At 38.2% G+C, this 133,546-nt stretch overlaps 4 protein-coding genes and 1 pseudogene across 4 annotated transcripts; 1 reads left to right on the forward strand and 4 right to left on the reverse strand.

The window, feature by feature from the left end:
• Nucleotides 1–2,566: 2,566 nt before the first annotated feature.
• On the reverse strand, nt 2,567–4,178 carry LOC110806051 (anthocyanidin 3-O-glucoside 2'''-O-xylosyltransferase-like; annotated as a pseudogene).
• Nucleotides 4,179–10,470: 6,292 nt separating this feature from the next.
• On the forward strand, nt 10,471–15,710 carry LOC130470065 (uncharacterized). The gene is made up of 5 exons (XM_056839630.1): nt 10,471–10,638; nt 10,788–11,117; nt 11,208–11,296; nt 11,348–14,328; nt 15,535–15,710. Exons 1-5 carry the CDS (start codon nt 10,471–10,473, stop codon nt 15,708–15,710), a joined length of 3,744 nt encoding a protein of 1,247 aa, XP_056695608.1.
• Nucleotides 15,711–22,153: 6,443 nt separating this feature from the next.
• On the reverse strand, nt 22,154–35,112 carry LOC110806054 (3-hydroxy-3-methylglutaryl-coenzyme A reductase 3-like). The gene is made up of 10 exons (XM_056839631.1): nt 34,990–35,112; nt 34,644–34,927; nt 33,850–34,031; nt 33,309–33,655; nt 25,525–25,600; nt 24,807–24,904; nt 24,098–24,130; nt 23,733–23,817; nt 23,497–23,573; nt 22,154–23,115 (listed from the first exon to the last, which is right to left on the reverse strand). The coding sequence occupies exons 1-8, from the start codon at nt 35,110–35,112 to the stop codon at nt 23,797–23,799; spliced, it is 1,164 nt and encodes a 387-aa protein (XP_056695609.1). The 3' UTR covers nt 22,154–23,115; nt 23,497–23,573; nt 23,733–23,796.
• Nucleotides 35,113–38,083: 2,971 nt separating this feature from the next.
• LOC110806053 (ATP-dependent DNA helicase 2 subunit KU70) lies at nt 38,084–64,580 on the reverse strand. Its single transcript, XM_022011689.2, has 19 exons — nt 64,280–64,580; nt 64,115–64,192; nt 51,045–51,161; nt 50,226–50,337; nt 49,373–49,478; nt 49,106–49,223; nt 48,938–49,021; nt 48,798–48,856; nt 47,983–48,116; nt 47,843–47,886; nt 46,280–46,356; nt 43,439–43,586; nt 42,018–42,079; nt 40,599–40,659; nt 39,799–39,891; nt 39,570–39,690; nt 38,984–39,086; nt 38,637–38,811; nt 38,084–38,478 (listed from the first exon to the last, which is right to left on the reverse strand). Exons 1-19 carry the CDS (start codon nt 64,340–64,342, stop codon nt 38,365–38,367), a joined length of 1,869 nt encoding a protein of 622 aa, XP_021867381.1. The 5' UTR covers nt 64,343–64,580; the 3' UTR covers nt 38,084–38,364.
• A 45,579-nt stretch (nt 64,581–110,159) lies between these two features.
• On the reverse strand, nt 110,160–115,615 carry LOC110794160 (sugar transporter ERD6-like 7). Its single transcript, XM_056839632.1, has 13 exons — nt 115,511–115,615; nt 115,012–115,074; nt 114,009–114,098; nt 113,856–113,915; nt 113,697–113,762; nt 113,517–113,582; nt 113,326–113,401; nt 113,163–113,227; nt 112,978–113,086; nt 112,812–112,891; nt 112,636–112,720; nt 112,486–112,529; nt 110,160–110,374 (listed from the first exon to the last, which is right to left on the reverse strand). The coding sequence occupies exons 1-13, from the start codon at nt 115,613–115,615 to the stop codon at nt 110,276–110,278; spliced, it is 1,008 nt and encodes a 335-aa protein (XP_056695610.1). The 3' UTR covers nt 110,160–110,275.
• Nucleotides 115,616–133,546: the final 17,931 nt, after the last annotated feature.

The raw sequence follows: 133,546 nt of genomic DNA on the forward strand, positions 1-133,546 counted from the left end.
CAAATAGTAACTGTAAAGATCTTTCTGAAACGAAGGTAGTACAAATTATGCTTATTGATAATGTTTTCAATTTTATCCAAAATATGACATTGTCAAAGTGCGAGAGATGTAATTCTCGATGGGAATATATGTACGAAAGGTTTAGTATCTCTTACAACGTGGCATAATAATATTCCGCGGAGTACGGAATTTATTTCATACTTTTTTAGTTATCAATGCCTAGTATTTAAAAAAGAAAACCAACTTCCTTTGTACGACACGTAAGCAACACCATTTCAAAAATACGTGGCGGACACATAATCATGACCACTTAGAAGACATGTGGCCAAGAATACTTAATCAATTCTTCATTTAAAACATAATAAGTCACCTCAACATTTCATCCCTACCTTTCCAATTTTAGTTTACCACCGTTTAGAACAATTTAATTAGAGACATTGATTAATACATTGGCGCTTATGGTGAATCAAGAATGAGAAACGTTTTAGATGGTTATAATTCTCTGGTTAATGAATTTGACTATTTATTAAACCTACATGTTCACAATATTTTATAGACCGATATTTCTCCCTGACTTATTTTACTAAATTTTTTCATTTTGAAGAATTTTATTATTTTTCTATAGGTGGGTGGAAGATAAAATTATGTTATGAACTTCTAATTCATGTCCACCCCATTGTTTTTTGGAAAAATATTTCTTCTAATGAGGTTGGTATTAGTTAAAGCTATCATTATATTCATTTTTTTAGCCCATTTAAATCAACGATGCATCTTCTTTGCATCCCGTTGCATGACTTGCCTCAAGCGTCATCATATTTCAAGTTCTTTTACAAACGACTTAAAAATCGACAAACATGGATGCATTTTTGTTTTGAAATCTGTATGACATCTACTACTACCACACCCCCCAACTCTATAAGCATAATTTCGAGTTTTAAAAAATGGTTTAGTCTTTGATATTTTTCAGAATTTTGACATATCACGTGTCGTTTTTTATCACAACTCTTAATTCTTAGGTCATTTTCCTTTTGGGTATTTTTCTTGATTAATTGTGATGCAAAGTATCGGGTGAGAAACTTCATGTATACTTGGCAACTGAAACATAGTTTTTAATCCAACAAACAACAATGGTGAATTTCTTAGCATATTGAAGTTTTGTTGATTTCTTTGGTTTAATTCAAAGAATACATATGCTTAACTTAGTTACTCCGTACTAGCATATTTCTCTTATTCTCATTTTTTTAAACCCCTTGGATAAAAAGATATTCTGTATACTCCTAAACTAAGATGTGTTTGTGGTCTTGGGGAGCTCATAATATATTCCATAAAAGTAATGCTTCACTTGGGAATTTTAGTATGTCTACGTACTATCAAAATTATTAGTGAAAATTTTTAGTGAAGTATTATACATTATACCTTTATCATTTTGGTATGTCAATTTACCATCTTTTTTAATTGAGTTTCCTAAAATATAGCCCGTGCATAGAACGGGCCAAAAACTAGTCATAATTTATAAGGCAACCAAATGATTTATAAGATTGAGTTTAAAAATTTAAATTTTTTACCAGTAAAAAATTGAGGATATAATAGGGTCATTTTTTTTAAGGGAAATATAATAGGGTCATATGGGTCAGTGTGTAATAGAGTATAAAACTAATCTTGAGGTTTCAACCATCAGTTTAAGCTTTTTGTTGAGTTGATCCTTTGACATGGTATCAGAGCCAACGTGACGCAAAGGTCACTGGTTCAAATCTCATCACCCCTCCTTTCAAGGTGGAATATTTCACGCTAGGTATGAGGAGACCTATGCTGCATCCACAGTTCAAGCCCAACGGGATTTCATGTGAGAGGACGTGATAGAGTATAAAATTAATCTTAGGGTTTCAACCATCATCTTAAGCTTTTGGTTGAGTTGGTCTGTGGTTTTTGACTCTTTGGTAATAGTACATTAGTACTCCCTATTCCCTAATAGGTCCCTATCAATATCCGTTGACTTTGGTGATAATACTTCCCCGTCCTTAATTTTCTGATGTTTGATGAGGAAATAAATTCCAATATAGAGATATATTACAAAATACATATAAGTCAAGAAAACGACAAAGTATGGAAAAGACAAGCACTAAACGGCAAGGGTTCGCCCAAGGATTGGCTTGACCCACATTGTGATGAGTCATGATCGAGTCTCTGTTTGAGGGACGAAGTCGGGGTTAGTAATGATATGATTTGCTTGCTTGAGATTACTTTTCGCACATTTACTGGTTTTGTTTTGTAGAATCTTTGAATCTATATATTTAAGATGCAAAGGGTATTGCTGTATAGACATGGTGCTGGTGCAACTTGATTATAATAAATCTGGTTAATTATAACGTTTGTTTTGCTTCTTTTAGGTTATATGTATCAGCTGCTAATAGTAATATCCAATGGGTTTGGACTTTGGACAAATAGCTGTCAAATTATCTGCTATATATAGCCTTTAGTAGTCCCTAGTTCCTGCAGTTTATGTCATGCAATATTTTCCTGATATATGGCGTCTAGATTATCATTATCTGGATTGCATCCGTATTAATTAGGGTTTACTCGGGTTTTATCTTCTGTGCGTTTCATCCACCTTAATTATAAATGTCTCATCTTTTATTTGAGTAGGCGAGATGGTAGTAGGTTACATTATAATTGTTGACAGACATTTGACAGATTAATTAAACTGACGTTCTTGGCGAATTGCAAAACAAAAACTAAGGAATAAGGGCTTGTAAATCCTTGATGAAGTTGTCAATGTAGCCAGTGATAAAGCCAGGGCTAATCAACATACTTGTGTATTTAGCATGATTCTTTCTCACTACATGACTTATATCACTATCTTCATCCATCACTTTCTTGATAGCTTCACATAGACTTTGCTTTGTCATCCACCCATTCTGTTGTCGCTCAACCTTCACACCCACCTTAAGCTCATCTGCCATTAACTTGGCGTATATAGTTTGGTCTGCCAGCTGTGGGAATAATACCAGTTGAGTTTCACTCACTAACCCCTCCCATATGGACGAAGACCCACAATGTGTAACAAAGCACCCTAACGATGGGTGCGCCAGTATCTGTTGTTGCTGCACCCACCCACCATGAACCACCCCTCTCCCGCTAACCCGATCATTATACCCTTCTGGCAGCAGCTCCTCCAATGAGGTACAGCCTACAGGAGGCTTTACAGCCATCAAGAAGGGTAGTCCTGTCATTTCCAACCCCAAGGCTAACTCCTGCAGTTGGGCTGCGTCTAAGACATGCTGACTACCAAGGCAGCAAAAGATCACTGATCTTGGCCCGAACCTAGCTAGCCAGTCAGCTCATCTAGTCTCCAACGGGGGAGAGAGTTCAAGATCAGGCAAGGCATGGCTAGTGACAAGGACAGGCTTGTTGAATGTGGCAGCAACACGGTCACAATATACCCCTTCAATCTCCCTGCATGTGCGGATGGCTATTGCATCCGCCGATGAGAGGGAGATGGCAGAGCGTTCAATTATGGTAATCTCATCCCCAAAATAGACTGATGAGTTGTGCTCATTGCGACTCCACTGAGGGACACTACCCACATACGACGTCGACGATGACAAAGGTACTACTTGTGATGCTGCTGCTGCTGCTGCTGCTTTTGGAAGGACGCTAGGTCTGACATGGGACATATATAGCAATAGCACATACAATGTTGTATGACACTGACTTGATTCCGAGCTTGGTAGCAATCTCGGGTATCCAATGGGCCATGTCGTAGAAGACAAGGTCGGGCTTCTGGGTTGTTAGGATAGACTCCACCTCAGGCCGAGTGCGGTCCATGGAAATGGAGATCGAGTTCACCATGTTGGCTTAGGGAGATATCTGCAGTTGTTTCAGTGCCATGAGGGAGAGTTTCCAGGATTGGGACACTGATTGAATGGAAAGTAATGAGACAAGGGTGAAGGTTAAGTGGTTCCAACTGAAGTCTAGCTTTGTTGGGAAGCAACAAGGTGATTTTGTGGCCTTTCTCAGCAAGTTTGTTGGAAAGGTGAAGGTAAGGGATAAAGTGTCCAAAGGCAAGCCATGGGTACATTACTATCCGCAACTCTTTTTCTCCACCCATCTTTTTTTATTTATTTTTCTATTAATTAATTATTGGGCGTTAATATTTATTTATAGGAGTACTATATGGAACTCGTGAGCCTCGGGGGTACACCTTAGTACCTTACACTTACTACTTACCCCCTGTAGCGGCCATTAAGTTATCCCATCTACCATTTCTTTTCATTGTCATACCCCTTTAGTACTTGTCTCATTTAGCTCATTATTCAATTACTTAACGCCTACCCACTCCTCCTAATCTTTATTTCAAGAACTCGGATACAAAATAAAATTCATCACCCACGTACCTATGTAGTAAAAAATGGTTGATATATTCATAATCAATTAGGTGAAAGATAAACGATGCGGGCGGGCGAGTCCAATCTAAAACCCATTCTCGTCCCGTTGCCCGCAGCATATAGTATTTATCCCCATCAACCACCAAACTTTCCTTCATTCACGCCCACTTGGAGAGGATGCAAGAACGATCTCTCAAAAATCCAGCTCCAGTGACAATATGTAGACCTGTCAAAAATCGACCCGACCCGAACCGAAAATATTAGGTCTTGAACAAGATTTTGTGACCTGTAACCCGATTTTATCCGAACCCGAGCAACCCTAAATGTAATGGGTCAACACCCGACCAAATCCGTTTTGGACCCGACCGATTGAAAATCATTGTATTTATAATAATAAATGAGATTATGAGAAAATTTAAACATAATAAACACGTTATTTTTACTATTGTTGTGTGTAATATGATTTTAATTTGAATTATACGTCATTTTATGGTTGAATTTGACTAAATATAAACTCGTGTAGGAAAATTTGTTAATTTGTGCCCATATTTTGTATATTTATCACCTAAGTTAATGAAAATATAATGCATGTTTAAAAATCTCTCAACCCGTTGGGTCGACCCGAACCCAAAAGTTGTGGGTCTTGAACAAGCATTTGTAATCCCGAACCCGAAGTGACCGGCCCGGTTCAACCTGAATCCGAGAATAATGTTTTACAATCTGATCAGACCGACCCGTTTGACAGGTCTAACAACATGACATCCCTATATTCAATAAATAACCCACTTTCCCTTTACCTAACATTGGAATATATTGACATAACTTCATTATTTAAATTAATTGTATTAGCTATAATATTGATAAAATATTGACATGCATAATTATGATTGGGTGAGTGCTCTATATCCAGAAAATGTAAATTCGCCCCATCACCAAGGTGAGTACATGTTATCCTTATACCAGCTCACCAACACCGAATCTATATTTATGGCTCACTATTAGTCAATCATCCACGTTTATCTTTGTCGTCAGCCTTATCTAAAATCAAACTCGCGCATCCTCGAGTGTGATGCATAGTCTACATATTAAAATGTTAATTTTGCACAAAATTTTATATTTACGTTACAGAGTAACTGATAATGTAATCTTTTACATAACCTATAAAAAATAATTTTGTTGTTGCAAACATAATAAAGAAATTTAATCATCTACATCTTATGATATTAGAAATAGTTGATTACGACGTATTAGTCAAAAGTGATCAACATACCTTTAAGACTTCAATAATACTCTATGTGAGAGAATAAATGATTATTTCTGATTCGTGTAAAAATATCACGATAATGAGAACGCGAAAGAATTATTATAGAATTTTAAAATAAAAGTATAGGCCATCATAAAAAATAAAAAATAAAAAGTATAGGGCCAGGGCCTCATTTTGTTATTTAACATGGAGCCTAAAATATGTTTGAGACAACCTTGTGAAATATTTTAGATCAAGAGTTAACTTTTTTTATACATATCCGTATTATATGACACTTTTAAACAATTGTAGAATTATAATAATTGATTTGATTAGTACTAGTTCAACTATTATAAGATTGTCTATACGAAATATTGGTTATCAGAAATTGCATTCAATGGATTATAATGTAAAAATATATTACCCACCAAATGATCAAAAATAAAGAAACAAACAATATAAAATTAAATGAAAAATCTATTGAAATTGTTTATCAAATTTCATATTAGATGATTCAATCAGTATCTACGTTCAAGATTTATTAATTATACATCAGCTTTAGGGGGAGAAATATTTTATACGGAGTAAATAATATGGCCAATTAAATATAATTTTAAAATATTTGTGCGTGCACGGGATATAATCTAGTTTTATATTATAATCGGTTATTACCATATATAATTAATTAGAAGGTTTTACGTAAAAACATTATGAAATATGTTAATTATTTTATTGTAGGACGCTTGTCAGATTTGCAGCTAGTGTCTTGACAAATTTATAATATTATTGAGAATCATAATTTTATCTTTAACGTTTACCACTTTTAAATAAAATTTAATTATTATAGTTAAGATGTTTAAATTATACTTCGTATGCATTTAGATTCTATATACATTACACCTACTAAAACTTAATATATTCGGGAAGTGTGTCAAATATAAGGTTACAAACAATAATATATCTTAATGTTAAATGGTGTGTATAAATATCTCAAATCTATTGTTAACTGGTGATGAATCAATTATATATGTTAACTGGCAATTTATTTTATATACTACGTATGTTAAACCTAGAATAATAGTCAAATGTCGGTTAACTATTTAGGCCAAACGTATAAATGGTAAACTATGGGTTAGTGCATACGCTAAATATATTATATGGTATTATTGTTATAAGTGACTAATTTCTATGGTGTATATTGGTTGTTATAAACCATATAAATTTCAATATTGAACCTAACATATGTGATGTATGTTTGAATTAGATTGTGTACAATTTGATTATGTATACATGTATAGGAAATACTCTATGTAAGTTAGTAAAAACATTGCTAGTAAAAATAGATGAATTCTATTATTTATCTATTTTTCCATATTAGTTATTGTTACCATAAAATAGAATAAGTTAAATATGACAAAAAAAATAATTTATATACGAAGTACTCCCTCCGTCATATATTAGTTGTTACACTTACCTTTGCACAAAGTTTTAGGTGATAATTGGTTGTTTGGTTATCAATTGTTATTTTATTGAAAAAGTAGATGTGATAGGAGTTACTGGGGTATTAATTGAATGAGAGAGGGTGTGGGGACAAAAAGGAATATAGTTGGAAGAGAAAGACAATATAATAATTGTGGGGTCATTCCTAATTTAGAAATGTAACAACTAGACCTGTCAAACGGGTCGGTCAAGTCGGGTTGTAAAAAAATTGTTTTCGGGTTCGGGTTGAATCGGGTCAGTCATTTTCGAGTTCGGGTTTACAAATTCTTGTTCAAGACCCAGAACTTTCGGGTTCGGGTCGACCCAACGGGTTGAGAGATTTTTAAAACGCGCATTATATTTTCATTAATTTAGGTGATAAATATACAAAATATGGGCACAAATTAACAAATGTTCCTACAGAAGTTTACAATTAGTCAAATTCAACCATAAAATAGCGTATAATTCAAATTAAAATCATATTACACACAACAATAGTAAAAATAACGTGTTTATTATGCTTAAATTTTCTCACAATCTCATTTATTACTATAAATACAATTATTTTCAATCGGTCGGGTCCAAAACGGGTTCGGTCGGGTTTTGACTCATTACTTTTCGGGTTGGTCGGCTTCGGATAAAATCGGGTTACGGGTCACAAAATCTTGTTCATGACCCAGTATTTTTGGGTCGGGTTGGGTCGGTTTTCGGGTCGGGTCGGGTCGATTTTTGACAGGTCGAGTAACAACAATCTGGGACGGACGAAAAAGGAAAGTGTAACAACTAATCTGGGGCGGAGGGAGTATTAATTAATTAATTAATTAATATTAAAAGACTGCAGGTCAATCAATGAGTGACCATCTGTCAACACCTCATTGATTTCCTCTCTTTTAGTTTAGATAGCTTAGAGAACACAACCTTCCAAGTTTTGACCTTGATTGTGATATCAATTCGTAAAGATAAGCAACTACCAGTCTAATCTACACCTTCTTTTCCGAGGAACTTATTAAGTTTTATAGACTTAGGTACCTGTAAAATCACACATGGACGTAGCTAGGATAAGTATAATACTTATTTCGTTTCTAAATATTTGCAACACTGGTCTGTTTGGTAGCTACTTTCAGTCATCTTAAAAGACTAGGTGTTGATCATATAAGTTAGATTAAATGAATAAAAGTGTTTGGTAAGAAGCTGAAATAAAATTTAAGGTGGATAAGTAGACTGAAATTGAAACGTTACTAAAACTAGCGTCTGAAAATCAGTCATTGAAATCAGTCATGGAAATTTCATAATCGTGTTTTTCTGTATAAAAATAAAATAAAAATAAAACCAGAACCCAGAAAACTAAAACCCAAGAAATCAAAGAACAAGAAAAATTCACCGGAATCATTAGTCCATACTAGAAACATGCAACTTATGTTATCATCAAATCTCATATCAATTTATTCAATCAGAATCTCTTTCCTTGTCTTCAAAGCCCATAAATGTAATTATGGTAATTTCTGAATTTTCAGAACAAAGGTGTTTTATGATGATTTGGAGGTGAAATTTAAGGTTTATGACAGAATTCTATAATTAAAACAAACGAATTTAAAGATCGATCTAAAGAAAGGAATTGAAGGTGAATTTGTTTGTTCTTGACCGCAATAAGCAATAGGGAAAGAAGGGAGGCGGAAGACAGGAGAATGACCAAATAAAAAAGAAGAAGAAGAAAATATGGGAGAGAAATAAAAATTGTCAAAAAATTTCAAAGCAAGTCTGCCAAAATGACACGTCTTGGAAAATTGACTTTGTATCCCTCTAGGGTTTTCTCTTGGGAGGGTCTCTTCTAGTTTTGCCAGGGATTCTCCTTTTCGAAGGCGCTTCTCGATTTTTTCGAGTGTTTTCTACTGCAATGGAACCTACTCAACCTACGCTACACGGTGATGATAACCAATTCGCGGAGGAGGAGGAAACAGAGGAGGTGGACTGGGTGGTTGATGAGGAGGAGGAGGAGGACGCTAGGGTATCCCTGGGGGTTGTAGGACGGGTGTGGACTGATAGGAATGTAAATTCGAACGCTTTAATTTCAACTATGCGAAGAATCTAGAATCCTAGACATGGAACGGAAGCAAACAGTATTGAGAAGAATGTGTTCTTTTTCCAATTCTATCATTGGAGGGACAAGGAACAAATTCTTGAAGCACAACCATGGCACTTTGACCGACATGTTCTTATTCTCAGTGAAGTCCAAGGTAATGTGCAGCCATCTGAAATTCCTTTACACTTGATTCCTTTTTGGGTTAGGGCGTACAATTTGCCGATTCGAGGTCGCATGAACATTGAGAATGCTAGAAAAATAGGGAATAAGGTGGGGACTTTTGTTGATGTTGATACATCTGATGTCATTGGTATCAACAAGTCTATGCGAGTTCGTGCTCTAATTGATGCTAGGAAACCCCTATTGGATACCATTAAACTGAAGATGAAAGGAGAGGTAGAAGTGGAGGTGAGCATGAAATATGAAAAACTCCCGTTATTTTGCTACATTTGCGGAATGCTAGGCCATGGAGAAAAAGATTGTGAGGAGAATAAGGGGAATGCAGTGGCAAAGGTGAAATTTACAGACGATCTTCGTACCTCACCGTGGAAGGCCAATCGGGGTGGTAGGGAGGAAGCAACTCAAAAAGACAGGCCTGGTTGTATGAAGAAATTGTTTGTGACAAGGAAAAAACCAGAACGGAGCATAGAGGAACTCGAGAGTGTGGACAAAATGGTGAAGCAACTTGAAGTGGTCTTCCTCTCACTTGGAGCTACTGGTGTCGGAGGTTCGGGCTCTCATCATACAGTAGTGCCTGTCCTGGATGGGGTGAGCGAGACTCGTAATGTTGGTGTCACAGAGGTGGAGAAAAGTTGTGAAGGACTACGCATAGAAGGCTTGACTGCCAAGGTGGGGGTGGGGGTCGTACAAAGAGAGTACCGAGAAGCAGTGGATGAGGGGGCGAGTAAGGTAATGGCTGAGGTTTCAAATGCTGCTCCATCGACATTTAATCTTGGAATTTCTAATTCATCTTCAAGTAATTCCAGAAAGTATAGAAAGTTTCGAAGAGAGGGAGTGGGGGTGAATGTGATTGGGACAACGGGGGAGGATCTCAGATGTGGTAAGCGAGATTGTATGGAGATTGATGGGGAGGATGATGGTTTGAAAAGAAAGAAATCGACAGGTATTGATGGTCTTGTCAAAGTAGCGGTGGTTGGTGCTTCCCAACCCCGCAAACAACAATGAAAATACTCAGTTAGAACTTCCAGGGGCTTGGCAATCCCTGGACTGTTAATGCCCTCCGGGATAGGTGTTGGAGGGATAGGCCGGATATTGTCTTCTTGATGGAGACAGTGATTGATGATAGGAAACTTGAGAGAATTAAAGCTAGGTGTGGCTACGTAAGTGGGTTGTGTGTGAGTAGTAATGGGAGGTCTGGGGGGATGGCTTTCTGGTGGAAGGATGTGAATGTGCATATTAAGTCTTATTTAAGTCACCATTTTGACTCGGAGGTAATGGGTCAAAATGGGCTGTAGTATGGAAGGCTGGGGGGTGTATGGTTGGCCGGAGAGGGAAAACAAACACCTAACTTGGGAGTTGGCGGGGAACTATTGGGGGGGAATGCAATGTCCCGTTAGTATTGTTTGGTGATTTTAATGAGATAGCGGGTCCGTCGGAGAAGGAAGGAGGCGCTTCTAGGGGGGGAGACAGATGGATGCATTTAGGGAGGCTATGGCAGAGAGGCACCTCTACTACTACGGTGGTACGAGAACGGCTAGATCGGTTTCTTGCTAACGAAGGATGGTATAACCTATTTCCTAATGCAGCTATTATTCATCTAGCTCGATACCGGTCGGATCATGCGCCATTGTTACTAAAGTCTGATTATGTGCGGGGTAGACAAAATGATGACCGACTCTTCAAATTTGAGTCGTACTGGCTTTCCAAAGACGAGTGTAGAGATGTGGTGGCTGCTTCTTGGCATGAACATGTTAGTGGATCGATGTCAGCAAGAATATAAAATGTTTCAAGTGCACTATCTACTTGGGCCTCTCAAACCTTTGCCAATGTTGGTAAAAAGATAAGGGAGGCAGAAAAAGAATTAAAGGAGCTACAAAATAAGTTTTCAGATGCTAGTGTAATGGATAAATGCAATGTGATTAGCGAGAGGTTGGACGAACTGTACTGACTTGAAGAGTCATATTGGCATGCCCGTGCAAGAGCTAACGAGCTTCGTGATGGAGATAAAAATACAAAGTATTTTCATTACAAAGCTAGTCAATGGAAAAGAAGGAATTACATTAATGGCTTACATGATAATAATGGCATATGGAAAACTGAGAAGGAGGAGGTGCAAAATATTGTTACGGAGTACTTTGATGGCCTATTTGCATCTGATTCTCCTAACGGTTTCGAGGATGCTTTGGCTGGGATTGTGGGTCTTGTCACAGAAGAGATGAATGATGTTCTCGATACGGAGCCGACGGTGGACGAAATTCGAGAGGCACTATTTCAGATGCACCCAAATAAAGCTCCGGGACCGGATGGTATGCATGCCCTTTTTTTTCAAAAGTTCTGGAATATTATTGGTAGTGATATTGTGGATTTTGTGAAAGGTTGGTGGAGAGGTAATGTTGATATGGAGGCAATAAATAGAACCTATATTGTACTTATTCCAAAGTACAATGACCCAAAAATGATGAGCGAGTTTCGTCCAATTAGTCTGTGTAATGTGCTCTATAAAATCATCTTAAAAACTCTGGCTAATAAGTTGAAACCTTTTTTGGATTCAATTATTTCTACTAACCAAAGTGCATTTGTTCCGAAGAGATTTATTACAGACAATGCTCTAGTGGCCTTTGAAATATTCCATGCTATGAAGAGACGAGGTGAAGGAAAAGATGGTACAATAGCACTTAAACTCGATATGAGTAAAGCATATGACAGAGTGGAATGGTCTTTCTTTGAGAGAGTTATGTTCAGAATGGGGTTTAGTGGAGGATGGGTAAGGAGAATTATGGGTTGCTTATCGAGTGTTTCTTTCTCATTCAAAATTAATGGACAAATCACTGGCTCGGTTGTTCTGACTAGGGGCTTGCGTCAAGGTGATCCTATCTCTCCATATTTATTTCTTCTTTGTGCTGACGCTTTCTCTACCTTGATTTCGAAAGAAGCTAGAGAAAATGTGATTCATGGTGCAAAAATCTGTAGAGGTGCACCGAGAGTGTCCCATTTGTTTTTCGCCGACGACAGTATACTATTTGCAAGAGCCCATTTGCAAGAATGCTCTAAGGTTGCTGATATTATCAGTATTTATGAGAGAGCTTCTGGACAAAAAGTTAATTTAAGCAAGACTGGAGTGGCTTTTAGTAAATGTGTTGATGTTGCTCGAAGAAAGGCGATCGTGGATACATTAGGCGTACGCGAAGTTGTAAAGCACAAAAAGTACCTAGGCCTACCTACTATAATCGGAAGATCAAAAAAGGCGGTGTTTGCGAGGCTAAAGGAGAGAATGTGGAAGAAGTTGAATGGATGGAAGGAGAAGTTGTTGTCCCGTCCCGGTAAGGAGATCTTAATCAAAGCAGTCGCGCAAGCCATCCCTACTTACATGATGAGTGTCTTCAAGATCCCAGATGGGTTGTTAGAGGAGCTACATGCTCTCATTGCAAAATTTTGGTGGGGGTCGACGGATACAACCAGAAAGATACATTGGCACAACTGGGAGTCGATGTGTTTATCTAAGTCTATGGGAGGTTTGGGGTTCTGGGATCTTAAATGTTTTAACCAAGCTCTCCTAGCTAAACAAGCATGGCGACTTCTTAATGATACGAGCTCCCTACTACATTCCGTACTTAAAGCTATATACTATAAGAATGATGATTTTATTGACGCTCGACGTGGGTACGACCCAAGTTACACTTGGAGGAGCATATGGGGGTCAAAGTCTCTCCTTCTGGATGGTCTGAAATGGCGGGTGGGTAATGGCTCTAGTATTGGTGTTTGGGATGATGCCTGGCTGCCAGGAAATAACGCTGCCCTTGTTCCTACACCTAACCTTAACTTTGATAATAATATGAAGGTGGAAGACCTTATAGATGTGAATGTGGGGAGTTGGGATGAGAGTTTTGTCACGGAGGTATTTAATGAAGAGGAGAGTGCCTTAATTCTTGATATACCAATTTCGGAGCATCTACCTACAGACCAACGCTTTTGGTGGCCTTGTAAGTACGGTATCTATTCGGTAAAATCAGGATATTGGTTGGCTACACTTGGGCATAATCGAGCATGGACTACATTGTACGGCCCAAGGGAGGAGAATTTATGGTGCCAGGTTTGGGACTTAACAGGACCTCCAAAGCTCCGACACTTTATTTGGAGAGCATGCAAGGGTAGTCTTGCGGTACAAGAGCGCCTACACTATCGTCATGTGGTAGATTTAAGTGTATGTCAGGTATGTGGTGAGGCTAGTGAGACAATTATCCACTCTTTGTTTGATTGTAAAGCTGCACATGACATTTGGGCTCAAAGTCCTTTCTTGGGTCTTCTCCTTGAGGCACCTGTGGTGTCTTTTGCATCTAGATTTGAATGGGTAGCTGGTCGTATCAATAAGAGCGAGCTTCGCTTGTTTTGTACGCTGGCATGGGCTGCTTGGTACTGTAGGAATGCAAAGGTACAAATAAATGAGAACATTAACCCCGTGCAACTGGCTAATAGCTTTACAAGAGTAGTAGATAATTTCATTGAATATGCCCATTTGGTTTTTAAACCAACCATTACCATGTCACATGTTGGGGCTGCTGGATGGATGCCTCCCATTACTGGATGCATCAAAGTTAATACAGATGCTCATATTATGGAGGGTGGTGGAGTGGGTCTGGGGGTGGTCTTGCGGGACGAGTTTGGGAAGCTTATGGCAGCAGGTGTGAGGAGGTTAAAAGCAAGATGGGAGGTGGAACAAGGAGAGGTAGCAGCGGTAAAATTTAGAATGCAGTTGGCTAGAAGACTGGGCTTTTCCAAGGTCGTGTGCGATGCGGTAAATGTAGTTCGCTCGATAAATATGGGTATAATTGGTTTCTCTCCCTTGCTACTGTTTTATGAAGATATAGCTAGGATGAAAGTTAATTTCGATTCGTTTACTTGTAACCATGTTCGTAGAGCGGGAAATACGTTGGCTCATCTTGTCGCGAGATGGAGTACTAACGGTACGGAACTTGTATGTGTTGACAATTTTCCCCAAAGCCTCATAACTTTGGTGGAACTTGATTTGATTTAAAAATAATACCCGCCTAACGTTTCCTTCAAAAAAAAATGACACGTCTTGGCATTATCATCCTTTATAAATTAATTTGATTTCATAGACCCAAATTTTAAGTACCCAAAGAGATTGAAATACCATGTATTTATTAATTACTCCCTCGTCCCTTAATACTTGCATTGGTTTGGCTGACATAAAATTTTAGATAATTTAGTCGACTTATTAATTTATTAAGCGGTAGTTGATAATGGGGTACATTTTTTTAATATAGATAGTTAAAAATGTGTCAAATAAAGGAGTGTGTGTGGGTGAGTTGAATTTTTTAATGTTATTTTAAAGAAGTAGGAATATATGTGGGTCCAAGGCAAGTGGGAGAAATGATATAATATTAGTAACGGGGCGAATATTAAGGGACACCTTTATAAGGAAAGCGGCGCGAGTATTAAGGGATGGAGGGAGTATTCCCTCCGTATTTATTTAAGGGATACACTTGGTTGGGTACGGCTATTAAGAAATAGAATTGAATGAAATAAAATAATAAAGCAAGTGGAGTTGGGTAAATATTTTAATAAGTAAACAAGTGGGGACCATGTTATTTTGGGGATGCGGTGGGTTTATGAAATTATTTGTTTAATATGATGGTGGGTCATATAGTAAATTAGATGTATTATTTAATTAGATGGTGGGATTGATAAGTTACTAAAAATGGCAAGTGTATCTCTTAAATAAATACGGCCGGAAAAGGCAAGTGTATCTCTTAAATAAATACATAGGGAGTAATTCATTAGTAGAATAAAAAAATGTTGATATATGAGTGTATGAAAATTAGCTAAAAAACCAATAACTTAACCAATCAGGTTTACCAAACGCTTTATATAATCAACTATCTTATCAGTTTCAGCACCTTATCAGTTTCAGTTGCTACCTTATCAATTTCCTTATCAGTTTCAGCTTCATTTCAGTCAGTTTGCCAAACAGAGCAGAATTTTACACTATTCATACACTAACTTTGACTATAATTTTAACCTAAGATACAAAAAACAACAATCCCAATTAATTAGGGAGTTAGCAGTAATTCATTAAATACCAGTCAATTGTGAAATATGTTTAGTTGATCTGTTGTATTTTAAGTGGCTCTTAACAAGCTGACCAGCTGCAATAGCAGACAGAAGAGAGAGCTCCCCAGCAAGAACAGAAGCAGCTACAATTTTTGCCAAAACCCTTGAATTCTCTCCTTCTTTATGCTTGTTTGCCCCTTTCACTCCTAGTAGGTTTAAACATGCTGCTTGTGATGCTAGTTCGGTCCCTCCTTCCAATGTGCCCACCTGACAATTTGACTCGTTTTTATGATAACGGAGTAGGTAATTTACCTTTCTCCGGTAACACTCTGGTATATAATACTCTGGTAAGAAAAAATGACTCTACAGAACCAACATTTATCACATGTTAGCCATATTATATTGGACCACTTACCACGACCACGACCACATATAAGGCCCCCTCATGTAAACAATTAAAAATTACTACTCCATCCGTTTCATTTATAATGTTTTCACTCTTATCAAAATGTTGATGTTGGGAAAATGAGAAAATTCGAAGGTCCCAATAAAAAAATGTGAAAGATTAAATGATTAAATGAATTTAATTGGTTAAAATAATCATTGACACAAACTTTGATAGAATATTAAAATATTTATATGATAATATAAAAGGAAATGTAAAAAAACATTTTGAAACACCCAAAAAAGAAAACGTAAAAAACAAAAAGAAACGGGGGAGTACAATATTTCTACCAAGCACGGTCCATGCTGAGCCAAAAAGGCGGCCACCGGTGCGCTTTGCGCCATGGTGGCAGCCCCCCCAGAGACGCGGATGATGCTCCACAACTCTCGTCCTACTCGGACAACCGTGGCCATGGTGGAGGCAAAAAGGGCAACCACCGACACTATGGGGGTAAGAACAACCGAGGCGGCCGCGACGGTGGTAAGGGTGGCCGACATGGTGGAGGTGGGAACACCCACGGATGCCGTGGTGGCAACCAGACCGGGCATCAACAACAACCTGTGTCTCAGCAATATGGTGGAACTCAAAATATGACATGGCCTTGGAAGTGGCCTTGGCCCATTCCTCCTTGTCCTTATCCAGTAGCTAATTGGGCCAAGACCAATACAAATCAGAAGCAGGCAGGCATACTTGGGCCGTATCCGCAGGCTTTTGCAGCACAAGGTCCACAAACACCTACGGATATCGAAGTTGCGATGCACACCCTTGGTCTTACCCCACCGGATGCAAATTGGTACATGGATACCGGCACCACTTCTCATATGACATCCGGGCAAGGTAATCTCTCGTCTTATTTCAATTTGAGCAATAATCGTGGCATAATTGTTGGTAATGGTCATTCAATTCCAATTCATGGTTACGGTTTTAATTGAGTGTAATCGAACTCGTGGTTCTAGTTTTTGTTCTTCCTGTCCTCTTGGGAAACTTATTAAACTGCCTTTTGTTGCTTCAAATTCTCGTACTATGTTGCCTTTTGATATTTTGCATTGTGATCTTTGGACGTCTCCTGTTTTGAGCTCTTCGGGCCACTGTTACTACATGTTATTGTTGGATGATTACTCTAATTTCTTGTGGACATTTCCTCTATCTAGAAATCTCAAGTTTATTCCACGTTCTTAGCTTATAGAGCCTTCATTCGTACACAATTTGAACTGGAGGTGAAAAACATTCAATGTGATAATGGGAGGGAATTTGATAATGGGCCGTTTTGGGAATTTTGTAAGGTTAATGGCATGTCATTCCGTTTTTCATGTCCCCATACATCACCCCAAAATGGAAAAGCCGAGAGAAAAATTCAAAAAATTAATAATATTGTTCGAACTTTACTTGCTCATGTTTCTTTACCTCCCATTTTTTGGCATCATGCGTTACAAATGGCAACCTACCTCCTTAATATCCTCCCAAGCAAGGTTTTGAACTATAACTCTCCCCTCAAAATACATATCAAAAAGACCCTTCTTATTCTCATCTTAGAGTTTTTGGGTGTTTATGCTATCCTCTATTCTCATCCACTACCATACATAAACTCCAAGCTCGTTCCACCCCTTGTGTCTTCTTGGGTTATCCCTCTCATTATCGGGGCTACAAATGTTATGATCTATCCTCCAATAAGATCATTATAAGCCGCCACGTCATCTTCGATGAGACCCAATTCCCATTATCTAAGGTGCATACTCCTACTCCTTCTACGTATCAATTTTTGGATGATGTTGATGAATCTTATTTGTATAGGGTATTTTAGGCGCATTTAGGTTGCATTTCTAGGCATTCGTCTCATTTTAGTTGCATTTAGAGTCACATTTGCATAAGTTGTCGTTATTGTACTCTATTACGCCCCGTTCGTGTTTTCTTTAATATTTCAGGTGATTTTACGGTCAATTGGATGATTTCTAAGTGTTCAAAGTTGATTTGGATGATGAACGGATAAGATTTTGACTCAAGGATCATTACATGTCTCTCGGAATAGCATTTGAGTCAACAACGAAGCTAAACGTTATTTTTTCTAAGCATCAAAATGAACAAGCGTTCACTCTTTTGATCATATCTCAAGTTCTACATATCGGAATAAGACGATTTTGATTAGGCTAGAAAGTAGGCTTAAAGAGCTTTCCAACGATAGGTCACACGTCCATACGGGCATTGTAAAACGAGAGTTATGACATAAACAAAACGCTCAAACATCCAGCGAGGGATGGCTCGACAGCCAGCGAGAGATCTCTCGCAATCCCTTGCACACAAAGCTTCTGCCTCGCTCCCTGGCAATCCAGCCTAGGCGCTGGAGTTGCCGCCCACCATGCTTCGTCTCTCACAAGATCCCTCGTTGGCTCGCAAGATCCCTCGTTGGCTCGCTACACCTCTCGTTGTGCCTCATCGCTTCATGGTTGCTTGCTATGCACCTCACTAGGCCAGCGAGGGATGGTGCGCGAGATCCCTCGCTGCCTCGTTGCTCCGTTGCTTGTCTTGCTGCACTTCACTAGGCCAGCGAGGGATGGCTCGCTAGCTCCCTCGCTGCCTATAGCTTCGTCGCTTAGCTTGCTACACACACGCGCATGGCAGCGAGGGATGGCTCGCTAGCTCCCTCGCTGCCTCGCTGCTCTACTTTCTTGCTAGTCGCCCATCATGATGCCAGCGAGGGATGGTGCGCGAGATCCCTCGCTGCCCATGCCTCGCCATCTCTCTTGCCGTGTGCGCGGCTCGTGCTCGGGTTTGGCTGCCACGTCATCGCTCCATCGACCAATCATCGACGACTTTTATTTTTTATTTTCTTTTTTATTTATTTATTTTATTTTAGAAAATAGGAGCATATAAATACTCAAGGGAACTAATTTATTTCCCTCATGTTATTTTTTCCTTAGAATCCTTTTAAACGCTTAGTTTTATTTTTCTCTCTTCACATTATTGAGCCCTAGTTCATTCCCTTCAATTAATCAATATAGAGGTATTTTCATAATTCTTCTTGCTTTTCTTGCTTTGAATTATCGTTTCTTATTATTATTCATTATGAAATTCATTGTTAATTCATATTTCATGCTTGTTAATTCAATTATGAGCGAGTAGTTTTATTCTAGGGCTAAGTAAGGGAAGCCATGTTTATACCATGATTGTTATGCATTAAAGTTTGTTAATTTATAGATTATGCTTGAGTAATTCCAATTGATTTGTTATTAATTGTTGATTCATGTAATTGGCCAATCTCGTGGATTGATTATCTAGCTAATAGGAATTAGAATTGAAAGATCATATTCTTAGAGGCTTTGTGCAATTGGCAATTTTGATTATGTTAGCGACCGTACTGCATATGTTGGATTGAAAGTGTTAAGACCCGGCCGTAGGATTAACATATACTTTAATTACTCGGCCTAGCCTATTCATTGTCGAATTGATTTGTGTTCTTGGATTGGTATAAGCATGGTGAACCGAACAGACGCCCTAGACCTTTAATTCATCGATAAATTACGCATTTTTATTATTGCTTTAGTTTTACAAGTGAACACCCAAAATCAACTTTCGTTATTGAAATAGTTCCTATAATTGGGAAAAAAAACTAACAGAACTTGTCTCCCTGTGAGATCGACCCGTATTTGCTAAGTATCTGCTAACAACAGACACCGTGCACTTGCGGTATCACTTTTTAATCTATCAAATTTTGGCGCCGTTGCCGGGGAGACGGTTCTATTTTCCTTTTTAGCTTTTATATTTGGTGAGGCTACATTGTATATATTTTTTCGGTTTGTGTATAAAATTCCTTTTTTAAAAAATATACATGGCTTCTATTTGTTTTCCTCAATTCGAGAATGAAGTGTTTTGGAGGTATTATTATAGGCTCGGAGATTTTCTTTGTCCAAATCATCTTTTTGAACAATGGGAACTATGTATGGTGATTTATGAGGGATTGAATGAAGATACAAGATTGGTGTTGGATTCCATGAGTAGTTATATATTTGTGGAGAAGACTCCAGAAGAGTGTTGGGATTTGATTGAGCAATTAGCTAGGGATACATATGAGTGGGAGATGACAATGTTTGTTGAACCTACTCTGCAAAAAATTTCTTTTCCTATTCCTCAAACTCACACCCCTCCCCCGTATTATTGTTCTTATTGTCATTGTCATGACCATGATACTTCTCTTTGTCCCTATAACGAGTCATATGTTAGTACTGTCAACCCTTTCCTTCGATTTGATATGCAAAATTTCCAACTCGAACCATCTTATTGTGACATAAAAATCCTTTATAATGATGATGATGATGATGATGATGATGATGATGGTGAATTTGTTGAGAATGTTAATTCATTAGAGGAAGGTTATCATTTGACTTTTGGTACTGATGAGGAAAAGTTGGATATAACGGAGACTTTGGAGGATGAGGAATCACTCATGGTTGTAGAATCGATGGTTGAGAAACCGTTGGTTGCGAAACTTTTGGTTGATGATTTTAGTGATGAGTTTGTTCACAAGGGTGGAATAATAGGTAAAAGCATCAATGTTGAGCCTATATCTCCTCCCGCCTATGTCCCGTTCTCGCGGAGGCTTGATTTTTTTTCCTACATCCCCCATGTTAAGTCTTTCTCACTTTATCAATAGGTCTACATTCCATGATACATTTGACCTTGCCGACCTTGATGCTCATTCTAAAACGTTTACATTGCCCGATGAGCAATTAGAGGGAAGTTGTAAATATTCTCCTTTTTTTTTCTTTTGATTTTTCCTCTACTTCTGATTCTTTTTCTTTTGGTTTTATTTTTTCTGCTTATTTATCTAATACCCTATTTGGGAGGATGAATTTGGTTTTACTCAAGCCATACGTAGTGCTCAATGACATGTTTGCAGGGGAATTTGATAAATTACTCAAGGCGTTGAATTCTTCTGATTAACAATTTGAGTAGGGTCGAGCGGGACCTTAAAACCAGCGCTTATCGGGAGGCAACCCGATTTTTTTAACTTTCACTCATTTCAATTTTAGTATTTATTTCCATCTTAATTTAGTATTCGATTTTATTTTATTTTAAAATTTTCAAAAAAAATAAATAAATAAATAATAATAAGTAAAGCACAGAAATATTTTCCTTTGAGTTCACTTGAATTCATAATTTTATTTTATTTTTAGATTATTTTTCGTTAATCGTATTTATTTATTTATTTATTTATTTTGCGTTTAATTTTACTAACGATTATTTTCTTTGAGTTCACTTGAATTCATAATTTTATTTTATTTTTAGATTAGTTTTCGTTAATCGTATTTATTTATTTATTTATTTATTTATTTTGTGTTTAATTTGACTAACGATTCTAACTTTTGAGTTTAGTGATGTTTGATTTTTTGTTTTAGGATGTATAGGTATCAAGTTAATTTGGAAATTCCGATGAATTGCAATGTGGCAATGTGTAGCTCTTCAAATGCATCAACAAGCTTAGCAATTCCTGCAAACTTTGAGCCTCAATGTGCTGCTGTGCACACGGGCTTGCACGCAACGGATCAGCGTGCTCGCTGGCTTCATCCTGCAGCGCGCGAAACCCAGCGCTTGCGCAGCGGGCCCGCTGGTCTTTGAGCATCCAATATTGAACACTAGTCTTATATGCACGCGATGCGTGCGTGATAATATAAGAACTTCACCACCATAATACTTTGAACTTTAAATTGTTTGTTTGTTCTAGTGCAATATTGATAAAGCACATAGAGTGAGAGATTACCAAACACCGGCTTACAATATTGTTTGTTCTGGTGCAATATTTAAGTCTATAGTTTCAATCTATTACCAAATAGTCTAGTACTTTAAGTCTATAGTTCAATGTTATCGCGTGCATAAACCAAATTCTTCCGACTATTTGGTTTAAATTTGATGATTTTTTAAATTCGCTATTTACCTAGTCTTATATGCACGCATAAGTATTAAAAAAAGTGTGTTATTACATCAAATGACACATACTGGCTCCATTATAATTTAATCGTCGGAATATGATTTTTGCGAAATTTTCTACGATAAGTTATTATTTGCTAATTTATATTTTATAAGAATGAGACCCTAACTTTTGGTAGTGGAAAAGGGATGTAATAAACTTTAGTGGCTCAATAACATAAAAGGTAACGTGACAATGAAATTGGGACAGAGGAAGTTATAAGCAAGGAAAATTGTTCACAACATTTGTCTAAAGAAAAATTTGACAAAATCTTTATTAAAAAAAACATCTAAATAATGCAAAAATGTAATTAGCGTGCCCTTACATGACAAAAAGAATCTAAATTGTATTATCAAAGTAAAGAAACTACACATATAATACATAATCTATGTGGATTTTAAGTAGTATTGAACATATATATACACCATTTTACATATATATAACACTATTCAAGAGACAACAAATAAGGCCGATGCTCCAAAAAAGCATCAGCTATATCAGTTCAACAATGACAAATGAATCCGATCCTCGTGCCCTATTTCTGCAGAACTCCTCTGCAGGGGTGTTGGCTCCAGATTACCTCCTGAATTCCCGCAAAAATCTTCTATGCAAAAACAGCCTCAGACTACTAAAATATCCCTTGGTTTATGTAGAAAACTGGTAGCATTAGAAACTCCAGTAACAAATACTTCTTTATTTTCTTCAGATAGAAAACTGGAAGTTGAAGCATCAAGAAATCAAAAGCATTTCAGCAAAGATATTTACAGACAGGTAGCATTAGACACCAAATACTGCACCAAAAATGTTACACTGTAACAATTTGCCTTAACAATTCGCAGGATTAGCGAATTACTGTTAGTGATTCAAGACTTTCAGCAAACATATATTGACATACAACCAGCAGACACTAAAAACTACAACAAAAGTGTTCCACACTTCCACTGTACCAATTAATATGTTTAGGAGTAGTTCGCAGGGGATTATCGAATTAGGTAACAGTATTAGTAACCGAAGACTCTCTCAGCAAGTATATATTTACAGGTAACAGACACTAAAAACTGCACCAATTTATAATACATACAGAAGTACTGAATCAATAAAACACCTTCAAAATCTTACCTTCAAATTTCTGAGGGTACAATGATGAATATACCCAGAAGTATAATTATGATACTTAACCTTATCAGAACCTGGTTCCTCCATTGTTACCGATGAAACAATTATTGCTTTTCCTTCATGATCTCCTTAAGTAATATGAACCTTCATACACACCTGCAAATATGTCTTGTTTACATTACCAGATTATAAGAAAATCAAAGCATAAAAAAAAAATTATACTCCAATTGAACTCTAATCAAAAAATTCCATCAATAGTTCCTTCAGCTTCTTTCTTAAGCAGTTTGTCACACATGGTCTTGTTTTGTGAATAGAAGAAATTCATCAATTTTTTTTTCAAGATCAAGATTTATAACTGCTTTGATTCCCAATATTTATTTTGCAGAACTACAAACATGCTTTGAACAACTGAACTAATCTAAAGCCAAGGTATATAGCTAGCATATACCAGCAATTTTGTCAAAACAACTGAACTGATCTGATTTGATCAGAAGCAGTAGTACATAAGAAGCAGTTAATCTGTTCAGGACAACTAACCTCGGCACGAAGACAATTGGCATAGAAAGCGAAATCCATATATGCACCTTAGTTGCAGCATCTGCAACTCCAACTACCTGGACATTAAAAAAAATTATCAATTACTTATGAAATCCTAACATGGATACCACTATTAATTTGTAATTAGGTATAAAAACTAATGGGTATACTCTAAGATGGAGATGATAAAAATAGTTGCTTATATCTAAGAATAACAATGCATTCTAACACGCTACCTTTTCGACAATTTTCCATGCCGCCCTACTTCTTTCCCTGGAGCAGTGTACCTCATGAATGTGTTCATGTTCTTTTTTTAAATCTCTGAACATCAAAGTAGTGAAGTAATGGGAAAAAATATCAACTTTTACATATACAAAAAATCAGTAATAAGAGTGCACACCATTTGTACAAATCCCAATTTATATTGATATGAAAATGAGCAAAAAATGATTCATTTGGAAATCCCAGAGGGGGTCAACATCAAGGTCGACGCCAAGATCATCGTCGTTTGTAATAATTAAGTACTTAGTCATATGGTGAAATTGTAAATCTAAAAACTAAAAATCTAAAAGTATTTGCAAACGGTAAATCAAGAACTTACGAAGCTGAGAGTAGAGGAGAAGGATCGAGAAGCCTGCAAAAAAAAAAAAAACAGGAAAAGCAAATGAAGTACCAACTAATCTAAGTATCCAAATATCGCGAAAACATAGCTGCATAGCAATGATCCGGGGCAGTTGGACCATATATTCCACATTGAACCCATAATAAGGGGTCGAATTCAGCTCAACTAAGAAGAGAAGATAACTTGACGTTTCAGAGAATTTTAGAGTAGGAAGAGTTGTCTATGTTTGCAGCCAATCTTAAGCATTGGTATATTAGAATTTAGTTGTCCCGGGTTCTTTATTATATAAGGAAAAAACTGATAAAACTTGAACGCAGACGATTGCTTTCAGAGACAACAAACCCATTTTCAGCCGGTTATTTTGGTCGGGAAAGTGGAAAATTAATCCCTTAAACTTCTATTATACATGCAATTTACCCTCCCACCTATTGGTTGTAACTAAGTGACTCACAAACTTCAGAGAAGTGTTGCATATAATGTGTACCTACTACTACCTTCCGATTTTGAATCAAACTAAACTCACAAAATAAACCAAAATCAAAATTCATAGCTGATCTATTCGAAATAAATCTATCCAAATCCAACTGTTTTTCATTCAAATCATCACAAACACACAAAATTTCAGTAAAAATTAAACTATTTTTAACATTAATTCGTATTTATAAAGGAGAAAAAGATGAATTCTTACATTTTCTTTGGTTCGAATGTGAATCAGATTGTAACGAATGTGACTTGACATCAGGATCAGGGAACTCTTCCAATAATCATAACTCCAGCGGCAACAACCTATCAATTCAAACAACCAAATTCAAAGAATCAACATACAAATGCAATCAAAATTCAAACACAATGGCATAAAACAACCAAATTCAAAGAATTAACACAAAAATGCAATCAAAATTCAAACACAATGGCATTAAACAACCAAATTCAAAGAATTAACACAAAAATGCAATCAAAATTCAAACACAATGGCATTAAACAACCAAATTCAAAGAATTAACACAAAATACGCCTCCTCCTCAGTCCTCACTGCACAAATATACGGAGTACTTCGGAAGAGAGAAAGTAGGGTAACAATAACAATGGCTTTACGCTTGTTCGCTTCTAGGGCCGCCTCACGACTTGGGATCTCTGTTCTTCCCATATCATATGCTACTGGTATATTATTTTTTCATTTCCCCCCATATATTAACAAAAAATCCCCGATCATATTTATTTCTTAATATGATTATTCATTGACATGCTTTATAATTTTGTATTATTTTCTCGATTTGTAACTTTTTAATATAAGATTGTATCTGGGTTTTTGTTCAAATGCGATATACTCATATACTTCATCGTTTATGCGTTTTTGTACAAATCAATCGAAATATTTAAGAAATAAGAGAAATTGAATTATTTACCTAAGAGAGAGGGATGTAGCGTGATTCTGAACTCGATGTCTTCCCCATTTCTTCCCCGTATAATAGAGATGATTTCCTGATAATTGGAACCCATCATTCACCAATTAGATCTCGATTATTTATTTTTATTTTGGATTTTTTCGAGCATGTTGATGTTACAGAAGATGAATAAGATCGAAGGAGAGGATCTGATGGAGGAGAGAGAAGAACACGAACGGGAGGGAGGAGAGAGAAGAACACGAACGGGAGAGGAGAGGGTTTGTGTTGCAGGGAGGGAGGGGAGAGAAGAAAACGGGAGGGGAGAGCGAAGGCCGAAGGGTTTGGGTTGCAGTTGAAGTGTGAAGGATATATTAGACTTTTTGATTGGGGACACGAAAAGTTAATTTACCTATTTAACCTCAGCTCTTGGCTTATATAATAGAGATTCTGCCTTGCCCGCTGGCGAACCAGCGCTCCCGCTGGTTTTGCCCGCCCTCCAATTATTCAAAAAAACAAAAGAAAATAAAAAAATATCTAATCTCCACCTGCCTTCACCCACGACGAGTGACGACCAACACCACCGCCCAGTCGCACCACCGCAGCACCCCCACCGCCCGCGCGCCCAGCCTTCTCTCCCTCGCACTTCGCCTTCCCTTTCCCTCACCCACGTACAACCTTCCTCGCCCACCTTCCTCCCCTCGTTACTCGTCGTCCACCACTCCCCAACAACCAGCGGTCGGCAAAACGCTACCACCCACCACCTGCAACTCGCCCAGCCAACACCACCCTCTCCCACGCACGAAACAGCACCACCAGCCATCCCTTCGAACTCCTCCTTCGTTTTTCCCTCTGCCACCATCAACCGGCGGTGCGCCGGCACGACGCCCGCAATACGGTGGTCGGCCCACCGCACCACCAGCCCACCATCCGCCAGCTTCCCTCCCCCTATACCCCTCCAATCTCCCACCTTCACCATTATTTTATTCTTGGATTTAAAACCCTAACTTTTGAAATTAATTTGGGGGTTTTTAGTTCTTTGTGGACATTGGCAAATTGTGTAGTATTGGTGCTCGTTTGCGAAATTCACGTGAGTTCGCAACCAAATTCTAGTCTTGGTGATGTATAAATGGTATCAAAATTTCCTACATTTTATTCACTTGAATCAAAATTTGAAAAGAAAATGGGAATTTTGATATAATATTGGATGTTGAATTCGGATTCTTGTTGTTGGTTGTGGATATTATATGAATTATTTATTGAGATTGGTTAACGTTCGTTGGTTGTTGAGTTTGAATTTTTAGCATTGGGTGAATATTGTCTTGCTTGGATTGCTTGTTGGGATTGATCGTGGAATCTTGAATTATGCACCATCTTGGTTGATTGGAGTATTTTAAATGGTGGTTGTTGCATCATGAAATCAACAAAACCAACTAGCTTTCGCCCAAGTCCACCACATCCATGGAGATTGGCTCTTTGCGTCGTCAGTTTGAAGCTTCTGGCCACACCGCTTCTACTGTCGACAGTTCTACCGAGTCATCCTCGGCAGACGAGGCTCATCACGAGTGAGCTCTTTCCATCTCTCCCTCTTGTTTGAGTTATTTTGTTGCTATTTTCACAGTGAGGCCATTGTGTTTTGTTTAGCTTGGGGGAGGGATATCTATCTTTATTGCTTTCTAGTATAGTTTTATTGCTTTTTTAGGTGTTGTACGCTTTGTACCATCCATTAGGGGTGGGAGTTTACGTGCAACGAAAAAAATGTACTGTTTTCCTAGTGTTACTGTTCAATTTAGTTGCATTTTCACTTGCATTCATATGTCTTTATACCCTGCTTTGTGCAATTGACTTTCAAACTATGTTCGGGCTTTACTTGACTCTCTTGAGCTTCTTTTGAACTTATTTATGATTCTGAAATTCAGTCGGTTGTGCTATACATTGATAACTGCTTGGCATTGTGTGAACCAATTGAATGGTATGCGGTAAGATGTTGGTCTCGTGTCAAGAATAGCTAGCCAGTTATCTTGTAGGTCACCTTACTATGTGTTTGTGTGATTGATGTGACTTGTTATCGTATGACTTTGGCTTGAGATTCATTAGTAGCTTAGTTGCAACTCACGCATGCCGCGTATGACAGAGGCCATTCTCTTAGGAAGCCGGCAGACGAATTTAGAAACATCAGTTCCTGCCTTTCATACCCATGTTGTAGCCTTGTCCGTTTATTGTTTTAACTCTACAAAATTGAGCCCTATTAGCCCCGTTTGTTACTTGTCCCAAGTCTAGCTTGGGGGAGCTTCGGTGTTCGTAATGGTTTCATTGATGTTGATTGATTGGCATACTAAGCCAATAGTTCGTGGTTCGAGGCTATGGTTGGATATGTGGTCTGGAGATGGTGCATATTATTTTTGGCACCCAAGCTTGTAACAGTTATGTACTTTCGATTTCATTATTTAGTTTTATTTTTTCATAAAATAAAAAAAGAGAAAAAAAAAAGAAAAAAAAAAGAGAAAAATCAAAGAAAAATCAAAAAAAAAATATGTTTTTCGTTTTTGTATGTAGTTTGAAAGCAGGGAAAGGGGAATGAAGAAAGATCATTGACATTATATTATGTTTTTCCCCTTGGTTATAACTTGGTTGATTGTTCGGGTTTCATGGTTCGATGGAGTTGGATTTTTGGCCACGCCGACGCATATAGTTCACATTTGCTCCCCAAGTTGGACCTTACTCTCACTTTTTCCCAAATTATACCCTACCCTTCCTTTTCACCTAGCCCCATTACAAGCTTATTATAAAGACCTCTTGATCGGCATGTTTGTTTTGTGATTAAATGAAAATCGTTTCTTGCTATTGTCATCGTACCCCATGTTGCATCATATATTTATATTCTACAAGGTATGCGGCGACGACTAGCTTGATTGAGAATAGTTTGTGGCTAAGATTGGTTGTTTCAATTGTGGATCATGATGTTTTGTGGTTCTATTTGTATCCGGGCTAGATTTCTGTCTCAATAACTCTGTTTGATTGTTTGCTCGAGAGTTAGGTTGGTCTTACCATGGTTTTATGAAAATCACGTGCGTCTCATTTCTCTGTCTTCGGTTTAGTGTTGCTTGGGGACAAGCAACAGTCTAGCTTGGGGGAATTTGATGAATCTTATTTGTATAGGGTATTTTAGGCGCATTTAGGTTGCATTTCTAGGCATTCGTCTCATTTTAGTTGCATTTAGAGTCACATTTGCATAAGTTGTCGTTATTGTACTCTATTACGCCCCGTTCGTGTTTTCTTTAATATTTCGGGTGATTTTACGGTCAATTGGATGATTTCTAAGTGTTCAAAGTTGATTTGGATGATGAACGGATGAGATTTTGACTCAAGGATCATTACATGTCTCTCGGAATAGCTTTTGAGTCAACAACGAAGCTAAACGTTATTTTTTCTAAGCATCAAAATGGACAAGCGTTCACTCTTTTGATCATATCTCAAGTACTACATATCGGAACGAGACGATTTTGATTAGGCTAGAAAGTATGCTTAAAGAGCTTTCCAACGATAGGTCACACGTCCATACGGGCATTGTAGAACGAGAGTTATGACATAAACAAAACGCTCAAACATCCAGCGAGGGATGGCTCGACAGCCAGCGAGAGATCTCTCGCAATCCCTTGCACGCAAAGCTTCTGCCTCGCTCGCTGGCAATCCAGCCTAGGCGCTGGAGTTGCCGCCCACCATGCTTCGTCGCTCACAAGATCCCTCGTTGGCTCGCAAGATCCCTCGTTGGCTCGCTACACCTCTCGTCGTGCCTCATCGCTTCATGGTTGCTTGCTATGCACCTCACTAGGCCAGCGAGGGATGGTGCGCGAGATCCCTCGCTGCCTCGTTGCTCCGTTGCTTGTCTTGCTGCACTTCACTAGGCCAGCGAGGGATGGCTCGCTAGCTCCCTCGCTGCCTATAGCTTCGTCGCTTAGCTTGCTACACACACGCGCATGGCAGCGAGGGATGGCTCGCTAGCTCCCTCGCTGCCTCGCTGCTCTACTTTCTTGCTAGTCGCCCATCATGATGCCAGCGAGGGATGGTGCGCGAGATCCCTCGCTTCCCATGCCTCGCCATCTCTCTTGCCGTGTGCGCGGCTCGTGCTCGGGTTTGGCTGCCACGTCATCGCTCCATCGACCAATCATCGACGACTTTTATTTTTTATTTTCTTTTTTATTTATTTATTTTATTTTAGAAAATAGGAGCATATAAATACTCAAGGGGACTAATTTATTTCCCTCATGTTATTTTTTCCTTAGAATCCTTTTAAACACTTAGTTTTATTTTTCTCTCTTCACATTATTGAGCCCTAGTTCATTCCATTCAATTAATCAATATAGAGGTATTTTCATAATTCTTCTTGCTTTTCTTGCTTTGAATTATCGTTTCTTATTATTATTCATTATGAAATTCATTGTTAATTCATATTTCATGCTTGTTAATTCAATTATGAGCGAGTGGTTTTATTCTAGGGCTAAGTAAGGGAAGCCATGTTTATACCATGATTGTTATGCATTAAAGTTTGTTAATTTATAGATTATGCTTGAGTAATTCCAATTGATTTGTTATTAATTGTTGATTCATGTAATTGGCCAATATCGTGGATTGATTATCTAGCTAATAGGAATTAGAATTGAAAGATCATATTCTTAGAGGCTTTGTGCAATTGGCAATTCTGATTATGTTAGCGACCGTACTGCATATGTTGGATTGAAAGTGTTAAGACCCGACCGTAGGATTAACATATACTTTAATTACTCGGCCTAGCCTATTCATTGTCGAATTGATTTGTGTTCTTGGATTGGTATAAGCATGGTGAACCGAACAGACGCCCTAGACCTTTAATTCATCGATAAATTACGCATTTTTATTATTGCTTTAGTTTTACAAGTGAACACTCAAAATCAACTTTCATTATTGAAATAGTTCGTATAATTGGGAAAAAACTAATAGAACTTGTCTCCCTGTGGGATCGACCCGTATTTGCTAAGTATCTGCTAACAACAGACACCGTCACTTGCAGTATCACTTTTTAATCTATCAGATGTCCATCATTTGGCCCAAAATGCAGCAAGCCAGGCCCAATCATCACAAACATTTCTTCCAAACAGAAGTGTTCAAACCCAAACTCCCACACCCCATGTGTGATCCAACCCCACAACGGATCCACTTTCCAGTCCCACTGGACAGTCAGGCCCAGCGACCCAGTCCACCAGCCCGGGCAGTCCACCTACTTCGCCCATCCACTACCCCAACACGCATAGTCCCACAATGGCAGATGGGCCAAGCCGCTCTAATCCCAACTCACCACTGGACCAGTCCATTCCCATTGTTCACATCCAACCTCCCACATCTCAAGTCACTAGACCGGTTAATCGTAGTCAACGGGGGATATTTAAGCCCAAAACCGAATTTAATCTCCATTCAGGGATTAGCAAATCACCTTTACCCCGTAACCCGGTGTCGGCCCTTCGTGACCCGAATTGAAAAATGGCTATGGATGATGAATATAATGCTCTTATTGAAAATAAGACGTGGGAGTTTGTGCCCCGTCCACCTAATGAGAATGTGATTCGTTCTATGTGGATTTTTACTCATAAAGAAAAATCTGATGGTTGTTTTGAGAGGCATAAAGCCCGTCTTGTAGGTGATGGTGCAGGTTAACAGGTTGGCGTGGATTGTGGAGAAACTTTTAGTCCGGTGGTTAAACCAGCCACAATACGCACTGTGCTCAATATTGCTCTCTCTAAAGCATGGTCCATCCATCAACTGGATGTGAAAAATGCTTTCCTACATGGTGATCTCAAGGAGACCGTCTATATGCACCAACCACTAGGGTTCAAGGACTCCCGTTTTCCAAATCACGTGTGTTTGTTGGAAAAGTCTCTGTGTGGGCTTAAACAGGTACCTCGGGCTTGGTACAAGAGGTTTGCGGATTATGTCACTACTCTTGGTTTCACTAATAGCAAATGCGATCATTCACTATTCATATACAGTAAGGGTGCGTCTATTGCTTACATTTTGCTTTATGTGGATGATATTATTTTAACTACATCTACTGACGAACTTCGAAAGTCTATCATTTCTCTTCTCAGCTCAGAATTTGCAATGAAAGACTTGGGTCAGTTAAGTTATTTTTTGGGGATGGTTTATTTTTATCTCAACAAAAATATGCCTCCGAGATTATTGAACGAGCTGGCATGTCAGCTTGTAAGCCATCTCCCACACCGGTGGATACTAAGCCAAAGATGAGTGCTAATTCGAGCATACCATGTGATGACCCTTCTCATTATCGAAGTCTTGCTGGTGCACTTCAATATCTCACCTTCACGAGGCCCGATATTACTTATGCAGTTCAACAAGTCTGCCTATTTATGCATGATCCGAGGGAAGAACACATGCATGCACTCAAGCGCATTGTGCGCTACATTAAGGGCACTATTGATCATGGCTTACATCTATACCCTTCTTCGATATCCGCCCTCATTTCTTACACCGATGCTGATTGGGGTGGCTGCCCGGATACCCGACGCTTGACGTCTGGTTATTGCGTGTTTCTTGGTGATAACTTGGTCTCTCGGTCTGCTAAACGGCAGGCTACTTTGTCTCGTTCCAGTGCCGAGGCCGAGTATCGCGGGGTAGCAAATGTCGTTTCCGAATCATGTTGGTTACGCAATCTATTATTAGAGCTTCTCTGTCCCATCCGGAAAGCTACATTGGTCTATTGCGATAATGTAAGTGCAATATATCTATCAGATAATCAAGTTCAACATCAGCGCACGAAGCATATTGAGATGGATATTCATTTTGTTCGTGAAAAAGTTGCTCGTGGGCATGTACGTGTTTTACATGTTCCATCCCGGTACCAGATTGCAGACATCTTTACTAAGGGTCTCCCCTTGGTCTTATTTGAAGATTTCCGTGACAACCTCCCGCTTCAACTGTGGGGGTGTGTTAGAATATATGCAATAAATTTGGTAATTATTGTAATTGATAGTGTGTATCAATTAGAATATTGTAATTGATAGTGTATCAATTAGAGCTAGAATTACTCCCATAATTCTAGCAATCACTCACGTAACATTAGGCTAGAATATCTTGTATATAAGGATATTTGACATAATGCAATAGACAAGGAAATAACTTCTTTCAGTTTGAACCTGATAATTTGTACAGTACAAGTGGATGGCTCAACATCTCATGCATGAAAAATGCAAAATGCAGGTGTCATCTATGAAATAAACTAATACATTCACAAAATTTCACAGATCAGGTGGTTTTATACTGATTACTAGAGTATTAATTTCCAGTTCATGCATTGGAAACATAATTGCAGAAGAAATAGAGTTTAAAATGTACATACATGTCTCAGAGTATCAGAATGAGGATAGCATTATTGTATATATAATGACACTAACTTTGAACATTTTCGAAAGAAGACAATATAGTTGTTCTTTTTCTAGCAGAACTACATGAGAGCAAGACTGCTGACTAAGTGACTAAAATACATTGTGTAACACTTTCATCCATTCCTATGGCTACTGCATGCTCTAATCTGTTTCATGTTTCATTGCTTTTTGAGCTTTATTCTCTTAACGTTATTCTTATTGCTTATTAGATCAGACCAGAAAAAACAAAAAACACTCAAAGGAAACATTCAGACTAGACCAGACCAAAAACTAGAAAAATCAGACCAAATCAGGTGAACAGAACAAAGCCTAAAGCTTTAAATGCAAAATAATACGGCATATAATCAAAGTAGGTATTATTGAATAAAATATTACCTGAATGGAAGGCATAGTTACAGAAATATGGAGGTCTTTGCCTTGATTAACAGCTTCCAGCATTGTAATACAATTAGAGCTCTCCACATTTTGAGCAGGATCCTGGCCAGTTGCTATAAAGATTGCAGTAACAATATTGCTTGCATGGGCATTATATCCACCAAGAGCGCCTGCTAAAGCAGATCCAACGAGGTTTTTAAGGGTGTTAAGCTCAACCAAGGTTTCAACACTCGTCTTTAATACCTTGTTTACCACCTCTTCTTTTATGGTTGCCTCACATACAACTAACTTTCCCCTGCCTTCCACCCAGTTCATTGCTGCTGCTTTCTTGTCTGTGCAGTAATTCCCTGTCCCCAATTTTTACAACTCTTTTTTCAATCATTATCGTGTAGGATCTTGTTAGATTAGTGTCAATGTCACAATGTGTATTTTCAAATTTTTAACTTTTAAAGATTTGTATCAACCATAATGATATGATGTGATGTGATAGTAAGAGATATGTATCGGAAGGTGTGGAAAGCTAAAGTGTAAGTGTATATACCAGATATGCTGATAACATCCATTTCAGGGAACTGAGCATGAAGGTGAACAAGGACATGTTGGACACCCTCAGAGACAATGTCCATACCCATTGCATCTCCAGTGCTGCAGCTAAACCTCATGTACAAATTCTTCCCCGCAATTGCGCTTTTTATGCTTTGCAACCTTGCATTTCTGCTTGATCTGCAGCATAAATTTTCATTCCCAGAAGAACACAGGGAACATTATCAATTATATTGTCTTTTTCAATTATCTAATTATAATTCATTGAAAAGATAAACAATATTCTAGTACCACATCTCTGCTAAACACCAAACAATTGTCAAATTGATACAAAATCTTTCAGATACTTTAATGGTGTTCCTAATTATATTGAACAATTGATAGTGATTTTAACAAAGACCCGCCTATAAATAAATGGTGACACAAGTCAACCTTGTCGAGCAAGAGTGTAAAAAATCTTTTAACTTGCAGTGTTCTCTTTTCATTAGCAAACTTTTTTTCTTAAAAACCACCAAACCTTTAACAATTTACATATCTCTAATTCTTTCCGGCTAAGCTCACCTTATTTTTTATCTTACTTTTGAGATATCAAAGATTAATTGTAAACAATATCCAAAAGTGGTTACTTCTATTCAAACGTCACAAATATACTAAAGTCTTTATCAGCTTTTCATCCATATTGAACATGCATCTATAGAATCTACTGATTATACGAATGTTTTGTGCTGCATGTCTTGCATTTTGTAAGATAGTATAAGGGAGTAGTAGTATTTACGAAGTAAAAGCAAAAACCTGGTAAAAATGGCGGAAATGGTAGCGAAATTTCGAGGATCCTCCAAGAAAAACTTAACCTCAGCAGCCCTTTTGGCAGAGCAGAACCTGACGACAGGGGCTCGGGTCACCCCATCCCTTAGAACAACACTGTAAGCCCCACCAGAGAGGTACACTGCCTTGCATCCTCGATTGGTGCTCGCAACCAGGCACCCTTCAGTAGTAGCAATTGGAACATAATACTCCTTCCCATCGAGCAGCAAGGGTCCTACCACCCCAACAGGTACCTGCACACACCTCTCAGACTACACATCATCATCTGAGGTTGAGGTGGATTCTTCTTCAGTAAATAATATTGTTGAATTACGTGGGTGTAAAAAGTAGATGCTGAAGAAGCCGAGGAAGTAAACGAGGGATGCAACAAGAGAGAAAAAGACAGTGAGCTCAGACAAAGAGATTGATAATAAAGAGACTGTTTCATAGTCATCATGTATGTTATTGTTGTCTTTCCAACAGCAGAGGAGAAAGTAGGCTGCAAAGAAAAACAATGTCAGGAAGAAGGCATTTACAAGGTTGTTGAGAGGCGCGAGCTCCATAATACTAAGTAAGGAGAGGATTAAAGGAGGAAGAAGAAAGAGTATGTCAGTTTTGTGGGATTAGAGTGGTTAAAGAGCATGAGCGAAAGTTTAGGGAGGTTTCTGTTTCTTGCAGCTTGTTAGGGGACAGACCAAACCAGACAATTGGGGTTTTTTACCTGACCACGTTGTTTAATCAAACGTATTTTTTGTGGTCAATTTTGAGAGTAACGTGAAGAGTCTTTTTTAATATACAAACTTTTCTATAAGACGGTCTTACAGGAAAGACCGCCTTGATGGCCTCCAACATGCCACGTAATTGCTGACATCAGCCCGTATATATTTTTTAATAAATATATATATACATTTTTCATTATTTTTCATTTCATTTTCACATTTTCAACCTCAAAATCTGATTCTCTCTCCTCCCTTAGAATTCTGGATATGGCTCTCTCTCCTCCCTCAAATTCTCTACCAAATCTTCGCCGTCGCCGCCGCAGTCGGTCTTCGTCGCCGCCGTGTCATCCTCGACGTTATCGTCGCAAGATTAGAAGAGAGGAATGGAGATGGAGGAGCACCGTGGGGATGGGAGAAGCAGGGAGCTGAGGCGGCGATTTACCTCGCATCAGCAGCGGCCTGCAGCTGTGGTCTCGGCTTCGGCCTCGGCGTCATCGGCGGTGGCTGCAACGGAATGAGAAGCGGGGAGTAGAGCGTCGAATGAATGAGAAGAAGGAGAAGTCGATAACGGTGGTAACGAAGGCCTTCTCTCGCCACCAAGGCCGTCCGCCTCAGCCACCGGATTCCGCCTTCAAAACAGGTTAGGTTTTCTACAATCTGTAGATTTTCATTTTATTTATATGAATTATTATGTTCTTATGCTAGAGTTTTTGGATTTTGATTTTTGATGTAATTAGGTCTTGCGATTTTGTTTTTGATTCGATTAGGTTTTTGTTTCGTTTTGATTGAATTGATTAGGTTTTTGTTGTCAATCCTTTGGGTTTTTGGTATCGATAAGATTGGATTGTTTAGGTTTACTTTTTTTCAGCTTATGTGGATGTAATTGATTTGTTCTTGTTTCCGACATGAGGAGGAGGCTTTGCGGTGGTGGCGGTCTGGATGATGGTTGTGATGTGTTGGTGCTGTGGTGTGATGTCGATTATTGTGATAGAATCGCGTCACACTGTGGATTCGTAGCTGGAAGCACTGGTGTTTTAGGTTTAGTTAAGAATTGTAATGTTTTAGTTACACTTTTTTTATATTTAGTTAAGAATAATTATGTTTTAGTTTTAGTTATAATTCTGAAATAATGATCTTCTCGGTGGAATTGTTGGACAGATTTTCTATGTTTTAGTTATGAATTTTTAAGTTTTAGTCACGATTTTTTTGGTTTTAGTGAAGGTTTTTTGAGTTTTAGTTACGTATTTTTGAGTTTTCATTCAGGGCTTTAGTTATGATTTTTTGAGTTTTAGTTATGATTTTACCAGTTTAAGTTACGATTTTCTTGGTTTTAGTTAATATTTTTTGAGTTTTAGTTATGTATTTTTGAGTTTCAGATAACGAATTTCAGATTTTTAGTTAAGGTACAAATTTTTAAGCATTGAAAATAATTAGTTGAGCAATTGAATCAATTAGTTAAAAATTAAACTAATAAGTTAAGCTTCAGAACCAATTAGTTAAGCAATGTAATAAATTAGTTAAGTAATGTAACATATTAGTTAAACCATGCAACCAATTAGTGAAGCACTAGAATCAATTAGTTATGCACTGGATTTAATTAAGTTATCACTGGAACTAATTAGTTAAGTTTAAAATTCAATTAGTTAAGCAACGAAATCAATTAGTTATGCAACGAAACCAATTAGTTATGCAACGAAACCAATTAGTTAAGTACTGAACCAATTAGTTAAGCACTGAAACCAATTAGTTAAGCAATAAAATCAATTAGTTAAGCATTGCAACTAATTAGTTAAGATTTTATGAGTTTTAGTTAATAATAAGTATGTTTAAAATCAATAACTATTTGGCTCATAAGTGTAACTATTTGTCTTTATACCTTAACTATTTTGTTATTCAATTAAATATGATTTTTATTACTTTTAGTTATGTTTTACACTAGTTTAGTTAGTACCAAAAAAATTTTGAAAATTTTAATTTCCAAAAAAAATTCGGAAAAAAAAATTCGAATCGAAAAAAAAATATTTAAGCCTGAAATCCAATTAGTTAAGCCTGAAATCCAATTAGTTAAGCTTAAAGTCCAATTAGTTAAGCTTGAAGTCCAATTAGTTAAGCCTGAAAAAAAATCAAAAAAAAAAATTTCGAAAAAAAAAATTTCAAAAAAAAAGTTACATGCTGACGTCAGCATGACGTCAGCACACGCGCCAACATGGCTGCCAGCAAGAGTGCCAACAAGGCGGTCTTTCCTGTGAGGCGGTCTCACACAAAAGTTTCTCTTTTTAATAATGATAAACTTTCCTGTCAAATAGAAAGACCATGCATAGTTTTATACTTGTACGGAGTACTACGTATTAGAATTATGGAATCGATTCTTTATTACAAGCATGATCGAGGGAAATAACTTTGTATTGAACCATATATTATAAATGTTATAGAAACAAAACATGTGAGTTGACAAATCCGCCGCTTAGTTAGCTTTACCGCTATAATCGATCTCATCTTTTGAATGATTAATAGACAGTTGAAGAAAATGGTGCATCTGATTATAAGACAAACATTATAGAAAGAAGATAACGTTTTGAACTGAAAAAAATCTGAAACGATATTGCTTGTGAAAAAAGGGGAACGCTACATCAGAAAATAGCGCCTTTACCATCGTCTGTGTCTGTGCCAAACAAGACAACGCATCTAGCAATCTAATAAGCAGTAAGAAACAACTGAAAACAATTGTGAACCTCTAGCATACTAATAAGCATTGTTGTTTATCCAGTATAATATCAAATCACCGACATGTTCAGCAAGCGATCTTTCAAGATTACCAAAATGTTCAAAAGTTACAGTCGGAGATTATGGCGTACAGCATTATACCTCTAGAAGCATGGTAAGAGCCTAGAAGCAGTGACGCTAGTGTTGTGAAAATTTGCCCTCCATTTACACCACCAAATGAGAATTAAAAATCCTAGCTAATATCTCCCCAACTGTGATTTCCAGATTCATTTTTTCATGTGGGTCAAAATCCTACTAATAAGTGCTTCCTTTTTTCCTGTAACTGGAAGTCTGTGTGCTGCCAGGTAAAATTTTAGCTCTGATACTGTCAAATCTTTCAACTGGCACACAGAAGACAGAACGAGCAAGCAACAAATAATAAGATACCAGAAAAGGGGGAAACAAAGAGAAGTAAAGAAGATCATCTACGAAAATTTACTACATAGATCAAAGCTTTATGAATTATGATGAACAAGAAGAAGCCTTAATCAGATCTTACCTTTCCATTTTCAGCAAGATCTTCCCAGTCATAGTTAGCAGACTCTTGGGCTGCCTTTCCAGCGATAGCTTTGCGTTTTCTGGAAGCTTCACTAATATTGTTACTCTCTCCTTCTTCGTACTTTTCCCCGTAGACAGCCAACTTGAATTCTTCAACTGCATTCACGATACCAGGCCTGTTGTGGATACAACACAACAGATTTTATCAGTGTATTAATTAAAAGTAAGCCAATAGTTATTAGGGCTCTGTCCTCTTCTCCCACAAAAAAAAAAGCCAAAAATTTACTGTGAAGAGCTACTAAGGGAAATAAAAAAGTCTCATAACCTAGAAAAGACTTAGCACACTACCTGGCCATGCCCTCTTCATCAGGAAGAGTTTCGTCCTTGATTTCTGGTATTTCATCCTCTTCCAGAGCCAAGGCCTGTAGTACTGCATAGTGCTTCTGCAACGCTGCAAAATAATTTTACATTTTGAGAGCCTTTTACATGAAGCTAGAGCAGCACATTTTCTCAATGCCGGAACAAATGTGATAGCCAAGGAAAAACAGATTTGTAACAGGAAATTTTCCTGCAGTAAGCACTCTTTTTGTAACAAGATGTGATTGGTGCTAATAGATGATCATTTGAGATGAAATAGCTAAAAGTTGTGATGCAACTCATACCTAAAGATTTCCTAACAAGGAAATATCAAACATCAAAACCCTATGATGAATAACAACAATGTGAACTCACACAATATAGCCAGTGGTATGTTCTTTAATAAACCAACAAGTACTAAGAACTCACTGCCGTAAACATGGTAGCAGCGTTGTTGTCCTTTCCAAATATTTCCAAATGCCGGAACCCTATCGTCCTAAGTGGCCAGAATGTGCTTCTTTCATATACGAATAGTTTAATAAAAAAACATATTGGGTAATATATGAATAATAATTACCAGGATTAGAAAACTGGCATACTGAAAAATCTCTCAAATCTACACGTTTCATAAGGGCAACAGCCTTCTGAATTTCTTCATTTGATGCACGAGGGGTTGTGAAAGTTACATCCATGTGAAGCTGCAAAATATTGAACAATTGCATGGATCAATTAAAAAAAGTATTGAGAAATTCACTTAAATAAATACAAGTAAATCTGCAAAAAAGAAAATTTAAAAAATCCCTTGCCTCTTCGGTGTTTCTTATATCATCACAATATGGTAGGTAAATCATATGCATTCCAGGAGGCTCAATCTGACCACGGGTACTAATTATCTCATCCTGCATTTGTTCAGCAGAAAAAAGGAAATCACAGCAGCACTAATTGTTTTACAACATACGATGATGAAGGAAAGACGACTCCGGGAGAAGGGGCCCAGGGGATGAATGCTAAAATGGGAAAGAAACAGAAAATCCAGAGAGAAATTTGAGTTGTATAATCCAGCATTTCACAAATCACAACGATCTTAAGTGCTTAACATACATGAATATCAATTGTCTAAGAAATTCGGCATAAACAAAATAGGTTACTGGTATGATAGATGGTCTCTGAAGAAAATATGAAGCCTTTTTTGGTGCCAGCAAATAAAAGCTCATTTAGCTAACTATAATACTTTATACACTGACAAGACCTGTCCTTCATGTCTTCAATCTCTTCATCTTCCTTTTGGTTTAGAAAAGTAAATGCAGAATGTAAAACGACGCCGTGTTAATATCCGACCCAACATATACAATTCAGAGAAGAGCAAACCCAAAAGACCCACTTAAGCCCAGAAAATCCTCAACCCTGCTTACTTAAGTAGATCCATAGGAGGGCCAAATCCTCTCTAAACTAGTAGCAAAAAACTCCCTCCTGATGCAATAGTGTCTTTGGACTAGAGTTTTGAACCTTTCATGCCTTGGGAATTATGAAAAGTATGTTCACCATGTAAACCTGGAATTTACCTTTTACAGGAAATTTGAAACAATATAAATGAAGAGAAACTTACTTGAGCAATGAGTGCAACCAACTGAGGATGTGTTGAACTCCCAAAATATGCAACTGCAAAGCTGCGTTGTGAAGACTAAAAAGTAAAGACAGGAAAGCTATATAATAAGCCAGAAATCAAAGCTACATAAGTAATTTGAATTTCAGATGCTTATATGCAATAGGCAACATACATCAGTAGTCAAGAACTTATAAATTTCTCTTCAGAAAGCACAAGTTAAACGGGGTATATGCAAATAAAGACTATGAGCTATTACAACAAGATCACAGTAGAAACACCCAGTTAAGTGATGGCACACATCCACAAGAACAATTCAAGGGATTCTTAAAAAATTGAATGACTTCCTAGAAATTAATCAGGTGGGAGTCATCTAAATCCTACAAACAAGGCTAAAAAGAGTCAGCAAGGAATGAATCCCAGAAACTCATTATTGATTGGAGTCTTCCCTTTTCCATTCCCACCCCGTCAACAAGAGGCTCATTCACTCTAGAACTCATAACTAATCTGAGAACAAAAATCTGAAGACATTCCCAAATTTGGATGGTGAGACCATGAGATGCTTCCAGATCAACGTGGGGATCTGATTCTTTGACCTTTAGACTACCCACACACTTTGATTGTCTACTAACCCATTCAAAACTTAGTTATAGGATCCTTTCTCTCATAGGGGTTGACAACTCTCAGAGTCAACCACCAAACATTATCCATTTATGAGAAATGATATAATCCCTTTTTGACAAACACAAGCACAGGAACAGAGTCCCATTGAGAGGTAAAAGGAGCATCAGACTCAGACCAATGGAAAGTATGTAAAAGCTTTTCCATCCGAGGGAATGCAATAGTTGGCAGGCTCAAATTCTGTTACTTATATGACTGTTCTGTAAAAGACTAGGAGCTGTGTGATCAGTATGAACTTATGGCTGAATGATTAGAAAAAGACCACTGGGAGCCTAGCCATATTGAAACGTCAGTGTTGTGTGCATATATTGAATGAGACCAGAACCTACTGTAAACAAAAACAGTTCAGTAGTCTGATGCAAACCCCAAATAAGGCATTGACATATCAAAGGTGATCCAAGGAGGAAGTTGTCTGATAAGAGTAACCCATAGAAGTGCTTGCAAATATTAATAAAAATCACAAAAAAAGAGCTTGACTCGTACTTATACTTACTCTAGTTATATTATTACAAATATTCTCTTTTGGAAAATGTATACTCTAAAGGTCTTTCACAAACATCTATAATGTTTCAAAAGATGACAATAAAATTGATGACAAGTTTCCGTCGCTTGCCTTAATCTAATATATCGGCAAGTTGAGACTAATGCGCCTCAGTCAAGGTGTTCTATGCATGGAAAATTACTACGGATTGCACAGAGATCTATGACTAGATTACGAAGATCAAGGAGTAGATTACTGACCGTCTAAGCCGCAACATAGATCTATGCAAAGCGATGAAGATCTTAGTGCTGCCAATCATTTCCTACAACGCATACCACATAATTACTGATGTTTTCTTGAAGAAAACCGAGAAACGAGAATCAGAAAAAGACCAGTGAAAAATTAGATAGATGATGAGTAAATAATGCCGCTTGCAATTCCCGTTGTCGTCCCGTTATCTCTTTTGGGTCAATTGGAAACAACCTCTCTGCAATTTCAGGGGTAAGGTTGCGTACACCCGACCCCCCCTTACCCCGCTTCTTGCGGGAGCCTCTTTGAGGCAATGGGGTAATGATAATGATAATGAATGAGTAAACAATGCCCTCTTTTTTTTCCATGTTCATGATTTTGCTTGAGATGCATAAAAAGAGGTCAACGACGCACACATCATGCTTAACATACTAATATGAAAGAGGAATAAGCTCCCTCTGTTGATCAAGTCAAATAAAAGGGAAAACTTTTATATCTGATACTGCACAAAGCACCATGTAGTGAAAAGAATAACCTTTCTACTCCTAGTATGTATTCTTTTAATTGATATTTCTACTCCCACCTCATAAAATGATATTTGTACTCTTAATCTGTAATTTTTCACCTAACAAAAAGTAAATATCTCTCTCATGGTCCTCTCCATCATCTGAAACACTCTTTCCAGGGGATTAAATTGAGACCCAAAATAAGGAACGACAGAGAGACAAGACTGGATAAGTATGATCTGGCCCCTAGAAGAAAATTAACTCTTCACCAAACATCTAATATCTTAAAGGACTTTCCTACCAATTACATTCAAAATGGCACTTTTCTTGAAATGATAATGCACAAACTTCCAGTCCCCCACCCTGCACCCGCAAACACTCAAACCCCCAAAAGTTAGACTCTTAATGACACAACTCGGCAGCTCGCAAATGAAAAGTGGTAGCAAGAGTAGAAGAATCCATATCTATTCATCAGACACCGATATAGTAAGCACAAAATTTGGAATAGTTAACTTAAGCTTCGAAGACAGCTCAAAACTTTGACAAAAGTCAAAAACTTCTGAAGGTCTCTATGATAGCACTCTTAACCGCTGGAAATAAAAAAGACTGTATCGTCCACAATCTCCATGTGAAAAACAATAAATTCACTGCTGACACAATAACTTTATCAAATTGAACATGAAGTAAGCTAGTAGAAAATACTTTTTGAAGCATAAAAATCAACTCAACAAAACAAAATCCTGAGGTTATTTGATCCAAATAAACTTAAACATCAGCCGAACAATGCATGCAAGAAAAACAGATCCCAAAAAGTGCACCAGGCCAAAAGTTTACATTATTGAAGTTACAACAGGAGAAATAATACGACAAAATGCTCAGCAGCAAAGATCAGTAAATTATATATACTGCAAAGGTAATGAAACTACCTCGTCAGTTGGAAATAAAAATGTTGAAGGCTTCAGATTATGATAATCCTTCAAGCAACTCAATGGCTTGAATCCAAGAAGACAAAGTTGTGTTGTAGAGACTCTTTTTATCTGTGATATCTCCTCCCTAGAAAACTTTATTTCCTGACTGCAGGGTACATTAATTCAAAGCATTCAATCACTGTAGTACGACTATATAAAAATCCGAAGAATAAAACTGCAGAACCATAATCAATGAGGAATGTACATGTCAACCACAATCCCTTTTAAATCCAGAAATACTGAATTACCCCTGGCTGAGTAGCTCAAATCCACAAAAACACAAACATATATTCAATATTACTGACCTAACTCACCCTGTTAAAATAAAAAGTACTCCCTCCGTCCTAATTTAATCGTCACAATTTCTTTTTTAGTCCGTCCCAGTTTAGCTGTCACATTTCCTTTTATGGCATACACCCACTAATATTTTATTATCTCTCTCTTCCAACTATCAAAAGTTAGGGTCCCACTCCTTCTCTCGTTCAATTAAACTATTTCTCCACTATCTCTCATTACACCTACTTTTCTATTAAAATATACTAATAGATAAGGCAACATCTACTTATCGCAGAAAACTCTGTGAAAAAATTCATGCGACAATTAAATTGGGACAGAGAGAGTATAAATAAGTTAATTATATGGACACTAAAGGAGTAAAAGCATGTTTAGTAACATCCAAATATTTGGACTTGAAGAGAGAGGAGAGAGAGGAGAGAGAAAAGAAGAGAGAGATGGAAGCCAAAAAAGAAAATGACTTCATGAAAACCATTTTTGAAGACCAAAAGTTTGTATGTTGCTAAAAGTATTCTAAGGGAGTGTCACGACTGTCACCGTGACTCACCGCTATACAAAAGGCAGACTAGAGTTAGAAACACCAAGCCTTTTTACATACTACATAAGTGTTGAAGTCCGATACAAAAAGAGAACGGTGATACCAAGCATGGACTATGGAGGGGTGAAAACAATCATAACAGACTAAACTGAACGGTGATACCAAACATGGACTAGGGCCCTGTTCTTTAGAGCTGAACTGAACTAAACTTAACTTAACTGAATGCTCCTGAACTGAACTGAACTTAACTGAACTTAACTTAACTTAACTTAACTTAACTTAACTTAACTTAACTTAACAGAATATATTACCGAAATAAATAATAAGTGATAAGTGATAAGTGATGAGTGATAAGTGATAAGTGATAAGTGATAAGTGATAAGTGATAAATGATAAATGATAAATAATAAATAATAAATTATAAATTATAAATTAATAATTAATAAATAATAATAATAAATGTTAATTAATAACTAAAGAATAATTATTAATTAATAACTAAATAACTATATAATAAATAATAATAATAATCTGTAATTGATTACTAAATAATTACAATAAATGATAAGTTTTAATAATAAATAATTCATAGTTAATACTCCCTCCGTCCCGGAATACTTGACCTATTTTCCTTATCGGGCCGTCCCTTAATACTTGACCTGTTTCTAAAAATGGAAATATTCTAACAATATTATATTATTTCTCATTCCACCCCTATTAACCCACCTACCCCCTACTCCATACAAAAAATAATTAAAAATTCAACCACTACTCTCCCCCAACCCCACCTCTTAACACACCTCCCACTAACTACATTAAAATAATACCCCACTATCAACTACTACCTATTAAATTAAATAAGTCAATTCAAGTCCCTTAAACTCTGTGCCGGTCAAACCGGGTCGAGTATTCCGGGACGGAGGGAGTAACTAATAACTAAATAATAATAAATAATAATCCGTAACTAATTAATAAAAATAATAATAAATTATATTAATTATTAATAAATAATTAGTTATAAACAATAATAATAATAAGTAATATAATAATATGAATATAAATATAAATAATAAGTAATATAATAATATAATAATATAAATATAAATATAAATAATAAGTAATACAATAATATAAATAATAATATACGTAATATTATTATTAATAATAATAATAATAATAATAATAATAATATTAAGTTAAATTGAATTGAATCAAACTGAACTGAACTGAATGCTCCTGAACTGAACTGAATGCTCCTGAACTGAACTGCCAAATAAGTCCTGAAACTGAAATTAAGCCAAAAAGAATAGGGCCTAGCACTCACTTAAAATAATCATTTATGAACGCTTCTACAAAATCTAACCCGGTAAGATGGCATAAAAGTGAACTTGTAAACCTTACGGGAAAATATGAGTCCATCAAAAGTTTGTCAACTCCTTTCCTCCAAATGCATCATCAAATTGATAGAGGTACCAGCTTCCACACTTAACAATCTAATAATCCTACAACCCCATCTTTTCTAATCTACAAACAAATCGTCATCATTGCCTGGTTGAATCCAGCAAACTCTTCCTCGCTTACCCACTTGAGAAAAAGATAAGCTTCAATCCCTCCCACGGTAATTTCATTGTAAGTTCAATTATTGTGTAAAAGCTTCACTGAGAGAACAACTATGGGCGTCCAATCCCAAGACATGTCTCATAAAAAGAATTAAGCTCCCCAACAACAGGGATTGAAGAATTATCAAACCAATTTGGGAAAAGGCACTAACCAAGTGTAACGTTAACCTAATTAAAAGGAACTCCAACAAGCTAGCATGAAATGTTAACCATGCAGTTCCAAAGCTAAAACTTATGTAACTTTTTACTGATAAGAAGTGATGGTTATCAGGAAAAGAATGCTATGAAAACCAGCAGTCTCCAGGTAGGACTGGAGGATCATTAAATCAAAGATCAGTAAGAACTTACTTCCTATAAGGTAGAAACTGCTTGGGAGCTTCTTGAATAAGTGCACCGGTATCTGCACATATTAAGGACCTTTCTGTCTGCACAAAGTCAAAATACAAAACTTTGAGTAAACACTATGGATTCCTGTGGCAAGTATTCAATTTGCATTATTGATCCAAGAACATTACCGAAGGTTACATTCATCAACTTTATAAGTTTACAACTACGACAATTGAACGTCCAAAACACAAGATCTGCTTGATCAAACCATGAATTTTAAGAAGACACAAAAAAAGGAAGAGGATAACATCATAACACCATGTTCATCAAAAAAAAAAAATATCAAAGACAAAGAAGATAAATCCCTATACATTATTAAAATTGGACACTCCTCTTAAAATCAAAACCAAACTAAAGATATTTCCAACTTTACTCTCCTGTCACTTCACCTACTTTTAATAAGTCACTTTCTCAACCGACCAAGGTAGTCAAACTGTCAAACCACGAACCAAATAATACAAAGAAGCAACTTAATTGTCAAGTTCACATAATTAGTTAATGGCTAATTTTGTTTAGGAACATGATTAAACATCCCCAAGCTCTAAATCCTGTGGTACACTGAACAGAACATCACATTGATAGAAAGGGATTCTATCACATATCTTCTCAAAGCCCACTTTAACAATGGCTGAGGAATTTAGAGTTGGCGATTTTAGATCTAAAAAAATTGGAAATTTTTGTAATTGCAAATTTCATTTAAGATATCCCCCATTTTATGCTTATACCCTTTATTCTTCCAAATACAAAAGTAAAAATGATGCTTATGGACTGGTGCCCTTAGTTTTACGAGGCACGAGGTGCATGAAGGCACAAAAGTCCCTGAAGCCTAGGTGCAAGGCGAAGGCACACGCCTTTCGTACGCAAGGCGCACATTTTAAAAAAAAAATTGTGGTACTTATTTTCGGAAAAAAAAAAAATCAAAATAGTATTACTTGTTGTCACAAAGGGGTAAATTAGTACTTACAGTAACTTTTTAGTCATTGGCCATTTATTTAGATTCTTAAAATAAGTGCGCCACACCTTATATAAAACAGTTACTAAATAGAAACGGGAGGAGTTTACATGGCTTGTCGCTGGAAGAGACTAGGAAAAAATGGAAATTTTGGGGTTTTCTCTCTCTTCTTTTCACTATAGTAAATTCCAACTGTTGGGGAGCCATTAAAGTCATGTGGTTTTGGCCTTTAAAAGAAAATATTACTTCTCAAACAATTGGAGCCTTATACCATAAGGCGTTACGCCTTGAGCCTAGGAAAAAGTGCAAAGGAGAGCGCCTTTTGGAGGGCGCCTAGCCTGTCATGGGTAGGCACTAGGTGCCAGATACCAGTTATGATGGTAGTTATTAAATTTGCTCAAACTCTCAATCTTATCTTTCACCCAAGCTCGTGACTTCCATGAACCGTAGGCCATTGCACATAGTATGACATTAAAGAACAAAAGAAAGATACATGTTGAACTTCAGGTATGCCAAAACTCAAGGAAGTGAAGAAACGATCTAGAAATAGATAGCAAAAGCTGCAAAACTACCTTGAGAGGAAGATTGCTTGTAGAATCCAGCCAAGTAATACTTCCTGGAAATCCAAAGCAGGGGACAATATTATGCGCTAACCAAAGAAAGAAGATAAATTTTGAAAGAGAATACTTAAAGATTATGTTGACGGAGAAACCTGGAACAGTAGGACGAAGTAGAGCATATGCACTCAGTTGTATGGATACACCATTCGCAATAGACAACGAATATGTTCTGTATCTGCGTTTCTTGAACATACGCTTTCTTAGTTGGTCCTTCATGTCTTGCAATCTGCAATTTCATGAATACATGAGATCAATCAATTAATTTGTGTTCTGGTTTACAGTAACAACTTGTCAAAATACATTAGATCAGGTAGTTGAATGTGAATTTATTTTTCAATTTTTTTGTTTGGTTTAGTTTTGGGGATTTTTAGAAATGACCTCCCTAATCACTTGATGGTGCTTAAAGCTCTTTTGCTAAAGATTATGATCAACTGCACGATTAAGATTAGATTGAGGGGGTATATACGTTGAAGAAAAATGATTTCTAGAATTCAAGATTGATTTTGTTGTCCTGCTCGTAGTTATAAATGGTGCACAACGCCAAAATAATTTTTTGAACGAAGAAATCAATGTGATTTGAGGTGATTATCATTCATGTTTATGGGGTTTGATTTGTCGTAATTCTATTTATGAAGTGTTAATACTGTGTTCAGAATTTGATCTTTAAATATTGAACATTCTGATAGAAAAAGCTCCAAAGAATACACGCATGAGAGTATTCATGAAGAATCTCACTCTCACCACATAATTGAGTAGAAAACGAAAAGGAAACGAACCTTCCCAACATAAAGTTCATCAAAGGTAATAAAAATATCAAATGCTATATTAGTATATTACAATAGTTTATCCATATCGTCGATCGAGCAAAAAAGGTTAAAAGATCCAGGAAAAGGTTTTGATCTCAAACCTCTCAATGGACGAGGGAATGAAATCAGCTAGAGCATCACCCTCCAATCCAAGCATGTCCTAAGCGAGCAGTGGTTTTCATGTAAATTTGTGAAACAAAGAAGCTAATGAAGAAAATTAGAAGGAAAGACATTCACATACAGCGTAGAAATGGGACATGCTGAAGTGCCTATCAGGATTACTCAGAGGAAGAAGTTCGATCGAGATACCAAGATCTTGTGCATCCTAAAGAAATGCAAAACAGTAATATATCAGAGCAATATCTTAGCTAAACAAGATAGTTGCTGAATAGATACCGAAGATTCTTACTTTAGCTCTTTGCAAAGTAGTCCTAGTCATGTCTAACTTTGTTACTCCCTTCAAAGTCCCAAATGGATCATCCTCATTTGTGAACAGAAGCATACGCTTGTCAGCTGTCTTTGCAGATCTAAAGAGAAAACCCTTTAGTTACATGTTTGGTTCAAGACAAAGAGGTTTCACATATTGTAATAGTGTAATGAGCTAATTCCAGAAACTTATAAGGGGCTAAGGGCATTGAGCAACAACAATAACAAACTGTTCAGAAGAAAATATTACCCTTTGCGAAGAAGTGCTTGAGCAACCCAAAGGGCATTGTAGAGAGAATTCTCCCGTGATCCAGGCACAATGCCATACTGGCTTCCAATCTTTTTCACGAATGATTCTGCATGAACACGTAGATCGAGTGATGCAAGGGTGCTGATCAAAGAGGTTCCCAACTAACTAATGCTCTACTATCATAAATAAAAAGCAACAAATGTCACTCTGCATCCATCTAACCCACACATTTCGTTCCCAAATCACTAAAAGTAGTGTAAAACTCTGGCTAAGATGAACCCTCCACAAAACATCCAGCAATCCATGCACACCAAATACTAAAAAATGCAGTGAACAAGTCAATCTGGAGAGCCCAAGTTAGACAAAAGAACATGTTTCTTCAGACATGGTCAATTGAGTATAGCAAATGTAATACAGCTTTCTATATTGATTATCCTCTTATACTACCTCCGTTTTCCTGATTTCTACTAAGTTAGCGAAGCAACAGAAACAAGGCAACTTCAAATTGGGACCACCAATTGGGTATTTAACATGTAGGAGGAGAGAGATAAAGAGTAAGAAAATTATTAAATATGATTGGGTCCCATAAAGTGGGATTGGAGATGATAAAATATGAATAAAACATTGACATAAATGGAATAAAGTAAAAGTGAGTAGAAGTTAGGAAAACACCACAAAGCGGAAAGTGAGTAAAACTTTGGAAAACACCTCAAAGCGAAAAGTGAGTAGAACTTAGGAAAACAGATGAGTACTGTTTTATCTTCTTGTAACTAGAGAAAAGGTGGAGAACATAAAAGCATGAGGCAATTAAAATAATGGCATGTCAAACCAAAATACAAAATAGAGGGCCTACCCTCAATTTGATCAAATTCTTTTATTAGCCTGGCTGTTGGCCTGCCAAGACCATCTTCGCCAGCACTAAATTCAAAAACGCCATTTATATCCTGCAAATTCTTCTTTTCTCGCTGCAACCAATGAAAACCAAATTTTGAAAAATAAAACACAAGATAATAAAAGCATAGTTCAGATTGAAGCACGTAGAACACATTCAATTCTTGCTACTTACAATGGCCTAAATATTCCACAAATTATTCAGCCATTATGATCACACACAAGTACGCTCACTGAACATGTAATATGATTGTGAGACTCTGCGGTAAACAAAGAACACACAAAAAAAAGTTGACAAATCACTAAGAAATAACAGCAGTTCCTATATGATTTACGCAAAGCTATTACTGGAAAACACATAATGATGCATAAATTATGTGACTGATATTTGCAGTGCCATTGTCATAGTTGTTCCTCCACAACCATGATTTTCTTCCCTCTAGTTATGATATTCCACATGATACATAATACACTACACTCAGACTTCAGATAGTACCAAAACAAGTGAGGATCTCTTTTACAAAGAGTCCTAGATTTCATTACACAGCGAACAGCGACAAAATATCCACATTCAGTCTTAGACTCTTAAAGCGAACAATCTTTCTATAAAATCTCCAATTCCAGTCCCTAACTCTTGAAGTCCTTACAGGAGTTAAAGGATGCAGGCACACGGCAACAGGAAATTGAATTATCATGGCAAGGTAATGATACTTTTAAAAGCATAAATCGTGTTGTAATATTAAGCCAACACGTCTCATGTAAGTACTAGAGAAACTCTTACAGTGTTGAAAAAGCATATTGCAACTTCGTCGTACGAACTATTAATAATACGATTCTTCAATGACTCGGAGATACAACTAATAGCCATTTGAAAATGAGTCTGATCATTTTGATCCTCCTGCAAAAACAAAAATTAGATAGTTATAAAAACAAAAATAATACTTCATCAGTTCTTTTTTAGTTGAAACACTTTATTTTGACACACATATTAAGAAAATGTGACAAAGGTAAAATACAATAATATCCCTACCCACTGACACACTAACCATGTAACTCACATACCCACATACCATGTAAGGGTGAAATAGAACATTTACATTACAAAACTTACCAAAACATAACTAGTGTGACAACTAAAAAGAACTTTCCCACAAAAGAGAGTGTGTCAACTAAAAATGGAGGAAGTACAAAGTAGCTAAATGTAGGATCATCTCCATTTCCTTTCATCAATTTCACATCTTAAAGATGACAACTAAGTTAGGTAAAATACAAATTCCCACAATAACCCCATATTTTCCCCTTCATGCATTCCCCACTGTTGATCTAGGAAATGTATCCTCCATTTCCCATTCTAAGATTCCTAGCTCGCTAAATGGGTAGGCTATCAACCAACCAAGACTGTCAGACACGGTAAATAACATCATGCTCTACACTAGTTTGAAGCATTCAAGGTATCCAACTCTTTTATAGCCCTAAATCAAACATTACTTTATCAATGCCATAAAAGCAGACTTTACTAAAATAATGGTACAAAGTCTCATTTTCATAGTAGTTTGTTATTTGATGTGTAATTGAATAGGATCGTTTTTCGAATGAGTTGAGTTGCAAAAGAAACGAAACATCCGCAATACTACTCTCACTAAGAAAGTCTGATTTTGATTCAATACTCAATCATGCCTCCAATGGATGGCAAATAGTGCTTTTTATGCTCAATCATTAGGGAAATGTTACAAGCTATCAATAAACCCTTAAACTTCCCTAAAAACACTCCTAATCAAGTGTTACATGCCAAAATAGCATGGTAACTCCTTTTACAAACAAACAATGTCCAGATTAAAGCACACTTAAAACAAGCTAGAAATAAGCCAAAATTTACGCTTTTTCAGACCAGTTTGTGGAGCTGATTATTAGGCTTTATCACACACAATAATTAGCTAATTCAAACAACAATTTGAACGCCTAAAATGCAGCAAAACCGTCCATAAAGATGGTCAGAAATTATGTCCAAATTGATGGTCTTTGAACAACAGTTTTGATCAGCATTTATCCTCCTTTATTCACTCTTATTTCCCTTTATTCACTCTCCCAATTAAAGCACGAAATAAAAGTTTGTTTTGAGTGGAATCCCATAAACTTGGCTGATCTTTCCTTAGCTAATTCGTGACTAAGCAATGCATGGACTGAACTTTGAATTACCATAGCACCTTGAAGTCTTGAACTGATTCCTTAGGACTTTGGACTGATTCCATATCATTCTCCCCCTCTTCAAAGTACTCTTGGATTTTTGACAAGTAGAACACCTCTCCACAACATGAGTCACATCCTTGATCATATGAGGCCAAGGAAAGTGTTCTTGAAGTATCTCCAAAGTCTTGTGAATACCAAAGTGACCAACAATACTACCACCATGGACTTCACGAACAAGAATCTCACGCACACCATTTTTAGGAATACAAAGCTTGTCTCCTTTGAACAAAACCCCATTTTGAACCACTAAGTCTTGTGAAGGCTTCTTGAAATTTCCAGAAAAATCATCATCACTCTCATATAGGCCTTCTAAGTGCTCAAAGCCTAGAATTTGAGTGTGTACAGCGGCAAGCAAGTAAATCCTTCTTGACAAAGCATCCGCAACCACGTTCTTCTTCCCTTCCTTATACTTAGAACTGAAAGTAAAGGATTGCAAGAACTCTACCCACTTAGCATGGCAATGATTAAGCTTTTCTTGAACATGAATGAACTTTAAAGCTTCATGATCAGAAAGTAGAACAAATGGTTTTGGTCTTAATTAATGAGACCAATGATCCAATGCTCTTACAATGGGATAAAACTCACGATCATAATCTGAGTAACTAAGCTTTGCACCACTTAACTTCTCACTGAAATAGAAAATAGGACGCTTCTCTTGAATAAGAACTACACCTACTCCACTAACATCACATTCGACTTCAAAAAGCTTGTCAAAATCTGGAATGCAAGAACCGCAATATTGCACTAACTTCTCCTTGATATCTTCAAAGGCTTTTTGAGCTGCTTCACTCCATTGAAAACCTCCTTTCTTCAAGAATTTCGTCAATGGGGTTGTGATAGTAGAGAAGTTCTTGATAAAGATTCGATAGAATATAACAAGTCCATGAAAGCTTCTCACGTCAAGAACATCCTTAGGCACCTTCCATATTGAAATAGCTTTCACCTTCTTCGGATCAACTTGCATTCCTTTACTAGAAACAAGATATCCTAGAAAAGAAATACTACGACACAAGATTACACACTTTTTCATCTTGTCATACCATTTGTGAGCTCTCAAAAGCATCAAATAAAGCTCGCAAATGCAACAAACAATGATTACTGTTTTGCTACACACTAAGATATCATCTAAGTATACAAAAATGAATTTGTTAAGAAATACGCGCAACACCACATTCATTAACCTCATAAACAAATTAGGAGCGTTGCACAATCCAAATGGCATGACAAGTCATTCATATAGACCTTGTTTGGTCTTGCAAGCTGTCTTCCATTCATCCCCTTCACGAATGCGCATTTGGTGATAGCCACTTCTCAAATCAATTTTGCTAAACACCATGGCTCCACTCAATTCATCTAACATATCTTGCAATCTAGGCATGGGAAATCTGTATTTGATAGTTAAATTATTGATGGCATGACTATCAATACACATTCTCCCTTCTTTGGCAGCAAAAGAGTTGGAACAGCACAAGGACTAAGGCTCTCACGCACATAGCCTTTCTCCATGAGTTCTTCAACTTGTCTTTGCAATTCCTTTGCTTGTTCGGGATTACACCTATAGGCAGCTTTGTTTGGCAATGCATCACCCGAAATCAAGTCAATTGCATGCTTTATTCCACGAAATGGAGGTAATCCCTTTGGCAAATCATTAGGGAATACATCTACAAATTCTTCCAGCTAGTTTCTCAAAGGCAAAGAGTTAGAACCATAAGAAACATCAATAGAAATGGGTCTAATAACAAGAATAAACCCTGCACCTTCTAAAGTACACGTTTTTTCGAATTCTTGCCTTGAAATCGGAAAATTAGGCTTCTTTTCCACCTTTGATTCAACCTTAGGAGGTAAAGGGAGCAATCTAATCTTCCTTCCAGTTTCAGTAGTCACGGTATAAGTGTTAAAAACACCACCATGAATGGCACCTCTATCAAACTAACAGCCATGGTTTGCCAAGCAAAACATGACATGCACTCATTTGTAATACATCACACCATCTTTTATTACAGAAATTACCAATAGAGAATGAAACTAAGGCTTGTTTTTTGACATTCAAACCGGTTTCATTATCTAACCAATTCAACTTGTAAGGCTTAGCATGGTTTCTAGTGGGAATCTTAAGCTTACTTACAAGTTCAGTAGACGCCACTTCCGTGCATGATCTCCATCAACAATAACATCACAAGATTTGTCCATCACCTTACACCTTGTATAGAAAATATTCTCACGTTGTTGAAAGTCTTTGAGAGGCTCGGAATGAAGAATTCTCCTTACAACACCACAAAAAGGTGTGTGGTCCTCTTCAGCATTGTATTCTTCAAGTTCTTCATCCTCCTCTTGGATACTCTTCATACCCTTCATATGGATGAATGGTAAGAGTGTTCCTCTTTGGACATTCACTAGCAAAGTGCCCCCTCTCATGAGGTGTGGTACACCGCTGGTAACCAGCGGATACTTTTGCCCCTACCCAGGCCATTAAGGTTATTTCACGTGTTTTTGTTTACAAGTCAACAAAGTAACTTTAACTTTCAAAGTCCCTGTCCTTCTACGATTCTTCTTCTCCTTCTCTAATGGAGGCAATACCCTCCTTGTCTTTCATATCTGACAACGCCATTATTAGTCTCTTTTTTCTCCGACAACGCCATTGTTGATCTCTTTCTTTACTTCTAACAACATCACCAATGACAGTATTTATAAAACAACTAGTGCTTACCCCAAGCGCTGCCTCGGTTAAAACGTACAATACTACATGAAATATTCTTTTTACGCACGGTACGTTTACACGTTTTGGGTATGCGAGTTTGACTATTTTTTTAATAACTATCCGGAAATAGTTTAATTTATTTGGATGTGGTGTGTTGTACGTAGTATCATGTTTTAGTAATAGTGTTCTTCATCCCTTTTGGTTAATTAGTATTTGTAAATCATACCTAATATCTAATTAATGTCTTGTATATATGTTACAATCTATATATGTTAACACAAATGTTGACTATTGAATGAAAAAAACATGTTCTATTATATGTAGAAAATAGACAAATTAAAGATGTAGTGATTATTCGAAACCATTTTCAATAATTGTATCAAAATTACATTTTCTTGCAATTACTATGTTGTGAAAATTAGAAATTAACATAAACACGTGAAAAATAGTATAAATACGCACTAATCTTATCCAACTTAAATATATTTAAGTAGAATTAAAAGGCATAAGTAATACTTAGCTAAGATGGTAAGCTTCGGCTTCCTATTATATTTCATGTTGGTCTCATGTTCGAACCCTAACAAAAACATTTTGTTTACCAATATAAAAAGCACACCCTCCATGTCAATGTTGATGTGGCGCCTTGTCATACTTAGAGAATGTGACAAATGGCGGCGTGGCATACTTTGTCTTGAAGATTTAATAATAGTATAGATGACAATATTTTATAAAAACAACGACAGTATTCATACTAGAAAACATAATTATTCTAGAACACACCTAGAAAACGAAAAACAAAACCAACAATAACCAAATAATCAATGACGAGATTTAATATAACAATGACAGTAACCAAATAATCAATGACGGAATTTAATACAGCAATGCAGTAACCAAATAATCAATGACAGTATATCCCAATGACATAATGTAGTCATATATACGATCATTCCAATTCCAAGATCTAACCAATCTGGAAAATCATAATAATGTGAAACATTACACGAATTTACACAAATGATGTTAAATCCACATGAATTTGTTGAAATTCAAAGTTGTACAAGAATTCTTACCTCATCCTCATCCACAAAATTAAAAGCGCAAATAATGCAAAGAAATAAAGAAGAATGTGATTCAGCAAAATGGGTCAAACTAGAGAAGGATGGAATTACTTGAGGAGCAGAAAATGGAGAGAGAGTGGAAGATGATGGATAATGGAAATGCAAAAGGAAAATGGAGAGAGAGGGGAAGATGATAGAGAATGGAAATGCAGAAGAAAATGGAGGGGAACAAATTTTACCCCATTTATTAAAGGGGTGGGCTAGCCTTTTTCTTCTATGCATTTACCTTTTCTTTTGGGGTGGGTATGGAGTGATAGATCTGCTAGTAACCAGCGATCTATCCTCCCTCCCCTCGCATGGCATTTGTAACATACTTTCAACTTTGGATCTACCTTTCAACTAGGATTTTTCAAAGTATTAGTAGAAAAGGTAGGCTTTGGAGTGTAAGAAGAAGAAGACTCACTTTTCCCCGTAGGAACAAAAGGTTTAAAAGGAGCGTGTGGGGTTGTCTTCGGCTTTCCTTGCTACCTTTACAATCTCATCATAAGTGGTATAAGGTAAAAGATCCACCTTATTCGAGATTGGCTTGGAAAGTCCCTTTGTGAAGCGAGTCAATTTGAGAGGTTCCTTCTCATGCAAATCACACACCAAGCTTAGCCTCTCAAATTCACGCACATAGTTGTCAACCGTTCAGCACTAAGTTCACCATGAGATAGGCGAGTTGCTTGACATATTGTTCTTGCTCATACTACCGTGGCACCCATCTTCTCTCCATCTTCTTCTTGAATTTTTCCCAATATTCGATCTTGTCTTTCCTTTCCCTTCTCTTGGATTTGAGGTTGTCATACCAAAGTGCACCGAGTACGAGCTTCGTAAGTTTGAAGACTGCCATCTTGCATCTCTTGGCATCATCATACTCCTTGTATTCAAATAAACCCTCAACTTGGGGCACCCAATCTACGAAAATCTCCGGATCACTAGAACCATCAAATTCTGGTAATTCTAGTTTGAAACCCCTATCTTCTTCTTGAAAGTTTCGTTGGAAACAATTTCCACCACAACTGGAGGAGTTTTCCACGTCTTCAACACGTTCTCTCACTCCCATAAGTACATCCGAAAATGCACCCATACGAGTTTCGTGTCTCTTTATCTCTCCTTGCATATCACGAAGTTGATCCTTGATAGCTTTCAACATCTCGGAGTTGGTTTGATCTTCACCCATTTCAGAAGCGTTGGATTGTTTTAACCCAGAAAAATAACAAACAAACTTTAACTTTGTTGTAACTTTACAGTCACAAAGAGCTCAAAGAGAAGTGTAACTTAGACTCAAGAAACACTAAAAAATACGTAGTAACAAGGGAGCAACCTTTCAGATTGATTTTCGGAAACGTTAAGCGACTTTTTTATTGTTTCCTTTTTTTATGAAACGCACACTCCCCAAAAAGCCTAAGGCTCTAATACAAATTTAATGTTTAATTGAATTGGATTGTTTTTTGAATGAATTGAGTTGCAAAAGAAACGAAACACGAAAGATACATTGTTGTGAGGGATTTTTGAGCAGCAAAAACACTAAGTACTACGCTCTCAAAGCTCTTACTTCAAACACTCTCAAACACTAAGTATAGTGTTGTACAACACAAAGTAAAATAAAAATTCACTAAGAAAGTCTTATTTTGATTCAACACACCATTCTGCCTCCAATGGATGGCAAGGAGTGTTATTTATACTCAATTATTAGGGAAATGTTACAAGCTATCAATAAACCCTTAAACTTCCCTAAAAACACTCCTAATCAAGTGTTACATGCCAAAATAGCATACTAACTCGTGTTACAAACAGAAACACGTCCAGATTAAAGCACACTTTAAACAAGCGAGAAATAAGCCTACATTTACGCCTTTTTCTGACCAGCTTGTGGAGCTGATTATTAGGCTTTATTACACACAATAATTAGCTAATTCAAACAGAAATTAAGCTCCTAAAATGCAGCTAAACCATCCATAAAGATGGTCAAAAATTATGTCCAAATTTATGGTCTTTGAACAACAGTTTTGGTCAGCATTTATCCTCCTTTATTCACTCTTATTTCCCTTTTATTCACTCCCCCAAATAAGGCGCGAAATAAAGGTTCGTTTTGAGTGGAACCCATAAACTTGGCTAAGCTTTCATTAGCTAATTCGTGACTAAGTAATGCATGGAGTGAACTTTGAATTACCATAGCACCTTAAACTGATTCCGTAGGACTTTAGACTGATTCCATATCACATTCCCCACCGTTGATCTAGGAAATGTAGGGAATTCCCTATCCTAAGATTCCTAGCTCGCTAAGAGCATCTCCAATTGTTGTAGCTAGGGACTAGCTTGCAATTTTTAGAAATTTCAAGCTACTAGCTTGACCATTGGAGTTCAAATGATAAATTAGCTTGGCCAAGCAAATTAGCTTAAACAAGCTAATTTGCTTGATAAAAAGTGGCCAATGAAATAATATTAAATGAAATTAAATTTTAAATATTGATTGACAAATATGACTACATTAATATCAAGATAGTAGCTAACCATTGGGGTACCAACTAGCTAAAAAGGAAAGTAGCTTGATATATTATGTGGCATGACAAGCTAATTAAGCAATTAGCTTACCGTTGAAGATGCTCTAAATGGGTAGGCTATCAACCAACCTAGACTGTCAGACACGGTAAATAACAGCATGCTCTTGTTGAGAGCCACAACTTTAATTTTAGAATTACTATTATTAAATTACTTATATTAGAATTTTATATAATTTTGAGAGGTTAATATTGAGAATGATTTTCATCCTCTATATATTTAGTTAAAGAGAAGCTATATATGTAACATGCTTATTTCATTATTGTAATACGTAGAAAAACGAAGAAGAAAAAGGGAGAAAATAAGAGAGAAAGAAAAGGAGACATTAAGGAGAAAAAAGTTTTATATTTGAAAGACATATATATTTCCGAGAGAAATATATTTTTTGTTATCCTGGGTTGTAACCCATATTTACGAGAGAAATATAATCCTTAACATTGTTTGAGTTAGCAATTCGTAAATTGTATAACTCCTACATTTGGTATCAGAGCCAGGTTATTTTTTAAAAATGTCTACCAACTTTGTTCAGCAACAAGTACCCCAATTAACCAAAGACCAATATGAAGATTGGTGTATTAAAATGAAAGCATTATTTGGTTCCCAAGATTTATAGGAAGTTGTAAGCGATGGTTTTGAAGAGCCGTTAGATGAGGAAAAAACCTCATATACCCAAGAAAAGAAAACTGAATTAAAAGAAATTCAGAAAAAAGATCAAAGGGCATTATTTTTTATATACGCCGGGTTAGACCGAGAAACATTTATCAAAATTTCAAATGCAACTACAAGCAAACAAGCATGGGATACTCTTGTTATAGTATTCAAAGGAGTCTAGCGTGTCCGGAAAATTAGGTTACAAGCTTTACGAGGTGATTTTGAGGAAATCAAAATGACAGATAATGAGTCAATCTCAGATTATTTTTCTCGTTTGCTTACAAATGTTAAGCAACAAAAGCAGAATGGTCAAAAGATTGAAGATTACAAGGTCGTTGCGAAAGTACTTCGATCATGCAATAAGAAATTTATTCATGTATTACCTGCAATAGAAGAATCCAAAGACATTGATACATTATCAATAGAAGAGCTTCTTGGATCGCTTCAGTTGCATGAACATAGAATTATGAAAAATGATGGACCTACTATGATAAAGCAGGCACTTGAAAGTCAAAGCTGACTTTAAATGAGCAAAGAGGTATCAAACGAAGAGGCGGTTTTCGTGGACGTGGTAGAGGCCGTAGAATCTATCAACCTCGTAACCATAATAATGAGAAAAAGTTTGGCCATGGAAGAGGGTCATATAGAGGAAAAACTTTCAATGAACGTGGAAAAGCAAAAGATATCCAGTGTTATAATTGCAAAAAATATGGGCATTATGCATCAGATTGTTGGAGCAAACAAAAAGATCAAGAAAATCGATTAAATTTTGCTGAATCGTCGCAAAATAATGAGGATGTGCCTACATTGTTACTAGCACACGAAGAAGCTAGTAATCAACAAGATATGTGGTTTTTAGATTCTGGAGCTAGTAACCACATGTGTGGAAGAAATGAATTATTTATCAATCTTGATGAGAAGATCCAAGGTAATGTTAGTTTGGGAGATTCATCTAAACTACAAGTTGAAGGTAAAGGAAAAATACGAATTATTCTCAAGAATGGGAATGAAGAATTTATCTCTAATGTTTATTACGTACCTAATATGAAGAGTAATATACTCAGTATTGGACAACTTCTTGAAAGGGATATATTGTGCACATAGAGGACAATAATCTTCTTCTCAAAGACAAAGGTGGAAGACTTATTTCGCAATCGAAAATGACAAAAAATCGCATGTTTTCGCTGCTACTTAACACCGAGGTACATAAGTGTTTTTATGGTGTCATAGAAAATGAGTCATGGAAATGGCATATACGTTTTTGGCATTTGCATTTCAATGGACTAAAACTCTTGCAATCAAAGAACATGGTCCATGGATTGCCCACCATTGAAGACCCTAATAACGTTTGTGAGATATGCACAATTGGGAAGCAAGCTAGACTTCCGTTCCAGAAGGGATTCTCATGGAGAGCGAAAGCGCCATTAGAATTGGTACACACAGATATTTGTGGACCCTTGGAACCAGTATCTCTGGGAGATAATCGTTATTTTATCACCTTTATTGATGATTATAGCAGGAAATTGTGGGTGTATATGCTGAAAGAGAAATCAGTTGCATTTGATACATTCACACATTTTAAGGTTCGAGTAGAGCTAGAAAACGGACAAAAGTTGAAAACTCTTAGGTCTGATCCAGGAGGTGAATACACATCCAACATGTTCAAGAACTTCTGTAGAAATATTGGATTTCGACAACAATTTATAACCTCCTATACACCACAAAAAAATGGAATTGCTGAGAGGAAGAATCGGACAATTTTAGACATGACACGAAGCATCTTGAAAGAAAGAGGGTTACCGAAGCAATTATGGGCAGAAGTTGTTGCATGGACAACTTATATTCTAAATCGTTGTCCTACAAAAAGTGGGAAGAATATGACTCCACAAGAAGCATGGAGTGGTGAGAAGCCAAATGTTGAACATTTTCGAGTGTTTGGGTGCATAGCATATGCTCAAATACCCGAGGCAAAGAGAAAGAAGTTAGATGACCGAGGTGAAAAATGTATCTTCATTGGATATAGTTCACAATCCAAAGCTTACAAGCTCTACAATCCAATCACTGAAAAATTGATTGAGAGTAGAAATGTAATATTTAGTGAAGGAGAATCATGGAAATGGGACAATCAAGAAAAAGAAAAAGAAAGAGAATGTATTTGAAGAATACAACAATAACAAGACTACACAGACGAGTTTTGGAAATAATCAACCAATGACACCTTCGCCAAAGAGAAATAACAATGAGCCAAGTTCAGCTACATCTGAAGGATCAACCTCATCATCACGAAGACCTGTTAAGATGAGAAGTCTCAGAGACATCTATGAAAATACAACTGAAGTTGAAGAAGTTGATTTATTTTGCTTATATGCAGACCATGAACCCATCAATTTTGAAGAAGCAACTAGAGAAAAAGAATGGAGATCTGCTATGAAAGAGGAGATCCGCTCAATAGAGAAAAATGATACATGGGAGTTGGCTACATTACCAAAGGGTCATAAGGCTATTGGTGTAGCTTGGTGTAAAATGGGTTTATAAGATTAAAAGAGGTGCTGATGGAAGCATTAATAGATACAAGGCAAGGCTTGTAGCAAAAGGTTATAAGCAAAAATATGGAGTTGATTATGATGAAGTATTTGCTCATGTAGCTCGTTTAGATACAGTTAGATTGTTGATTTCACTTGCAGCGCATCATAAGTGGAAGATATACCAACTAGATCTTAAATCTGCATTTCTAAATGGCATCCTGGAAGAAGAAGTTTACGTAGAACAACCAAAAGGTTTTACTATAGAGGGACAAAGAGATAAAGTGCTCCGTTTGAAAAAGGCACTTCATGGTTTAAAGCAAGCTCCTAGTGCATGGAATGCACGCATTGATGGATATTTGATACAAAATGGTTTTACCAAATGACCGTACGAACATGCTATCTACGTGAAGAAAAATGGTGATAATATCATTATAGTGATAGAGTTTATATGTTGATCATCTACTGTTCACTGGGAACAACAAAAGTATGTTTGAAGATTTCAAAGCGGCAATGTTCAAAGAATTTGAAATGACTGATTGTGGACTGATGATTTCTTTCTTGGGATAGAAGTACAACAAAGTGAAGATGGGATATTCTCATATTCATTTCACAAAAGAAATATATCAAGGAGATTATTGAGAAGTTTAAAATGGAGCCGTGCAAACCCATAAGTACTCCAGTTGCAACCGGATTGAAGTTCACAAAAGTTGGAGAAGGGAGATTAATTGATCCAACTTTGTACAAGAGTTTCGTTGGAAGTTTGAGATACTTAACCATCACTAGGCCTGATATTGTATATGGAGTCGGACTTGTTAGTAGATACATGGAGACACCTAGAGAGTAGAGATTCTCATTGGTGCACTACAAAGAGAATTGTTAGGTATATTAAAGGTACCTTAGGATATGGGATGTTCTACTATTATGGAGATAATGCAACATTGTTCGGCTACTCCAACAGTGATTGGGCCGGAGATCAAGACGAAAGAAAAAGTAAAACTGTGTATGCTTTTTACCTAGGTGAAACTGCTTTCACTTGGAGTTCTAAAAAACAACCAGTTATAGCATTGTCAAGCTGCGAAGCAGAATATATAGCATCTTGCCGTATGTGAAGGGTTATGGTTGAGGAACTTACTGAAAGAAATTGATTATGTTCAAGAAGGACAAACTACAATCTATGTAGATAATGTGTCGGCAATAAAACTTGCTAAAAATACAGTACAACATGGAAGAAGTAAACATATTGATACTCGATTTCATTTTCTCCGAGAACAAGTTTAACAACAGACAATCACGCTGGAGACATATTTACAAAGCCACTATCTCTTGACAATTTCAAAAGGTTGAGAGAAATGCTCAAAGTGAAAATTAAAGCTTGAGGGGGCGTGTTGAGAGCCACAACTTTAATTTTAGAATTTATTATTATTACATTACTTATATTAGAATTTTATATAATTTTGAGGGGTTAATATTGAGAATGATTTTCATCCTCTATATATTTAGTTAAAGAGAAGCTATGTATGTAACATGCTTATTTCATATTGTAATACGTAGAAAAACGAAGAAAAAAAGGGGGAGAAAATAAGAGAGAAAGAAAAGGAGATATTAAGGAGAAGAAAGTTTTATATTTGAAAAACATATATATTATATATTTACGAGAGAAATATATTTTTTGTTATCCTGGATTGTAAACCATATTTGTTTCTCATTTGTATAATCCTTAACCTTATTTGAGTTAGCAATTCGTAAATTGTATAACTCCTACGGCTCTACAGTAGTTCGAAGCATTCAAGGTATCCAACTCTTTCATAGCCCTAAATCAAACATTACTTTATCAATGCCATAAAACCACACTTTACTAAAATAATGGTACAAATGTCTCATTTTCATAGTAGTTCGTTCGGATGCTGTTACTGACGGGAAAAACAACCGCGAAAACTCGGGGGAATCGGCCCAAATACACATGCACCAATGTCAAATACTAACAGACGACTCAACTGACAAATTTCCAGCAAATTTATATTGATTAATTAGTTATAAAACAGGAGTAACAGAACAGGAAGTTTACCCCAGGGCAAGTAGTGCTGAACATTTTAGGGGAAGCATCAACAATGTACACCACATACTCCTTGCTCGATTCTCTCTCCTACAACGTAATTAAAATAAATAATTAGAAGAAATGTAAACATTGAAATTAAGATGAAGAAGAACAAAAAGTGAAATTAGAGGAGACCTGAAGGTTAGGCTGGGAATCATCTTCATCATCACCGAAGATTTCATCAGGATCCAACTCCATTATCGTGGAAATTGGGAGACAAATTCGATAGCAGACCAGAAAATGTAATGATTTCGGAAGTTTAGAGGGTTTTTAGGAAAGCGGAGTTCTTCGGGAGTGGAAGGGGCGGGGATTTTGGTTTTTTATTTTATTTTTAAAAACTCCGGAAAAATGGACTGAGCGCACAACCTTACCGCCAAAGCCCGAAGTGTATGGAAGAAGCTTTGTGTCATGGTCCAAATGTTTCGAAGTCGGTTCCGTGTGGCGCACTCTAGAGTTTTTGAAGGCAGTGATACAAGCATTGAGTGGAACTAGTTTCTGGCCCATGCGAGGCACGGGCTAATTATACGATATGTATTGTATTGGATTGGATAAATATTTGTTTTTTATATTTTTTGTGTAAACAAAAAATTTCTTTTAATTACAACAAAACTTTAAATAGTCACATAGTTTAGTCATATATGAAACACTTACCTGCAACCGCAACACAGTTAACATGAACATTATGAATTTATGATTGGAGGAAAAATGAGCAAGGTGAGCATTGTCCAATATGATATTGTTTAGGAAATAAAAAGATTGCAATTATCCAGCAATTTTGTCTAAACATACAACACATCTAAAGTACACATGTGTGCTCCCACATTTTCTCCAACCATATGCATATCTTATTAGTATAAAGCATAGGAGAGACAACCAATATGCGTAAAAATATTCGATCAGAAAAATATATCACAGATATTATATAAGTGCACGGTCTCAACTTAGAAAAATATATCACAGATATTATATAAGTGCACGGTCACAAAATAGACATGTTATCTTAAGATAGAACATTAGAACATATAATGTGAGCTTAGAGTCCAAAGATCCCCCAATCTATTTATCTCCAAAATAGTGTGTTCACTTTAAACATTTTTTTTCATAAAAAAAACCTATAATACGTACTTCCATCATTGGAAAACTCTAATTAAAAGCATGAGCTGTGACATTATCTTTTTATCAATAGAAATACATATGTCCTAGAAATGAATAAAGTGTTCAACAAAATCTAGTGTTAGATGCAATTTCATATAGGAGTTCAAAATGCAAAAATACACCGATTAGCCATGAATAGCAACACTTCTAATTAAAGTCGTTCAAATAACTTAACATGTAGACCAAAACAATCAAGTATAACTCTGTATAATCAAGTCTTTCAGAATTTTACTTCGTATCTAATCGAAGAAGCATTTGAAGAGAAAAACTACATTTTCAGTATAACTGAGACTTGGACGGGAAACAACAAATAGCCATATGAAATCAATATATTGTGCAGTACATAAATTGTCATTTGTTATGATTTACAAATCCAACTCAGAAATATCTACCTCAAGAAACCAGACAATTAAAATTAAAAGGAAATTTAACTTTAAAAGGAAGTAGACAATTTAAATGATAAGCAATTACAATTCAGAAGAATAATGACGAAGACGTCTTTGATCCTATATGTTGTAGTGGACATAGCTTCTGGGTAGTTAAACTGCAGCCCCTGTAAACAGAGAATACCCATAAAAGTTGAATCCAAATTAATAAATATCCCAATAAAACAACATCAAATTTTCATATTGAACTTGAACATTTTGCTTTCAAAGCTGGTAATATCATCAATCTAAATACATAAAACAACAAAAGGGGTAAAATGATGGCGAAATATTCCATCAAATTAGTAATTATCTCAAAATTTGTATATGAAACTAAAAATACACAATACTACGCATCCGAAAATTTAAATTAAAGAGAAAATTGCAAGAATATAATTGGAATGTCCAACTGTTAAATAGAATGTCCAACTGTTAAATAGAAATTATGCTCAATTTCAGCGATTTTCGAAAAAAAATAATAAAGAAAGAAAGTACCTGCAAAAGATCGACCTGGATGTTCGCATGATAGGTAATCGAGTCTGAATCTATATATTCCCATAAACTTCTACCTTTTCAAATTCATCCACTTATTGAGTCATTGATTAATGAATCAATTAAATTGTGAAATTTTGCTAAAAACCATTCAAAAATTAAAAGGGGAGAAGAGAGGATTAAGGAGTTAATTAAAATAAAATCAATTAAGTTGGCAGGAATTGAATTAGGAGCATTAATACAATATATTGAGTTATTAACTTTGAATATTGAAGGAATGAAGGGTCATGCCGGGATGGTGGGAATGATGGATCCAAAGGGTGAAAGATGAATAGACATAATCATAATTCAGTAGCACAGAGTATGAAAAAGGTATAATAAAAAAAATTAAGAGGATGTTACACGTGGCTAGAAGAGAAGGAATAAGAATAGAGTGCCACTTGGCTTAATTGGTTATAGTTTTTAAATACTAGGTATAGATGAGTGCATCGGGGCTCTTACGGGCACGAGCAAGCGTTTGATTCTAAATGGGTACTCTTGCCTATTGGCTACAAGAGCAAGGGGTGAGGAATCGACAACGAGAATTTATCTGATTGCGGGATTTTGTTGGATTTGGGGTGTTTTAAAGCAAGTATTGGTGCAATATCTACAAAGACCTACAACAAAACACAAGCAATGGCAACAATTGATGAGAAGTAGGAATTGGATTCAGTCATACGCTTCATAAGTGTTTATTTTGAATTAGCTACAAACTACGAATGAACACTGGATTTACAATAACATAATAATTTTATCTAAGATCTAAAAACATATTAGAAAAGTCCTAAAATGCATTAGATAAGCAAAATACAAGTAAAGTAAGGCCGGACTCTAACACTTTGGCTACGTTATCGTGATTATCTTATTTAGATTGATTTAAGGTACCTAGCATGATAATTCAATTGTCCAAGGTATTATCTTATTAGGCGTGATAGATCAATCAAATTAATAGTTTGGCAATTTTATAAAAGGGTGATGAAAGCGATTAAATCATATGAGGGACACATTACAACGCACCCTTGAGAGGTGCGTTGTGGTTCTCAGAAAACTAACCACTTGGCTTTGCTATTTCTCCTTTTATTTAACGAATCTCGGGTTTCTAAGCAATGTTCCAATATTTAGGCTTAATTCATCAAGCTACAAGGGGCAGGATGCGTTCTGTTCGAATTTTGGGTCGATTGCGACAGAACGCTGGATCAATTTCGCAGCGTGAGGCTTAGGCTTAAGGCTAGAGTCAATACTCAGGTTATGGAATTGTGTGTGTCCTCTTCACGTCGGTTTTGAGGCTGTATTTATAGGAAAAGGGTGTGTGGAAAGATAGATTTTAAAGATACACATCCAAAAAGAATCCGGAGATAAAACGGCCCAAGGAATTTTCAGCGCCCAGGGCTGGGCGCCGAAGATTCCGGCGCCCAGATCCAGGCGCTTAAAACGGGATCTGGGCCGAGTTCTTTGTCAGATTTGGACTCTTAGAACACGGAGCTTTCGAGATTTATCCGAGTCTTTTAGTGCGTATTAACTTATGACGGAATGCGTCTGGGCCCGTTACGAACTCTAGGTTCGTTAGGAATTTAATTAATACGTAACTCTTATTTTCGAATTATACCAGGAATGCAAATTCATCTCTTTTAGGATTTATGTTGGAGTGCAACACCTAATTCTGACAGGTTTCTATCTTTTATGACTTTTCCACTTTTAACAACTACCTTTTACGGCAGTTACTATTCTTAGCAGGTTTCTATAAATGGTAGCTTTGGCTGAAATGAAAGGGTGATTGAGATTCGTTATTTTATAGAAGATGCGTTGCCAAGTGGAGATTTATGTTCTCATCATCGAACCTTCCCTTTCAGGAATGGGGACAAAAGTAGGTGTCTACAGTACCACCTTTGAGTTACAGAGTAACCCAACATTAAGCATGGTACACCTCTTTCCTAAAACTTATCAGATACTTTACTTGGGTTACTAGCCATTGCAAGACATCCAATGACTTCAAATTCTTATATGAGGGAAGAGTTTTATGAAGTACCTCATATGGAGTTTTGTTTTCTAGCACTGAACTTGGAAGTCTGTTGCTGATGTAGACTGCGGCAAGTACACAATCTCCCCAAAAATGGAGAGGCAATCCACCTTGAAATCTCAAAGCTCTAGCCATTTCAAGTAGGTTTCTGTGTTTCCTTTTAGCTCGACCATTTTGTTGAGGTCTGTTGACACATGATGTTTAATGTATGATCCCTAGCTTATCAAAGAATAGTCTGCATTGTTGATTATCATAAAATTCCAGAGCATTGTCAGGCTTGATGATCTTAACTTTCTTGTTGAACTGGGTTTTGCACATATTCACAAAGGTTTGAATGGCTTCAAATCCATCAGATTTCTATTTGAGTAAGTGCACCCATGTCACCCTTGAGTGATCAACAACCATAGTAAAGAAGCACCTGTGATTTCCTCTAGTTTTCACCTTGTATGCACCGCAAATGTCTATATGAACAAGTTCAAATAGATCTTTTGCTCTGGATTTGCTCAAACTGTATGGAAGTTTAGTGAATTTTGCCATGGGACATGTGAGACATACAACATTGCACTTATTATTCCTATCTTTTTCAGAGGTGCATTCCCTAGTCTATGGTGCTAAATAGTGGTCTCATTCAGGGGTGTAACACTGGATATAGTAGCTGGCAACTCAAATGTTCTAGGGCTTGTGTCAGCATTCATTGCCTTACCATATTGAGTTCCAGTGTGTTGTTGAGACATTGTCTTTTTGAGATAAATCAATATTTGTTGGAGAGGTTTGTTGACCAGGTAGTACAATCCATTATATTCTTTGCCTATTCCTCTAATAACCTTTGTGTTGATGTCTTGAATAACACAGAAATTAGAGTAGAAGTTGACTTTGCACTGATTATATGTAGCTAACTTCTGTACATCTAGAAGATTGTGCTTGAATTCAGGCACATGATAGAGTACAGTTGAGAGATTCAAGCCATTTTCCAACTTCACTTTCCCACGGTTTGAGATGATTGATGTATGACCAGTTGGAAGATTGATTTTGGGGTCATTTTTTCTCTTCTCAGGATCTTGCAACATTTCAAAACGTCTAGTCATGTGATCTGAAGCCCCTGGATCAATTATCCACTTTGTTCTTACAAAGTCAGCATGATGACAACTCACCATTCCAGCATAGCTCATGTAAAAAACATCCTCTAAATCTGATTGACTTGACTTTAATGGAGTTGGAAGAAGTTTCATGAGTTGCTCAAGTTGTGCAGCAGTGAACATAGCAGGTTAAACATGCACTTGAGCTTGAACTGCTGGTCCTACTTTGTACATTTGCAGTTGTTCTATCACCTCCTCTTCCATTTCTACCTCTTGACCATCTTCCACCCCTGGTATTTTTTCCATAATCTCTACCTTTTCCTCTCCGATCTTTGTCTTTCTGACCTCTTGGATGCCAGCTAAAGAAGCCTACAACAGTCCAACACTTGTCCCTAGTGTGTCCAGTTCTGCTGTATGCTGAGCAATTTTTATCAGTGCCCTTGCTGTACATGGCTAGAGGTTCTGATTCTTTTTTGATAGGTTTAAGAATCTCTCTTTTAGACTCTTCTTGTTGCAGTGCCCTACATGCAGAGTCAACAGATGGTTAAGGACTTATCATCAGGAGATTGCTTCTCAATCCTCCATATACATCATCTACACCATTCAAAACCTGAAATAGTTTATGTTCTTCTTGTTGTTGACGTAGTGAATTTATGAATACATTGATTTCAGTGGTCATGGAAGTTATAGGTGGGTATATGTGAAGAGAATCAATTTCCTCCCACAGGCCTCTCAGATATGTGTAATAGTCTGTAATTGGGTTTCCTTGTTGTTTCATCTCATAAATCTGTTTGTTTAGTTTGTACTTCCTTGACCCATTTGTAACATAATACCTTTAATCAAGTTGGCTCCATATTTGAGTAGCATTTGTACCAAACATGACAAACTTCTTTATGTTTTCATTCACATTTGAAATGATCCATGCGATCACCATGTTATTGTAGGTGTCCCAGTATTCTTGTTTCACGGCATCAGTAGGGTCTCTTTTGACTAAACCAGTTAAAAATCCTAGCTTTCTCTTTGCAGCTAGAGTGATTTCAAAAGATCTCTTCTAGAATCTGTAGTTAGAGCCCCCCATGAAGTTTTTCTACTGCTACTGAACTACTACCATCAGAAGGACGTAAATATAGAGGGCTAGTAGTTTCTATGGTAGTCATATTTCTATTTTTGGGTTCAGACGTAGGCATGAACACGATTCAACTAGCAGGATACATACCAAAGTTTGAAGCTTTAACATCCAAACTATTCTAATCATGCATTAAACTAACACTGGTTGAAACATATAGTATTCAAGGAGATGCTGATACAAGACCAACCTGAACATGGTTGCTCTGATACCGTGAAAACATTAATATTGTTGCATATAGCTCAATGTAGTAAGGAAATGCAATTGCTTCAACCCAGAATTTCATTCATTGCGGCTTACCTCAAAGTGAGGAATGCAAGGCTTTTTATACGGATAATACTATATGTACACCTAGTGTACATAGCATCTTGTACACTAGGTGTTCATTGGCTGGAATGACATCTTTAAAGATGCCCTTGTTGTTTCTATTATGTTTGATGGGTACTAAATAGCGAGTTTCCCAAATTTTCAAATTTAATTTCAAATTTGAATTTCAAATTTTACACAAATTACAATAAACTTAATAATGCATTATTTTTTCTTCAGATATTTTTTCAACAGGAGAGAGAAAACATATTTTTGGGTTGAATTTTTTCATCCATTCTTCATGTTCTCTTCCGTTCTTCGTGTTCTTCATGTTCTCTTCGCCTTCTTCCGTTCTTTGTGTTCTTTATATTCTTCCTTTCTTCATGTTCTTTCTTGAAATAAAGTTTTTGGTTGAATTTAAGTTTGATTTTCTTATGTTCTTCATGTTCTTCATAAAACCCAGATTTAAGGTTTAGGGTTTTGGCGGCTATGGTATTCGACCCAAGGGCGGTTGTGGGAGTCGAACCACGACGGCGGTGGGTCATTGGTGTTCTTATTTCCGGCCGGAATCTAGGGTAGGAGGGGTAATATTAGAAGGAAAAAATGATAAGAGATTAGAAAGAGAAGGGAGGTTTGTTGAGCGTGGTGACGACAGTAATGGTAAGGCGGCCGGTGAGGAAGTAGGCGGCGGGTTAGGAACCCAGATTTTCATGAACCTACATCTTAAAGTTCTTCAATCTTCTTTTTTATATGCCTTTGATTTAACGGGATCATTTATAAAAAATGATATCAAAAGGTAAATTGAATATACGGGGTCATTTGTTTTATAGAATCAAATAAAGTGATTTACTTTACAATAGGTTCTGTGCTGATACCCCTTGCCTCAATGGTCACTGCAATGCTTCCTATATTTCTTTCAGCCTGCGTGGCGTGTTCGATCCCTAATAACAACGTTTTATTTTTTATTTTAACTCTGAATAAGAATTTACGTTATCTTTTTTACTTTAAGGAAATCAAAAGGTGATTATAAAACACTGACTTAATTTATGATTTCGTAAATTAACAAATTATAAATTTGAAATTAAGGGATAATATTCGTTTTCTAGAAATCAAACAAAAATGAACTGTTCTTATACACATAGATAAATAAAATTACGTTGCAATCTTGTATGTGCTGATACCCCCTGCTACAATGGTCACTGCAATGCTTCCATATTTCTTTCACCCTGCGTGGAGTGTTCGATTCCTAATGGCAATGTTTTTTCTCATTTAACTGTGTATAAGAATTTATAGGATCTTTTTAACTTTAAGCATATCTAAAGGTGATTTTTTAGACACTGACTTAATTTATGATTTTGTAAATTAACAAATTGTAAATTTGAAAGTAAGGGATCATATTCGTTTTCTAGAAATCAAACAAAAATGAACTGTTCTTATACAAATAGATAAATAAAATTACGTTGCAAGTTTGTATGTGTTGATACCCACTGCTATGGGAATTGTGTTTTAAGGGACGTTTGAACTTCTCTGTGGGAGTTGTGTACTGAGGGACGTTTGACCTTCTTTGTGGGAATTGCGTTTTAAAGGTATCAATTCATTTACACTCAAAGGAGTTGGTATATGACGTCTAATTGAATTTCTGGGACGGTATCATTTTCAATAGAATCCCTTTTGATTTGTAAGAATATATATCTACTTTAACGGATTGAAGTTTGAACCCTATAAAAACAATATATTTTAACGGATTGAAGTTTGAACCCTATAAAACCAATACGACTTCTCTATATTAAAAATGATCCCGTATAGTAATGTTATGTTAAAAGCAAAAGTCTGTTCTTGAAAGGAGACGAACATGGGTGCGTGGTGTAGACACCTACTTTTGTCCCCATTCCCGAAAGGGAAGGTTCGATGATGAGAACATAAATCTCCACTTGACAACGCATCTCCTATAAAATAACGAATCTCAATTCCCCTTTTCATTTCACCTGAAACCTGCTATTTATGGAAACCTGCTAAAAATAGTAACTGCCGTAATGGGTAGTTGTTAAGAGTGGCAAGTCATAAAAGATAGAAACCTGTCAGAATTAGGTGTTGCACTCCAACATAAATCCTAAATGAGATAGAGATTATGAGAGAATCCTATTCCTAATATGATTCGAAAATAAGAGTCACGTATTAATTAAAATCCTAGCGAGCCTAGAGTTCGTAACGGGCCCAGACGCATTCCGTCACAAGGTTAATACGCACTAAAAGACTCGATTAAGTCTCAAACGCTCCGGATTCTAGGAATCCGAATCTGACTAAGAAAACGGCCCAGATCCTATTTTCAACGCCTGGCTCTGGGCGCCGAAATCTTCAGCGCCCAGGCCTGGGCGCTGAAAATACCTGGGACGTGTTATTTCCTAATTCCTCGAGGATTAGAGTTCTACAATTCTATCTTTCCACGAACTCTTTTCTATAAATAGGGCCCTAAGCTCGACGTGAAAAAAACACACAACACACAACACACAATTATTATTTTGAGTATTGACTCCAACCCCTAAGCCTAAGCCTCACGCTGCGAAATTGATCACGCGTTCTGTCGCAATCGATCCATAAATCGAACAGAACGTATCCTGTCCCATAACTTGAGATTCGTTACATAAAAGGAGAAATAGCAAAGTCAAAGTGGTTAGTTTTCTGAGAACCGTGACGTACCTCTCAAGGGTGCGTCGTAATGTGTCCCTTTTCTATGATTTAATTGCTTTCCTCGCCCTTTTATGAACTGTTAAACTAATTAAATTTGATTGTTCTATCACGCCTAATAAAGATTATGTTTTTGGGAAATTGGATTATCATGCTAGGTCCCTTAATACAATCTAAATCAGATAATCGCGCTCGATCTAGTATTATATGTTGCATATTGTTAAAATCGACTCAGATTAGTTTAATAGTTAACGCATGTCCCTTCAATTATTTATGCTGAGCTAGTAAGGATATCCTGCCTCTGGAGTTATCGAAGAGCGAGTACTCCTCTCGGTAGTTACAGTCCCCCGAACCCTCAATCTCTACCCTGCGGGTGTACGTTGAGCGATCCCCACCACCAGGGATCACAAGGGAACCTACGGCCGTCGTGGTCAAACATAATTGCACTCCCTTTATGTCACGATAACCGGGTTTTGTCAGTTTTTCTCATTGTCGTTAAAAACTGAATGGCGACTCCTATATTACTAGTCAATTGGGTGTAAACTCACAGGAAATCCAATTACACTTGATTTGACAAAAAGAAGCGGAACACCCACGAGGGACGAGGTCACGCATTAGCCTCGTGCTTTTTCGACCCCCTCACAATGGCGACTCCACTGGGGATAGTGAAGGAAATACTCGTGCTTGTAGGTAATCGAAATAGCCGAAGGGTGAAACGATCCTACCCCGCGTTTATTTCCCCATCAAGTTGGGACGACCTGAAAATCAGCATATTAATGTGAACGGGCAGAACCGCATAACGAATCTTGGCTCCCTCAGGGAGTTTGGACTAAGGATACCCATCGCCAACCGGGGGGTGCATACGCTTCGAATGTTGTCCACTCGGCACTTTCGCTAGTAGTACACCAGTCCCAAACCCAATCGCTCGCCCACTAGGTCCCTCTCGCCTGCATGCCCCCTTGGCTTGCACTTGCGGGTTGGCCTTCTGGAACGAAATTCGTCTGTTGAAAGCACTACCCCGACCGGGGCATGTGGTGGATCTGCGATAGAAGCGGTACCAAGCCAGGCGCAAATAACTACCCATAGAAGCCTATCATAAACTACATGACATATTATTATTGCCTCATGATGGAATGTTAGTTATGTGTAGCGAAATATATGATTATGTGTGACAAACTATCCTAGAAAAACCAACGACCTTAAAAATTGCCCAAACATTCATAAACCAATTTGCCAAAGAGTTATACCGAGATACGTGTTCCGCAAACCCGAACGATCGCCACAAAAGTGAGCGACGCTCGGGATGGCCTGTAACGAATCCCACAAACGCTGCACAACGCGTAAAGGACGTTATTAGGCAAGCACGCAAAATCGAAGTCGCATAAACAAAAGTAGACGCAAACAGAAAACGAGAACCAGCCAGGGACGCATTTTCAACGCCCCTTGCTGGGCGCCAGAATTTCTCACGCCCGACGCTGGGCGCTGAAGTTGCTGTTTGGCCTTCTGGTCAGGCACAGCAGCCTCGGTGCCCGCGAAAAGGAAAATATGTAGCACAAAAAAACATTCATAAAAATTTTTGTTGCGAAGGCGTAAGAAAAGCACTCGATTCTAAAAGCGACTCATAAAAAAGAATAACTCTTTACGTCGTTGTTAGGCCTCCTACGACGGCAATGCTCGGCACCAAAACCGAACATGCTAATAACTATGAATGTCACACGGGCAAAGATTTTCGAAAATATAAAGAGTTCAAATTGCACACATAGTGGTCCAAATATACTAGTCCGACTTAAGGGTAGTCATAAAATGTCTAAAAACCGACTCACAAAACAAACTAATGTGTCTCCTACTCCACAACAATAATGCAGGGCCCCTGAATACCTACCCGTGATAGCCATCAAGGAGCGCGATGGAAGAAGCATATCCCGAGCATCTATACCAAGAGGTCGCACAAACCCAAGAGATGCATGCTCTGGAACACGACCCTCTACGTTCTCAAAGGCCACTCGCCTCAAAGAACCACGCTATGCCAAAAACACTCCCCAACTCACATGCTTTCGGGCTATTGTTTGGGTTAGAGAAGAAAAGAGCGAGGAATGAAACAGAAATTATGGCATTAGCCCTTCAAGATGAATTGTTCGATCCTACTAAGTTGATTACTCCATCACCCTCAAAAGATGACCAAATCCAACGAGGGTGGCGCAAGACTTTCAAATGGACTAATGCTCGTGGGATGAAGTTCAAGATATCTGCGGGAGAGGGTCCGATGTACGAAGAATTATAGTCTGAATCCGAGTCTGACTCTGAGTCCGAACCTAGCAAAATTGTAACCCCTCCCAAAAATAGTTTAGACCCGGAAATATCTACCCCGGGAGATATTTTTGATGTAATGCTTCATGACTTTAATAAGATAAACAAAACTTTTGAGTATATGCCGCTTAAAAATCCGAGTAATAATGCAGAATGTCTCGCCACTAATGAGCACGAAAAAGAGCCAGAAGAGGAATATACCGAACTAATAAAAGCTGTAAGTGAAGAACTCAAAACTCCTATAATTGAGGACACAGAATCGGTAAATATTGGAACAGAAGAAAATCCTAAAATCATTAAAATTGGCCTCACCTTAACTCCCACTGAAAAGGCCGATCTAATCTCCACTTTGCGGGAATTCGAGGGTGTCTTTGCTTGGTCCTACAAAGACATGCCAGGAATAGATCGAGAAATCGCTGAGCATAAAATTCCGCTAGATCCCAAAATGACGCCAGTAAAACAAAAGCTACGGCGGCTCAAACCAAAGATAGCCTTGAAAATAAAAGAAGAAGTCACTAAATAATTAGACGCCGGCTTCATAAAAGTCTCCAACTACCCAGAATGGGTGGCCAATATTGTCCCCGTAGCTAAAAAAGTTGGACGAGTGCGAATGTGAGTAGACTTTCGAGACCTCAACAAATCCAGTCCCAAAGATGACTTCCCTCTACCTCACATTGACATACTAGTAGAAAACACCGCAGAACACGCGCTTCTCTCCTTTATGGACGGGTACGCCGGATATAACCAAATACTTATGGCAGAAGAAGACATGGAAAAAACAACCTTCATTACCCCTTGGGGTACATATTGTTACACTGTAATGCCTTTTGGTTTGAAAAACGCGGGGGCCACCTATCAAAGAACAGCCACCACGTTGCTCCATGACATGATACACAAAGAAATCGAGGTCTATGTAGACGACATGATCGTCAAATCTAAAGACCGGCACGGTCACCTCCCGGCACTTAGAAAGTTCTTCACCCGAATCTTGAAATATAACATGAGACTAAATCCACAAAAATGTGTGTTCGGGGTAACCTCTGGAAAATTGCTAGGATATGTTGTTAGTAAGCGAGGAATCGAGATTGACCCATCCAAGATCAAAGCCATTACCGAAATGCCCCCACCGAAAACTGAAAAACAGATAAGGGGCTTCCTAGGAAAGCTGCAATACATTAGTAGGTTCATTTCCAAGCTTACTATGACTTGCGAGCCAATATTCAAAAAATTAAGAAAGGAAGAAAAAGCCGAATGGGATGACCAATGCCAAATTGCCTTCGATAAAATCAAAGAATATCTAAGCAAACCACCCGTCCTTTCCCCGCCTTTGCCCGGAACCCCTTTACGCCTATACCTAACCGTCACGGATACTGCAGCGGGAGCTATGCTCTCACAGTGTGTACATGGATCCGAGCGAGCAATTTACTACTTGAGCAAGAAGTTCATACAGTACGAGACGAGATACACAGAACTTGAGAAACCCTGCCTCGCCCTCGTCTGGGCATCCAAAAAACTCAGACATTACCTATTGGCCCACACTGTTCATATAGTGTCACAACTAGACCCCTTAAAATATATGTTCGAAAAGCCCGCCCTAAATGGTCGCCTGTCCAGGTGGCTAGTCATGCTCTCAGAATTCAACCTAAAATTCATGCCAGAAAAAACAATCAAAGGAAGAGCGGTAGCCGAGTTCCTGGCCAAGCATGCCACGAATGAGGAAACCACGGAAGCTTACCTCCTCCCTGACGAGGAACTTCTGATGATACGAGACGACTATTGGACACTATACTTCGATGGCGCGTCCAATCAGAAGGGATGCGGCGTCGAAGTTCTCCTAGTCAGTCCCGAAGGGGCCCATATACCAATTTCCGTCAAACTTGACTTCGAAGCCACAAACAACGCCGCCGAATATGAAGCCTGCATAGTTGGGCTAGAGGCCGCAGTTAGCCTCGGAGTCAAGCATCTACAAGTCTTCGGGGATTCTTCCCTAATAATCAACCATATATCTAAAAGATGGAAGGTCCGAAGCACTAGTCTCTCAAAATATCAAACTCACTTAGACCAAATAGTCGAGAAATTCGAAAAAAATCGAGTATACGTACTTACCAAGAGACGACAACCAATTCGCGGATGCACTAGCAAAGCTAGCTTCAATGCTCAACATCCCGAATGAATGGGACGGAATGACCCTTCGGGTCGAACGAAGGAAAGAGCCGGCTTATTGCTGTGCCATAGACTCCGAACCTGAAAACACTGAAGAAGAACCATGGTATACGGACATCCTTCATTACAAAAAAAATGGGGAATTCCCCCCAAACACCTCCCCGCGAGCACAAAAGGCCCCACGCCTCCTCGCTTCACAATATAGCATAATTCTGGGGGAACTGTACAAATACACGCCGAATAAAATCAAGTTACTTTGTGTCCACCAAAATCAAGCCCAAAGACCATAACGACGTGTGCGGACCCCATATGAACGGAAAAATGCTATCCCGAAAAATATCCCGCTCAGGGTACTATTGGACCACTATGGAAACCGATTGCCATCACTTTGTAAAAACTTGCCCAAAATGCCAAATCTTCAGTAACCTTAACCACTTGCCTCCCTCAGAACTATACACCTTCACTTCTCCATGGCCCTTTTCCACCTGGGGTATAGATATAATCAACAAGGTAACACCAACAGGCGTAGGGGGACACGAGTACGTTTTAGTCGCAATTGATTACTTCACTAAATGGGTAGAGGCAGTCTCCTATGCAAAATTAACGGCCAAACATGTCGCTCGATTCCTAGAAAAGAACATATTCTGTCGATACGGGGTTCCACATGAAATCATAAGTGACCAAGGTTCCCACTTCAGGGCCGAAGTCCAAGACCTGCTCGAAAAATATCATGTCAAACATCATAAATCCTCTCCCTATAGGCCGCAAATGAACGGCGCGGTAGAGGCGGCCAACAAAAATATTAAAGTTATAATAAAAAAAATGGCCGAAAATTATAAGGATTGGCCCAACAAATTACACTTCGCATTATGGGGCTATCAAACCTCAATCCGCACCTCCATTGGAGTAACACCCTACTCCTTGGTATACGGAATGGAAGCAGTTCAACCGATCGAGTTGGAAATTCCCTCCCTCCAGATCGTCCTAGAAAGCAAGCTGCCCGAGGCCGATTGGGTTCAAGCTAGGTACGACAAGCTCGTCCTTTTAGGCGAACGGAGGTTGAGAGCTTTACATCACGTGCAAGTGTATCAAAAGCGCATCGCAAGGCAATTCAACAAAAGAGTCAAACCTCGAAATATCAAAGAAGGCGATTTTGTGTTAAAAGAAGTCCGCGCACCTACTACGGACCCTCGAGGAAAATTCCGGCCTAATTGGACCGGACCAATTTTGTAAAGACCATCCTACCTGGCGGAGCAGTCCAACAAGCCGACATAGATGGAGCGGAATTCGCTAACCTCACGAATTTAGACCAATTGAAAAGGTACTATATTTAATAAAATTCAGTCCGGAGTTAAGGCATCTAATAAAACACATTAAAACTCATAAGCAAGCATTCTGCGCATTACTCTAAGCAAACGGCTTAAAACTCGCTGAAGTAGGAAGGACGAAGGACAAAGTTTCAGCGCCCAGGACTGGGCGCCCTTATTTTTAACGCCCAGGCCTGGGCGCCGATATTTCCTACGCCCAAATTTGGGCGTCATTCTCTCTTGCCACCTATCCTCCCGCTTCTGCAAGTGTTCGTACTCCTTTTTTTCGGATCATTCAAAGAACCACGAACACTTGGGGGGGTAGCAGATGTGTAATGAACTCCCCTTCCAAAGATTTCAAAAAATCATAGCTAAGAACTACGCAAGACCTGATTCCAAATTAAATCTATTTAAGGCGGATACGTAGGAATCCATGATTCGGTCCAACCAATATTAAAGCCTATAGAAAAACAAGAATAAAAATAGAAGTCCCTTATTCAAATTTAATTACTTGCAATCCAAGTAAAATTGAAAGCACGAAGAAGAATCCAAGTCATCAAGATGCCAAAATGAGCACACATCGAAAAATAATAAGGGCACGTACCCTTGCCAGAAGGAGCACTCACACTCCTAGGCACTTAGCCAAGACTCAAAAGATCGCTTTGCCTCAATTGAATGGGGGCTAGCGCAAGCGTCCATGACCTCTAAAGTACTCGACTTAACCCTCCCTAAAGCGAACTAACTCACTTAAAGACTTTCTTTCACCACTAGACATAGTCGTTCGCTTAAAGACCTTCTTTCACCACTAGACACAGTCATAATCGCCAACAAGTAGTAAAGGCAGTAAGCTTGCAATAAAGAGGATTGTTCTACGGCGTCGCCCCATCGTTCCTTCGAGCTCAGGGCACCCGTTCATGGTAACTCAAATGCTCGCGAATCCCCTTTAAAAAAAAATCAGACATTGTCAATAGGACTTGGCACTTAACCAAGGCTCACTCTACTCAGACATATGACATGGGCATCTAAAATCGAAATCTGAAACATCATTAATGGGAAGACATAACAGCAACTGGGGGCTAAAAAATTGAAATGAAAGAGCTAGGGAAAGAACTAAGTATACCTTGACCTTTTGTGCAGACATACACCAAGTAAATCTAAGTCAATTTGAAAACGGTTTATATTCCCGCAATTCTGGAAAATATGGCCTTAAAAGCCTAAAGCATATGCCAAACGGGCACAAGTATATCTTGACGCCTGCACCCTGGCTTCCAGCAAATCCTTAGACAACATTCTAAAAATCGTAACAATATTTTGATTCATTCATGTAATCCTGTACGAACCCTTCTATAAGTCAACTTACTTAGGACACCTCGGACTGTACACAGTAGGATTCGGATTTTAAATAATTTCCAAATAATTTTCAAAGACTTCTTCGAACATAATAAAGAGTCGTTGGTTTAATCTAAGTATGCGTTTATCCCGATGTTGCAAGTGAGTCAAAAAGATTTCTCAATATGATTATGGGTAAAGAAAGGCACCTAACTTTTGGTCAAGGCACACTTCCACATGTTACTACCTTGACCATGGCGATGTCGCATAGTACGACATTTACAAGAGAAGTAGCAGGTCACTACTCGAACGTACCTCGCACTAAACGAGTCTGGTTCAAACTATTCATGATCCATGTCACCATGAATGCATAAAGACGTATGCAAAGCATTATAGCACCAAGCCAATCCCGTAGCTACAATTGGGGGCTTGAGAAAAACACTCTAAAAATGCTCGAAATGACGATTTTATCGCAAATTCTCGACGCTAATGCTATACATACATCATAGGGGCACAATCCTAAGCTTTAATCGTGTAAAACGAACCTTAGAATGGCTACAACCCCTCCCAAATTCTAAAGCACTACTTAGAATATATAAAGTCACCCCACTAACAAGGGTAACTAAAAATCGCGAGTCACCAAAACTCCGATCAAACTACTGCACATAACGCTCGCCCTACAAGCGCCTGTTACACAGTCTACCTCGTTCCAAAGCAAAAGAAAAAAATCAAGGATAAGAACTGTCAAAATATACCCAGAAATCATTTTCAACGCCCAGAGCTGGGCGCCTATATCCTTAACGCCCCAGCCTGGGCGCTGAATCTTTCTGCTAGCCAAGTTTTGCCCAGATATAAAAATAAGAAAAAACACCTATGAATCCTCGCATCGAACGAAGTAATAAGCCGTGCAAACCCGCGCGGAAGGTGCTACACGTGTTCGAGCACCTGAACGTGAAGGAAATAATGCCCTTGGTCCAAGTATGCATTCAATGTTAAGTCTAATAAATGCGGTTCAGTATTAATTAACAAGTTAATAATTCAGTGAGATCAAGTGAGCTGAATGCCTAGCTAGAGGCCGCTTCAGTTCAAGTGGAATTAATGATATTAATCCACAGCTTACTCTTGACTGAACCCGTAGGGTCACACAAATAGTACGTAAACGGTTCAAGTATTTAATGGCATTAAATACTCCATCTATGGATATTCGGAATCGACGGATCTTGGTTTCAGTGGGAGCTGAGATCGTCACAGGCAAGAAATGAATACTCCGGAAACGATGATATTGCCGGAAACGGAAATATGGATCGTATCGGAAATATAAATATTATCCAAATCGTAGATGTTGCCGGAAACGGAAACATGGTACGTATCGGAAAATATTATCGGAAATAGAAATATTGCCGGAATCGGAAATATTGCCGGAAACGGAAATATTGTCTGAATCGGAAATATTATCGGAATCGGAAAATAATTCCGGAAACGGAAATATTAAATATTTGTTCGAAACGGAAATTAATTCCGGAATCGGAAATATTAAATATTGTTCGTATCGGAAATGAATTCCGGAATCGAGAATTTAATCGGAAGCGCATCGTACGAATTAGCATCGGACGAGGCCTGCCAGACGAAGGCCCAGCACAAAGCCGGGCCATCGCCCAGCAAGCCAAGCGCAACAACCACACGCCAAGCATGCGACCAGGCCCAGCGCAAAAGCCAGGCCCAGCCGAAGCTTGGGCGCGCGCGCGGGGCTGCGACGAGTGGGCTGGCGCTGTGCGTGGGCCGCAAGGCCTGCGTGCGGTGCTAGCGTATTACTCGAAGTGTGTTACTCGAATCCTAAAGCGTATAGAATTCGTTTAATGATTAAATTCCTAATCCTAAAAGATAAATTAATTAAATAAGAGTTCCACTAGGATTCTAATTTAATTAATTCGTATCCTAGTAGGATTCCAATTCTCTTTCCATACCCCTATAAATATGTGGCCTGGGTTCACAATTTATAACGAGTTTTCAAGTATTCAAACTGAGTTTTTGAGAGAAAAATTCAGTCACATACCTTGCCTAAAAGTGCCGAAATTATTAGTACCTTAAGGGCGATTCTAGTTGGTCAATCTTAAGGCGGATCCGGACGTGCTGTGGACTATCTACGGAGGGACGACACTTGGAGTCCTAAAGACTTGTTCTTGTTCGGTTCGGGCGCAGCTAGGGAAGGCACGCAACAAAGAGTATGCTTCTAGACTATGCTATATGATTATGTGTAAATAATATGTATTCCTGGCTGAATGGTTGTTTCCGCATGATTTATGAATTGTCATATGTATCATAACCTAACAGTGGTATCACGAGCCTCTTATTATTTTCATAATCTAAATTGCATGAACATGGTTAAATATTACAAATTTGCAAGAATTAAAAGGGGTGATTAATTTTCGTAATTGTTAATTAATTGCAAATTGCGTTTATTTAATTATACGTACGCAGTTTTTCGGCAGTTTCTTCGTTACTCATCCAAATCGAGTGATTTTTGTGTCAATTCCGCATGTAAAAGGCATTCCAAAATTTTGACAAAAATTATGTTTTTCTGCCCAACCCAGAATTCTCAAATTCGAAGCCTAACTATGACTTTTCGAAGGTTTTAGTTTTTCAAATGCAAAATTTCGTAAATTTAAGATGTTAAATTAAATATTTGCGATTCTTGTTGATAAATCTTGAATTTTTGATTGACCTACTGTATATGTTTAACAAGTTTGAATGCCTAGCCTTGTTAATTATGCAATCTAATTTGTAATTATGATTAATTTGTTGAAAATTAGAATAATTTAGAATTAATTTGATTTTCATAATTAATTATAATTTAATTAGATACCTATGATTAAAAACCACCATAAAAATTGTAAATTTATGATAAATTTTAAATTTTTATGACCTAGACTTGAATCCATGTTAATCGGAAATCAATTGAATAATAAATTTTCGGTTTTTTCGCCCTAAAATTATGAAATTAATATTAATTTATTAATTTGTCATTAATTTTAAATATAAATTTTTTAAATTTTATGCGATTCGTTCATATAACTTGCACGCACAAAGCAATGGACGCTACGTGTTACCCTTAAGGGGTGTTGTATAGTGCGGGCATGTGACGACGAGCAAGGGAGCTCGTCGCCCATGCGGCACGAATGCAATGAGCAAGGGCATGGTGCACGAGCACAAGGCAGCAACCCTGCCTTGTGTCGTGGGCTATGAGCAATGGACGAATGGGCATGGGCGAAGGCAAGGCACGGCAGTCGCGTGTGGGCAGCAAGCGAGCTGCGCCACAACGCGCACTGCCTCGCGCAAGCGCGCGCAAGCGCGCGCAGCGAGCGCAAGCTCACGTGCCACGAGTGCTGCGCCCAGCGTCGATGCCGCGCGCAGCGAGCGCTGGCTCGCACCAAGCGAGCGCTAGCGAGCGCGCACAGCATGCGCTGGCGAGTGCACGAAGCGAGCGCTGGCCCGCGTGCATCGAGCACTGGCGCGCGCGCAGCGAGCACATGCTCGCGTGCATCGAGCGCTGGCGCGCGCGCAGCGAGCACCAGCTCGCGCGATGGCTTGCGAAGGGTAGAAGCAGCAGCTATGCGACGCAGCGCATGGGCTGCGCGCACATGGCCAGCGATGGATGTGTGCGTGTGGCCCATGGGCGTGTGATGCGTGAGGTGTTTGCGTTGCGATTAGATCGTTTTGAAATTTTAATTTGAAATTTTCAGTTTACGTAATTTTAATTAATTTTAAAATTAATAATTTAAATTATTTTCTTGGATTTTAATTTTGAATATTGTAATTATAATAAATTTTATTTATTCTAATTATTTTACTAAAACTAAAATCATGAATTAATTTAAATACGACTGAAATTAAATTAAACTTTTTGGATTCAATTATAAATTTATATGAGCTTTAAATTTTAATTAAATTTGTATGTTTCCGGTTAGACTAGAAATACATTTTTATGTTTAAAATTAGTAAAGCATATGAATTTATTGGTTTAAGTGGGAGCCCTTTTAGTCATAAACTCTTGATTAGGTCTACAAATCCTTAAGGTTAAAACAACTTGATTAGAATTAATAAGGACTGAATAATTGGTAGATTATTGGTGCCCTTGATTAATTGCTGCAAATGTTTACGTGATGCATAATGTGTTTTACTAACCAACTATGTGGGCCATTCATGATAATGAATGGGTGAATGGTATATATTGTATATGTACTGTTTTGCAGGTTATGAAGTGACTAGTATGGCCCAAATAGGATAGAAAATATGGTCTGCGTACCATTAATTTGAATGTAATTGGTCTAAAGTACCAAAGTCGTTTTTCAATTCAAATATGGTCTGCGTACCATCAAATAGTTGTAATTAGTTATAGCTTATCCTATTTGAAGAAAATGGTGCCTCCCACGGAGATTTTCAAGACGGACTTTGAAGTTAAAGCTTCAAGATGAAGTCGGGCCATACTAGATCACATTTATCTTATGCATGTTTTAAGTTATTTATTGCTTTTAAATATGTCTTAATTATGCATGAGATTGCGGCTTGATTATGTTGCATGGTTAAGGATTTTAGTTCACTTAAAATCTAACCAACATAGTAAGAGCCTTAAGTTCCAAACTTAAAAATTGAGTTAAAAGGTGCCATGCCAAAATATACACTTGCTTGGATATCCTTTACATCAATCTAGTCATAGTTTTCGCTCAGCGAGGTGTTACTTATTGGTCCTAAAGGGGCAAGGTACACAAATAATTGTGAGTACATTTTAGTTTTGGTGAAACTCAACGATATAAGTAAGGAGTCCTTTTATGTCGTGGCAAAATTGATAGGTTTACCTAATAAGTTCTTAGACGTACCTATCAACCAAGAATAGTTTCTAGACTATTAGCAAAAGGCTTTTGCTTACCTAAGATGTTTTAGGATTAAGTCGACAAACTGTGCTTAGTTCTTCAATGATTTTAGGATCTTGGAATCATTTTATTCACACCTGCCGGAACACATAACTTGAATAAAATGCTTAATAAACATTGAATTATGCATGTATGCTAGAATTTAAGTTTATTAAGAGAAACTGTGAATGGTTATTTATTTGTTTATTCTTTTTCAATTGTAGTTTTAAATATGGCCAACAACAATCAAAACATCATCATAGGTTCTGAGCTTATGGTCAAGCTGAACCTGGCAAATTTTCTTGAATGGGAAGCTAAGCTAGTTGAAATAGTCAAACTCAATGGATTTGAGTATGTACTGTCACATCCCATGCCAAGCTACTATGCCAGAGACATGACCCCTGAGAGATTTTACGCCTGGGATGCGGATCTCAAAAAGGTTATGAGTCCCATGCTGAACAATATCCCTGATGATTGGGCTAGAAGGTTTGTAGCATATGAACCTTTTACGCTCATCAAGAATCTGAGGGATATCTGTCATGGAAGCACGGAGGACAGGGACCTGAACGTCCATGAGTTGATTGAATCAATGTCTGGTCTAAAGGTTAGTTCTCCCAACAGGTGTTATAGGATGGAGGTCCAAGAAACACATGTTCAGCTCCTTCGCACTAAACAGAGGGTAGGCGTCCCACTGAGGTTCCATGTGGATCTTATGCGTTCATACTTTGATCGCCTAAGTCTACTAGGAACACCAATAAGCGAAAGGATGGCGGTCTCTATCTTGCTCAATTCACTACACAGTGGGTTTGGTCGCTTCAAGCAACTATACCTAAGTGAACCAAGAGAAGAAACAGTTGCAGAATTTGTTCACCTTGTCAGAAAGGCTGAAATAATACTGGACTGTGAAGCCAAAGATTTACTCAAGGCTAGAAGGAGACCGTTCAAGAAAGGTGGAAAGTCCAAGGGCAATGCTAAATCAAAGCAGGACAAATCCACATCAAGCTGTCTTTATTGTGATGGAATAGGCCATTACAAAAGAGAATGTCCAAAGCTAAAGGAAGATCAGAAGAACGGAACAGTCGTTCCATCTTCAGGTATTTTCGTTATAGACTGTATACTTGCTAATTCAACTTCTTGGGTATTAGATACAGGTTGTGGCTCACACTTATGTTCCAATCCACAGGGACTAAGAAGAAGTAGAAAGTTAAGCAAGGGTGAAGTCGACCTACGAGTGGGAAATGGAGCACGGATTGCTGCATTAGCTGTAGGAACTTATTATTTGTCGTTGCCCTCCGGGCTAGTTTTGGAACTGGAAGAGTGTTTCCATGTTCCAAGTCTTACTAAAAACATCATTTCAGTTTCTTTCTTAGATGCTAAGGGATTTTCCTTTTTAATAAAAGACAATAGTTGTTCGTTTTATTTTAAAGAGATGTTTTATGGATCTGCTAGATTAGTCAATGGACTTTATTTATTGTTAGGTTATGATACATATGACATTACATAGATCATGCGGAAACAACCATTAACCCAGGACAACATATTATTTACACATAATCATATAGCATAATTTAGATGCATACTCTTTGTTGCGTGCCCTCCCTAGCTGCGCCCGAACCGAACAAGAACAAGTCTTTAGGACTCCAAGTGTCGTCCCTCCGTAGATAGTCCACAGCACGTCCGGATCCGCCTTAAGATTGACCAACTAGAATCGCCCTTAAGGTACTAGAAAATTTCGGCACTTTATGAGCAAGATGTGTGTTTTAATTTTCTCTCAAAAAACTCACTTTTGAATACTTTGAAACTTGTTATAAATGGTGAGCCCTAGCCTCATATTTATAGGGGTATGGAAAGGTAATCAAAATCCTATTCAGATACAAATTAATTAAACCTAGAATCCTACAAGAACTCTAATTTAATTAATTTATCAAATAGAACTAGGAATTTAATCATTAACCGAACTCTGCATGTTTTAGGAAACGTGCACGAACACAAACACTTGCACACACACGCACGGCAGCCACGATGGGCCCCCATGCGTGCGCGCGAGCAGCAGCCCACGCAGCGCCCGCGCGCGCTGCGCGCTGCGCGTGCTGTGCGCGCTGCGCAGCCTGCTGGGCCTGGCCTTGCGCTGGGCCTGGCGTGGCTGTTTGTGCGGCGCGCTTGGCTTGCTGGGCGATGGCCTGGCTTCGTGCTGGGCCTCGTCCGGCAGGCCTCGTCCGATGCTTATTCGTACGATGCGCTTCCGATTAAATTTTCCGATTCCGGAATTCATTTCCGATACGAACAATATTTAATATTTCCGATTCCGGAATTAATTTCCGTTTCGAACAAATATTTAATATTTCCGTTTCCGGAATTATTTTCCGATTCCGGTAATATTTCCGATTCTGACAATATTTCTCTTACCGGCAATATTTCCGATTCTAGCAATATTTCCATTTCCGATAATATTTTCCGATACGTACCATGTTTCCGTTTCCGGCAACATCTACGACTTGGATAATATTTATATTTCCGATACGATCCATATTTCCGTTTCCGGCAATATCATCGTTTCCGGAGTATTCATTTCTTGCCTGTGACGATCTCAGCTCCCACTGAAACCAAGATCCGTCGGTTCCGAATATTCATAGATGGAGTATTTAATGCCATTAAATACTTGATCCGTTTACGTACTATTTGTGTGACCCTACGGGTTCAGTCAAGAGTAAGCTGTGGATTAATATCATTAATTCCACTTGAACTGAAGCGGCCTCTAGCTAGGCATTCAGCTCACTTGATCTCACTGAATTATTAACTTGTTAATTAATACTGAACCGCATTTATTAGACTTAACATAGAATGCATACTTGGACCAAGGGCATTATTTCCTTCAGTCTCCCACTTGTCCTTAGGGACAAGTGTGCATTTCCTAATTCCTTTGTCGCTCGATGCTTGCTCTTGAACATAAGGTAAGAGTTGTCATCCTTATTATGTCCAGAGGTGTTCCTCGGTTTCAGAGTTCAACTGATCAAATAAACAGATAATCATAGCCTATGATTCATCCGAGCACGGCCATGCATTTCACAGTTTCTAGCTCTCCGAGTGGCCTTGTACAACTTTTAAGCATCTCATCCCGATTTATGGGAGGACAATCCCAATCTTGCGATCTTGAGATTAGACTTCGTTTGATAGGTGATTACCTGAGCGTTGCCTTTATAGCCTCCTTTTACGGTGCGACGGTTGGTCAACGTCAAAGCAACCAGTTCTCAAACAAGTAATCTTAAATCACTCAGGTATTGAGGATTTAGTGTCTAATAATTTAATGAAATTTACTTATGACAGAATTTCATCTCTTACAGTAAAGTTTCATAGGTCTTGTCCGATACTAGTCTTCCCAAAGTAAGTATCTATGCAAATGATTATGACATTGCCATGTCCACATAGTTCAAGAAACAGAACTACTAGTCATCTTGCATTCTAATCGTCTAACGTTTTCTATGCGTCCAATTTTATAGGAAACTCCGATTAGGGACCATTTTCAACCTTTGACATTCAAGTTCACTTGATAGACATTTCTTAGTCACAGGACTGGTCCTGACAGTCTATCTTGAATATATCGTCAAATTGAAGGGACTCATCATTTAATAAACCACAAATTAAATGGAAAAATGAATTCATTTCATTTATTGTGAATGATTAACCAATAATGTTTTACAAAGATTTAAACTCTAAAACTTTAAAACATTAAACAGAGACATCAAAGCCATTCTCCAATATGCTTGATTCCCATAGCTGCAGTGTGCGAGTTGTGCTTCGCCTGCGGCAGAGGTTTAGTTAATGGATCTGATATGTTGTCATCAGTTCCAATTTTGCTTATCTCGACTTCTTTTCTTTCAACGAACTCCCGTAGAAGGTGAAATCTACGAAGTACATGCTTGACTCTCTGGTGGTGTCTAGGCTCTTTTGCCTGTGCAATAGCTCCGTTATTATCACAATACAGGGCTATTGGTCCTTTAATGGAGGGGACTACACCAAGTTCTCCTATGAACTTCCTTAGCCATATAGCTTCCTTTGCTGCTTCATGTGCAGCAATGTACTCCGCTTCAGTTGTAGAATCCGCAATGGTGCTTTGCTTAGCACTTTTCCAGGTTACTGCTCCTCCGTTGAGGCAGAAGACAAACCCAGACTGTGATCTAAAATCATCTTTGTCGGTTTGGAAACTTGCGTCCGTATAGCCTTTAACAATTAATTCATCATCTCCACCATAGACCAGGAAGTCATCTTTGTGCCTTTTCAGGTACTTCAGAATATTCTTGGCAGCAGTCCAATGCGCCTCTCCTGGGTCTGACTGGTATCTGCTCGTAGCACTGAGTGCGTACGCAACATCCGGGCGTGTACATATCATAGCATACATTATTGAACCAATCAATGATGCATATGGAATCCCATTCATTCGTCTACGCTCATCAAGTGTTTTTGGGCACTGAGTCTTGCTTAGAGTCATTCCATGAGACATGGGTAGGTAGCCTCGCTTGGAGTCCGCCATCTTGAACCTATCAAGCACCTTATTGATATAAGTGCTTTGACTAAGTCCAATCATCTTTTTAGATCTATCTCTGTAAATCTTGATGCCCAATATGTACTGTGCTTCTCCTAGATCCTTCATCGAAAAACATTTCCCAAGCCAAATCTTGACAGAGTTCAACATAGGAATGTCATTTCCGATAAGCAATATGTCGTCGACATATAATACTAGGAAAGCAATTTTGCTCCCACTGACCTTCTTGTATACACAAGATTCGTCTGCGTTCTTGATGAAACCAAAGTCACTGACTGCTTCATCAAAACGTATATTCCAGCTCCTGGATGCCTGCTTCAATCCGTAGATTGACTTCTTTAGCTTGCATACCTTTTTAGCATTCTTTGGATCCTCAAAACCTTCAGGCTGTGTCATAAACACAGTTTCTGTTAAAACGCCGTTTAAGAAAGCAGTTTTGACATCCATTTGCCATATTTCGTAATCGTAATATGCAGCGATTGCTAACATTATTCGAATAGACTTTAGCATTGCAACTGGTGAAAAGGTTTCATCGTAATCCACACCGTGGACTTGCCTGTAACCTTTTGCGACCAATCTAGCTTTGAAAACTTCAAGTTTCCCATCCTTGTCCTTTTTCAGTTTGAAAACCCATTTGCTTCCAATGGCTTGGTAGCCATCTGGCAAATCGACCAAATCCCATACTTGGTTTTCAGACATGGAGTCTAATTCAGATTACATGGCTTCTTGCCACTGCTTGGAGCTAGGGCTCGTCATAGCTTGCTTGTAAGTCGCAGGTTCATCACTTTCAAGTAATAGAACGTCATAGCTCTCGTTCGTCAAAATACCTAAGTACCTTTCCGGTTGAGATCTATATCTTTGCGATCTACGCGGGGTAACATTTCTAGATTGACCATGATTCTCACCAGATTCTTCTAAAGATCTCTGAGTTTCATCCTGAATGTCATCTTGAGCATTCTCTAGAGTTTGTTGTTCGACTCGAATTTCTTCGAGGTCTACTTTTCTCCCACTTGTCATTTTGGAAATGTGATCCTTCTCCAAAAAGACACCATCTCGAGCAACAAACACTTTGTTCTCAGATGTATTGTAGAAGTAATACCCCTTTGTTTCCTTTGGATAGCCCACAAGGATACATTTGTCAGATTTTGGATGAAGTTTTTCTGAAATTAATCGTTTGACGTATACTTCACATCCCCAAATCTTAAGAAAAGACACATTTGGAGGCTTTCCAAACCATAATTCGTATGGAGTCTTTTCGACAGCTTTAGACGGAGCTCTATTTATAGTGAGTGCAGCTGTATTTAGTGCATGTCCCCAAAATTCTAATGGAAGTTCGGCCTGACCCATCATTGACCTGACCATGTCTAGCGAGGTTCTGTTCCTCCGTTCTGACACACCGTTCCATTGTGGTGTTCCAGGAGGAGTCAATTCTGATAGAATTCCACATTCTTTCAGATGGTCATTAAATTCATAGCTCAGATATTCACCGCCTCTATCAGACCGCAGTGCCTTAATCTTCTTGCCTAATTGATTCTCTACTTCACTCTGAAATTCCTTGAATTTGTCAAAGGATTCAGACTTATGCTTCATTAGGTAGACATAACCATACCTACTGAAGTCATCAGTGAAAGTGATAAAGTAGCTGAAACCACCTCTAGCATTTGTACTCATTGGTCCACATACATCTGTATGGATTAAACCCAATAGTTCATTTGCTCTTTCTCCAACTTTAGAGAAAGGTTGCTTTGTCATTTTGCCAAGTAAACATGATTCGCATTTACCATAATCCTCTAAGTCAAATGGTTCTAGAATTCCTTCCTTTTGAAGTCTTTCTAAGCGTTTCAAGTTTATATGGCCTAATCGACAATGCCACAGATAAGTGAGATCTGAATCATCCTTTTTGGCCTTTTTGGTATTTATGTTATATACTTGTTTGTCGTGATTTAATAAATAAAGTCCATTGACTAATCTAGCAGATCCATAAAACATCTCTTTAAAATAAAACGAACAACTATTGTCTTTTATTAAAAAGGAAAATCCCTTAGCATCTAAGCAAGAAACTGAAATGATGTTTTTTAGTAAGACTTGGAACATGGAAACATTCTTCCAGTTCCAAAACTAGCCCGGAGGGCAACGACAAATAGTAAGTTCCTACGGCTAATGCAGCAATCCGTGCTCCATTTCCCACTCGTAGGTCGACTTCACCCTTGCTTAACTTTCTACTTCTTCTTAGTCCCTGTGGATTGGAACATAAGTGTGAGCCACAACCTGTATCTAATACCCAAGAAGTTGAATTAGCAAGTATACAGTCTATAACGAAAATACCTGAAGATGTAACGACTGTTCCGTTCTTCTGATCTTCCTTTAGCTTTGGACATTCTCTTTTGTAATGGCCTATTCCATCACAATAAAGACAGCTTGATGTGGACTTGTCCTGCTTTGATTTAGCATTGCCCTTGGACTTTCCACCTTTCTTGAATGGTCTCTTTCTAGCCTTGAGTAAATCTTTGGCTTCACAGTCCAGTACTATTTCAGCCTTTCTGACAAGGTGAATAAATTCTGCAACTGTTTCTTCTCTTGGTTCACTTAGGTATAGTTGCTTGAAGCGACCAAACCCACTGTGTAGTGAATTGAGCAAGACAGAGACTGCCATCCTTTCGCTTATTGGTGTTCCTAGTAGACTTAGGCGATCAAAATATGAACACATAAGATCCACATGGAACCTCAGTGGGACGCCTACCCTCTGTTTAGTGCGAAGGAGCTGAACATGTGTTTCTTGGACCTCCATCCTATAACACCTGTTGGGAGAACTAACCTTTAGACCAGACATTGATTCAATCAACTCATGGACGTTCAGGTCCCTGTCCTCCGTACTTCCACGACAGATATCCCTCAGATTCTTGATGAGCGTAAAAGGTTCATAGGCTACAAACCTTTTAGCCCAATCATCAGGGATATTGTTCAGCATGAGACTCATAACCTTTTTGAGATCCGCATCCCAAGCGTAAAATCTCTCAGGGGTCATGTCTCTGGCATAGTAGCTTGGCATGGGATGTGACAGTACATACTCAAGCCCATTTAGTTTGACTATTTCAACTAGCTTAGCTTCCCATTCAAGAAAATTTGTCAGGTTCAGCTTGACCATAAGCTCAGAACCCATGATGATGTTTTGATTGTTGTTTGCCATATTAATACTACAATTGAAAAGAATAAACAAATAAATAACCATTCACAGTTTCTCTTAATAAACTTAAATTCTAGCATACATGCATAATTCAATGTTTATTAAGCATTTTATTCAAATTATGTGTTCCGGCAGGTGTGAATAAAATGATTCCAAGATCCTAAAATCATTGAAGAACTAAGCACAGTTTGTCGACTTAATCCTAGAACATCTTAGGTAAGCAAAAGCCTTTTGCTAATAGTCTAGAAACTATTCTTGGTTGATAGGTACGTCTAAGAACTTTATTAGGTAAACCTATCGATTTTGCCACGACATAAAAGGACTCCTTACTTATATCGTTGAGTTTCACCAAAACTAACATGTACTCACAATTATTTGTGTACCTTGCCCCTTTAGGACCAATAAGTAACACCTCGCTGAGCGAAAACTATTACTAGATTGATGTAAAGGATATCCAAGCAAGTGTATATTTTGGCATGGCACCTTTTAACTCAATTTTTAAGTTTGGAACTTAAGGCTCTTACTATGTTGGTTAGATTTTAAGTGAACTAAAATCCTTAATCATGCAACATAATCAAGCTTTTGATCTCATGCATTTTAAGACATATTTAAAAGCAATAAATAACTTAAAACATGCATAAGATATTTGTGATCTAGTATGGCCCGACTTCATCTTGAAGCTTTAACTTCAAAGTCCGTCTTGAAAATCTCCGTGGGAGGCACCATTTTCTTCAAATAGGATAAGCTATAACTAATTACAACTATTTGATGGTACGCAGACCATATTTGAATTGAAAAATAACTTTGGTACTTCAGACCAATTACATTCAAATTAATGGTACGCAGACCATATTTTCTATCCTATTTGGGCCATACTAGTCACTTCATAACCTGCAAAACAGTACATATACAATATATACCATTCACCCATTCATTATCATGAATGGCCCACATAGCTGGTTAGTAAAACACATTATGCATCACGTAAACATTTGCAGCAATTAATCAAGGGCACCAATAATCTACCAATTATTCAGTCCTTATTAATTCTAATCAAGTTGTTTTAACCTTAAGGATTTGTAGACCTAATCAAGAGTTTATGACTAAAATACGCTCCCACTTAAACCAATAAATTCATATGCTTTACTAATTTTAAACATAAAAATGTATTTCTAGTCTAACCGGAAACATACAAATTTAATTAAAATTTAAATCTCATATAAATTTATAATTGAATCCAAAAAGTTTAATTTAATTTCAGTCGTATTTAAATTAATTCATGATTTTAATTTTAGTAAAATAATTAGAATAAATAAAATTTATTATAATTACAATATTCAAAATTAAAATCCAAGAAAATAATTTAAATTATTAATTTTAAAATTAATTAAAATTACGTGAACTGGAATTTTCAAATTAAACATTCAAAACGATCTTTAATCGTAACGCAAACACCCTACGCGTTGCACGCCCATGGGCCGCACGCACACAGCCATTGCTGGCCATGTGCGTGCAGCCCATGCGCTCGTCGCATAGCTGCTGCATCCCCATCGCAAGCCTCCGCACGCATTGGTGCTCGCTGCGCGCGCCAGCGCTCATCGCACGCGAGCTATCGCTCGCAGTGCGCGCGCGACATCGCTCGCTGGGCGCGCGACATCGCTCGCTGGGCGCGCGAGCCATCGCTCGCTGTGCGCGCGACATCGCTCGCTGGGCGGGCGACATCGCTCGTTGTGCGCGCGAGCAATGCTGGGCGCAGCGCTCGTGGCACGCGAGCTTGCGCTCGCTGCGCGCGAGGCTGCGCGCTCTTGTGCGAGGCAGCGCGCGTTGTGGCGCAGCTCGCTTGCTGCCCACACGCGACTGCCTTGGCTCGCCCTTCGCCCATGCCCATTCGTCCATTGCTCGTGGCACACGACACAAGGCAGGGCTGCTGCCTTGTGCTCGTGCACTACGCCCTTGCTCATTGCATTCGTGCCGCACGGGCGACGAGCTCCCTTGCTCGTCGTCGCATGCCCGCATTATACAACACCCCTTAAGGGTAACACGAAGCGTCCATTGCTTCGTGCGTGCAATTTTATGAACGAATCGCATAAAAAATTTAAAATTTATATTTAAAATTAATGACAAATTAATAAATAATATTAATTTCATAATTTTATGGCGAAAATCGAAAATTTATTATCCAATTGATTTCCGATTGTTATGGATTCAAGTCTAGGTCATAAAAATTTAAAATTTATCATAAATTTACAATTTTTATGGTGGTTTTTAATCATAGGTTTCTAATTAAATTACAATTAATTATGAAAATCAAATTAATTCTAAATTATTCTAATTTTCAACAAATTAATCATAATTACAAATTAGATTGCATAATTAACAAGACTAGGCATTCAAACTTGTTAAACATATGCTGTAGGTCAATCAAAAATTCAAGATTTATCAACAAGAATCGCAAATATTTAATTTAACATCTTAAATTTACGAAATTTTGCATTCGAAAAACTAAAACCTTCGAAAAGTCATAGTTAGGCTTCGAATTTGAGAATTCTGGGTTCGGCAGAAAAATACTATTTTTGTCAAAATTTTAGAATGCCTTTTACATGCGGAATTGACACAAAAATCACTCAATTCGGATGAGTAACGAAGAAACTGCCGAAAAACTGCGTACGTATAATTAAATAAACGCAATTTGCAATTAATTAACAATTACGAAAATTAATCACCCCTTTTAATTCTTGCAAATTTGTAATATTTAACCATGTTTATGCAATTTAGATTATGAAAATAATAAGGGGCTCGTGATACCACTGTTAGGTTATGATACATATGACATTACATAGATCATGCGGAAACAACCATTAACCCAGGACAACATATTATTTACACATAATCATATAGCATAATTTAGATGCATACTCTTTGTTGCGTGCCCTCCCTAGCTGCGCCCGAACCGAACAAGAACAAGTCTTTAGGACTCCAAGTGTCGTCCCTCCGTAGATAGTCCACAGCACGTCCGGATCCGCCTTAAGATTGACCAACTAGAATCGCCCTTAAGGTACTAGAAAATTTCGGCACTTTATGAGCAAGATGTGTGTTTTAATTTTCTCTCAAAAAACTCACTTTTGAATACTTTGAAACTTGTTATAAATTGTGAGCCCTAGCCTCATATTTATAGGGGTATGGAAAGGGAATCGAAATCCTATTCAGATACAAATTAATTAAACCTAGAATCCTACAAGAACTCTAATTTAATTAATTTATCAAATAGAATTAGGAATTTAATCATTAACCGAACTCTGCATGTTTTAGGAAACGTGCACGAACACAAACACTTGCACACACACGCACGGAAGCCACGATGGGCCCCCATGCGTGCGCGCGAGCAGCAGCCCACGCAGCGCCCGCGCGCGCTGCGCGCTGCGCGTGCTGTGCGCGCTGCGCAGCCTGCTGGGCCTGGCCTTGCGCTGGGCCTGGCGTGGCTGTTTGTGCGGCGCGCTTGGCTTGCTGGGCGATGGCCTGGCTTCGTGCTGGGCCTCGTTCGGCAGGCCTCGTCCGATGCTTATTCGTACGATGCGCTTCCGATTAAATTTTCCGATTCCGGAATTCATTTCCGATACGAACAATATTTAATATTTCCGATTCCGGAATTAATTTCCGTTTCAAACAAATATTTAATATTTCCGTTTCCGGAATTATTTTCCGATTCCGGTAATATTTCCGATTCTGACAACCGTTTCCGGCAATATTTCCGATTCTGGCAATATTTCCATTTCCGATAATATTTTCCGAAACGTACCATGTTTCCGTTTCCGGCAACATCTACGACTTGGATAATATTTATATTTCCGATACGATCCATATTTCCGTTTCCGGCAATATCATCGTTTCCGGAGTATTCATTTCTTGCCTGTGACGATCTCAGCTCCCACTGAAACCAAGATCCGTCGGTTCCGAATATTCATAGATGGAGTATTTAATGCCATTAAATACTTGATCCGTTTACGTACTATTTGTGTGACCCTACGGGTTCAGTCAAGAGTAAGCTGTGGATTAATATCATTAATTCCACTTGAACTGAAGCGGCCTCTAGCTAGGCATTCAGCTCACTTGATCTCACTGAATTATTAACTTGTTAATTAATACTGAACCGCATTTATTAGACTTAACATAGAATGCATACTTGGACCAAGAACGCAGACGAATCTTGTGTATACAAGAAGGTTAGTGGGAGCAAAATTGCTTTCCTAGTTATTATATGTCGACGACATATTACTTATCGGAAATGACATTCCTATGTTGAACTCTATCAAGATTTGGCTTGGGAAATGTTTTTCGATGAAAGATCTAGGAGAAGCACAATACATATTGGGCATCAAGATTTACAGAGATAGATCTAAAAAGATGATTGGACTTAGTCAAAGCACTTATATCAATAAGGTGCTTGATAGGTTCAAGATGGCGGACTCCAAGCGAGGCTACCTACCCATGTCTCATGGAATGACTCTAAGCAAGACTCGGTGCCCAAAAACACTTGATGAGCGTAGACGAATGAATGGGATTCCATATGCATCATTGATTGGTTCAATAATGTATGTTATGATATGTACACGCCCGGATGTTGCGTACGCACTCAGTGCTACGAGCAGATACCAGTCAGACCCAGGAGAGGCGCATTGGACTGCTGCCAAGAATATTCTGAAGTACCTGAAAAGGCACAAAGATGACTTCCTGGTCTATGGTGGAGATGATGAATTAATTGTTAAAGGCTATACGGACGCAAGTTTCCAAACCGACAAAGATGATTTCAGATCACAGTCTGGGTTTGTCTTCTGCCTCAACGGAGGAGCAGTAAGCTGGAAAAGTGCTAAGCAAAGCACCATTGCGGATTCTACAACTGAAGCGGAGTACATTGCTGCACATGAAGCAGCAAAGGAAGCTATATGGCTAAGGAAGTTCATAGGTGAACTTGGTGTAGTTCCCTCCTTTAAAGGACCAATAACCCTGTATTGTGATAATAACGGAGCTATTGCACAGGCAAAGGAGCCTAGACACCACCAGAGAGTCAAGCATGTACTTCGTAGATTTCACCTTCTACGAGAGTTCGTTGAAAGAAAAGAAGTCGAGATAAGCAAAATTGGAACTGATGACAACATATCAGATCCATTGACTAAACCTCTGCCGCAGGCGAAGCACAACTCGCACACTGCAGCTATGGGAATCAAGCATATTGGAGAATGGCTTTGATGTCTCTGTTTAATGTTTTAAAGTTTTAGAGTTTAAATCTTTGTAAAACATTATTGGTTAATCATTCACAATAAATGAAAAGAATTCATTTTTCCATTTAATTTGTGGTTTATTAAATGATGAGTCCGTTCAATTTGACGATATATTCAAGATAGACTGTCAGGACTAGTTCTGTGACTAAGAAATGTCTATCAAGTGAACTTGAATGTCAAAGGTTGAAAATGGTCCCTAGTCGGAGTTTTCTATAAAATTGGACGCATAGAAAACGTTAGACGATTAGAATGCAAGATGAGTAGTAGTTTTGTTTCTTGAACTATGTGGACATGGCAATGTCATAATCATTTGCATAGATACTTACTTTGGGAAGACTAGTATCGGACAAGACCTATGAAACTTTACTGTAAGAGATGAGAATCTGTCATAAGTAAATTTCATTAAAATTATTAGACACTAAACCCTCAATACCTGAGTGATTTGAGATTACTTGTTTGAGAACTGGTTGCTTTGACGTTGACCAACCGTCGCACCGTAAAAGGAGGCTATAAAGGCAACGCTCAGGTAATCACCTATCAAACGAAGTCTAATCTCAAGATCGCAAGATTGGGATTGTCCTCCCATAAATCGGGATGAGATGCTTAAAAGTTGTACAAGGCCACTCGGAGAGCTAGAAACTGTGAAATGCATGGCCGTGCTCGGATGAATCATAGGCTATGATTATTTGTTTATTTGATCAGTTGAACTCTGAAACCGAGGAACACCTCTGGACATAATAAGGATGACAACTCTTACCTTATGTTCAAGAGCAAGCATCAAGCGACAAAGGAATTAGGAAATGCACACTTGTCCCTAAGGACAAGTGGGAGACTGAAGGAAATAATGCCCTTGGTCCAAGTATGCATTCAATGTTAAGTCTAATAAATGCGGTTCAGTATTAATTAACAAGTTAATAATTCAGTGAGATCAAGTGAGCTGAATGCCTAGCTAGAGGCCGCTTCAGTTCAAGTGGAATTAATGATATTAATCCACAGCATACTCTTGACTGAACCCGTAGGGTCACACAAATAGTACGTAAACGGATCAAGTATTTAATGGCATTAAATACTCCATCTATGGATATTCGGAATCGACGGATCTTGGTTTCAGTGGGAGCTGAGATCGTCACAGGCAAGAAATGAATACTCCGGAAACGATGATATTGCCGGAAACGGAAATATGGATCGTATCGGAAATATAAATATTATCCAAATCGTAGATGTTGCCGGAAACGGAAACATGGTACGTATCGGAAAATATTATCGGAAATAGAAATATTGCCGGAATCGGAAATATTGCCGGAAACGGAAATATTGTCTGAATCGGAAATATTATCGGAATCGGAAAATAATTCCGGAAACGGAAATATTAAATATTTGTTCGAAACGGAAATTAATTCCGGAATCGGAAATATTAAATATTGTTCGTATCGGAAATGAATTCCGGAATCGAGAATTTAATCGGAAGCGCATCGTACGAATTAGCATCGGACGAGACCTGCCAGACGAAGGCCCAGCACAAAGCCGGGCCATCGCCCAGCAAGCCAAGCGCAACAACCACACGCCAAGCATGCGACCAGGCCCAGCGCAAAAGCCAGGCCCAGCCGAAGCTTGGGCGCGCGCGCGGGGCTGCGACGAGTGGGTTGGCGCTGTGCGTGGGCCGCAAGGCCTGCGTGCGGTGCTAGCGTATTACTCGAAGTGTGTTACTCGAATCCTAAAGCGTATAGAATTCGTTTAATGATTAAATTCCTAATCCTAAAAGATAAATTAATTAAATAAGAGTTCCACTAGGATTCTAATTTAATTAATTCGTATCCTAGTAGGATTCCAATTCTCTTTCCATACCCCTATAAATATGTGGCCTGGGTTCACAATTTATAACGAGTTTTCAAGTATTCAAACTGAGTTTTTGAGAGAAAAATTCAGTCACATACCTTGCCTAAAAGTGCCGAAATTATTTGTACCTTAAGGGCGATTCTAGTTGGTCAATCTTAAGGCGGATCCGGACGTGCTGTGGACTATCTACGGAGGGACGACACTTGGAGTCCTAAAGACTTGTTCTTGTTCGGTTCGGGCGCAGCTAGGGAAGGCACGCAACAAAGAGTATGCTTCTAGACTATGCTATATGATTATGTGTAAATAATATGTATTCCTGGCTTAATGGTTGTTTCCGCATGATTTATGAATTGTCATATGTATCATAACCTAACAGAACGAGGCATGACGAAATACTCCAATGCAAAAAATAATAATGATATCCCAACACCTGGAGAAATGTTCTAATACATGTTGTTAGGCCACACAAGCCTACGTCGCACCATAAAGTTTAACCATCCCACAGTACAAGTCTAAAAAAGGGAGAGTAAGGCATATTGCGCTAAATGCGGGCACAACCAAGAACATGTGTAAAAGAGGCAAAGACTACTTATCGCCCAGATTCAAAATGCAAGCCACACGACTTCTACATTAAGGATTAAAAGTAGCAAAACGTTACCTGCCACGGAATTGATAGCTCGCACCTACACGAGCGGAACCCCAAGGCATCTTTCTCGAAAGAACCTACAAAAATCGTACGCCAAAAGGAAGCATCCCAACATGCATACTTGGGGGCTCCAAGCTACGAAACAACCATAGCAAAATATAAAAAATCTCGAAGCAAATGTTTGAACAATCGAAAGGGCACGATGTTTGAGCCCACTTCATGAATGGGCCTGAACCCTATCAAGCTTCTAAGCAAACTATTCAAAATCAGTCATTGCTCAAAAAAAAAAATGATTCAAGCAAACTGATTAATGGACTGCACACAACGGCCATTCTATGAACGCTCTTTCGCACATACATATCATCATTCTAAGTATCGAACATTCACGAACGCGTTCAAAAGGAAAAAATATACGACAACAAGAGCGGTCAAAGTCTTGCGCCTCAAGGTATATTCCTCGGGCCATATAGACTCGCCCAACTATCGCAATAACTGTATGCCTTAAGAGCAACAGTTCCTTAAAATAATCGCCCCAAAGCGACAAGCACCGTAGTCCACCAATCGGCTACGGCTTCTCAAGAAAATCATCACGTTCTAAAAACAAAGAAAAAAACAAAAGAAAAGAGAATACATAGAACTTCTAAGCGAAATAAACGAATGAACAAGAGGCCAACTGTGTCATCAAAAGACCAGCCCAAACAACACTTTCAACGCCCCACCTGGGCGTGAATTATTTCAACGCCCAGGCCTGGGCGCCGAAAATGAACCCAGGCTCAAAAAGGCCCTAACTTCTATTGGGCCCTGCCGCATCCATTCGACTCGAAAATTGCCGATTTCCTTACTGAAAGTCGCACCTCACGAATTTGTCAAGAGTATCACACCACTACAAAGATCGCTCGCACTTACGAGTACAATCCCAAACATGATCAAGGACATCACAAATTGCGTATCCCCAAGGAACCCCTTTGACAAGAAATGACCGTCAAGCACGAATGCTTGGGGGCTCAAAAGAAAATATATATTTCAAAAAAAAGTATGCAAAGTTAAAACAATATTCCCAGACTACGCTGTACAAAGTCCCGTGTTTGGATAATCTCAAAAGAAAAAGAACCGGTTTACGACCTCAAGACAAAGGTCGCCGTTGATACTTATACATGGTCCCCCAATCAAGGACCCAGGTAGTGGCAAAATTGAGCCGTAAGGACTAGCTCAAAACCATGAAGGAAGATGACCACAAGACAATAGTCCTTCTAAGCACGTTGCCAACCCACACTCAGGTTACAACTAAATCCGAGCATCCCTCGAAAGAATTCGCTCCTACAAGAATGAATAAAAAGAAATTCTCAAAAGAAATCACAAAGAACAAAAGAAATAGGAACTTGCCCATCTTCAGTTGGCAAGATCGCGTCACGGACCACGCGAGTTCCCAAATCGAAAAAACGAATTCAGGGACGTCCACCCTCAGCAGACAGGGCTCGCCCACCCTCAGCGGGTGTGAGGGGGTCGAAAAAGCACGAGGCTAATGCATGACCTCGTCCCTCGTGGGTGTGACGCTTCTTTTTTATTCAATCAAGTGTAATTGGATTTCCTGTGAGTTTACACCCAATTGACTAGTAATATAGGAGTCGCCATTCAGTTTTTAACAACAATGAGAAAAACTGACAAAACCAGGTTATCGTGACATAAAGGGAGTGCAATTATGTTTGACCACGACGGCCGTAGGTTCCCTTGTGATCCCTGGTGTGGGGATTTCTCAACATACACTCGCAAGGTAGAGATTGAGGGTTCGGGGGACTGTAACTACCGAGAGGAGTACTTCGCTCGTCGATAACTCCAGAGGCAGGATATCCTTACTAGCTCAGCATAAATAATTGAAGGGACATGCGTTAACTATTAAACTAATCTGAGTTGATTTTAGCAATATGCAACATATAATACTAGATCGATCGTGATTATCTGATTTAAATAGCATTAAGGGACCTAGCATGATAATCCAATTTCCCAAAAATATTATATTTGTTAGGCGTGGTAGAACAATCAGATTCGGTTAGTTTAACAGTTCATAAAAAGGGCGAGGAAAGCAATTAAATCATCGAAAAGGGACACATTACGACGCACCCTTGAGAGGTGCGTCACGGTTCTCAGAAAACTAACCACTTTGACTTTGCTATTTCTCCTTTTTAGTTAACGAATCTCAAATTATGGGACAGGATATGTTCTGTTCGATTTATGGATCGATTACGACAGAACGCGTGAACAGTTTCGCAGCTTGAGGCTTAGGCTAAGGGTTGGAGTCAATACTCAGAATATAATTGTGTGTTGTTTTTCCACGTCGAATTTTGGTCTATATTTATAGAAAAGAGTTTGTGGAAAGATAGAATTGCAGAGTTCTAATCCACAAAGAATTAGGAAAAAACACGTACCCAGGTATTTTCAGCGCCCAGCTCTGGGCGTCAAAGATTTCGGCGCCCAGCTCTGGGCGTTGAAAATAGGACCCATGCAATTTCAGCGCCCAGGGCTGGGCGTTGAAATTGATGTTTGGGCTGTTTTCTTAGTCAGATTCGGATTCCTGAAATCCGTAGTGTTTGAGACTTAATCGAGTCTTTTAGTGCGTATCAATTTCATGACGAAATGCGTCTGGGCCCGTTACGAACTCTAGGCTCGTTAGGATTTTAATTAATACGTAACTCTTATTTCCGAATCATATTAGGAATAGGATTCTCGCAGTTTTCTATCTCATTTAGGATTTATGTTGGAGTGCAACACCTAATTCTGACAGGTTTCTATCTTTTATGACTTGCCACTTTTAGAAACTACCCTTTACGGCAGTTACTATTTTTAGCAGGTTTCCATAAATAGCAGGTTTCGGGTGAAATGAAAAGGGGAATTGAGATTCGTTATTTTATAGGAGATGCGTTGTCAAGTGGAGATTTATGTTTTCATCATCGAACCTTCCCTTTCGGGAATGGGGACAAATGTAGGTGTCTACAGTTAGCCCCCACTTTGACTGAGTCTTGGAGTAAGACGATGGTCAAAGTATTAGACGGAGTGCGTCGCACAAGCCATAGTGACCTGTTTTGGCGAGGGTCTCACGAGCCCCCAAGTGATAACATTTGACTTAAGGGTCATCACTTGAAGTGTCGACATATCCCTCACGTGTCATTGGGATTTGTCAACGGATAGTATAGAAACTTCCTCACTTTGTCATTGGAAGGATCTAAAGGTGCGCAGAAACTCCCTCACTTTGTCATTGGGAGTAGCTACAGATGTTTTCGAAATCAAAGCTATAAAGTGTAATTGGGCCTGGCCAAGCCTAACCACGAGGTAAAACTATTTTTAAAGATTCTCGTTTTCAGGGCTAGCTAAACGAGAAAACCCCCTTTGTTTTTATGGGACGTAAAATGAAGAAAAATCCAGCACATCGCTCTTTTTTGGAAAAAACGGAAAACCAATCCTTTTAATTTTTGGAAAAGGGAAAGCGACTAAGGACCTACGCGACTTGTGATGTAGACCCCGCCGGCTAAAGATAGCGAGCCTGTCCGCTAAGGGTGGACGCCCCGTCCGAAAAAGTGGACGAATCTTGTTTTTGAAATTTGAAAATAAGGACCTACGCGTCTTGTGACGTAGACCCCGCCGGCTAAAGATGGCGAGCCTGTCCGCTAAGGGTGGACGCCCCGTCCGAAAAAGTGGACGAATCTTGTTTTTGAAATTTGAAAATAAGGACCTACGCGGCTTGTGACGTAGACCCCGCCGGCTAAAGATGGCGAACCTATTTTGAATTTGAAGACTTGATTTTTCGAAAACTGAGGACCTGCGTGGCTAGTGACGCAGACCCCGCCCGCTGAAGGTGGGCGAGCCCTGTCCGCTAAGGGTGGACGCCCCTGAATTCGTCTTTTCGATTTGGGAACTCGCATGGTTCGTGACGCGATCTTGCCCGATTGAGGTGGGCAAGTCGTGATTTCTTTTGAGAATTTCTTCTATTCATTCTTGCAAGAGCGAATTCTTTCGAGGGATGCTCGGATTTAGTTGCAACCTGAATGTGGGTTGATAACGTGCTTAGGCGGACCATTGTCTTGTGGCCATCATCTTTCATGGTTTTGAGCTAGTCTTTACGGCTCAATTTTGCCACTACTTGGGTCCTTGATTAGGGGACTATGTATAAGTATCAACGGCGACCTTTGTCTTGAGGTCATAGTCCGGTCTTATTATATTTTTTTTAAGATTATCCAAACATGGGACTTCGTACAGTGTAGTCTGGCAATATTAACTTTGCACACTTTCTTTTGAAATATATATTTTCTTTCGAGCCACCAAGCACTCATGCTTGGCGGTCAGTTCTTGTCAAAGAGGTTCTTTGGGGATACGCATTTTGTAATGTCCTTTGATTGTGTTTGGGATCGTGCTCGTAAGTGCGAGCGATCTTCGTAGTGGTGTGCTACTCTTGACAAAGTCGTGAGGTGCGACTTTCAGTAAGGAAATCGGCAATTTTCGAGTCGAATGGATACGGCAGGGCCCTATAGAAGTCAGGGGCCTTTTCTGGGTTTGGGCTCATTTTCGGCGCCCAGGCCTGGGCGTTAAAGATTTCGACGCCCAGCTCTGGGCGCTGAAAAATGACTTCTGGGAAGTTTTCTTGATGACACAGTTGGCCTCTTGTTCATTCGTTTATTTCACTTGGAAGTTCTATGTATTCTCTTCTCTTTTGTTTTTTCTTTATTTTTAGAATGTGATGTTTTTCTTGAGAAGCCGTAGCCGATTGGTGGACTACGGTGCTTGTCGCTTTGGGGCGATTATTTTAAGGAACTGTTGCTCTTAAGGCGTACAGTTATTGTAATAGTTGGGCGAGTCTATTTGGCCCGAGGAACATACCTTGAGGCGTAAGATTTTGATCGCTCTTGTATATATTTTTTTTTTCTTTTAAACGCGTTCGTGAATGTTTGATTCTTAGGATGATGATATGTATGTGCGAACGAGCGTTCATAGAATGGCCGTCGTGTGCGGTCCATTAATCAGTTTGCTTGATTCATTTTTTTTTAAACAATGACCGATTTTGAATAGTTTGCTTAGAAGCTTGATAGGAGTCAGGCCCATTCATGAAGTGGGCTCAAACATCGTGCCCTTTCGATTGTTCGAACATTTGCTTCGAGAGATTTTTATTTTGCTATGGTCGTTTCATAGCTTGGAGCCCCCATGTATGCATGTTGGGATGCTTCCTTTTGGCGTACGATTTTGTAGGTTCTTTCGAGAGAGATACCTAGGGGTTCCGCTCGTGTAGGTGCGAGCTATCCCTTCCGTGGTAGGTAATATTTTGCTACCTTTAATCCTTAATGTAGGAGTCATGTGGCTTGCATTTTGAATTTGGGCGATAAGTAGTCTTTGCCTCTTTTACACGTGTTCTTGGTCGTGCCTACATTAGTGCAATATGCCTTACTCTTTTTTAGACTTGTACCGTGGGATGGTTGAACTTATGGTGCGACGTAGGCTTGTGTGGCCTAACAGCGTGTCTTAGAACATTCCTCCAGGTGTTGGGATATCATTATTATTTTTGCATTGGAGTACTTCATCAAGCCTCGTTCAGGTGTTCGAACAAGTGTAGCACCTTCTGCGTGGGTTTGCACGGCTTATTACTTTGTTCGATGCGAGGATTCCTAGGTGTTTCTTTCTTAATTTTATATATGGGCAAAACTTGGCTAGCAGAAAGATTCAGCGCCCAGGCTGGGGCGTTAAAGATATCGGCACCCAGCTCTGGGCGTTGAAAATGATTTCTGGGTATATTTTGACAGTTCTTATCCTTGATTTTTTTTTCTTTCGCTTTTGCCTTGGAACGAGGTAGATTGTGTAACGGGCGCTTGTAGGGCGAGCGTCATGTGCAGTAGTTTGATCGGAGTTTTGGTGACTCGCGATTTTCGGTTACCCTTGTTAGTGGGGTGACTTTATATATTCTAAGTAGTGCTTAGAATTTGGGAGGGGTTGTAGCCATTCTAAGGTTCGTTTTACGCGATTAAAGCTTAGGATTGTGCCCCTATGATGTATGTATAGCATTAGCGTCGAGAATTTGCGATAAAATCGTCATTTCGAGCTTTTTTAGAGTGTTTTTCTCAAGCCCCCAATTGTAGCTACGGGATTGGCTTGGTGCTATAATGCTTTGCATACGTTTTTATGAATTCTTGGTGACATGGATCATGAATAATTTGAACCAGACTCGTTTAGTGCGAGGTATGTTCGAGTAGTGATTTTGCTACTTCTCTTGTAGATGTCGTATTGTGCGACATTGCCTATGGTCAAGGTAGTCACATGTTGAAGTGTGCCTTGAATAAAAGCTAGGTGCCTTTCTTTACCCATAATCATATTCATAGATCTTTTTGACTTACTTGCAACATCGAGATAAACGCATACTTAGCTTAAACCAACGACACTTTATTATGTTCGAAGAAGTCTTTTGAAAATTATTTAAAATCCGAGTCCTACTGTGTACAATCTGAGGTGTCCTAAGTAGGCTGACTTATAGAAGGGTTCGTACAGGATTACATGAGTGAATCAAAATACTGTTACGATTTTTGGAACGTTGTCTAAGGATTTGCTGGAAGCCAGGGTGCAGGCGTCAAGATACTACTTGTGCCCGTTTGGCATATGCTTTAGGCTTTTAGGGCCATCTTTTCCAGAATTGTGGGAATATAAACCGTTTTCAAACTGACTTAGATTTACTTGGTGTATGTCTGTACAAAAGGTCAAGGTATACTTAGTTCTTTCCCTAGTTCTTTCATTTCAATATTTAGCCCCCAGTTGCTGTTATGTCTTCCCAGTAATAATGCTTTTTAGATTTCGATTTTAGATGCCCGTGTCATATGTCTGAGTAGGGTGAGCCTTGGTTAAGTGCCAAGTCCTATTGACAATGTCTGATTTTTTCAAAGGGGATTTGCAAGCATTTGAATTACCATGAACGGGTGCCCTGAGTTCGAAGGAACGATGGGGCGATGCCGTAGAACAACCCTCTTTATTGCAAGCTTACTGCCTTTACTACTTGTTGGCGATTATGACTATGTCTAGTGGTGAAAGAAGGTCTTTAAGCGAACGACTATGTCTAGTGGTGAAAGAAAGTCTTTAAGTGAGTTAGTTCGCTTTAGGGAGGGTCAAGTCAAGTACTTTAGAGGTCATGGACGCTTGCGCTAGCCCCCATTCAATTGAGGCAAAGCGATCTTTTTGAGTCTTGGCTAAGTGCCTAGGAGTGTGAGTGCTCCTTCTAGCAAGGGTACGTGCCCTTATTATTTTTCGATGTGTGCTCGTTTTGGCATCTTGGTGACTTGGATTCTTCCTTTGACTTTTCTTTCGACTTGGGTTGTAAGTAATTAAATTTCAATAAGGGACTTCTATTCTTTATTCTTGTTTTTCTATGGGCTTTGATATTTCTGCAAATTGGTTGGACCGAATCATGGATTGCCTACGTATCCGCCTTAAATAGACTTAATTTGGAATCAGGTCTTGCGTAGTTCTTAGCCTAGAAAATGGTTTCTTAGAATGCTGATTTTAAACAAGTACGTTCTGAGGTGGAACCGTAATGTTTGAAATAGGATGAGATAAGTGAATTTCATTATTATTTTAATCTGCTGCTTTGCCGTAAGCCAAAATTTTGTTTTATTTTTTAAGTACATGTATTTTTTTTTTGTGGTACGTATATCTGAATACGTGTTGTACCCCCCCAAATGTTCGTTATTTTTCCGTGTATGTGCGGATAAAATGACGAGCACTTCTGGACAAATTTTAGCAAGCAGGGAGATACAGCGCCCAGGCTGGGGCGTCAAAGATTTCGGCGCCCAGTTGTGGGCGCTGAAAATGATTTCTGGGCGGATCTCTTTTTTTTTGTGCGCTAAATGCTTCTTTTTCTTTTTAGACTAACTTTAGAGGCGCTTTGCAAAGTTTCCTTTTTTATTATTCATATATTTTTTTATTTTTACATTGAGCGTAGAATGTACTTTTCATTTGTCTTTTTTTCCTTACTCGTGACTCGAGACAGTTTGAAAGATGGGTTGAATGAGATAGGATAATTTGTATAGGTATTGGTCAAGAATGAGGATTATATCTGCTAGGGCTCACAATTTGCAGCCTCAAGCTAGTGTCACGAGTTTACATCAATTAAGGCCAATGAGTAGCATGAGGACGGCTCAAGGGTATATCAACAGGATGTATCCACACAAGTTATATGGTCATTATGCTAATGGTGGTGTAAGAACAGGTTTGGGCTTTGGAAATAATGGGTATGACGCACGTGTCAATGGCCGTGCGTGGTTTGCGGTTGACAACAAGTTCAGGAACAAGAGTCGAGGTAATGGTTTCTTGGTTTATGGCAATGAGAACATGGATGGGTTAAATGAGCTGAACAGGGACCCCAGAGCGAAGGCGTCTAAGAACATAAGGATTGGAAAGGGTAGACATCGTAGAACTTTATGATTTGGATTGGTTGACTCAATTCTCTTCTTTCGTTTTACATGTGTAAATTTCGCACTTTGGGAGGTACGGGCTAAGTATTTCATGGCTTGCTCTTTTCGCTCTCCCTTTTCTCTTTCTATTTTTTCTTTTTTGCTCGGGATTTCCCCCCTCAACATAAAATTTTTTATTTGGGCTAAAAGGTAGATGGTTGTGGTCTTTGAGTCACGAGGCGAGACTGAATGAGCCTCGTTTGGTAGGCCTATAGTGGACCTTTAATTTTAGTAGGCCTAGGGTGGACCTTTAATTTTTGTTGGCCACTAGTAGAAAAAATCCTTATTGCAGCGGGCTTTTAGACCCCTGTTGCAGCGTACATCGTATGCTGCAACTGGGGGCCTGCAACAAGTCTAAACTTGTTGCAGCGTACAATGTTCGCTGCGAAAAAGTGGTTTTTTTGCAGCGTACATATGCTTGTACGCTGCAACAAGTGTCTAAATTTTGGCCAAAATCTTGACTTTTTGCAGCGTACAAATAGGTGTACGCTGCAAAAAAAACCCAACCTGTTGCAGCGAACATCTATTTGTACGCTGTAACAAGTCAAGATTTTGGCCAAAATTTACACCCTTGTCGCAGCGTACAGATATATGTACGCTGCAACAAGGGTGTAAAATTTTAGTTTTAGGGATACCTAGAGTGCCCAAATATAGAAACCTGTCACAACAATAATAGAATATCGCAACCTGTATAACAAATATAAAAACAATAAATGGAGTTTTGAAGATATCCCAAAACAAAAGTGCACGTACCATATACATTTAAATATATGTATGTTCCAATTTCAACGTACGCATACATTTTAACATAGAATATTGTTCTATAACATCTAAACTAACTCGATCAAGCGCCCTTAGGCCAATAATAAATACTTGCAACCCATTGCTCACGAACCACATCAATTTCCTCACTAGCATAAGACGTATTCCTTGGAGTATAGACCTTTACAAAAACAAAAATTTGATGGGAGCATTAGATTAAAGAGCAGATTAAATACAAATTAAATATCACATTTTAACATTCAAGCAACTAATGGCAATGTCCTAATAGTCTAAAATACGAATCAAGAGTAAGGAAAATTAATTAATTACCTCATCTAGCCTTAGGTTATGCATATTAAACATGTAATAAGTTTAAAATGAGTATTAGGTTCTATAGTTCAAAGTTGGGAGCGAAAATGCCTCATTTTAGCCTAAATATGACCTACAACGACCAAACAAGCCTTAAACGTACATAAGTAGATTAGAATAATTCTTAGAAACTTAAAAATAAGCATATTAATCATATAATAAGTTTAAAATGAGTCCTTAGGTTATTTAGTTCAAAGTTGGGAGCGAAAATGTCTAAATATGACCTATAACGACCCAATGAGTCTTAAATGTGCATAAATAGATTGGAATGAGTATTATAAAGTTAAAACTAAGCATATTAATCATGTAAAAGGTTTAAAATGAGTCTTTATGTTATTTAGTTCATAGTTGGGAACGAAAATGTCATTTTAGCCTAAATATGTCCTATAATGACCAAACACGCCTTAAATGTGCATAAATATATTGGAATAAGTCTTAGAAAGTTAAAACTAAGTACATTAATCATGTAAAAGGTTTAAAATGACTCTTTAGGTTCTTTAGTTCAAAGTTGGGAACGAAAATGTCATTTTAGCCTAAATATGACCTATAACGACCCAATGAACCTTAAACTTGCATAAATAGATTGGAACGAGTCTTAGAAAGTTAAAATTATGCATATTAAACATGTAATAAGTTTAAAATGAGTCCTTAGGTTCTTTATTTCAAAGTTGGGAGCGAAAATGCCTTATTTTAGCCTAAATATGACCTATAACGACCAAACAAGCCTTAAATGTACATAAGTAGATTAGAATAAGTCTTAGAAACTTAAAAATAAGCATATTAGTCATATAATAAGTTTAAAATGAGTCCTTAGGTTATTTAGTTCAAAGTTGGGAGCGAAAATGTCATTTTAGGCTAAATATGACCTATAACGACGCAATGAGGTTCAAATGTGCATAAATAGATTGGAATGAGTCTTAGAAAGTCAAAACTAAGCATATAAAACATTTAGTTAGTTTAAAATGAGTCCTTAGGTTCTTTATTTTAAATTTGGGAGCGAAAATGCTCATTTTAGCCTAAATATGATCTATAACGACCAAACAAGCCTTAAATGTGCATAAGTAGATTGGAATGAGTCTTGGAAACTTCAATATAAACATATTAATCATGTAAAAGGTTTAAAATAAGTCCTTAGGTTCTTTATTTAAAATTTGGGAGCGAAAATGCTCATTTTACCCTAAATATGACCTATAACGACCAAACAAGCCTTAAATGTGCATAAGTAGATTGGAATGAGTCTTGGAAACTTCAAGCTAAGCATATTAATCATGTAAAAGGTTTAAAATAAGTTCTTAGGTTCGTTAGTTCAAAGTTGGGAGCGAAAATGACATTTTAGCCTAACAATGACCTATAACGGCCAAAGAAGTCTCGAATGCGCATAAATAGATTGTATTAAGTCTTGGAAAGTTAAAAATTATCATATTAATCATGTAAAATGTTTAAAATGAGTCCTTAGGTTCTTTAGTTCAAAGTTGGGAGCGAAAATGCCTTATTTTAGCCTAAATATGACCTATAACGACCAAACAAGTCTCAAATGTGCATAAATAGATTGGATTGAGTCTTGGAAACTTAAAACTAATCATATGAATCATGTTATAAGTTTGAAATTACTTCTTAAGTTCGTTAGTTCAAAGTTGTGAGCGAAAATGTCATTTTAGCCTAAATATGACCTATAACGACCAAACAAGTCTCAAATGTGCATAAATAGATTGGATTGAGTCTTAGAAATAAAATCAGTTTTATACTTGTGTTTGTGAGGGGGTATTTCACAAGCAGAAGATGACTAGTTTGAATGATGTATAAGGCTAATTATAATTATGGTAAATAAACACCAAATTCCGTTGTGGAGATATATTCTTTAAAGTTGGAACACAGACACATGATAACTTATCCTACTAACAACAGGAAGTATGTTTTTCGAACCTGAAGCAAAGCATATATTATAGTACCAATGCTTGGAGAAAATCCTGTACATATAAATCAAATTTTAGAAGACAGTGGTTTTGCGCATTTAGTAAAAATGTACTAGTATTTTCCTTTTTTAAAACTGAGTTTTAAAAATAGAGTATTTACCAGCCGTCTCAAAGATATTGCTGACATAGAAGCAGATACCGTTAATTCCCCCAAACTGTTGGCAAACTATCAATCCAACTCCTATCTGACATCAGAAAATTTCAATTATTTTGTTTGAAAACTTATGGATTCACAAATTTGACACTGATAAAATATAACAAGGGTAGAAGTCTTACCGTTACAGAACGTAGATACCTCTTTTGAAACAAGTCAAACATATTAGCTTTAGGAAGCTTTTCGAGTTCTTCTATGTAATCTTGTCGATTGAAAGCCATAATGTGCAAATATGAGTAGGCCACTTCAGTGCTTCAGTATAATAATAGTCAAATTGAAAGAACCAACTTAGAACAACTAGTACTTGAATCTCAGCAGCCTCATGGGTTATATCTGCATCCTTGCCACGAAGTTTCTGAAATGCAGCTTCAAACTCCTTTTGAGATCCTATTTTCGCCTGTATTTACTTCGATTTGATATGATTGTTTCAATTGAATTGTATACCTAATTTTGAAATGATTATGTATGCTTACCAGCCATCTTGGAGATTCTGGAATGAAGAATAAACCCAAAAGCAGAACATCACATGGAATAAGTCCTGCATTATATGGTTAGTAAGTCTCTTGCTGCAATGTCTAAGATTTTTATTTTAAGTAATCACACTCATCCATAAACTCCTTTTCTCTTATTCTTTACCAGTTAATGCTAAAGTTCTCCATGATAAAACTATCCCTATAATAAACGCCACTGAGACGCCAGTACAGATCATGACCTATAATAGGAGAAAATAGTGTATTAATATCATTCCTAAAATTTGATATGGTAACTGCAAGAATTTTAGTAAAACATGAAGTACAACTGTTTCACTTCCTAATGTACAAAAATACCTGGTTTAATGTTGTAAGTGCTCCTCGGAGATTTACAGGTGCTATTTCTGCAATGTAAACAGGTACCTGTTGATTTTACCATATCATGTTGGCTAGCATTTCAATGTAAAGCTGAAAATTTTTTGTCCTTGAACAAAGTTTTCTCTATAAAGATGGCATATAACTCCAAAGCATACATACCACATAGGAGAAGGCACCCATTCCGTATCCTCCTGCTAGTCTTCCTATATCCAATGCTAAAGAACCCTGAATAATTAACGAGAAATTCACAGATGCTTTATTTCTCTGAAACAGAAGTTCAGTAAGGATTAAAGAGGTTAATAATCTTTGAAGCTGAACCTTGGCAAAATATATGGAAAACCACCCGCCCACACAGAAAGCGGAATACACTCTCATCGCCTGCAGAACATTTAACCATTCCGAAGAATTCAAAAGACTAAGCTAGGTGAAAGTTATTAGTTCATAATGTCAAACTTTAGTTTGATTCCATACCCATTTCCTCCCAATAAAATCTGCAATAGGTCCACTAGTGATAGCTCCAATCATTGCACCAAAAGTAAGTATAGAACTGAAAAGTGAAAACTGCAAGAAAATGAACAGCGGAAATTGGACATGGAGAGTGAATGAAAACATGTAAATAGAATGTTTCAAGAACAACTAGGTGTCCACTATACGTCTACACATAGTTGGCCTTTGGTGTGGTTTCTTACTGATGTGAATAGTTGCAGACCAATAATGGTGACCAGTTATGATCCAAATTATTATTGATTCACTGGCTTTTGGAGTCACCTTTTACTCATTTACATGGTTGAAATGTGATTATGGTGTACACTAAGATGCAAAATATCATTCACCTTTGGTTGTGTGGTGTCTTACTCCTGTGCACGGTTTCAGTATTATTATGGTGAGTTGTTGATTCAAACTAAATATAACTTATTAACACTTATTTAGTTGCAAAATGAACTTGGTATCCCTTCTTTGAACTGCTTGGAACTTGTTTCCAAGAAATGGGTTTGTGGAACGTGAAAAGAACAAGATCATAATGTCTCAAATCAAATAAATTTACAGTTTTTGTTCTCACTCAACTCAGAAACAATTGTCAGAATCCTGTTTTTCAACTCAACTCTTTGAATTCCACAACTACCATCATTTTAATTGAGGTGTCAAAAACTAACCTGACCCAAGTTTGCCCCAGAAAATTTGATTATAACTAATGAGCTGATTGATCAAAGACCACTCCAACTAGCATGACCTGACCCAATGTTTACCCCAGAAAAGATGATATAACTATCGAGCTAATTGATCAAACATGACTTAGAACTAGCATGACCTTACCTACCCTAATCCACAACTACGGCTGTAGATTCTTGTCAATCGTGTAAAAACCCACAATTCAACTCTTACCTGTAATGATTAATACTCACAAAATAGATGAAAATTCCCAAAATTGAAGTTCCAAATATAACATAGAACAAGCAGAAAGTGATCAACAAACCTGAGTAGTAGAGAGACCAAGTTCTGCAGTAATTGCAGACTGAGTAGGAGATGAATAGCCTGCCTGAAAACCAACTCATTATATCTGCCACTGTCAGTATAAATTTAAACAACATCAATAAAAAACAACAACAACAACAACAACAAGGTTGTCGTCAGTCACTCACGCCGCTGTTGTGGAGTGGTTATGAGTGGTGCTCTGCCACCGATACGAAAAGCCCTAACTCCCAAATCCCCAAATTCTAATTCACAAACCCTAATATTTGAGAAGCAGAGGAGAGAGAAAAACGCAGAGGGAAGAAGAAGGGGCCAGCAAGGAAGATCGAAGAAGAAGAGGGGGCAAGGTCAGCGGTGTTTCCGGTAGAGCTGAGGGAAGATCGAAGAAGAAGGGCCAGGTATACGGTGCGCGCGGGCTGAAATAGACTCTTGCTGGGGGTTTTCGAACAGGGAACCACCGGTGAGAGGCGAGGAGGCGAGGAAATAAACTTTTGCTGGAGTACCACTGGCGACGGGCGAGACCCAGCGGCGACGGCCACTGGTGAGAACCACCGGCGAGACGCATGGAAAGCCGAGAGAAGAAGAAGGGAGTACTGGGAGTGGGACATGAATTTGGAATTGGTCATGAGGTTTGAGATAAGAAATGTTTGGTCTGAATTAAAGTTGCAGCGAAAAAAATTACAAGCATGTTATTGCAGGGGCTTTTACCATGTACGCTGCAAAATAAAACGCCTATTGCAAGGGGCTTTTATTACGTACGCTGCAAAAATCTCTTTTGCAGGGGGCAATTAATTTGTACGCTGCAACAACCCTTTAAAGGGTTTGACCCGCGTTGACCGACTGGTTGTTGAAGCATATTAATGCTTGTACGCTGCAACAAGGGGGCTGCAACAAGGGTTTTTTCTACTAGTGGGCCTAGGGTGGACTTTTAAATTGTCTTACTTTGCAAGCGTATTTAGTCGTTTCTTAAAATGTGCAAATAGCGTAGATTCAAAATGTTATTTTTACCTTATTGAAATTTAACGAAAGAATTACATCGAAGATAATTTTTTGCTTCTTTTCAGATTCCGGTTTCCGGGATTTAACTGGAAGTTGTGATTTAGACTCAAACTTTCATTAATCTTTCTAATTATAACCCGTGTATGAATACAAGGAGGTGGCCTAGACTCAAAATAATGACATGGCGTAAGCCTATAATACTTGACCAAGCGACTCTCGGACTTAGGCTAATTGGACCATAACTTTCGTTGGTTGACACTTTAGATTTTAACCCTTGGGTGTTCATTTGTCATGCGCCATTTTGCTTAATGTTGGCAAGGTAGTTAATTGGGGAGATCGAATTTTTATTTTTGCAAGACTAGAATCATTAGTGCGGCTTCTCTCTTAGCGTGTATTGCCTTACCCCAATGGTAGCCTTATGGCATGCCGATTTGGGTATTTTCATGGTTTGTCATGTTGTATTCATGGAAAATCTTTTTAGTCCGTACTTAGGGGTACTTCAAGGAGCGAGTGGCTCAAGAGGACTATGATAGTCGTGACCCAATGTAATCATAAGCCTTGAGGCCATTAATTTTGTGCTAGTGGTATTGATACCCTAGGTTCACTTTGGGGGTTGTGCGACTATGGGGGAATGATTTCCAGAATGTGACTGTTTCCATTTTGCAAATACTATAATATATTATTTTTATTGGTGAGAGAGAGTATTGAGACCGTGGATTCTTGGCAAGGGATGACAATTACATATGGGTGCTTATTGATTTAAATGTTAGGAAGGGAGACTCAATATGTTTTAACCTTTTTATTTGCAGAACGACACCAAGCATTAGGACCGATTCTATGGATAAGACAACTAAGACTTAGGATTTAGATTGTACTTTGGCGTAACCTAGTCTAGACTCGGATTTTTTTTTTATTCGAACATTATTTTTCCTTGAAGACTCCATTTGAACATTATTTTTTGAATACTTTGCCCATGTGACATTCAAGGTCGTTTAATTAGCATGCTCGGTTTTGGTGCCGAGCATTGTCGTCGTAGGAGGCCTAACAACGACACAAAGAGTTATTTATTTTTATTTTTTTAGTCGCTTTTAGAATCGAGTGCCTTTTCATACGCCCTCGCAGCAATTTTTTTTCGAAAAGTTTTTTTTTTGCTACGTATTTTCTTCACGCGTGGGCACCGAGGCTGCTGTGCCTGACCAAAAGGCCAGGCAGCAACGTCAGCCCCCAGGGTAGGGCGTGAGAAATTTCGGCGCCCAGCCAGGGGCGTTGAAAATGCGTCCCTGGCTGGTTCTCGTTTTCTGTTTGCGTCTACTTTTGTTTATGCGACTTCGATTTTGCGTGCTTGCCTAATAACGTCCTTTACGCGTTGTGCAGCGTTTGTGGGATTCGTTACAGGCCATCCCGAGCGTCGCTTATTTTTGTGGCGATCGTTCGGGCTTGCGGGTCACGTATCTTGGTATAACTCTTTGGCCAATTGGTTTATGAATGTTTGGGCAATTGTTTTTAAGGTCGTTGTTTTTTCTAGGATAGTTTGTCACACACAATCATATATTTCTCTACACATAACTAGCATTCCATCATGAGGCAATAATAACATGTCATGTAGTTTATGATAGGCTTCTATGGGTAGTTATTTGCGCCTGGCTTGGTACCGCTTCTATCGTAGATCCAACACATGCCCCGCTCGAGGTAGTGTCTTCAACAGACGAATTTCGCTCAAGAGGCCTACCCGCAAGTGCAAGCCAAGGGGGCATGCAGGCGAGAGGGACCTAATGAGCGAGCGATTGGGTTCGGGATAGGTGTACTACCTGCACAAGTACCGAGTGGGCAACATGCGTGGCGTATGCACCCCCCTATTGGCGAAAAAAGGTATCCTTAGTCCCAACTCCCGAGGGAGCCGAGATTCGTTATGTGGTTGTGCCCGTTCACATTAATATGCTGTTTTTCAGGTCGTCCCAACTTGATGGGGAAATAAACGCGGGGTAGGATCGTTTCACCCTTCGGCTATTTTGATTACCTACAAGCACGAGTATTTCCTTCACTATCCCCAGTGGAGTCTCCACTGTGAGGGGGTCGAAAAAGCACGAGGCTAATGCATGACCTCGTCCCTCGTGGGTGTGACGCTTCTTTTTTATTCAATCAAGTGTAATTGGATTTCCTGTGAGTTTACACCCAATTGACTAGTAATATAGGAGTCGCCATTCAGTTTTTAACAACAATGAGAAAAACTGACAAAACCCGGTTATCGTGACATAAAGGGAGTGCAATTATGTTTGACCACGACGGCCGTAGGTTCCCTTGTGATCCCTGGTGTGGGGATCTCTCAACATACACCCGCAAGGTAGAGATTGAGGGTTCGGGGGACTGTAACTACCGAGAGGAGTACTTCGCTCGTCGATAACTCCAGAGGCAGGATATCCTTACTAGCTCAGCATAAATAATTGAAGGGACATGCGTTAACTATTAAACTAATCTGAGTTGATTTTAGCAATATGCAACATATAATACTAGATCGATCTTGATTATCTGATTTAAATAGCATTAAGGGACCTAGCATGATAATCCAATTTCCCAAAAATATTATATTTGTTAGGCGTGGTAGAACAATCAGATTCAGTTAGTTTAACAGTTCATAAAAAGGGCGAGGAAAGCAATTAAATCATCGAAAAGGGACACATTACGACGCACCCTTGAGAGGTGCGTCACGGTTCTCAGAAAACTAACCACTTTGACTTTGCTATTTCTCCTTTTTATTTAACGAATCTCAAATTATGGGACAGGATACGTTCTGTTCGATTTATGGATCGATTGCGACAGAACGCGTGAACAGTTTCGCAGCGTGAGGCTTAGGCTAAGGGTTGGAGTCAATACTCAGAATATAATTGTGTGTTTTTGTTCCACGTCGAATTTTGGGCTATATTTATAGAAAAGAGTTTGTGGAAAGATAGAATTGCAGAGTTCTAGTCCACAAAGAATTAGGAAAAAACACGTACCCAGGTATTTTCAGCGCCCAGCTCTGGGCGTCAAAGATTTCGGCGCCCAGCTCTGGGCGTTGAAAATAGGACCCATGCAATTTCAGCGCCCAGGGCTGGGCGTTGAAATTGATGTTTGGGATGTTTTCTTAGTCAGATTCGGATTCCTGAAATCCGTAGTGTTTGAGACTTAATCGAGTCTTTTAGTGCGTATCAATTTCATGACGGAATGCGCCTGGGCCCGTTACGAACTCTAGGCTCGTTAGGATTTTAATTAATACGTAACTCTTATTTCCGAATCATATTAGAAATAGGATTCTCGTAGTTTTCTATCTCATTTAGGATTTATGTTGGAGTGCAACACCTAATTCTGACAGGTTTCTATCTTTTATGACTTGCCACTTTTAGAAGCTACCCTTTACGGCAGTTACTATTTTTAGCAGGTTTCCATAAATAGCAGGTTTCGGGTGAAATGAAAAGGGGAATTGAGATTCGTTATTTTATAGGAGATGCGTTGTCAAGTAGAGATTTATGTTTTCATCATCGAACCTTCCCTTTCGGGAATGGGGACAAATGTAGGTGTCTACAGCGGGCGGGGTCTGCGTCACTAGCCGCGCAGATCCTCAGTTTTCCAAAAAATAAAAATTTTCAAAATTCAAAATGAAGCAGGCTCGCCATCTTCAGCCGGCGCGGTCTACGGCGCAAACCACGTAGGTCCTCATTTTCAAAAAATAAACACAAAACAAATTTCAAAATAGATTCGTCCACTTCTATCGGACGGGGTGTCCACCCTTAGCGGACAGGTTCGCCATCTTTAGCTGGCGGGGTCTACGTCACAAGCCGCGTAGGTCCTTATTTTCAAATTTCAAAAAAATAGATTCGTCCACTTCTATCGGACTAGGGTGTCCACCCTTAGCGGACAGGCTCGTCATCTTTAGCCGGCGCGGTCTGCGTCGCTAACCGCGCAGGTCCTTAATCACTACAGCGATAACTTTTTCTGGTTTTCCGTTTTTCCAAAAAAGAACGATGTGAGTAGCTTTACCTTTTTCCAAAGACTGGTTTTCCGTTTTTCCAAAAAAGAACGATGTGAGTAGCTTTACCTTTTGCCAAAGACTGGTTTTCCGTTTTTTCCAAAAAAGAACGATGTGAGTAGCTTTCCCTTTTTCCAAAGACTGGTTTTCCGTTTTTTCCAAAAAAGAACGATGTGAGTAGCTTTCCCTTTTTCCAAAGATTGGTTTTCCGTTTTTCCAAAAAAGAACGATGTGAGTAGCTTTCCCTTTTTCCAAAGATTGGTTTTCCGTTTTTTCCAAAAAAGAACGATGTGAGTAGCCTTCCCTTTTTTCCAAAATTTAAAAGAATGGTTTTCCGCTTTTTCCAAAAAGAACGATGTGCTGGATTTTCCTTCGTTTTACGTCCCATAAAAAACAAGGGGGTTTTCTCGTTTAGCTAACCCTGAAAATGAGAATCTTTAAAAACATTTTTACCTCGTGATTGGGCTTGGCCAGGCCCAATTACACTTTATAACTTTGATTTTGAAAACATCTGTAGCTACTCCCAATGACAAAGTGAGGGAGTTCCTACGCCTCTTTAGATACTTCCAATGACAAAGTGAGGGAGTAGTCTATACTATCCGTTGACAAATCCCAATGACACGTGAGGGATATGTCGACACTTCAAGTGATGACCCTTAAGTCAAATGTTATCACTCGGGGGCTCGTGAGACCCTCGCAAAAACAGGTCACCATGGCTTGTGTGACGCACTCCGTCCAGTACTTTGACCATCGTCTCATCCCGAGACTCAGTCAAAGTGGGGGCTAACTGTAGACACCTACTTTTGTCCCCATTTCCGAAAGGGAAGGTTCGATGATGAGAACATAAATCTCCACTTGACAACGCATCTCCTATAAAATAAAGAATCTCAATTCCCCTTTTCATTTCACCCGAAACCTGCTATTTATGGAAACCTGCTAAAAATAGTAACTGCCGTAATGGGTAGTTGTTAAGAGTGGCAAGTCATAAAAGATAGAAACCTGTCAGAATTAGGTGTTTCACTCCAACATAAATCCTAAATGAGATAGAGATTATGAGAGAATCCTATTCCTAATATGATTCGAAAATAAGAGTCACGTATTAATTAAAATCCTAGCGAGCCTAGAGTTCGTAACGGGCCCAGACGGATTCCGTCACAAGGTTAATACGCACTAAAAGACTCGATTAAGTCTCAAACGCTCCGGATTCTAGGAATCCGAATCTGACTAAGAAAACGGCCCAGATCCTATTTTCAACGCCTGGCTCTGGGTGCCGAAATCTTCGGCGCCCAGGCCTGGGCGCTGAAAATACCTGGGACGTGTTATTTCCTAATTCCTCGAGGATTAGTGTTCTACAATTCTATCTTTCCACGAACTCTTTTCTATAAATAGGGCCCTAAGCTCGACGTGAAAAAAACACACAACACACAACACACAATTATTATTCTGAGTATTGACTCCAACCCCTAAGCCTAAGCCTCACGCTGCGAAATTGATCACGCGTTCTGTCGCAATCGATCCATAAATCGAACAGAACGTATCCTGTCCCATAACTTGAGATTCGTTAAATAAAAGGAGAAATAGCAAAGTCAAAGTGGTTAGTTTTCTAAGAACCGTGACGTACCTCTCAAGGGTGCGTCGTAATGTGTCCCTTTTCTATGATATAATTGCTTTCCTCGCCCTTTTATGAACTGTTAAACTAATTAAATCTGATTGTTCTATCACGCCTAATAAAGATTATGTTTTTGGGAAATTGGATTATCATGCTAGGTCCCTTAATACAATCTAAATCAGATAATCGCGCTCGATCTAGTATTATATGTTGCATATTGTTAAAATCGACTCAGATTAGTTTAATAGTTAACGCATCTCCCTTCAATTATTTATGCTGAGCTAGTAAGGATATCCTGCCTCTGGAGTTATCGAAGAGCGAGTACTCCTCTCGGTAGTTACACTCCCCCGAACCCTCAATCTCTACCCTGCGGGTGTACGTTGAGCGATCCCCACCACCAGGGATCACAAGGGAACCTACGGCCGTCGTGGTCAAACATAATTGCACTCCCTTTATGTCACGATAACCGGGTTTTGTCAGTTTTTCTCATTGTCGTTAAAAACTGAATGGCGACTCCTATATTACTAGTCAATTGGGTGTAAACTCACAGGAAATTCAATTACACTTGATTTGACAAAAAGAAGCGTCACACCCACGAGGGACGAGGTCACGCATTAGCCTCGTGCTTTTTCGACCCCCTCACACGTGGGAATATTATGCAATATGAACAGCGTTTAGTAACCATTACGACAAAGGGGTATCATACACGTCTATATTTTTAAAAGAACCACTTTTTCTATTTAATTAAAGTTTGACTATTTTTTTTCCTTTTTACCTTAAAGATGTAATGATCCTGTAAATTCATGGTCAAAATTATACCAAGTAATTTCCTCTTTGGCCAGGATTCCAAAGCCTAGTTAAACTTTGAAAAGATGATTTTTGATCTAGGGAAATCCATAGCCAGGGTAACCTTTTATTTTTATTGTCGTATTAGATGTGTTTACTAAAACATAAATTAACTTCTAGGTATGTATGGATTCTCATCCTAGATCCTTAAAGAGTAATCGTCTATTAAAAAGGTAAATGAAACCTTCTATTACGACGGTATTGTTTTAGAAAATATCTATAAACGTTTGTAATGAATGGATTAACATTGCATGTAAATTATAATAGTACTATGATGAAGCATTTAGCGCAAGTCGTGAAGGCTTGAAAAGACTAATTAAATTGACCATATGCTTAATTACTCCATAATTTTCCAAGTGCTTGAATTATCAATCAATATTCGGTCCTAATTCAATAAAGGGTTATTGGCAGAAAAAGCTTTTTTATTATATTTTTTACTAGGAAGTACTCCGTATGTTTTTTTAATGAATATTAAATTTTATTAGTATGTATTTTAATATGTGGGATCATTTTATCTATTATGAAATCTATGTTAGGTTATGATACATATGAACAACATAAATCATGCGGAAAAACCTTAATGCCAGGAATCATATTAATTGCACATAATCATATAATTAGTCTAGGATGCATACACTTTGTAGCGTGCCCTCCCTAGCTGCGCCCGAACCGAACAAGAACAAGTCTTTAGGACTCCAAGTGTCGTCCCTCCGTAGAAAGTCCACAGCACGTCCGGATCCGCCTTAAGCTTGACCAACTAGAATCGCCCTTAAGGTTCTTAGAATTTTCGGCTATTAGGGTGCAAGTGTTTGGCTGATTTTTGCTTGAAAATCTTACCTTTGAATACTTGAAAACTTGTATATAAATTTGTGAACCTAGGCACATATTTATAGAGTCATGGAAAAGGATTTAGAATCCTATTAGGATACCAATTTGTTTAATTAGAATGTTATTAAAACTCTATTAAACAAATTCTATCTTTATTAGGATTAGGATTTAATCATAGAACAAATTCCATTAGCTTTAGGATTTGTATTGAACACAAGCATTGCATGAGCACGAGCACGAGCCGCACAGCCCGCGCAAGCCTTGCGGCCCACGCGAGCAGCACAGCCCGCAGCCCACGAGCTCGCGCGTGCACCATGGCCTTGCTGGGCCTGGCCTTGCGCTGGGCCTGGAGAGGCTTTGCTGCGTTGTGTTGATGCGCATGTCTTGCTGGACGCGGGCCTGGCTTCGTGCTGGGCCTTCGTCTAGCAAGTCTCGTCCGATGCTAATTCGTACGATTCGCTTCCGATTAAATTCCTGATTCCGGAATTCATTTCCGATACGAACAATATTTAACATTTCCGATTCCGGAATTAATTTCCGTTTCGAACAAATATTTAATATTTCCGTTTCTGGAATTATTTTCCAATTCCGATAATATTTCCGATTCTGACAATATTTCCGTTTCCGGCAATATTTCCGATTCCGGCAATATTTCCATTTCCGATAATATTTTCCGATACGTACCATGTTTCCGTTTCCCGCAACGTCTACGAGTTGGATAATATTTATATTTCCGATACGATCCATATTTCCGTTTCCGGCAATATCATCGTTTCCGGAGTATTCATTTACTTGCCTTTGACGATCTCAGCTCCCACTGAAACCAAGATCCGTCGATTCCGAATATCCATAGATGGAGTATTTAATGCATTAAATACTTGATCCGTTTACGTACTATTTGTGTGACCCTACGAGTTCAGTCAAGAGTAAGCTGTGGATTAATATCATTAATTCCACTTGAACTGAAGCGGCCTCTAGCTAGGCATTCAGCTCACTTGATCTCACTGAATTATTAACTTGTTAATTAATACTGAACCGCATTTATTAGACTTAACATTAAATGCATACTTGGACCAAGGGCATTATTTCCTTCAGTCTCCCACTTGTCCTTAGGGACAAGTGTGCATTTCCTAATTCCTTTGTCGCTCGATGCTTGCTCTTGAACATAAGGTAAGAGTTGTCATCCTTATTATGTCCAGAGGTGTTCCTCGGTTTCAGAGTTCAACTGATCAAATAAACAGATAATCATAGCCTATGATTCATCCGAGCACGGCCATGCATTTCACAGTTTCTAGCTCTCCGAGTGGCCTTGTACAACTTTTAAGCATCTCATCCCGATTTATGGGAGGATAATCCCAATCTTGCGATCTTGAGATTAGACTTCGTTTGATAGGTGATTACCTGAGCGTTGCCTTTATAGCCTCCTTTTACGGTGCGACGGTTGACAACGTCAAAGTAAGCAGTTCTCAAACAAGTAATCTCAAATCACTCAGGTATTGAGGATTAGTGTCTAATAATTTTAATGAAATTTACTTATGACAGATTTTCATCTCTTACAGTAAAGTTTCATAGGTCTGTCCGATACTAGTCTTCCCAAATTAAGTATCTATGCAAATTATTACGACATTGCCATGTCCACATAGTTCAAGAAACAGAACTACTAGTCATCTTGCAGTCTAGTCGTCTAACGTTTTCTATGCGTCCATCTTTATAGAAAACTCCGAACAGGGACCATTTTCAACTTTTGACATTCAAGTTCACTTGATAGACATTTCTTAGTCACAGGACTGGTCCTGAAAGTCTATCTTGAATATATTGTCAAATCGAAGGGACTCATCATTTAATAAACCACAAATTAAATGGAAAAATGAATTCTATTCATTTATGTGAATGATTAACCAATAATGTTTTACAAAGTATTAAACTCTAAAACTTTAAAACATTAAACTAGGACATCAAAGCCATTCTCCAATATGCTTGATTCCCATAGCTGCAGTGTGCGAGTTGTGCTTCGCCTGCGGCAGAGGTTTAGTCAATGGATCTGAGATGTTATCATCAGTTCCAATCTTGCTTATCTCGACTTCTTTTCTTTCAACGAACTCTCGTAGAAGGTGAAATCTACGAAGTACATGCTTGATTCTTTGGTGGTGTCTAGGCTCCTTTGCCTGTGCAATAGCTCCGTTATTATCACAATATAGAGCTATTGGTCCTTTAATGGAGGGGACTACACCAAGATCACCTATGAACTTCCTTAGCCATATAGCTTCCTTTGCTGCTTCATGTGCAGCAATGTACTCCGCTTCAGTTGTAGAATCCGCAATGGTGCTTCGCTTAGCACTTTTTCAGCTTACTGCACCTCCGTTGAGGCAGAAGAAAAACCCAGACTGTGATCTGAAATCATCTTTGTCGGTTTGGAAACTTGCGTCCGTATAGCTTTTAACAATTAATTCATCATCTCCACCATAGACCAGGAAATCATGTTTGTGCCTTTTCAGGTACTTCAGAATATTCTTGGCAGCAGTCCAATGTGCATCTCCTGGGTCTGACTGGTATTTGCTCGTAGCACTGAGTGCATACGTAACATCCGGGCGTGTACATATCATAGCATACATTATTGAACCAATCAATGATGCGTATGGAATCCCATTCATTCGTCTACGCTCATCAAGTGTTTTTGGGCACTGAGTCTTGCTTAGAGTCATTCCATGAGACATGGGTAGGTAGCCTCGCTTGGAGTCTGCCATCTTGAACCTTTCAAGCACCTAATTGATGTAAGTGTTTTGACTAAGTCCAATCATCCTCTTAGATCTATCTCTGTAAATCTTGATGCCCAGTATGTACTGTGCTTCTCCTAGATCCTTCATCGAAAAACATTACCCAAGCCAAATCTTGACTGAGTTCAACATAGGTATTTCATTTCCGATAAGTAATATGTCGTCGACATATAATACTAGAAAAGAAATTTTGCTCCCACTGACCTTCTTGTATACACAAGATTCATCTGCATTCTTGATGAAACCAAAGTCACTGACTGCTTCATCAAAATGTATATTCCAGCTCCTTGATGCCTGCTTCAATCCGTAGATTGATTTCTTAAGCTTGCATACCTTTTTAGCATTCTTTGGATCCTCAAAACCCTCAGGCTGTGTCATAAACACAGTTTCTGTTAAAACGCCGTTTAAGAAAGCGGTTTTGACATCCATCTGCCATATTTCGTAATCGTAATATGCAACGATTGCTAACATTATCCGAATAGACTTTAGCATTGCAATTGGTGAAAAGGTTTCATCGTAATCCACACTGTGGACTTGCCTGTAACCTTTTGCAACCAATCTAGCTTTTAAAACTTCAAGTTTCCCATCCTTGTCCTTTTTCAGTTTGAAAACCCATTTGCTTCCTATGGCTTGGTAGCCATCTGGCAAATCGACCAAATCCCAAACTTGGTTTTCAGACATGGAGTCTAATTCATATTGCATGGCTTCTTGCCATTGCTTGGAGCTAGGGCTCATCATAGCTTGTTTGTAAGTCGCAGGTTCATCACTTTCAAGTAATAGAACGTCATAGCTCTCGTTCGTCGAAATACATAAGTACCTTTCCGGTTGAGATCTATATCTCTGCGATCTACGCGGGGTTACATTTCTAGATGGTCCATGATTCTCACCAGATACTTCTAAAGATCTCTGAGTTTCATCCTGAATGTCATCTTGAGCATTCTCTAGATTTTGTTGTTCGACTCGAATTTCTTCGAGGTCTACTTTTCTCCCACTTGTCATTTTGGAAATGTGATCCTTTTCCAAAAAGATACCATCTCGAGCAACAAACACCTTGTTCTCAGATGTATTGTAGAAGTAATACCCCTTTGTTTCCTTTGGATAGCCCACAAGGATACATTTGTCAGATTTTGGATGAAGTTTGTCTGAAATTAATCGTTTGACGTACACTTCACATCCCCAAATCTTAAGAAAAGACATATTTGGAGGATTTCCAAACCATAACTCATATGGAGTCTTTTCAACAGCTTTAGACGGAGCTCTATTTATAGTGAGTGCATCTGTATTTAGTGCATGTCCCCAAAATTCTATTGGAAGTTCGGCCTGACCCATCATTGATCTAACCATGTCAAGCAAGGTTCTGTTCCTCCGTTCTGACACACCGTTCCATTGTGGTGTTCCAGGAGGAGTCAATTCTGATAGAATTCCACATTCTTTCAGATGGTCATCAAATTCATAGCTCAGATATTCACCGCCTCTATTAGATCGCAGTGCCTTAATCTTCTTGCCTAATTGATTCTCTACTTCACTCTGAAATTCCTTGAATTTGTCAAAGGATTCAGACTTATGCTTCATTAGGTAGACATAACCATATCTACTGAAGTCATCAGTGAAAGTGATAAAGTAGCTGAAACCACCTCTAGCATTTGTACTCATTGGTCCACATACATCTGTATGGATTAAACCCAATAGTGCAGTTGCTTTTTCTCCAACTTTAGAGAAAGGTTGCTTTGTCATTTTGCCAAGTAAGCATGATTCGCACTTACCATAATCCTCTAAGTCAAATGGTTCTAGAATTCCTTCCTTTTGAACTCTTTCTATGCGTTTCAAGTTAATATGGCCTAATCGACAATGCCACAGATAGGTGAGATCTGAATCATCCTTTTTAACCTTTTTGGTATTTATGTTATAAACTTGTTTGTCGTGATCTAATAAATAAAGTCCATTGACTAATCTAGCAGATCCATAAAACATCTCTTTAAAATAAAACGAGCAACTATTGTCTTTTATTAAAAAGGAAAATCCCTTAGCATCCAAGCAAGAAACAGAAATGATGTTTTTAGTAAGACTTGGAACATGGAAACACTCTTCCAGTTCCAAAACTAGCCCAGAGGGCAACGACAAATAATAAGTTCCTACAGCTAATGCAGCAATCCGTGCTCCATTTCCCACTCGTAGGTCGACTTCACCCTTGCTTAACCTTCTACTTCTTCTTATTCCTTGTGGATTGGAACATAAGTGTGAACCACAACCTGTACCTAATACCCAAGAAGTTGAATTAGCAAGTATACAGTCTATAAGGAAATACCTGAAGATGGAACGACTGTTCCGTTCTTCTGATCTTCCTTTAGCTTCAAGCAATCTCTCTTCCAATGCCCCTTCTTCTTGCAGTAGAATCATTCGGATTCAGAAGTGGGTTGACTGACCTTCCTCTTTTCAGACTTGGCGCCAATTTTCTTAGTCGGGCTGGCCTTCTTGCCACCTTTCTTAGCATTCCTCTTCTTACCAGATTTCTTGAACTTGCCCCCACGCACCATAAGCACATCTTGCTTATCACTTTTGAGCGTCTTTTCAGCAGTCTTCAGCATACCGTGAAGCTTAGTGAGCATTTTGTCCAGACTATTCATACTGTAGTTCAGTTTGAACTGATCATACCCGCTATGAAGAGAATGGAGGATGGTGTATACATCCATTTCCTGAGAGAATTGTTGATCCAGCCGACTCATATTCTCAATGAGTCCAATCATTTGGAGAACATGTGGACTTACGGGCTCGCCTTTCTTAAGCTTGGTCTCAAGAATTTGCCTATGAGTCTCGAATCTTTCGACCCGAGCCAGATCCTGGAACATGTTCTTTAACTCACTGATGATCGTGAAAGCATCTGAGTTGATGAACGTTTTCTGTAGATCTGCACTCATGGTTGCAAGCATTAGACATTTCACATCCTTGTTGGCATCAATCCAACGATTGAGGGCTGCCAGAGTGACCCTGTCGCCCGCGGCTTCGGGCATCGCTTCTTCCAGGACATACTCCTTTTCTTCCTGCATAAGAACTATTTGCAAGTTTCTTTGCCAGTCAAGGAAATTTTTCCCGTTCAACTTCTCCTTTTCGAGAATTGATCGGATGTTGAATGAATTGTTGTTTGCCATAGTTAAAACTACAATTGAAAAAGAATAAACAAATAAATAATCATTCACAGTTTCTCTTAATAAACTTAAATTCTAGCATGCATGCATAATTTAATGTTCATTAAGCATTTTATTCAGGTTATGTGTTCCGGCAGGTGTGAATAAAATGATTCCAAGACCCTAAAACCATTGAATAATTAAGCACATTATGTATTTAGACTCAATTCTAAAATCTTTTAAGTAAGCAAAAGCCTTTTGCTAATAGTCTAGAAACTACTCTTGGTTAATAGGTACGTCTAAGAACTTATTAGGTAAACCTATCAATTTTGCCACGACATAAAAGGACTCCTTACTTATATCGTTGAGTTTCACCAAAACTAACATGTACTCACAATTATTTGTGTACCTTACCCCTTTAGGATCAATAAGTAACACCTCGCTGAGTGTAAAACTATTACTAGATTGATGTAAAGGTTATCCAAGTAAGTGTTATTTTGGCATGGCACCTTTTAACTCAATTTTTAAGTTTGGAACTTAAGGCTCTTACTATGTTGGTTAGATTTTAAGTGAACTAAAATCCTTAATTATGCAACATAATCAAGCCATAATCTCATGCATAATTAAGACATATTTAAAACAATAAATAACTTAAAGCATGCATAAGATAAATGTGATCTAGTATGGCCCGACTTCATCTTGAAGCTTCAACTTCAAAGTCCGTCTTGAAAATGGATTGGAAACTTAATCTTGAATTTCACCATGGGAGGCGCCATTTTCTTCAAATAGGATAAGCTATAATTAAACTAATTACAACTATTTGATGGTACGCATACCATATTTGAATTGAAAAACAAACTTTGGTGCATTAGACCAATTACATTCAAATTAATGGTACGCAGACCATATTTTCTATCCTATTTGGGTCATACTAGTCACTTGCAATAACCTGCAAAACAGTACATATACAATATATACCATTCACCCATTCATTATCATGAATGGCCCACATAGCTGGTTCGTAAAAACACATTGTAATGCATCACATAAATATTTGCAGCAATTAATCAAGGGCACCAATAATCTACCAAGGATTTGTAGACCTAATCAAGAGTTTATGACTAAAAATGCTCCCACTTAAACCAATAACTTTATATGCTTTACTAATTTTAAACATAAAAATGTATTTCTAGTCTAACCGGAAACATACAAGTTCAATTAAAATTTAAAGCTCATATAAAATTATAATCGAATCCATTAATTTAATTTATTTTCAGTTGAATTAAACGAATTTAAATTAATTCAAGGTTTAATTTTAGTAAAATAATTAGTATAAATTAAAATTTATAATAATTATAATAATCAAAATTAAATCCCGAGAAAACAATTTAAATTATTAATTTTAAAATTAATTAAAATTATTTCCGAACTGAAAATTCAAAATTAAAAACAAAACGTGTCAATCGTCGCAAGACGAGGCACTTGGGCTTGCGCCCAAGCCCCATCGAGCCACGAGGCCGCATCGCCCCTCGATTGACAGTTGCACAAGGCACGAGTAGCAGCAGCCACGCGCATGCGCGCAGCCTGCTCGTCCGCATCCCATCGCAGCAGCTCCCCTCGCGAGGCATCGCTCGCTGCACGCGAGCCATCGCTCGCTGCGCGAGCCAGCGCTCGTTGTGGCGCAGCACGCTTGCTGCCCACACGCGACTGCTCACAGTGCCTTGCCTGTCGCCCATCGCTCATTACCCATCGCATAGCACACACGGCCAGCACCAATGCTATGTTGCTTGCTGCATTCGTACCGCACGGGCGACGAGCTCCCTTGCTCGTCGTCGCATGCCCGCATTATACAACACCCTTTAAGGGTAACACGTAGCGTCCTTTGCTTTGTGCGTGCTACATTTATGAGCGTTTTTTATTAAAAATTTAAAATTTTTAATTCAAAATTAATGACAAATTAATAAATCATATTAATTTCATAATTTTAGGGCGAAAAATCAAAAATTTATTAATTAATTAATTTCCGATTAACATGGATTCAAATCTAGGTCATAAAAATTTAAAATTTATCATAAATTAACAATTTTTATGGTGGTTTTTAATCATGGATACCTAATTAAATTATTAATTAATTATGAAAATCAAATCAATTCTAAATTATTCGAATTTCAACAAATTAATCATAATTACAAATTAGGTTGTATAATTAACAAGTCTAGGCATTCAAATTTGTTAAACATATACAGTAGGTCAATCAAAAATTCAAGATTTATCAACAAGAATCGCAAATATTCAATTTAACTTCTTAAATTTACAAACTTTTGCGTTCGAAAAACTAAAACCTCCGAAAAGTCATAGTTAGGCTTCGAATTTGGGAATTCTGGGTTCGACCAAAAATTAATATTTTTGTCAAAATTTTAGAATGCCTTTTGCATGCGAAATTGACACAAAAATCACTCGATTTGGATGAGTAACGAAGAAACTGCCAAAAAACTGCGTACATATAATTAAATAAACGCAATTTGCAATTAATTAACAATTACGAAAATTAATCACCCCTTTTTAATTCTTTGCAAATTTGTAAAATTTAACCATGTTTAAGCAATTATAGATCATGCAATTAATAAGGGGCTCGTGATACCACTGTTAGGTTATGATACATATGAACAACATAAATAATGCGGAAAAACCTTAATGTCAGGAATCATATTAATTGCACATAATCATATAATTAGTCTAGGATGCATACACTTTGTAGCGTGCCCTCCCTAGCTGCGCCCGAACCGAACAAGAACAAGTATTTAGGAATCCAAGTGTCGTCCCTCCGTAGAAAGTCCACAGCACGTCCGGATCCGCCTTAAGCTTGGCCAACTAGAATCGCCCTTAAGGTTCTTAGAATTTTCGGCTATTAGGGTGCAAGTGTTTGGCTGATTTTTGCTTGAAAATCTTACCTTTGAATACTTGAAAACTTGTATATAAATTTGTGAACCTAGGCACATATTTATAGAGTCATGGAAAAGGATTTAGAATCCTATTAGGATACCAAATTGTTTAATTAGAATGTTAGTAAAACTCTATTAAACAAATTCTATCTTTATTAGGATTAGGATTTAATCATAGAACAAATTCCATTAGCTTTAGGATTTGATTGAACACAAGCGTTGCACGAGAACGAGCACGAGCACGAGCACGAGCCGCACAGCCCGCGCAAGCCTTACGACCCACGCGAGCAGCACAGCCCGCAGCCCATGAGCTCGCGCGCGCACCATGGCCTTGTGCTGGGCCTGGCGAGGCTTTGTTGCGTTGTGTTGATGCGCATGTCTTGCTGGACGCGGGCCTGGCTTCGTGCTGGGCCTTCGTCTAACAAGTCTCGTCCGATGCTAATTCGTACGATGCGCTTCCGATTAAATTCCCGATTCCGGAATTCATTTCCGATACGAACAATATTTAACATTTCCGATTCCGAAATTAATTTCCGTTTCGAACAAATATTTAATATTTCCGTTTCCGGAATTATTTTCAATTCCGATAATATTTTTGATTCTGACAATATTTCCGTTTCCGGCAATATTTCCGATTCCGGCAATATTTCCATTTCCGATAATATTTTCCGATACATACCATGTTTCCGTTTCCCGCAACATCTACGACTTGGAAAATATTTATATTTCCGATACGATCCATATTTCCGTTTCCGGCAATATCATCGTTTCCGGAGTATTCATTTACTTGCCTTTGACGATCTCAGCTCCCACTGAAACCAAGATCCGTTGATTCCGAATATCCATAGATGGAGTATTTAATTCCATTAAATACTTGATCCGTTTACGTACTATTTGTGTGACCCTACGGGTTCAGTCAAGAGTAAGTTGTGGATTAATATCATTAATTCCACTTGAACTGAAGCGGCCTCTAGCTAGGCATTCAGCTCACTTGATCTCACTGAATTATTAACTTGTTAATTAATACTGAATCGCATTTATTAGACTTAACATTAAATGCATACTTGGACCAAGAGCATTATTTCGTTCAATCTAAACATTCGCTGCTTATAAAACCTTATATATATTCTCAAAATCTCAAATATATTTATATATTTTCTAGCACAAATGGATGTGCTGATACCCCTTGCCAAACTGGTTACAACGAAGTTTATATGTTCATCTTTACACTGCCTTAGACCTGCGTTCGATCCTTTATATGTGGATCTTTTTTTTTCTTTGGGCAATTGTTGTTTTATGTTACTATACTTTTTATGGTTTCTTTTTAGTATTTACAGAATCATAATAAACAATACATAATCAGATTGCATATTGCAATATACGGCCATTGTCCCTTCTGAAAAGTCATTGTCATCT

This window comes from Spinacia oleracea, chromosome 3 (genome assembly GCF_020520425.1).
Source record: "Spinacia oleracea cultivar Varoflay chromosome 3, BTI_SOV_V1, whole genome shotgun sequence".
NCBI lineage: Eukaryota > Viridiplantae > Streptophyta > Magnoliopsida > Caryophyllales > Amaranthaceae > Spinacia > Spinacia oleracea.

What these genes read in the sequence shown, in the direction of transcription:
- LOC130470065 (XM_056839630.1), top strand. Translation starts at nt 10,471, where the DNA reads ATGGAGACAGTGATTGATGATAGGAAACTTGAGAGAATTAAAGCTAGG. An exon ending in TGCAATGTGATTAGCGAGAG is followed by an intron (nt 11,297 to 11,347) that starts GTTGGACGAACT and finishes TGCCCGTGCAAG; the next exon opens with AGCTAACGAGCTTCGTGATG. An exon ending in CGCGAGATGGAGTACTAACG is followed by an intron (nt 14,329 to 15,534) that starts GTACGGAACTTG and finishes CAAGCTGACCAG; the next exon opens with CTGCAATAGCAGACAGAAGA.
- LOC110806054 (XM_056839631.1), bottom strand. Translation starts at nt 35,112, where the DNA reads ATGATGACTATGAAACAGTCTCTTTATTATCAATCTCTTTGTCTGAGC. An exon ending in GCTACATCCCTCTCTCTTAG is followed by an intron (nt 24,905 to 25,524) that starts GTAAATAATTCA and finishes TTGAATTGATAG; the next exon opens with GTTGTTGCCGCTGGAGTTAT. An exon ending in TCTCCTCTACTCTCAGCTTC is followed by an intron (nt 23,818 to 24,097) that starts GTAAGTTCTTGA and finishes TTTGATGTTCAG; the next exon opens with AGATTTAAAAAAAGAACATG.
- LOC110806053 (XM_022011689.2), bottom strand. Translation starts at nt 64,342, where the DNA reads ATGGAGTTGGATCCTGATGAAATCTTCGGTGATGATGAAGATGATTCC. An exon ending in CTACTTTGCAAAGAGCTAAA is followed by an intron (nt 49,022 to 49,105) that starts GTAAGAATCTTC and finishes GCATTTCTTTAG; the next exon opens with GATGCACAAGATCTTGGTAT. An exon ending in TCTATGTTGCGGCTTAGACG is followed by an intron (nt 40,660 to 42,017) that starts GTCAGTAATCTA and finishes TTCACAACGCAG; the next exon opens with CTTTGCAGTTGCATATTTTG.
- LOC110794160 (XM_056839632.1), bottom strand. Translation starts at nt 115,615, where the DNA reads ATGTCCCACTCCCAGTACTCCCTTCTTCTTCTCTCGGCTTTCCATGCG. An exon ending in ATTTTATTGGGAGGAAATGG is followed by an intron (nt 113,916 to 114,008) that starts GTATGGAATCAA and finishes AATGTTCTGCAG; the next exon opens with GCGATGAGAGTGTATTCCGC. An exon ending in CAGAATCTCCAAGATGGCTG is followed by an intron (nt 113,087 to 113,162) that starts GTAAGCATACAT and finishes AAGTAAATACAG; the next exon opens with GCGAAAATAGGATCTCAAAA.